The sequence below is a fragment of the Folsomia candida genome, unplaced genomic scaffold (assembly GCF_002217175.1).
Source record: "Folsomia candida strain VU population unplaced genomic scaffold, ASM221717v1 Fcan01_Sc001, whole genome shotgun sequence".
In the NCBI taxonomy this organism is placed as follows: domain Eukaryota; kingdom Metazoa; phylum Arthropoda; class Collembola; order Entomobryomorpha; family Isotomidae; genus Folsomia; species Folsomia candida.
The window spans coordinates 17144322-17273573 of record NW_019091193.1 but is presented as its reverse complement, the minus strand read 5'-3'; the positions used below and the strand labels follow the sequence as shown (position 1 = coordinate 17273573).

At 38.1% G+C, this 129252-nt stretch overlaps 5 protein-coding genes and 4 long non-coding RNA genes across 9 annotated transcripts; 5 read left to right on the top strand and 4 right to left on the bottom strand.

Annotated features, from left to right (window-relative positions):
* Positions 1–8311: 8311 nt before the first annotated feature.
* On the top strand, positions 8312–9679 carry LOC110841958. Its single transcript, XM_022087661.2, has 4 exons — positions 8312–8897; positions 8993–9136; positions 9201–9340; positions 9416–9679. The coding sequence occupies exons 1-4, from the start codon at positions 8652–8654 to the stop codon at positions 9618–9620; spliced, it is 735 nt and encodes a 244-aa protein (XP_021943353.1). The 5' UTR covers positions 8312–8651; the 3' UTR covers positions 9621–9679.
* Positions 9680–11752: 2073 nt separating this feature from the next.
* LOC110847462 (sorting nexin-2) lies at positions 11753–15347 on the bottom strand. Its single transcript, XM_035850216.1, has 14 exons — positions 15189–15347; positions 14622–14906; positions 14465–14509; positions 14243–14358; positions 14077–14158; positions 13965–14015; positions 13582–13869; positions 13480–13510; positions 13287–13388; positions 13122–13195; positions 12921–13013; positions 12703–12846; positions 12485–12637; positions 11753–12396 (listed from the first exon to the last, which is right to left on the bottom strand). The coding sequence occupies exons 1-14, from the start codon at positions 15312–15314 to the stop codon at positions 12346–12348; spliced, it is 1641 nt and encodes a 546-aa protein (XP_035706109.1). The 5' UTR covers positions 15315–15347; the 3' UTR covers positions 11753–12345.
* A 717-nt stretch (positions 15348–16064) lies between these two features.
* LOC110847489 lies at positions 16065–16900 on the top strand. Its single transcript, XR_002547654.2, has 2 exons — positions 16065–16312; positions 16395–16900. It is a non-coding gene; the product is annotated as an uncharacterized LOC110847489 (long non-coding RNA).
* Positions 16901–17016: 116 nt separating this feature from the next.
* On the bottom strand, positions 17017–19737 carry LOC110847478 (maternal protein exuperantia). Its single transcript, XM_022094432.2, has 6 exons — positions 19579–19737; positions 18901–19118; positions 18176–18498; positions 17914–18080; positions 17576–17818; positions 17017–17482 (listed from the first exon to the last, which is right to left on the bottom strand). Exons 2-6 carry the CDS (start codon positions 19113–19115, stop codon positions 17273–17275), a joined length of 1158 nt encoding a protein of 385 aa, XP_021950124.1. The 5' UTR covers positions 19116–19118; positions 19579–19737; the 3' UTR covers positions 17017–17272.
* A 12001-nt stretch (positions 19738–31738) lies between these two features.
* Positions 31739–37272, bottom strand: LOC118434175. The gene is made up of 4 exons (XR_004833817.1): positions 32950–37272; positions 32511–32863; positions 32274–32450; positions 31739–32204 (listed from the first exon to the last, which is right to left on the bottom strand). It is a non-coding gene; the product is annotated as an uncharacterized LOC118434175 (long non-coding RNA).
* A 644-nt stretch (positions 37273–37916) lies between these two features.
* Positions 37917–120553, top strand: LOC110843321. Its single transcript, XM_035856991.1, has 11 exons — positions 37917–39633; positions 51875–52790; positions 100100–100341; positions 115343–115477; positions 115568–115597; positions 115851–115899; positions 118246–118293; positions 118506–118563; positions 118709–118744; positions 118812–118975; positions 119132–120553. Exons 2-11 carry the CDS (start codon positions 52646–52648, stop codon positions 119296–119298), a joined length of 1074 nt encoding a protein of 357 aa, XP_035712884.1. The 5' UTR covers positions 37917–39633; positions 51875–52645; the 3' UTR covers positions 119299–120553.
* Positions 54706–56915, bottom strand: LOC118437695. The gene is made up of 9 exons (XM_035856981.1): positions 56873–56915; positions 56720–56785; positions 56469–56645; positions 56223–56399; positions 55976–56152; positions 55757–55903; positions 55613–55684; positions 55102–55524; positions 54706–55022 (listed from the first exon to the last, which is right to left on the bottom strand). Exons 2-9 carry the CDS (start codon positions 56728–56730, stop codon positions 55004–55006), a joined length of 1203 nt encoding a protein of 400 aa, XP_035712874.1. The 5' UTR covers positions 56731–56785; positions 56873–56915; the 3' UTR covers positions 54706–55003.
* LOC118437699 lies at positions 55781–57138 on the top strand. The gene is made up of 2 exons (XR_004836292.1): positions 55781–55896; positions 55963–57138. It is a non-coding gene; the product is annotated as an uncharacterized LOC118437699 (long non-coding RNA).
* Positions 113327–115330, top strand: LOC118437703. Its single transcript, XR_004836293.1, has 3 exons — positions 113327–114803; positions 114887–115052; positions 115160–115330. It is a non-coding gene; the product is annotated as an uncharacterized LOC118437703 (long non-coding RNA).
* Positions 120554–129252: the final 8699 nt, after the last annotated feature.

The following is a 129252-nucleotide window of genomic DNA, read 5'->3' as shown; positions in this document are numbered from 1 at the left end:
TGCATACTCGTTAATTTACGACGCCCATTTTATGAAATAGTACACATACTACTACGCATTTACCTAATTGGCAGAAGAAACGGAAAAATGAATTTAAATTAAACTTGAAGAACATCAATAAAATGTATAAAAATTTAGATTAACGTTGATGTGTAAATACATAATGCATGTTTTTCATGTTGGAGCTTTTACATAGTAAATATGTACGTGGACAGTATTACAACATTTGTAATCTTGAGCTTAATAAGGACCATTTCATATGAAATAGGATCACCACCAGGGCAAATAAGTTGTAATATTTTCTTGAGGTTAATAGGCAGCAGTCTACGAATGAAAGATTAACTTTTACTTTCCAGGTTCAGAAATGTTGACTGAAAAGATGTGGCGAGGTATGTCCACCACAGTGTCCACCCCGCAATTCCCAGAAAGCGGACTCATCTAATGTTATAAATTGAAGCATTTGCCGGTTCAAGGCTCATAACCACAAGGATGCAAGGCTGAACTGAGCTGCGAAATGAAAACGGAAATGAAAAGAGAGCTGGAAGTAGAAAGTGTAAAAAGGGAAGAGATGGCAGCTTATTGTTGTGTATACCTTCATTTTGCTTACTCCATAATTTAGGCTTTGTACACTACGAGAAAGAGACCAGACTCAAAAGCGGATGCAGCAGCAGCAGCAGTATTGATGTAAGACCATCTTGCTTCCATTGTAGACGGAGAGAAGAACAAAAAGCACCGCAGACGACATGGTTTCAGGTACAAGGAAAGTTTAAAGACGAAGTGAGGCGGACTTTCTTGAGGAAAGAATAATCGACTGAGAACAAGAGAATAATGTGGAAAGTAAAATTTATTGTGCATCCGTCCCCAACTCTGAATAAAAAAACGGTATCATGCAAAAGATATGCATGCAGTTGAGAGTTGTATGTGCTGTCTACCTACAGATCTACATTTGTATACATATATAAACCATCGTGTCCCTGGCTGGTTGAATACACAACAATAATTTGCATTCTTGCATATTTTTCTGCTTCTCGTCAATATTTTCCTAGTTTGTCTTATAATTGAATACATTGTTCTTTTTTTATTCTGGAAAAATACCTACAACATATTTATTTATATATATAATGTATGTATGTACCTGCTAATGCACATCCATTCCATGACTTTCATATTGGCACATGATACTTGGCATAATCTATTAAGATATCTATTTTCTAATATCAATTTTGTATTATTTGTTACTTTTACGTACAGAAACAAATGATTTCAACCAGATTTGTCGTTTAAAAACATAAACAATTAAAACTGTGATACAATGAAATATGATCGCTATAACTTAACAAAAACTTTACATCTGACTGTCACAGAAATCCAGAGAGAATCAATTTTACTTTCTCTTGTCTCATTTACTCAGGGGCTGCTTTGGTTGCCTTGATGTAGTGAAGAAAAGCGAGATAAATAGCGCATCCATAATTATACGTAGCAGTTCACAAATCCAACAGATTTCTGTAAACAAAAGCTTCAAAAGGAACCATTTTATTCAAATCCTGATTTCTACATCAAACAATCAGCAAGTTACAGCTGAATACAAGGGATTGTGATATGTGGCTGACATGATGACTACCAGCTTCATAGTCCAAGTCCAGCTCAAAGAGTTGGTTTGGTGATAATCTGTATTTATATCGTTGCAAACGCCGCATCGTTCAGAATAGAACCAAGTAGATGCATAAGTAGGTTGAGAAAGTGGTGGTTAGCGGAACGTGGTTGGGATGATGGTGGTAAGACCAGGAGAACCGACCTGTTGTTCACAAACAAGCAAAAGTATACGTTTCGTGCTTGCTTTCACTATCTGTACATGTGTAGAACACACTTTCTCATTTATTTGGCTCCTTTTTGGAGGTGAAAGTTTTGTGCATCAATTTTCTCTGCCGTGTCCGTTCATTCGTACGTCCTTGCATGGATATATATTCCAATTTCAGCAGTATGTATCTCACTCAAGCGGACCAATAAATACATAAAAATTGTTGAGCTTTTTCAATTTAATATCCAACAAAATTTCTCTCATTAAATGTACCGGAAATACGACAAGATTGAAAACTAAATTGGCGGGTCGATTTTTGCTTTGTTTCCTTGTAACATATCGGAAATAATGCTTCAAGGACACGGGAAAAATAGTTGAACGCAAAAGGCCTTATTACACTTCATATTTGAAATGATGTACCTGCAGCGCGTGCTTGAAGAATTTATAGAAATCTCTGCAATTTACGTCGACAAAAATTAAATTGTGGTTCAACCGATATGAGTCACCGCATGCATGACTGTATTTATATTTTCCTGTAAGGTTATGCATGAATATATAGAAGCATACATCGAATAGTAACTGGGTCGCTCGGTTCAACCAACGATTGAAAAATTTGCTATCATTGCGCTTGACATGAGATAATGTGTGTGAAGTGCTTTTTAGTATAATACACATTTTGTTTGCTGTATGTTTATATTAGATTTATTGGATGTCGCCCTGATTTGAAGCTACACATGGGCGCTGCCTTGCGTGACATGTTCAATATCAATATCGCAATATTGTATAAAATCAAGATATAGCTTTTCCTAACATAATTTTAAACAATCCTTTACTACCAGCTAAAAGCTTTCCAAGCGGGAAAATGCGGTTGTTGTATGTCACCCAGCTTTTTGGTCGGCTGACGTTCAACAATTTTATCCGTTGGCGTAGATTTCTGGACGACCTTGGTTTGTTGAACCTCTCTCATAACTGGAAGACGTCGATGACTGATTAGGTTTGGAGTATGAAAAGATGGAAAAAAAATATTTCCTGAAAAATTGTGTGCTAAAATTACAACTATGAAACTGTCGAGCACAGAATATACTTGTAGATATTTCCTGTAATTTCTAATGCTTTAATGTTGATAAATTGTCCAATTTAAACGCATGCAAAAACTCGAAAAACAAAGTGTACTTGGTTAAAATATAAAATCCAAGTTTAAACACAGAAATCAATATGTAGTTGCCATCACGTGCAGTTGTGATAATAGCATAAACGCGTAATGGTACAGTTTAAAGCAGTATATAAAGCCAAAAAGGGGGAAAGAATAGCACAACGTACAATTGGTTTCGATTTTCATGGGCTCCATACATGCATTTCCCTGAAACAAAAGTTCACGAATAAGTGGGAGCAAGGAAAAGGAGAGAAGGGCAACATAATAATAATGCCACATCAGCATCGTTGATCGGAATGGTAATCGGACTGACAGAATTGTGTAGTATGCACGGACCACCACTTTTAGTCTGCCTCGTCATTGTTCTGCTCCGTTGGTCGAGTCAGGAACAACTTCAGTCCTGTGTGCTTGAGAACATGTGCTTGCCTGGCAAATTTGCGCTTCTCTCATTTCCCCGACCTGCTAAACCTACAACCAAAGGAGACGGGGACAAGAATAGCATAAGCGTAATGTGTAAGTAAGCAAACCCACAATCTTGTATTCAAATCGGCCAACACATGAATGCCCAGGAAAAGAAAAGTACACACACAACTGCTAACTCATACCAACACCAATAATACATATATGCAATGCTACGTAGTATATATACTTATACATACATACATTTGCATGTAAACGGAAATGGTTGTTGCATATGCGTCATATCTCTGCAATCGTGTCTGTTGTCTCATTTTGTTTTAGAGGACCATTTGAGTGTCACTGTCTTACTGACATCAAGTCGTCTCATAATCCAGACAGCGTAAAACTGAGGCGACAAGCAACATTCTTATATTGTTTCAATAACACTATTTAAAATATAATTCATTACTAAATTATGCCGCTCTATATGCAGCAGTTTCCTATGCCGAAAGAAATTTTCGTGCCAACTGCTGTGTATACCAAAAATGCCTTACGTAGAATCTAAACCTTTAACTTTAACAATGAAGTCAAAGTGTATGTACCTATGTACATAAGTATTTACTTATATATTTACATATGTATAGTTTTATATATAGATGATTGATTGCATTTCTAAAGGACTTGTGCGCCACTTTAAAGGATTTGTGCTTATTAACTATCCGTTACAAGCGTAAGGTGCAGTTCTTTATGATTCAAAACCCTTACAACAGCAAAATTGAATTGAAGTTATTAATGGCAACATTATTCTATGTACTCCACAAAAAATCCTGTCATTTGCCCCAGTTCTTTAACCAGAGTAATATGGTCAGTGCAGTCACAACTGCAATCACAACTTTCCCTCTTACAATCACATTACGTACGTATACATATTCTGATATATATATTTTCATACAAATTTCTGCCAAATGCATGGCTGAGAAATCATTGTAATGCTGCTAATGTATAAAAGTATTAGTGAATTTGGTATGTCGAAATCACTGTGTTGTTTCAAACTTTGTATTTTCAGATTACGTCAACCCTAAATCAGCCATAATTCCAGGGTGCCTGTCATTTACCTGTGCTTTCTCCAAACCCAACGAAAGAAAGTTTTGCCGAATTGATTATGCTATGGCTTATTTGGTTGCTTGACACGCAATTTCATAATTACGATCTTTAGATTTCATGATCGTACATTCAAAGTCAAACTTTGAGAAAATGTGATCTCTCCATCTTAATCCATCCACTACTTTGCGATTAAGGTTCATTTAATCATCACATAATATTTATTGGTCGTTCGAGTTCGTCTCAGTTATTATACAGTTTACAACTTACAATAAACTGGGCAATGGCACTTGCTCAGTAAAATCAAACTGCTGCCCATGGCCGTCGACGTTCTTGAGTGGACGGTGGACGAACAAAGGGCCTGAAGCCAATTAAGTAACTCGGTACGTTACTGCAGGTACAGTTACCCAGCGCTATTCTCATCATCATCATCATTACTATTGTGGGCTAAGTATGGCCACATTCTGCAAATTGTAGCTAGTCGAATACGAAGTACGGTTATTAATTCACCACTACTGACCATGCTGCATACCTGCATACATATGTACGGCATTGCAAAAGTGGATGTAACGATACATGATACGTGTTAAGTCAATTTACATATATTTACATACATATATGTAGGTTATAAAAACACACGTTAGATATACACCCCCTCCCGTCAATATGATAAACGTTTCGTTAACATATAATGAAAATTACGAGTTTGGCTATTTGCAGAAGTATAATATGCTCTCCTGTAGCGTCTTCAGAGAATCATTTAATTCGCAACAAGTAATTGTAGGGGCAATCACATTCTGATTGATTGACAGGTAGAAGCAAGCTCAATTGTAGTGTAAATAAGTCAAACCATTGAGCGAACAATCTGCTTTGACAAAATTGATTAAACCAACAAATGCACAATACAAATACATACTACATGAATATTTTTAATAAGAGGAGTTCAAGCTAATTTACTTGAATTGTTGATCCCAGAACAAAGATAATACAGTCAATTTATTGCAATGGTGAACTTTCTAAAAGGGGAAATACCGTGTGAACACAAGTCTGTTTATATATTTTGGACTTTGGGAGCGGCCGAGTAATCGAAATAAACTAGAAATGAGTAAAATGTGTGAAACTCCATTAGCATCCCGATCTCCGTTGGCCGCAAAACCGCAAAACACTACAAACTGGGACACACCAACAATACATATGTGTCCTCGTTAGAGACCACGCGAGGAGAGATGACACCACACATTTCTATATTATACCCGGTATCAATGCGCTCTCATTTTCCGCCATATGAATTTTGCATACATTTGTGCATGCAACACTAAATGAAGGAGGATTTCCTCCACAAGTACCTTCATAATAAACTTTGCCTAAGTCAAAAGTGGAAAAGCCCTGGCTAATCATGGCAGATGCACCTTGTTATGCATGCAAAACAATAATATGTATTTAATGAAGTCCTCCTTAATAAAATCCACTTACTATGAATTTACTATAGACCTGAGAATATGAACGAGAGCAGAAGGACCCCTTTAGTTATAATTTAGCTGTTTAGGTCACATAAAGTAGGTCCACTAATGTATCCAGAATTGACAATAACAAACTGTCTACCAAAAGATAGCTACTGGTGTGCTCTTTCAAGAAATGGTAGCATTTAGTTGCGGATTACTATTGCTTACCCCAAATTCTCGATTCGTGTCATACATTAGTGGACGTTCGTTATGATTTCATTTCGTGTGGGGTTCTGTGACTTGCTTTACAAGTCACAGAATGACAGGTACATGTAAATACGTCTCTAGCTAGATAAGTATTTGCGAGGATGGGGCCATGACCTAGAGCCATCAAAGTTACCCTATCTTTCGTATATGCAGGTGTGCTTTCTCCGCATGAAGAAATAAATAATACGGTGTGGTTGTCGCTTATCCAGCCTGGCTGTGAAGTTGGGCATTGAATTTCGAGATAGATAGCGTAAGATAAGACTGTTATTTTTGCGGCTCAGGTTGAGGGGCACAAGGGCATATTTTTCTCGTAATAATAAAACGGAGTCGGGCTTACTGATCGTATATTACATTTTTAAAACAGACTTCTTGTTCCTATTGGATTTTAGATTGGAGGGTAGGGGAAAGCTTGGCCAGATGAGTTCGTTGGCTGTCAGCATAATACAAGAGAATGATATACGAAGGACAGACATGGAGGTTTCCTTCACCCTCACGCATACACCTTCATGCTCTTTGAAATGGAAGAGAAATGGGAAATAAAAATTGCCATTTTGGCAAAATTATGGCCAGTGCATGTCTATCTTTGCAGGCCCGATGGCTTCAGGAAATGTTCAAGAGGAGCCATTTAGAATAATTGGGTTTGATGGTTTGAATTTCAGGCTCAACAGAACGACCATCCTCGGATATGATTCTTTTCGCTTGTGCACTTGTAAATATGTGCGGCTCTTATTCCCTCCTTCGTAGTACTCAAATTTTATATATGCTCTTCGTGGTAAAAGGAGAATAAATTGTCTGATCGTTTTCAATTAGATGGTTCTTTTACTGTTCTGTTAGTTGTGTGTGGCTATTAAAGTTGACATTTTGTTGGAAAACAATTCACATACAGTAACTTTGTTGCGGATTAATAAAAACGATAATTTATGTAGATTTCAGCTCATATGCTTTTCTTTACTATTCTCCACTGCTGATTTCAAAATTTATCACTTTTATGACAATGGACATCTTGACCAGAGAGAGTAATTTCAAGGCATAAGTCATTTTTATATGCATGTACATACAGTCCGGTCTTGGAATAAACCACGCACTCAACTTAATACATAAGTACTATTGAGAGATTTCGATGGTGGTGAAACAAGAAGAATTTTGCTCCATCCAAAGCCAAGAGCTCCACATTCTAAATGCATTATTATAATGAATGATGGGTATTCTCCAGGAATTCGGAATTTGGGGAAGACGTAGAGAGAGATAGGGAAAGACTGATACCGAGGAGAAAATGTCTTGATATCAAGCCATTTTCCACCATCAAGTATTCTCACTTTTATCAAGCATATCTGTGGTTGGTCGAGTATGTTTTGATACATGTGTATCAATGCCAAGCAAGTCGAACTGCATTATAGTGATTATGTTGTCACATTTGTGTCATTGGATTTGCCATGATTTTCAATCGATATTTTATTTAAAGAAGTAAAATGAATTATGCACTAAATAAAAACTTAATTCTGGCTGTTGGTCGTAAAACAATATCCCTGGTCGTCATTTTTAAGAATTTTTGAGCAGTTGCTAAGAAATGGTGCAAAATTTAGAGGAATAATTTCCTTGAATTTACATAATTTACAGTGCAGACCCCATATAGCCCGAGCCAGGGACTTAGTCTCTGACCACTCCGATAACCCCCAGTGGTCAACCACTTGACAGATTTCGCCAATCTTCAAACTCGTTTCCTAACTTTGTCCAATATGCATATGGTAAAAATTTCAAGTCAATCGGTTCAGTCGTTTTGGCTCTATCGTGTTTTGGGACGGATGGACGGACGGAAATTATGACGGTTCCTTAAGCCCTGACGCAGGCTAAAAAATTACCGGCGAGAAACTGACGTTGAAAGCGATCTAATTCCAGTAAATTATTCCTCTAAATAATGCACCATTTCTTAGCAACTGCTCAAAAATTCTTAAAAACGACGACCAGGGATATTGTTTTACGACCAACAGCCAGAATTATACAGTAAAGATTATTTTATGTAATTACAAAGTTTGTAATTCAAATATTAAACAAAACATTTCAAATATGTAGCTATTATGTACTGATCGTCAGTACATGCATAAATATATTGCACACTTACCTACATATGTGCACTCAGGAATTGGATGAGCTGCATTGGGTCTGATAATTGCACATACTTTATATGCATGTGCTTCCTTAAAAGAGGACAAATGTTATGTTGACACGAATATGTATGTACAAAAGAATGGCGTATATGCATGTATGTGGCTGTACGTAAGTAAAACTAAATATTGATCTCTTTCTCCCAGTATGAACACGGGTTTTGTCTTTGTTGAAGTTTGCACATCATTTGCTTACCAATTGGCTAATTTGCTTTGCCATCTTGCTAATTCGTGATACAATAAGGCCATTAATAAGTCACTGTTGAGACGAGTTGCAGTGTGCAGAAAAACAGAGCATAGGTTGATTCTTTCTATAAAAATTCGGAATAATGTCCTTATTTTTGGGTGCTAGTCATATATCAGATTTGACGATTTCATCGAAAAACGATTATATTGGGTTTCGAGTGCCATTCCATAATTATGGAGATGTGACGAACTTGTTCCTGTTCTTATCCTCATACGTTGGATCTCAAGTAGATGGATTTATTTCCAATATTTCCCTGGGGTCTTCATTCGGATGGTATTTTAGGGTCGATCAGTTTGAACTAATTTTCTTGTGTCTACTTATGCTTCAGGTTGTGCACTTGAATTTTATGTAACTTTAATTCAATTGTAGAGGTAGATTGTAAAAGTTGTCTATAAAAATAACGATCGCAATCTTAATTTGCAGATTTTTGTACTTAGATACATTGAAATTTTGCCACTTAATATGAATAACCTATTTCTTGGAGATCCTTCTGGCCGTCGTCGAAGGAGAGAAGTCAATTTGCACAAACTTTGCAGAAGAGATGAACTTGCAGAATCAATGTTTAAGGTAAAATGAATTGTTTCATGCTTTTACAAATACTCTAATCTTTCATATTTTTTTGATAACACAGTTGCTCAGAAAATTAGATGACGGTCAATGTTTTCCATTTGCATTATGTGAGTTGGGAAAACTGGTGCAGACTGGGAAGCACATACCCGATGACTTTTACATTCCACATACAACGAAAACATTGATACGGGCTCTAAAACTGTAATCATTACTTACAACGATATGCGTGCCTCACTAAATAGTTGATATTTGGCGTGGTTGTGAATTTGTGAATAGATCTGGCGACTACCGTAAAGAGTATTCTCAACAATGTGCAAGCAATACAGCGTTGAAGTTTTTGGAGGAAGCAGTGGCGATGGGTCAGACGGAAAAATTTTTGAACGGGACCCTTTGTGCGGATAGATATCAAGGATGCCCCCTGAGTTCTCAAGACGTGATTCACCACATTCGACTGCTGGCGGAGCATGATATGCTTTCCTAAACTTTTTTTGATGAATGTGAAGTAAAGAAGCTAGAATAAAATAAAGTTATTCTCGCCAATCTACTGACTACATAAAACCATCCACAATAATATTACACGAGCGTCATTTGTCGAGGGCGCATAACATTTTTGAACTATATACATTATGGGCATGTAAATATGTATTAGACTTCTATTCCGGTCCAACTCATATCATCGTTGGGCCATCACCTTTTCACTCCATTCAAAGTAATCCGAATGCAGAATATGTACGATGGAGCTAGGATGCACGTAAATAATGGATGATGAATCTTAGGCCAGGTGAAAGTTGGTTGTAAAAAGTAACCCGAATAGAAAATGTCAATAGTAAATAAAGATTGATGATCGTCGAATACCTCATTTAACCTTGTCACCCTCCAGCTTTCCGTTTCAGCCACCTCATGGAAATGGATAGAGTGTTTGGGGATGAGACGAAAATAATCCTCAGCTATGTATATCTAATTAAACTCCAAGGATGGAAAATCTTCCCCGTAAAGTCCCTGCACGGCTTTTCGTATGCGTATAAATAAATATAACCATACCACCCACCCATGAATGCTTGTATTCCTGTTAGCAGTAATTGTCAAAACGCAATACAAACATAATATATTTACATGTCGCATGTCATGCCCATCCCGATACACACAACTATCGCACAACTATCGATTGAAAATAAAAAGTATATACGTTGTAATTTAAGTTTGATACGGGTTGTTAAAGCACACACAAATCCCCATCATCACAATGTGTGGGGGTATGCACATAGAAAGCGTGAGGGTGTAGGTACTACAGGTAAAGGAGGATGAGTGGCATGTGTGCGAAATAAGCTAATGAAAAAGTAATCGGCTGTGAGAGCCAAGCCAGGTAAAAAGACGGAGTGTATGAGCGATATATTGGATTTTACTCTTACTCTCCGTTGGGCTGGGTAGTCTTTCTCAACCAAACTCACGGCCTGTGTCGAATGCAGGTAAGCACACGGTGGGTTCAGAAATAAGTTTGTCCTCTTGCCTAAGAGCACATGTGTATGAAGGAACACTTTAGAAAATCAGCCACACATGAACTTGTCGTTTATTTTCGCAATGGCTTCCGTGTCCCGAAAATAAGGAGCTGCTGCTGCTGCTGCTAGAACTAGTACATGACATTCGACATGCGACATTTTTCTGATTTTCCATGCGATGGAAAATGCCAGAGCCGTGTCGTTCCTTCAGCCTGCATGAAAACCTCTCTCGTTCTCACTCCAATGTGCGACATTATAAAGCAAATTGTCCAAATGCCGACTCACTCACCCACCAAGCAGACCATAATGTATTATAGCAAACACACAAATACACACACACACACACAAACGGAGAGAAAGCAAGGAGGCATGAGTTACATACATGAGCAGACCAAGCAAGACGAAAGCAAATACAGCCACCCATCGACTGACTGTGGCAATATTTATATACATGCTGCTCTACCAACGCTACTTACTGCATTATTGAAGGGAAAGTAACACCTTTGGCTCCGCAATCCGCAGACCGTCCTTCGAAAAGCAGCAACAGCGGCAGTGTGTCCATGGAGCGACGACGATGAGGAGGTGGAGGAGGAGAGAAGAGAAAACCAACTTTCTCCGGAATGTGCTTACTGCTTCCACCACCACCCTACTCCCATCCTCCACCAAAGGCAAACATTTTTGGACAGACTTTGCAAATTCTTTGCACGCCTCTGCACAACCAATTCTCTCCATTGTTGTAAACTATGCACAAGTTGGGCTGGAGAAAAAGTCCATTTGACTTGGCTCCCTACACAAGAATAATCATCTCAACAGCATGTTTCGCCATATATTCAAAATAACCTTACAAACAGAATGTCGACGATGGTACATCGTATCTGTTCCTCTCTGTTACAGGTTGTAAGTTACAGGACTGCTGTGGTATTAGCTTTCTTTATCATCCTGTTGCTTTCTCCACATTTACAGCTATGGATTCAATTTACACAGCTAGCTACACACTCGTACAAGACGAACAACCCCCCAAGGGATCCATTGCTACGGTCGATACACTACTGCTTATTATTTATTTATTTCTTTATGCATACCAACGGAATCGAAATTAATCCTGTTTTGGGAAAAATTTTAACGGAATGACATCAAAACTCTATTTTTTTATTATGACAATTAATGTTTTTTTACTGTGAGATACAAAGTATAATCTTTTTCATATTCTATATCATTTAAAGCTGGCAATGTAATTTGTTGGTAATATTTTTTAGAGTAGTACAAGGTACTGAAGCGAATGTTTGGGTTGATAGTCACATATATATATATTATTTAATTATGTCAACACATTTGACTTATCAGTTTCGTACTCTGAAATGCATATACATACACACATGCACTCTTAAACACACCGTTAGATTATCCTTAGCTCCCTCATATTTATCCACGTTCCTTGTAATAGACCTGATTGATTGATATACGAAATGGAATAGATATTCAAATTTGCTGACAATGTACAAAGCATAAAAATATTGTATTGTTTCAGTTCAATTGCTTAATTATCTCTTAATGTGTATATCAGTAGGATACTGGGTATTGGTAGGTAGCAGATTCTGAAGTGGTTGATTTCTTAGGTAAAGAAATTATATTTGTCTATTTGGTAATTAACATAGGAATTATGCATCTTCTTTATCATTCCCAAAAAATTTAGAGATTTTTGGGATCTGGTCATGCAATTGCTTTCGCTTCTGGAAGAAACGCCTCCCAATATTTTACCAACTAAACGCAGTAAAAGAAATTACGCATTAATTTTAGAATAATTTACAATATATTTTAAACTCATGTTAAATCTTAGCTGCATACGTACCTCATTTTGATGAGTAAGAAGGGATTCTAAATATTTAATAATTGTTTTCTTAAAGTCTCTAACACGTGCGCTTTCAAATGTCTCCAATTCTTTTTTTATCACTTTTGAAATGGCTTCAAACTCCTCTTGCGACCTCTCAACTTTCCCCTCCCACTATTTGTTGTATTTAAAAACAATTAATAATCACACTTACATTAGTAACCATAATTAAGACTTACTTCAACAACTTCTTCCCGAGCTTGAGCAATTTTGTCATTCCGAACCTGCAGTTCCAACTTTGCTTTGAGTTCTCGTTTCTTATTTAAGGTTTGCTGAGAATGCTGCCATACTTGATATGCTTTCACTCGCTCATGAAAAACTTCCTAAAATGCAAATTAATTATGTACGCCATAATACAGAAAAACACAGTTATGCGTATGTACTGTTATGCACTCACTTTTACAGATCCAATCAAAGCTATGTAATCCCTAAGTAATTCGGAAAACATAAAAAAGTCAAGGTTGGCTTGTTCATTGTGCATCTGCTCCACCTAAAACATAACACAATAAGCGTCAAATTTATTAGTTTTACTGTGTGAATTCTAATTACCATTAAAATTTATTTTATTTGTTTTTTTTTGTATTAATAAAAAACAAACCTTATCTTCAGCGTCTGCCAACTGAGCCATTGCCCTAGCCAATCCTGTGTGTTCTTCAGAGTTGCTGAGAATGGCTGAAAGGAAAGCCATTACAGGTCAACAAAAACCTCGAAGGCCAACAATGCATAAATGTTTTATAAATTACGCAAAATACATGGCACTAACCTGCACTCTTTGAAAATATCCCAGTTGATTGAGCTAATTCCTTTCTGTTTGCAACAAGAAGTTCAACGCTATTGTGAACTTTTCGTAGCTGATTTTCTAGAGCTGGGCGAAACGAAAATGTTTTAGCAAGCTGGCTTAATAAACGTTCATGATAATTAAAGTATATAATAAATGCTAGTTTTTAAATATGTACCTTCAATGTTTTGAATCTTTTCTTCGAACCACTAAAAAAGGGACATGGGATATAAATTTTAATCAAGCACTATGAGTCAACAGTTTTGATAATAGTTATTACAGGATCATTTTCATCCATCTTGTATGAAATTTTGCTCATTGTTTCGCCAACTTTACTGAAGAACCGCGCAACGCCAGCACCACTCAATGCTGAGGTCGAAGTTGACCTCGGCAAATCGGAATCAATTTCAAGAAAATCTCTAAAATCTGGATCAATTCTGAGAAAAGGATGAACGGCAATACGATTTAGAAAACGTTCCAAAACATGACGCCTTTTTTCAACAAAGTCCCCTGCTTGATTGGCATTGTGACCTCCAGATGAACTTTCTGCTTGACCTGACATTTTGAGCTGTTTGGATTTTTAGACAAAACGTTTGTAGATAATCTTATAATATTTACAGCTTATAATAATTTAGTAAAGGGGAAATGGGTACTAAAGTATACCTTTGTAGTTCCAATTACATTTTTCTCTGGAGCTGGTGGCACAATTCGTCCCTAGACGGGAAAATTTTGGGGAATATTTAAAATGCAATTAACTGGCATATTAGGATAGTACCTTTTTCAAATATTTATCAGCCATCTTGGAATGAAGGCCAAGAAAGTCTGAGAATCTCCTCCACACGGCGAATTCCTTTCTCCTGCAAGGGAACGACATGGTCAATATTATTGCATTACTAGTAGAAATGAACATAATTATTATAAAATTAGAATAATAAACATACCGAAACAAGGCAATATTTGTTCTGGTAGTTACACGATAAACAAGAAATGATGACATTCCATCCCCTTGTTTCTGTGGTTCAGTAACGGATACTTCTAGGAACTGATCTGTTCCTTGCTGAAAAATGGAAAAAGATGCAAAAAGTTAGTGGCAAGAAACGTAGGTCGATCAAGTAAAGTCGTGTAGATATTTTGACAATTTGTTGCTTATTGTTTACTCTTACATCTTCATCATCGTGATTATCAGATCTCGTACCCGCAGAATCAACCTGAAAAATGTAATTGGAATTTTGAAACGGGAATTTTGAATCCTAAAAATTACATATTTGGTAGCACGCCATGTCGCCGTTATGTATTACATTGTATTACATTATCACTTACCACCGCCGGTTTTTCATTGCATTCCACTTTATAAGGCTCAGTCGGTTCAATTGGCGAAGAACTTGTTCCGTTGTTTGAAAACTTTGGTGGTGTCGAGTCTGAATTTTGTCTATCCAGGTGGTTTCCGAAATGTTTCTCACTTTCAATTGGCGAAGGGTCGCTGTTAGGACCACCAGGAATATCATTCATCCCTGATGGGCTGCTGCTGGACGTATCAAAATCATCGTCATCGTTCAGGTCAATCTCGTCTTCGTGAATTGTTCTATCAGTGTCTGTCATTGGTGACTGTAGACAATCAGAAACAATGTTACTTATATATTTAAAATTTTGGAGACAAACCAAAATTAAGAATAATACGAAATAATAATAAATTTAAGGGATCTTTGTGCTCTAAACTATAAAATAGTAGGCGTTTCCTGCATTACATATGCAATGCATGTAAATAAATACACAAACTTATTCTTATTACTCATTTGACTAAATCAGAATTACATATGTATACACAGCATAGTTTGCATTTTGTTACAAAAAGGTACAAGACACAACTAAGGACCAAGTATTACTTACTTCCATTGCTGACTTAAACAAGTCGTGGTCATCATCGTCAATATCCGCCCCATTTTTCTTGGCATTTTGCAACTCGTCTGTAGGAGGAGGCACTTTAAACTCTGAGTTTTGATGTTCTTCTGCCATGACAAGAACAAGTTCTAGTCTAGTTTGAACTTAACAAAATATAAAATACTATAGTCTTATAATGATCTCATCTAAAATCAATCTGTTCAACACTTATAAGACATTAAACCTATTGTTACGTATCTTTTGCACAATAATTAAAATTAAACTAGAAATTGTATATATGTGAGTATGACCAGCCTCAAAACTCTTAATCTAAGAAAATATGTTTAGTCAGTTTTTATATTCTTTTAAAATCCTCTGCGGACTTATTTGGTTTTTATTGCAACTTTACCAAAATCACAAATTGCATATATCTGTTTAATAGTCGGAAGTGTTTCTGAACGCCACAGCATTCTACTCTACACGTTTAACTAAAATAATAATCTTGTTGTAATAATGTATCGAATTTTGTAATTTTCCAGATTTCAATAACCGGACTGAAATTTAAGATAACGATTATTACTGACTACAACGACAGGACGTGTTTTTCCTCTTTGCATAGATTTGTCTGTATTAGTACGTAGTATAGTAGTGAGTAAGAGTAAATTATGTCAAAACAAAATAAGTTAACTCCTACCTAATTCTAATGATAGTTAATTAATAGAACCAGGGGATGTGGTGCATGTAATAAATACAACTCATCATCAGATGAAGACGAATACTTTAACTCGTGACTTGCTCGCAAAATGCCAAAATGTTCAAGAAAAAATATACAGTCTGCAATCTTTTTACGGCAGCACCTCTCCTTCGCTGGGGAACTCTCCACGTATTTAAAACTGAAGCGCTAAACTAAACCAAAACTACCAAAAATATTTATTTGTTTTGCACTTCGGCACATGGTGAAAGTACACAACACGGAGACACATATAGTAACATCATATATACATCAAAGACAATTTGCAATTTTGGTTTATATCAGTATATTTAAAATAAAAGCACTTCACCAGTGATACAGTGTGACTTACTTGAACTCTGCAAGCCCAGCAGGATAGAACAACCTTTCAACTTAGCAAAAAGTGTGCATTTCTTATTATAGAATTATTATGAAACGAAATTATTAACTGCCTGTTGGTTGATTTTCTGTAATTGATGTTACAGGTTGGAAATGCATAGAATTCCTGTACAGTCCCTTATGAAGGTTGCGTCCATAGGTGGGGTATTTGTAATAGGAAACGCACTGCTAATGCGATTTTTGACACAAAAGAAACTGAAGGACTCGCCCTATTTTGTCCAAGCACGAGACATTCTGATGAGCAATCAGGCACTGGTCTCATTCCTGGGAGAACCCGTAGGTTTTGGAAGCGTGGACTTGGGCGACTCGAAAAATTTCAGTACATCCGAAGAAGCTAGATTTGAAATTCCAATTAAGGGGTCAAACCACGAAGGGATACTTTATTTATGGTCCATGAGAGACTCTCATGCAGCTAGCAAAGTGGGCGACCTCATCGACGAGGAGCAATCTCAAAATAACAAATATGCAGAATGGAATATTAAAAATTTAGAAATCACAATTAAGGACAAACCCAATCAGAAATTGATACTTGTTTCAGATTCAGTATTAACAAGCAATAAAAAGAGTGTCGGCTATAGCTAATTAATGAAAACCTTGTTTTAGAATTCTCTAGTTGAACTATCATCTCTTAGCACAATTACATTTAAATTAATTAGGAAAGTTTACATATTTTGTGATTTGGGGTTGTTTGTCAATACATTATTCATAATAATTATATAAATTCAGTGTATTTATTGATATTTTGACAACGATGACAAAAATAACAATCAAATAATTTCAGGTAACAATAATGCATCGTAAAGCACACATTGATTTTGAACTTAATGCTGTATATAAAATACAGCAAATAGTTGAAACACATCTAATTATCAATTCATTTGACATAACAATGTTATCATTCAGAAAACAGGAACAAATAATTATGCATGAGACTTTTAGCTACATAATTAGTTCACAACAAACATTACTTTTCAGCAACTTCATCTTCATGAGCTTCTTCGAAGTCGTCATCATCCGACTCGGTAGATGAGGTAGATGTTGCACTTTCATTCACAACAGTAGTAATAGTAATAGTAGGCTCGCCTTGTCCAATTTCAACCCCTTTTTCATTCTTCTTTTCCTCGCCTCCATGCTTGAAATGAGACATAATCGTGGCTACCAACTCCTCCATATCCTAAAAAACAGGAATTAATATTTATATAATATTTAATATTATAGCATGACAGTAACATATTCTATTACGCAATTTTTTATAGCTCGAGCTTACTTTTTCCCTGTTGACAGCAGTAGTTTTAGAAATGACGGCAGAGACCGACTCTTCAGATCCTGACCCATTTTCATAAGCTTGCAGTAGCATTGCATAATCAATTTCAGCATTTATCAGATATCGCCGAAGAATGACAGCTCTAGATCTATCCTTGGTACTCTTTCGCATCAATCCGGCAAACAATGGTTTTAATGTTAGAATTTTCTCTGACGCCACTTGTTGTTTCGCCAAGGTCTTCAAAGCCTATCATGTGAATTAAAAATTGTCATTTAAAACATCTAATTCAATTCGTGAAGATAAAAATGAAATAAGATAATAATAATTGTGAAGAGTCTTACATCGACACGGTTTGCACAAAGTTTCATGATTTGATCAGACGCTTTCACTTCACCCTCAGATTTTGTCAGTTTCTGCAGAACCATGTAGGTATAGTCGGCTCTATTTCTTGCACTTTGCATTGACAGTGCTCGTTTGTTGTTTCCTTTCACTTGATCATTGGTTAACACTTAAAAGTAATAGAATTATTATTACTCTCTTTTTAAATGAGAAGAGAGGTACAATTTAATAACTAACAAAGTAGCAGTAAAAATGTGAACCTACATTCTTTGGTCAGTGCACGAAGAGTCAGATTCTTTCCTTTTAGTTCAGAGTCAGGCTCCTCTGAAATTTCCTTTGCGAGTATTTCAACATTGATGAACCCAACTACTATGTTGAAAAAGTCGTCTGCCAGCTTAAACCGGTTGCAGCTTTCTAATAAGAACGATGTGACCGTGTCTCGGTTATTGTCGTGATACGCCAGAATGATTCCATCGGAGCCCCCCTTCATCTCCTTCAGCCATTGCATAAAGTCGCTCAAGCCCGCAAATTCGCTTTTGGTCCGAAGTGTTTTCATCGTGGATGCTTCTTTCAAAACCCGATATTTTCTGTGGACGGATTTAAACATAGTTACAAAACTTGCAAGATATAATACTCGCAGCTAACTTAATCCATCACGAGGATATGGAGGAGTGGAGTGAACTAAATCAAATATTAGGGGGAAAGTAAAAAGAAGAAGACAAAACTGACTAACTAGAGAGACATGGTTTCATATCGATAAATATCGCCTCTTGGGGACAATGAGAAACTCAAATAAAAAGAAAACTTGAGGAATGAAATACAGAAGTTGAAATCAACTTTTTTGCCAATAAAGAAATGATGATGTCCCATTAGAGAAAGGGCGACATGATCAGAGCACGTCGGCTTATTGCTACGTTGGGTCTCTACGTTGGTCGTTGCTACCTATTGGGTCTATATGTATATATGGATTGATAATGTCCACGTCTTACCCAAAAGTGGTCAAGATCCTAACGCCATGACTTCTGATAGATGACGAACTGATATCTCGAAATGGCATGATATATTGCGAAAAAGACTTCTCCGTGTCGCAATAGGCTCCAATTTGGCAAATCTCGTCAATCAACTTTTTTCCAGTGAGGTCCAGGGCGATCGACACAACCTTGTACTGACCCGCTGGTAGGGTGCTTGAAGAAACTGGTGCCATTTTCTATATCCAAAGAAAAGAACCAAGAAAAGAACAGAACGGAATAAAAAAATCAACACGGGAAATAAAACCTCATTAGATTACATTTACGCTGTCAAACTTCTACACGAGTTATACTTGGAATCAAATTGTGATTAAATAAAGTGTTGAACAATTTTTTTTCGATGATGACCTCCCAAATAATCTCGCAAAGGACTCTACTCTAGATGAAAATTTGAGTGTTTGGTCTCGTCTATGACCTTGTTAGAAAATCAACTAAATTTTTATCAACTTGTGCTTAAAAACCTGATGAGAAATTTTATTTTACAATTTTAATACGCTAAATGTGAAATAAAAGGACACTGACTGACACACACACTAGGAAAAATACGCCTACCACACTGGTTCAATCCTCCATTGTCAAGTTATGTCTGTAGGTCAAGAAAATAGTCTCCCTATTTGCTTGACCTTAAAAAGGACTCACCTTGGTTTTTGAAGCAGTACTCAAGTGACAAATGATAAGATCTGGATAAAGTAGGTTTTGACAATCGGGGAGGATGAGGATAAAAATACGATCAGCCGGCAGAGAAAATTCCGTGTGCCTCAAGTGGAGGAAGGATCGCGACTGAAGGCTGGATCAGGCTGAAGCATGAATTAAAATGGTGATGATGATGCTTCTCGCTCTTTCCACGCAAACTCCTCTCGCTGCCATTGACCTCTCCGCCCCTCCTCGGCTTTCTCTCAGGTCACCCAATATTCTACTGACGAAAATTTGTTGTGTCCCTCACAAATTGATGATAAAAAACGTCGTTCTAAAATGATGGTAAAAAACAGGTTTAAAATCTAGAGTAAGTAATGAACATATTGCAGCTTAACTTTGTTTATGGTTGATATTTTTATTCTAGGAGTAGACTGATTGGAATTGGTATAATGTGTTCAACTTTCTGAAAAGTCAGAAATTTACACTAGGGAAGGTTCCCTTGTTTGGAAAGTTGGATATTTTATCGAGGGAGTAGGGTGTGAAAAATCTCTGGTGAAAGTTGTTGCTCGTGTGCACCTGTGCTTTATATGAAGTGATTTCTATGATATGAACATACACCCACCCACTCACAAAATTGTGATCGGTCATAAATCATTCAAAACGTGGTATTCATAACGTAAGAATGATATCTTAGAGAGCATGGACATGGAGTATGGACATTTTCATCTTGTGAAGTTGAATGCATCTATGTACCTGTAATATATTTCTCCCTAGCATTGTAATCGTCCAGTTCCAGTTCACATCCAGAATATCTTTGACGTAAACCACTAACAATCGAAATATAGGTCGCAAATCGCATTAGGAGCAACGAACGACGAATTTAGCTGCTATATTTTAACATTGGCTGGCTTAAAGATTGTGTGGAGGATAGCTGTCTAAATTTGCATTTTCATTGTGGTCGACTGGAAGGAAATCATTCAAAGTTGCTCGACATACCACACCATCATTGACAAGGAGGGAATTGCGTTTAATTTGCTTGTGTGGATATTCCTTGGTCGACATTTGATTAAAGACATTTTATAGGTGATTCTGGATAGGGAGTCGAGAACGAGACGTAAGGTCTTGGTATAAAAATACGGCTCCATTCATATATCCTCTAATCCTAAGAAGTTGGAAAGCGGAATGAAGAGGAAATCCCAATAACGAAAAATTCCAGAACGTCCATTATTAAAAGAAGTTTTTTGAAGAGCAATCAATTTTCCAAGGAAGATGACTCGCTTGCTGTACATTTCACAACTCTCGTCTAGTGTTCAAAAGGCAATAATATCTGTCTCATCATCATCATCATCATCCATGTTCTACTTCTTTTTCCTCTCAGGACCAAATCGTAGCTTTCAGTAAGTCCGATATTCAAGTCACTTCAGATTGATACAACTTGGAACTTGTCTGGTGAAAATATGGAATACATTGATATGTCCGTTACGCAAAGCGAGTGTGGCATTAAGAAACTGAGATGAATTGAGCATTAAATTATTCAATCGATGATATTGTAATTGTTTAAGTTGAGCTTATCAGTATTACTATTGAAGCATATACGCCTCCTGTTCCTCGTTCTTCATGTGGTTATACCCAGCATACTTCTCCTGAGTATTAACTATGTAGCCCTTAATTTCGTCCGTATTTTGTGGAGCATGGGGAGAGAGACATTAGATGAGAACTCTTAAACCTGTGGGTGGCACGGGTGGTGGCATCATGAATAGGCCTCATTATTTGACCATCTCTATTTTACCATTCCTTCCTATTCCTTGTGTCTTTTGTGTGTGTGTGATGGACTGTTCGGAGTTCCATTCATAATTCAGATCAGGTACGCGTAGCGTCGCCCTTTCTTCTTTAGTTCTTTTGCTTCAGATCAAAACGTACATTCTCGTCGAGGCGCACACAAAACGGCACCTCAACCACGACCACGCGGCGGAAACGATGGACATTAGATATTAACAAAAGATAATAATACTGCTCTACACACAGACCCCGAACGAGTTTATGTAATAATAAATACGAGTTTATGGGGGGTCTGCATAAGAGTCAAAATGGCCATATGAATTGATAATTAGATTTATACTAAAAACAATCATTAAGACAACAAGTCATCAACCCGTCAAATAATTTTAGAAATTGACTTTTTACATCGACCTGATGGGTTTGGAATTTGACTGTGGAATTAATTCAAGATAATGTACATATGCATGAATTAAGATACTGGCTATATTTACAAAATTACGTGCATTAATGTATGTACATTAAATCGGTCACCTAACCAGAATGATTTTGATCTGTCCCTTACAATGAATCTCACTGAAAGCCAAATCATATAGTTTTGATTCAATATGATTTAAGCATCATGTTCCACTGAAACGGAAGAAACAACGTACATACTACTGCAGTGTACTGCTTACTGCAATGTAGAACTGCATAGGTAACTGGACTTCGAATAATATTGTAAAATCTAGATTGTTGCGAAAATTAAGTTCATTCGTTCGTTCAAGGTATATGTGATAATGCGAAGTATTTAGTTTCAGGAAACCATAAAAAATCTAGAACTTCAATCACTTTCCTTAAAATCTAGAACTCTTTGGTGCCTTTACTTGAAGAAGGAAACTTGATGTGGTCGAAGGCGCAGCACTTTGGCAAGCTGATGATAAGCCCTCCAAAGTCCGAAGCCGTTGGCGGAGCACGAGGACTGCAGTACGATGGAATGGTCGCGGTTGTACGGTTATCTCGATGGCCCCATAAATCAAAAAGCATTTATTCAAATAGAAAAAGTGGTAGTTGCTGTTTGAGTGCTTTGAATTGAGCAAACGGGCAAATCGGCTACCATGCTGTGCTAAAATGGATGGAAAAATCAACTCACTACCAAAATGCATACCCTCTCGTGCCGTTAAGGTTTCGATATTTTCGACAGCCCAAGAAAGAGAAAGCAAAATGGGCAAAAGGACGGTCATGGACAAGACTTTCTATCATCTATCTACCAAAAATTGTGAGATTTCGCGTATGTACAAATGTATATAATGTACAGAAATACTTATTCCTTTATTGAAATTAATTCTCAGTTCCTTAGTTCTTTTAAGCCATTATTCTCAGAATCAGAATGGTCTCACATAAGCTCTTGGACGGAACTATGTGTAAGATCAATGAATTCAAATTGAAACACTACTTTGTAAATTTCGCTAAGCCTATCTATAGTTCAGCACACAATTCTGAGCATGGCACAGTCTCATTCATACATACTTAGATATGTCGTGTAACTGATTTTCGCAAAAAAAGACCACATAAATATCTTACTCTTCCTCCTTCTACTCCAGACGTATGCAATATCAATTCTAAAATGAGAGCCACCTATTCAAATGTCTTGACTAGAGTAGAATGGAAAAAAACGTCGTAGAATCCAATCCAACACCCCCCACAAACTGCGCTGCATGTGTGCCCCTCCTCTCCTTCTTCTCATTGAATATTTCACTTATTTCTTCACATGTCGATTCCAAACATCGCCCCGAATCGCCTGAATGTTTCCACTAGTTTATGACCAATGTACATATTTCTCACTTTCTTCAATCCTTGCAGACTGCGTACATATCCATATTTAAGAGCTTCTACAATTCTCGACTTGAGAATTTTTTAAATGCCATGCTTGTTCCACTTTGCGCTGTGCTAGAGCAAATAGGTTTTAAAATATGCGGCCTTGTACGCTACAAAAATTCCGTGCATTTAATTTCATTAAAATTCACTCTATATCTAATTTTGAAGGTCGATATAAGTATGTCGTCGTGTTAATAATTTACAAAATCTAAATGCATTTACATGGATTTGCATTAGCATCTACATTCGTTTTTGGTAGGCCTTTGTTTCTTTGTGCTATTTCCATTTAATTGTAATCGGAACTGAGATGTTTGTGACTAGTTGATAATTTGAACATTGTATTGGGTTTTATAATCTTGTGCCTGAATGACACAAATAAATGCATACATAAGTTTACGATAAGAGCGTAACCAATACGCCTCTTTTATCATGAATTCATACCGATAAGACGCTGTCACTTTTTCAACAACAAAAGTACAGCATCACATTTCTTCAGATAAAAATGAGACACGAGGACCACTACAGAAGTAAAGAGCAATTAACCTGGAGGATTAATTTGTTGTTAATTAGGCAGTATTTGAACAAACAGTATATGTTTTATCTTTAATCGATCTTATATCCACAATCTATTGGGTGGAAGTTTACATTTCATTTTGATTAGTCATCGAATACGGGTAGATAAAGATGGTATCTTCCCATTCATACTTTTTCTCAAACTCTAAACCATTGTAAGAGCACATCTTGTTTTATGTCAGCTTTACTGTAGTATTACAAATTGCTGACTTTCAGCATTTAACCTTTAAGGTCATGGCACTAATGGCAGGGTCAATTTTTTGAGGCGAGATTACTTCCCATGACTGTCTCGATATTCGAAGACTGAACATCGAAATGATGAATCGGTCATGTAGAGTATTATAGGAAGTATCAGGGCGCATAAACTTTTTGTTGTCCGTGGTTTCTCTTAAGGGGGTGATGCAGGGATGAGCATTTTTTCTAAAAAATTAAAAGTTCGGGAATTGCATGCAATTTTCCCATGAATGTGGTTGTCAACAAAATTTTACAAAGGATAATATTCTGCACCACGGGCTTCACCCGACCCATATGGCCCCCACTGGTCATCCATTTGACGGATCTTATCAATCGCCGAACTTTATTCCTCATCTTCAGAGATGAAGACCAAGATAAGATTTACTTATTTCATTTCTAATATGTGGTTGACAACCAAATTCATGGGAAAATAGCATGCAATTCCCGAACTTTTAATTTTTTAATTTTTTAGAAAAAATGCTCATCCCTGCATCACCCCCTTAAGAGAAACCACGGACAACAAAAAGTTTATGCGCCCTGAGGAAGTATCATCACGGATGACAAAATTGGTGCAGAAAGGATAGCTACCGCTTACACCATTTATAAAAATACAGATGGCAGCTTATAAGATAAGAAAATGAAACTACAAAATTTAATAGGCTGGATGATGTTCATTATGCAATATAAGTTATATATATATATATAAGATATATATATATAACTATGTATCTAATATACGAACCAATTTGTATTATTGTTGCATAACACACAATTTCAACAAAATCGGGACAAATGACCATTTTAGACCAGCAACACCTAGCCTCCTTCCCCATTCTTTGCTGGCCTCGGCCATTCAGTTAGCCACCTAGACTTGGGAAAGGAAGGTTATTGAGAGAGCTGTGATGGTGGTGGGAATACGAATAAGGTCATCATAAAAGATCTAACTTTTACGTGTGCATGTTGGCGTCCAACCAGTCGAACAATGGAGAAAGAAAGACCTCCCGCAGAGACATATGCTCGGATCCATTGTGTTTAATGGATGAAATGGAGCAAAAAATTCCCTGCACAAGTTTTGATTGTTTATTTTCTTGTGCTATTTGAACGTTAGTATCATGTCATCATGAAGGAATAGAATGCATGGAGGAGCTTTCCTACGGGTTTTGTTTGCTAAAGTAGTGTAGCTTTTGAATTTGGAATGATTGTTACAAAACAAAGACAGAGGTTGATCTAGAAAGCGATATTTATTTATTTACGTGGCAAGCAATTATATAATCAGGGTTGAGTTGAAGTTCAACACGCGATTTCCATTTAAAATATAATCATTCATCAAATTGTCTTCAAATTGGTTTGTTGAAATATTAATATCACCAAACTGTTTAGAAGTTCTAGGTAATAGGAGGCCGAAAAGTGAAATATTTTTTGCATACAAGTAATAATTATATTATTATTCGTCGTGCGCATGTTGATAGATATGTACACACATATCTTGCATGCATATGCATGTAAGTATTGGAAAGAAAGTTGACGCTTTTGGTGAGTTTATGGAGGATGCAAAATGGGAGCAACTATGAAACGACGATTGGAAGCATGTTCACAAGATTTTGGGAAAGGAGAGCTTGTGTAGTTATGAGAGAAAAGCAATAGATCATATGCGACACAAGAGACCGATGACACCAAAATGAGGCTCTATAAAGGCGGATCCATAAGCTAGCTCGAGTGGTTCATGTACATATATTCCGCAATTTTGAAAAGAGTTTAAACGGAGAAAGTCATTTGGCTGATATGCTGGCAGGGGAATGAGAGAACTGGCCTGGTTCTTCTTCTTCTTCTGCTATTGCTGCTGGTTTGTGGCACAACCCGGCTGCTGCTGCTACGGTTTGGCTAGTGACAGTAGTAGCAGCAAAAGTGAAAGTGTATTATACAGCAAAAGAGATGATATGATGGCCTGGTTGAGTGGATGCAGTTCTTCTTGGATGAGAGTCGTACGTTTTTTTTTCTCTACGTCCCGGGTTGATAATTTATGGACGTAATTAACAAGAGGAAAATTATCCTTCGTGTTCATGCTAAACTCAACTCTTCGTTTTGCTTACTCCATATTCATTGGAGCAGCATACGGAATTTTGACTTTCTTTCCACTATCAGAGCCTACATAAGTTCGGGAAACACATACGTAAGATATGTTCCGGAATGTGAAACTCAACTCATATTCGATATCACATCCACCAACAGCAGGAGGTTCCATGTTTCGCAACTCCACTTCAAATAATAATAATCATCCTGGTCTTTCAATATCCCAAAGATTTTTTCAACAAATTTTCAGGCAGCATCAGTCTTGCATTCTCATTCCTTTGTATTTATTAGCCCCGTTCTTACATCACACAAGCAGTTTTGTTCTTCCACTACTTCAAAAATCTGTACGTACTCAAAATCTCTGGGACATTTTTTTCAACCTGCCCAGCCAAGGAGAAGCTCGTCACCCTTTGAAAGTATCATTTCAGCCAGATAAATTGGAAACGAAACAAAATATATATGTAGCATCCCTTTATTTTTCATCACTCATCTAAAGATGGTTCGATACTAATCTAGGCCACAGACATCACTGGATTACTAAGCTGATTTAAAAGATATCGCCAGTTTTTCTTGCTAATATTGGAAGATAAAAACTGTGAAGCAATCCGAATCATGGGGAACGTAAATCAATTAGCTGACACTTTCGAATTGACATTAAATTTGAACCTAGAAATTGTATAGCGAACAGAGGCTGCTTTCTCCTGGAGTGGAATGTTGAAAGTTCCGTGGTCCAAGAAAATGTCCTCATCTTGGTCCTTTCATCCGATTTCTCCTTTCATAGAAACTCATCTATTCTACCGTGTCCTTCAGAGACTCGCCCACGTATTTCCGTTTCTGCCTCTATTTTGCTGCTTATTTTTACTCTTATTAAAGTGACAAATCCTTTGATAGATATTGAACTGTGGAAAGTGCTCATTCTCACCAGCTTACACCATTTTCAGTTGAGACCGACCGTTTCCCTTTTCTCACAACACCGGATAGGTAGGCACACAAATAGGAAGGAAGGCCTGAGCACTCTTAATTGTACCCTGAGAGTCGAGCTCCAATTGAAGAAAAATGAATAGGACAAGTGTTGCCATTCACTCAGCCCTGTTATGCACGACTGTTCCAAGCACCTGAGCTGTGCAATTCAAAGTCTTTCAAATATATTTCCACTCAACGGAACAGTTCGAAATGAAAAATAATGAAATTGAACTCAAAGAAATTACTCGCTTTTCCAGAATTGTAAGAACAGTGGCGGCGGAAGATGACGTCATCGGGGGGACATTGGTATCCTGTCAATGTTAAGAAGTCCCGCCTTCTTATATCCTGCAATGCTAATGTCCCCCCGATGACGTCATTTTCCGCCGCCACTGTGTAAGAAATTATACATTAAGCCTAGTGCCAAAAAGTTTAACCTTGCTTGTTCATTTTACTTGAGAGCAAAGCAACACCTCTCATTACGTCACAATATTATGTACCTATGTGTGTATGTGTATACATAGTTTGTAGGAGCGAAATGATTCTTCACTTGCTTACTTATCCTTGGTTAGCAGTGTACAGCGTTATGCATTTATTTATTGCATACATTTAATACAAATGAAATTGCCCATATTGTCAATGGGGTCTGTCGGCACTGCAGTCAATATTGTTTGTTAGAGCACACATAAATACGTACATACATATTGGAAGTAAATATTATGAAAACACGCAACACTTCTAATAATGGACGGGGCTGGTTAGTGTCTAAAATTGTGTTGTGAACCAAAACTCACTTTGCGTTTGTTGGGATGAATCTAACAGCTACGAAACAAAGCTTACGGTCGGTTGGTATGATGAGCGAGGATAAAACCCGCATATACGAGCCATGACGGTCACGGAATCTCTCATTTATCCAGTAACCGTTTAATTTGATGAGGTCATTTGCTGCGTTATGATTATCCATAATAACACTTTTCGAATAACGAAATTGCTCCGGTAATTGGCATGTTTCATCCGAGAGAAAATATCTAATTGTAGTTACACTTTCTCCTTCTCTTTCTTCCTCTCCCCGTGTTGTTGTACCTGAATTTCCAGCCAACACCATATCCATCGATCCTGCCCATTTCAGTGAGTCATGGTTCAATATTTAATTTCAAAGGTTGGACCCCAATTTCGAGCCTTTAACCATTGGTCAAATCTGAGCATCCAAAAAATTTCCACCCTGCTTACGGTTGCAGGAGTTTTCTTCTCTGCATCCCAAGTAAAAACCAATTAGGCTCATTCAGAGAGTTACGTAAAATATATATGAAACCTGGCTCGTAATAATAGTAACAAGTTTCGGAAACTAACGTTTTGGCCCAAGACGGATCAGATTTTCTCATCAGCTTATGTATACCCTTGGTTCATTCTCCGATGTCACTAGCCACCTAAATGCAAGAACTGACCCTGAACCTCTGCTCTATAATAATTCAAGGGCGTAAGTTGAGCACGAAACAAGATTTTGTTTTACATTTTAATTCGTGCCAGTTGCACCCAGTTGGTGGGGATTATCCTGATAATGTGATAGGTTCATATCCTCCGTCCGATCCCATCTACGTGAGTTGTGAGCAAAAAGCATATTATTTCATGTAATTCATACGTAAAAAAGTTAAAAACTGTTCATGAGATTTGGACACTATCCATAAAATGGAGAAACACTAAAGCAAGCTGATCTGTTGTTGCGTACTGCATTCACACTTTGTGCTTTATAAATAACTAAATAAAGTTACAACTAAAACTAAATCTAAACCAAAATAAATTGTGTTTATTTTCGGTTATTTTATTTTCATTCGCGTTTAATAACATATTGAATATGTTACTTGAATTCAGTTGGTCGAAAAGAGTTGAGTTGTAGACCTCAATTTTGTATGCAGCAAAAGCACTCATGTTTCTGATAATGTAGATACAATCCTTTCTGGACGAATCTATTTGAAGGCAGGCAATATACATAATTACGCAAGCTGGGAGGGTGTGTACTTGTCGACTCGCAGAAGGGACGAGCTACGCAGCCAAGGTAAAACCATTAAAAGTCGTATGATGTGAAAGTTCCAGAGTGAATCGTATGAACGTTAATGAAATTTGGAACCAGCTACCGAAGAGGAACATACATTAATTAGAAGCATGTCTGAGACTAATTGCTTCATCCATCTACGCACAGATCCACATTCAATCTAAACTTTCTCCAACTAATATTGTTACAAGATCATAAATGCAGTTCACCACGAATTTCCTTTTCCCACAGGCGGAGGATACGCCCAGAAGTGAAGAGTCATATTAAATGCTTCTAGTGATTAAATTGCATGTATATCAGAGAATCTAAAACAAGTCGCTTAATTCTATATCGATTGAAACTTGTACATAGTTTATGTTACAAAACAAACTGTAAATCACCTGTAAACACATACGTAATTATTTATTCAAGCTTTTTCACTTGGACCGTGTTTCCAAACGTGACTTGCGACATGTAGAGAATAATGTAGTGAAAGACGCCATTGATTTTTTATGTTGCTCAGCAGACGTTCGTGAAATAATGACTATCTTGGATAGGAAGTCGATCCTTGAGAAAAAATATGTTTCCGACAGCTCTTGGATAAAACAAACAAAGTGAATCTTCTATCCGAAACCTTTTAACCTTTGATTGATGGTAGCGGAAACTTTGGTCGATTTCTTTTTCTCGTTTAGAACGATGAAAGTGCTTTGAGACCGAGGAAATGGATTCTTTGTTTCTAATTTATAAATGAAACAGCAGTGAAACAAATACCCGAGATGTGGGTGGGATAAGTAAAATAGCTAATAATGCGTATCGGCTTTTGTGAATGCCCAATGCAACATTGCGATAATAGCATTGCACAATAAATGGCACAGTCACCTTGGACCATCCTCTGCAACACTTGTCACAATACGGTTTCAATTGCTATCCTTTCTGTTATATTGCATTTTAAAATGAATACGAACATATGCAAACCAGCTATGGAATTCTTCAAAAGAAACCCAGTGCAAGTCATAATGCAACATTCGGTACATGCATGCTTATTACATTTTGTTTGTGCTAAATTAATTATACATACATAGTGTACACATATCTGTAGATGACCAGCAGACTAAATTGTATATAAAAAAATATTTCGCACGCTTAATTTTTATTACACCATAAAATAGTGATCCACGCGATTTTCTGCGTAGCTTTTAGTTTAAAAATTAGGTCAGATGGAAGACTTGCATAATTCAAAAAACTATTCTGCCGTCTAAAACGTATACTTGATGTTTTATTACCTGTCGGATCCATAAACAAATATTTAATAAACATCATTTTATGTTATTATTTTAGCTCCATATTTGACAGGATCTGTCTAATAGTACATTCATTTATCTAGGCTATGGTTTATAATTTCTTGCACAAGATTGACTTCTGGCCGACTTAACTTCTTATTTGCAGTGAACCGGGTTGGTTTACAACAATCATAGGCTAAATCTCAGATCAAAGGGGAAGCAACCTTGGGCAAGTCAACATATTTGTTTACTGAGGCCCACAATCGGAAATGAAAATAGAGAATAATATGATCTGCCTGGCATGCTCATTGTTCGCTCCGCTTTGACTTTCACTCCGGTCTTTTAATTAAGGACTAAAACCAATTATCTTTGTATGGTCTCAGACTTTCAATAATTAGAATTTGATGAAGTGACTACGAACCCCTCTTAATTTACTTGGATCTTTAAAGTATTAATAATTTACCAGCTTTTTCACTTGGGTGAATATGAAAAAAGTTCTGTTTGGTACGGTATTGTATGCATGTATGCATTTATGTATGTAAATATGTGATACATATGTAGATGTGATTAATTGTGATTGGTGTGCATAACATTATATACAAATATAATCAAATAATGATTATGTGAAAGTCGTATTTTGATTTCCTTCTTTATTATTCATCTTTTAACATCGGTATCATCGTTTCATGGATTCCATGATAAGCAATCGTGGTTATAATAATCAATATGTTCTTACTAATTTGGATGGTTATTAACAAGCACATTACATGTATGCAGATACACACTTACATAAAAACGTGCAATATATTGGAAAAAATTTTGCACAAGCTTTATTGAATTTTTAAGTACGATGTGGGGTGTTCAATTAGTGTCACATTTTACAATTGATTTATATTATTAAATAAAAGTAAATAACAAGGTCTTGTTGTCGACAAAGACTTGCAGAACCATTGACGCGAGTCGTAACCATTGATATAACTGTCAAGTTATTCATTTGAAATTCTAAATAATTCCAGGTTTGAAGGTTATTCAAATTTCGCTTTGCCAAAGAGCAAATTAAATTGCTGTATTTCAGCATGATTATGAGGTTGGTCGGCTTTATTCAGACAGGCAGGCAGGCATACAAACTAGTCGGTCTGTTTGTCCTGTCACGGAACAATGCATTCAGAGGAAAGGATAACTTACATAACAACAATATGACGGTAAACAACCAGCGTTCGTACTAATATATCCAACTTTAGACGTTTGTCTCACTAAATGACATATTTGTATGACATATTTACACAGGAATCTGCCCTCTCTATACGTACATTCCCAAACCCACCATCAATTCCTCGTTATATTTAGAGATTCAGATTTTTCTTTCTCTATTTACTTGTAATTGTTATCATTCGGAATTTGCATACAACAATCGTATGACCAGTTTTTCATATCCCGCTGTATGTTCTGCATATGTAGATCCAGGTGTACATTACAACAAACGAGGTATCATATAATAATTTGATGATGAAAAGTATTGTGAAACTGAAGAACCACAATAACGTTTTCATTGTAAAACAAGCTCACATCAATGCAATACAATGTGTAGACAAAAGTAAAACATTAGCTTGTGTATCCAAAACAATGCGCGAGGCTCCGAGAATTCCATTCTCAGCAAAACAAAGTGAGCTTTTTTGTTGATGGATGTTTCCCTTATGTTTCTGCCACGTGCAGAGAGTGAAACAGATAACTAATGCTTGTTGCCTCCATTCCTCCCAACTTTCATTTGATAGGAATGACTTGTTTTCTCCCAGATGACGAGGAGGAATATCATAGTGCAATCCTGCTTCCTCGGAATTGCATGGTCGTATCTATGTAGGAAACAAACAGGCTGCGAGTACTTGAAAATTGTTTAAAAATTAGAGTTTTCCACTGCTCACCTTTTAGCTAGAGGAAGAATTATGTTCATGTCGGTCATCCAGTTCTGGAACACAAAGCTTTTTCTTTTTTCGTGCATGAAATAGGATGAGATGGGACGAGAGCTTGTGTTGTAAAACTGCGAGATTTCAGATTTTCTTGAGTGCGAGAAAATGTGAGCACGAAGGAAGAGGCTGAAACTGAGAATTTATTATGAGCTCGTGAGAAAGAGAAAAATTTTAATAGTCCATTTTGCATACTTGGTTGCTTTCGGATTCTTCATAATTTTTTGGAGATTTGCAAAAATATGGGTTCCTTGTCTTCCTTATAAAGAAAATGAACGGATGAGTCTGAGACAGATAAATTATTGTCCTACATATATATATACACATATGCCTACAAGTGCAATTATTGCACATGATGTTTATTGAACTTGCCAAATTATTAAGGCTTTTTATAAATGTGGTATCATTATCAGCATTATCCTTTCAGCGTTTCCATCCCCAGCACGCATTAATTCATTTAGTCACCCGAATTATGTGAAAATACAATTTACTCGTAAGAATTTTCACGTTTGGAGGATAAGCCGAGCATCATTTCGCTGCATACATACCTATAATATGAATTTGGAGCCTACATTATACTGACCTGTTCAGGACAATAATTAATTAGAGGAGTAATTAAAGGAGGATGACGAACCTTTGTCTTCTTGGTCCGCCCATTATTCGGCATGAATTACAGTTGTATTTATGTGCGTATAGCTAATATAACTCTAACAAAGGCTGTGGTTCATTCATTCGTAACGCATTACTCCTTAGTGCACATGTTTTGAAACAGAGATAAGAAAGTGGGTTAAATCTTGACACGATGAAGGCACATCCTACCACACAAGCAGCCGAGCCGACAGTTCCAAAGATACCCTAAATCAATAAGAGGTTGAAGAGGTTGGAAAAGTAAATAAGAAAAAGAGTATTTTCCATTGTATGAAATATCACGATTGTTTCCTTCCACCATTGAATTGGTTCCTTGTCATTCAGCTGGATATGAAAAATGCGTTGGTGCTGCTATCAGAGGCACACATCTTAATCGATCTTCCACTTCCAACCCCTCCGATTCCAAATCTCAATCTTAGTTTTGTGGTTGAAAGAATCCAATCGGTGGGTAGTGCAACGAGGGCTGCGGAGAAAACCTTCGTCACGCCGTCCTATCAACATCAACTATTATTACTTTATTACTTTGTACAATATCCGGGCTCTCGTAGACACGTTCACAAACAAACTTTCACGTCCACTACAGACGTCTCCCTCTCTCCAGCACCGTTCAACGCCTACTCCACCAATTCGAAAACTCCTTGAACTTTTCGGCGGCAACTATGGCTTTCGGATGGAGTGAGCTGGAATTTCACCATCATTCTCGTGATTCGGGTAAAAATTACGGCTTGTAATGCAGACATAGACAACGGCTCGAAATCTGACAATGAGATTAGCTTCTAATCTATACATGCAGCGTATTATTTACTATTTTATACCACAGCAAATCTTACCCTAGTTTGGAAATTTTATAATTGTGCAAACCATTTCTGCGAATGAATTTTGAGGCAAATATAACTTCAGCTGGAAAAACTTGACAAAAGACGTTTTTCCTAGAAATTTCGAACTGATCTTGTTGTTGGCTTTTTGTTTGTACTCTCTCCTTTTGAATGTTTCTTTCATAAAATGACGCGATTTTTTCACTTCCCTTTGAATGTGCCTGGAACAGAAGCAACAACACAAAGAGAGAATTTAGAGAGAGAACCAACATAAATCTCATAACTTTCTGGATTCCTATACAAAGTAAAGTTAACAACCAACCAAATCACCCGAGCGTCCAAAAGAGAAAGCCCACTCAGATAATATATATATGGTTTGCTAGCTTTGTGTCAAGAGTAGTTCAACTAACATTTACTTTTTGCAAGTGGCCACGCTAGGAAGAATCACTTGCACTATAGATTCACACAAAAATACTCATCCAACGTTTCTTTCACATTGTCAGTTAAGTCTTTGCCTCAGTAAAACACGGATACAACACTATACGATATTGTTTTCTGAGATTATATACGTACATATGAGCTCAATTGATTGTCTAATCCATTGGAAACTAGCTCATTCATACGAATATGCTTGTTCCATCAATTCTCACAACTCTTTCTCTTGATCATTCAGAATCATTCAATCCTAAAATATTTTAAAACTTTTAATTAATCTCAAATGCTAAGGTGTGAGAAAGTTGGGATAAAGATATCCCTGTAACTCGTCAGAGAAAGTGGATTAATCGAATTTTGTATGAAGCGAAGTATTTGTACATGAGTTTTAAATACTTTACTTGCTTTTGATAGTTATTACAGCGAACTAAATGTATAGAATTCGTACGCTTTTAGTTAAACATGCATCTTAGATTCAATTTTACTAATGCAACGCATATCTTCAAAGGTGCTAATACATAAAACTGTCCATACTCCATCTCAGTGGTCATTGCGGTCGGGATTTCCTATGTTCTCTTCGTCAAAATGGAACATGGCTTGGTTGCCGAAGAGGGTGGTTCGTTGGTTTTGGCCGAGTCTAACCCACTAACCGGGTTAGATAGAAAAGTCCTACGTTCTTCTTCTAGCACCTAACGGAGTTTGAATTCCAGTTCCACTCTGGAATTAGGAGGGTCTTGATTTAATTTTTAATTAAACTTCTACTTAAGCAAGAAATGGGCACCCATTACGATAAGGAATGTCGCAAATCCTAATCTCCCACCCACCGACCTCAGACGACTGGTTTAATTTACATTTAAAAGGATATGGGACCAGTCTTCCATATTTTAACCGAGTTACCACAAGTTTCAGGTGGCTGAATAGAAATTCAGGGGTGACGGATCGAGTCTAAACATCCTATACATATATTCTGAGAACAACAATCCTGCTTAAAATTGTAGCATAGGACTCGTGAATTTGAAGAGAAACTCACTAGGCGTGCCAATTGTATCGACATAAGAAGAAAATCGCAAAGCTTCCTCAGATTTAATTATTCAAATGACACCAGCAATGAAAATGTCAGAATTGTTATTAAAATCGTTGAGGGATTAACTTTCTTGATGGTCCCAATTTTAATTCTAGTAGGAAATATTATGTTGCCGAAGAGAGAAATGACCCTGACTGGATGATACGGTTTATGCAAATAAATATCAGGCTTGAAACAGTAGTTACTACGTAGTTATATGTATCCAGGAGCGGTGTGTATACTGCATATCTTGCGGGAAGTGGATAGACTTTGTCATTATGGAGAAAGTTGCAGATTGACGATTATCTGTTGGATGCGACGTGATGGTAGTTATTTGAAGGTTCTGCGGAGAGTAGGGAGCCGCTGCTGTTGAGTGAAAGCTCGTGGCGTGGTATTGCATGGCAATGAAATGACAAGTATAGAGCCAGTCTTCTTCTTCTTCTTAGGAGACCACTTCCAACCACACCATCCGGTATGCAAAGTAATCTAAAGGACCCCGGCCTTGCTAACAGCACATTACACCGTTTAGCATTTCTTCCCTTCTGTCTAGGATGTAATTAAGGACACCATGATGATAATCGTTTATAGATACTTATGCCATATCATAAACATTCCCCTGCTCCTACCACCTTATTCCCCACTCTGTTTCTCTCTTTCTTGGCTGGTGGACTGTAATGACCAAACTTGATTGAGATTTGGAGAGCCACCTTATTTTGCACATCATCCTGGGAATTTGAAAGTGAGACTAAAGTTCTGACGGGAGTATGAAGACTGAATCATAAATGTGATACCTACCAATCAATCCATTTATTCCACTAATCTTTGCCTTTTCTCAAGTTTTAGCTAGAAATGAAATAAATCTCTCAAATTAGAGATTGTGATGATCATTTGGCAACCAAGAATCACAAAAGTTATGGTTTTACTTTGAAAAAACATCTGCTCATTCTATTAAGAAGACGACGTCGAACTTTTCCTTGTTACGATAATGATAGGTTTATTGCTTCGCTCTCAATTTTGTTGATGCTAACAAGGGCACCATCTTTTATATCTGCTACCGAAAAACTGCCACAAACTAATGGGGCTAGCAAAATCGAATGTTACAGGAAAAAGTTTTCCTATTCAGTCTGAATAAGTAGTTAGCAGATTCGCAAAACCTCATTCATGGATTTACACAAATTCGAATAGACTCGGAATTTTCAAAATTGGCAAGGTACATATATAAGTTGGGGATTGGGGATACATTATTTAGCGCAGTTGGAAGTGCTCCTAGTAATTACTCTGCGTTATTGGCAAGAGGATTCCTCCGTGTGTGCATGGCAGTAATGCGCGGCGGCGGCAGTTCGGAGAAGAACTCGTACGTATGATACGCCTGAATTCATTAAAACCTGCAATTATTAACATTTGATGGATTTCACATCGCGGCATTTGGCATTTTGTCATCTTTGATCTCGCCAGGTCATCAACAATAAATATTAATACAGGCAGCGAGATACACATACATATCTAGATTTGGACAATCTAAATTCCAATTCGGAATCATGCATAATTTGCCGTTGGGATTAGGCAGCAGGAGCCCATTCGTGCCTCGCATCCAGCGGGCGACAGGTTCATGCAGACTGATCCTCCGCAGATCGGATTGAATTGATGCGTCGTCTGATCTGATTTAGGGACGAATACGGTGGGTACATCACGTCCTTGTTGTCTCCTTCACTCCAATCTGTCGTCGTCCAACTCCACATTCGTCTCCATCATGCCCATGATGGGCTTATTATCGCGTAGGTGCATGTTCATTAAACTGGCTTCCTGTCCACCCCGCCACATAGGAACCTACATAGGTTTGCTTTTATTATGCTCCAGTTCTCACACAATATACTCTTGTTTTTTCTACAGTGGACTCACCATTTCATTGAAAACTTACATAATACACATCTGCATTCGGATTATTCCTTAAAAACAACTTTCCAATTTATTGAATTTGCAGTGGATTTCTTTAGCCGGAGCTGATGTACTCGTCACGGCTGTCTGTCCTTTATCCATAAATTAGGAACGCGTTGACCGATTTTCGTCATATGAGACCGTTGGCACGCGAAGAATGAATAAATTCAACTTGACATTTACTTAGCCGGGGGTCCAACTATGTCAATTTTTTTTAAAGGTGTTGCATTTAACTCAAAATATGAGCCGCATGAACTTGTGAAAAATGATTTAAATGATGACGTGAGCATTTTGAACCAAGTAGCCAAATAAAAAATTAAGATCATCGGAAAATTTGATACTCACACATGAATGGGAACTTTATAACTATTTAATAAGTCCTGGTTCGGGCTAAACAGAGCTGTACCGAAGGTGAAAGTGCATTTTTTATTTATATAATATTGGGGAAGAAGGATACTATTATAGCTCAGCAAGCGGTAGAAATTGTATCATGACAATATTTGAGTGAAACGGCAAATGTGCAAACATCGACAGTGGAGAGAAGAAAGAAAGTCGGGGTTGACTATCGCTGGAAATTGACAAGGCAGCGCATGTTCACCCCAGCCCAGCCAACGCGAGAACCCGTGGTGCCTGCTTCCCCAATGTAAGCCTTCATCCAAATGTGGTACGTACGTGTGTCCTGTCCTGCCGAGTCCTCCAATTCTCTCAACGCTGCAAAGGAGCAGACTGGGAAATCATACGCTCCCTGGGAAAGAGAACAAGTTAGGCGAGTTACGGCTGGGAAAGAAGGGAGAAAGTCTCACTTTTCTCACAGGCTGAATTGCCCCCTAACTCAGTTCGTTCGGGGATTTCATCACGTACTGTTCTGTTCCATCACATCCGATTCTCACATTTTCACAGCGTTTGATTCTCGACTAGTAAATCCGCAACTGTCAATCCTTCCTTGCCGGATATCGTAACCTCAAAGTCGCAGGAAAATTTCACAGAATAATAGAGTGTTGATTTCATTACATTCACTATCCGTTAGGTGAGAAATAGTCATTATCACTCCCAAGAAAAGTGCACTCGTGTCACCATCTGAGATAAGATGTACGATAGTGCATATGAAAAGTGAAAGTACCGCAATAACTTTAAAGAAAAGTGGCGAGCATAATATACTCAAATTCAACGTGAGTGCAGGAGTGGTTCTAATGAACATATTTCTTATTACGAAACCCATCTGATGAAGACAATTTCTCTAATTATAATTATTATCAACCAGTGACGTTAATTATTTTTACAAACAAATAACAGTACACAAGTCCTTGGATTTAAAAAAACATTTAACGCCAGGGTAAATATACAGTTAAGTCGTTCTGATTCCAAATTAGAAAATTTGAATTTTAAGCGAAGGTTAATTACTTTGCTGTAATAGCTCATGAGTCATAAATAAATTAAAAATAGTTTCAACATAATTAACATTCTCGGTTGGTTATGCACTCTCTCGGAATTGAAGAAAGTATAAATCCTTCAGCTGGACAGAATAGCCTATAAACTTCACTTCACGGTCACCGGCATAATCTGGATTTAAATTGAAGTGGGTGATTTTCTGTAAGTTTCCCTAAATAAACATTGGTGCATGAAGAAAGCTGACTAGCCGCCTGCTCCTGAGCGAGAGATAGAGGGAAAGGTTCAAACTTTTATTTCAATATCCAAGTTACCTAATGGAAAGCACGATATTTTAAATTCACGTTGCAATTTCAACAACCATCGTCAATTTGGAGAATCGAATCCTTCCTGTACCTCCCGAGGCTATTGATTTCACTTCACTTTCACTACCAACAATTTCCAGTCCACATTTCCTCCAGCAGCGAGCACCAGAGTACCAACTAGTCTGCTCGAAAAGAGGACAAAATTATTTACTGGTGTGTGATCGTTCGCAACCACATTGAATGAAAATTGTATCACACTGAGAGTCCACAGAAGCGAGCAATTCAAATCACTTTTACTGCAAAAGTAAGAGAAACATTCTTGTGTAAAATATTCGTGTCGGTGGTGTGAGCAAGGTGGAAGAAAAAACCAGAGGCTCGACACCCAGCCAACGAAACCAGTGTCGTACGTAAGCAACGTGTGATTCCGTTTACAACGCGTGGAGTGGGGACAGGAAAGGTGAGAATTTGTAAACTGTCGCGACTCCCTGTGCACCACGCTCGTATGCTGCGGATGAGTGTTGACACTGCTATTATACGCGTTTAGTCGAACAAAGAATTAAATAGGACGAGAGAGAAATATTGATACTTGAGTCCCAAACTTTCTCTCAAATCATTAATTTGTGAAGAGTGTACTCCAAATGTATGTCAATGTAAATACATTATTGCGCCCAACTCCAACCTTTGAAACAACTCTCCTTGGCATCGAAATGTCTCCGACATAAAGGAAAGAAAAAGTAAGTCGCCTCATAAAATGCTGAGTTTACAGGCATTTTCGTATTAGATGTGCACATACACATGCACAGAATACGGACTCTCATCACATTCAGTCCACTAGACATTGAATGTTGTCTCACTTTATACTTGCTTGTGTAAGTTCTTTGATGCATTTAATATGTGAATGCTCTCATTGATTCAGACTTGAGAACCCTTTAAGAATATCGAATGAATGCACACAGGGATTGGATTCTGGAAATAAAATTCTGCAGAGCTTTGTTCATAAAAACGGTCTGCCTCCCGTTTTTGACTTGAATTAGAGTTTTGCAAGTATGCATGCAAGTTGGTTTGGCTATAGCAAATACGCGGTCAACCACAAGAGGCTGGATTCTATGTGAATTTTACTCAATTGCAAACGCCTTCGATCATGTTACATACGATTATTTGAATTTTATTGTCATATTCCTTTTTTATTATCATTCTCCATTTCATCTAAAAGTTCAAATATTGTAACGAATCTGTACTTTTTCTCAACTTTCGGGATTTAATCTTATCGCAACTCTACACACTTTTCTTGATTGCTTCTTTCAAATGTTATGTCTGAAGGCTGTTGCACGCAACACAATTATACAATTATATTTAGAGCCCACTTATATAATATGTTGGTCTCGATCGTAGTAACAAGTTGTTTTGTTTAAAATCTGTTGTTTAGTTTTTTGTATAAATAATTGACAGAAGGCCATCCGACGGAGCTTGCAAGGCTTTGACAGAAGTGTTTTCCAGGGACTTCGCAGTGAGAAAAAGTTGTTACTCCCAGATTTATAATTCAGCGTATACGGAATTTCCATCCCGAGCTGAGTGAGTGAGCCAAGGCCTTTCTTTTTCCATATCCAGTTCCACATGCACCACTACTGACCCCTTTTCACAGTTTGGTTCGGTTCGTGTAAGGAAAACTGCTAATGATTTCTTTCTGCTGGATGTTCGTTCGGTTCTTTCTTTTCTATTTGCTTGGCTGGTGGGTCGGCGGCGGGGTGATAATTTACGAAGACTTTTTCTCTTCCTCCAACCATTATCATTTATTTGATCATTCGCCTCTCAGGAATAACTTTCCCTTCCAAAGAAACTTCCTCACACTTAGCCGAGTAATGCGGGTTGGCTGGCTTTGCTTGACTTGGCTGCTGCTGAAAGTGAAAGTCCAATAGAGAAAGTCAAAGCGGAGGAAGTCCGCACTTTTCTTTACAACGTCCCATTTATTCTATCCCTCTGGAAGCCACACTGGTCACCAAAAACTAGATTGCTAGATTTAGGGGTTTCCTCGACGTGGCAAATCTTCGAGCTGAAGGTCAGAATTTCTCATAAATAATCAAGCCTGCAGTAATTTTTCAAAGGGACCTAATCACTGCACACTAATTCAATCGAAACAATCAGCCATTCACAGATATTCATACTAAAGATTTTCATATTTTCCTCATTTGGATGAAATTCTAGGATCTAAATCGGGAAAAGGTTGCACAAAATAAATTGGATACCTACTTTCAAAGTATTTTTCTTTGTTTAAATTTTAGTACTGGAATTGTAGAGTATGCAAGTAGATCATGCTCGCTCAAGTATTAACTCTTAAAATGTATTCCAATTTAGCATTCATTACACACACATTCAAGCGACATGTCATGCCGACAGTTATTTTACGAACAACAATCAAAAATTACATTTGCGGTTGCACTTAAAATAACTTTGCATGGAGAAAGTTTGTACCTGCATGATAGAATTTGGACCAAGCCTGTGTACACTGTTGAATTGAGAGACAAGTTGAACAGCCACAAACCAAAGGGTTTGCATTCTGCAACCAGATTGTAACTTGCTGTGACAAGACGGAGAGTGTCACTGTGAGCGGTGACAAGATTAATTAGGACATTTACAGGTATCAACACGCAAGCAAGTTTAGGACACGATGTGAACGCTGCTTGCTGAGCTATATGTGCATATCAGGGACAGCATCAAGGCTTAATTAGAGACATTAATTCCTTCACCCGTCAGAACAACTTTCTTGTAACACACTTAATAAAGTGGTTTCTCATGCCTTGTTCTCATTTTCAAATAAAGCCACCGACCAAGTGCTCGGCAAACCGCTCAGATTACGACGACAACAGTTGCATAAGCATAAACTCGTACATTTACTTGTATGTATATAGGACATTGTGATTACTTATATCGTTTGCTTGCAGTTTTTTAGTTCTAACGGCGGTTCTAACCATGCGTTAGAAACCATAAGACCAAACTACGTGACGTCAGCTAAAAATTCTCATAAATATCCTCGTACAAAGGTGAAAGTAACTACGAGAAGTGTATAATTTTATTGGTAATTACAAAAGACTGAAAGACGTTAGCAGCAGTGCCAGGATTTTAAACCAGCCGAATGCTTATACATATGCACCTACATAAAGTCATCCGTTGATATTGTGTGGGCGATTGCTTTCATAAATACAGTTACGCTGAATGCTTAATATTTGTTGGTGTCACCTGTCACTTACAAATTTGACTATTCCGAGCACTTCGGACATTTGAGTTCAATGGACAATCACGAAGCGTAATATTGTATTGACTAACAATGTTCATATGCAATGACAACAAAGCTTGGTTTCCCTCTCAAATGCAATTCAATTTGTTACTGTTATCTCATACCATTTCATGACAGCAAACATGAGCAGAATGGAAAGCTAAAAATAGACCCCGAATATATGGACTTTGCAAGAAGGTGGTTGGAGAGAATAACCTAATTATGTTTATTCCCATTACATAAAAGTACAGGGAAATATATAAATATATAAAGTACTGAAAGGGATGGAAATACAGAAAAGACTTGTAAACTCGAGAATTACAATGACGAATATGGGGAATTACCTTAAAAATCTTTCGTATGCATTAATTATGACATGTTATGAATCATGTTTGTCCAATACGTAACCGAGGACGGTAATTCTCAAGCCAAACCACAGAATCAGGCTCAACCTCAGCAAACGAGAGCAATGTAAATTTGCATACTTAATTTAAAGAACTTCAATCTTTTCAACTCACACTCCAATTCATAATTTGCTCCAGACATTTTCCTTTCCTTTCTGCCTCCACTCAATCTCTGTGTATTTACATTTTAAAAATTCGACCTCCGCACCCCTTTCTTGGCCAATCACTTCACCAGTAGTGCTATAGAGGGGCACATAAAAGTGGCACTAAACAAATCTTTCCACGCCATCCACGAGAGAAACTATGCTGCCACTCACTCGCGTAGATATTTCACAGAAAACTTGGCTATCCACTAGTTTTAAACTTTTCAGAATGAATTCTCCTCTCTCTCTCTGCGTTACTACGAATTTGGGGAAAGTGGTTCTACTTCATTCATCCGCTGACTTTGCTTTTTCCACTGGTGGTTAAACGATGAAAAAGCACGATTTAATCAGAGCTGTCAGCGGCTTTGGCATAATAATATTCATTTCTTTATTGCAATCAATTTACTATGTTTTTGGTAATTTTTATCTTGAAATGATGTGCTGTCGGGTGATGAGCCACCCAAGTTGTTGAACAGTTAGTTAATTTTTTAGAGATGAACAACGAACGAACTTTCTGTACTGAACTGGACCACATTTTTTCCTCTCTGCTGGATCTACATTGAAATTGATAAGCCCTGCCCTACATGTTCCCATCAGTGTAAGTAAGTCAAGCAGTCAGGTTTCCTCCTCATTTCTCATTCCTTGAAATTTACTCGTGAGATTTTATCAACCGAGTTATTTTTCAGTGTCCTGTCGAGGGTGAAGAAGTCCACTTAGTGGGATGAAGTTTCGGAGGCTCGTGATAGGAAAAAGTATTGCAGATGTCATAAGTCATGTCATCAAGAGAGGAGGAAAGTTTGGAGAAATAGTTGAACCTCCCTAGATGACCGGGAGCGCTGTGGAGGAGTCCTCATCCTCACTCACTGTGTGGGTAGGAAGGAAGGAAGGACGGCTGAAATCGAGATGGATGTCCTTCCGTTATCCGAGAGTTGATGAGCTCAGAAAATGAGTTGGTCCGTGTCACGTCCTATTAACATCCAAGTGACATGTTCTTATCTTATGCACCCTATTTATCCTTATTAGAGAGCTGCCCTTTCCCATGATTACCACTGCCTCACACACCACCATCAGCTCCTAGTGAAAGACATCATTTGTACCTTGCTCAAGATAAGATACCCAACTTGGTGGTTGGCTTTTGGCAGTTTGCAGTGAGCTCGGACTGAAAATGAAAGCATTCCGTGTATGAAAAAGTTTCTTTCTCGAGAGCTTCTTGCCTACCGCTTTTTAACTCCTTGAATCATGCAGAACACGTAAAAAGACGCCAGCGTGACGAAGAGATGGACAGCACAAGTGCAGAATGATAAGGACATGAGAATGCAACTTTCCACTCCTCAATCTTGCCAACACCTTCTTCAAAGGGACCAAAAAGATGGGAAGGACCGCTGCCAGGTTTAATATTTGATTGGACAAGTATATCCAAATGCAAGCACAGTCAGCATAGCGTTGAATCGAGCTCCTCAGCGTTTGTATACGCATCTACCAATGTAACAATGATGTAATAAAATTGTGGCACCCTTTCTCAAGCTCAATTTCCTTGAACCTTGATCATTATGTAATTTCAAATGGTGTTCGTATGTCTGTAGTATGAGCTATAAGACTATGTAAGACTTGTGTCTTATAAGTATGTTCCATATCACCGCCGCTAATGCATGTTAGCTACTCACCTGGCATGCACATATACACATTGATCGCCTGCAGTTTTGCTATTTTCATACAAATACGTACATATTTTATTAGAGTACAAACTTACAAAGTCATAGTCGTCATATACGTCAGTCTCTTGGTTTTCCTCAGCGATCTAAAACTAGTCAGGAGATCCTGAGGGACTAGAGATCAAAGAACTTGGTTAAACTTGTTGTGATGATGACTATACACAAGTCTTCAAAGCAGCGAGAGAAACCTCGGAGCGAAGGGGCAACTGCATAAAAATCTAGAAGGTTATATACGTGTAAATATGGGAAAGTCATTGGAAATATGATGATTTGATACGGGATTGAGCTGTATGAACGAGCATGACTTGTTGGCGAGACTGGAAATGTAATACTCATTCTGCCAGCATAGTCCTTTTTCATAAAAATATTTGAGGTTTTTGATTTGATATGATCGCGTCAAAGAGAAACTTACATCAAACAACGGTCTGCAGGGCTGATTTTAAGGCGATACAACAAACAATAATAAGGCAAAGGATCATTGTGCTTGCCTTGAGCCCCAATATGCCATATTTTTGACAAATAACTTTATGACAAAGCAGGAAAGCAAAGCCTGTTTGTATCAATAAACACAACGAAATACAATTGCATCCAAAATTAGGGCATTAACTGAGCCTTAATTTTGTTAACACACCAAGTCCAGTTTTGTAAAGTAAGTGTCTATTTCTGTAAAAAGATGAAATTGAAAGGAACGGCACATGCTAAATAATATTTGTATTGCAATTTATTCACATTCATCAAAATACATATGTACATGCGCATAACCTATGAGAACATTGTTCCCCTTGACATGACACCAGGAGTAAAAATAAATATTTCAAAGCAACCTAACAAAGGACACTAAATATCTTGTTAGCAAAGGTTTGTTTAGTTTTCTATAAGAGGACATAAAGCTGAGAGGTGTTTCAAGGTAACAAACTTTTAGAGTTTTATAGAATTGCATTTTCTCCAAGCATCAAACTTTTTCCATCGCATCCATAAAATTCTTTCCCTTCTCGCCGAAATCAACACCAGTCTCGTGGACTGACATAACATTGTCCATCAACTCACTGACTAGGGACACAGCCTACCCGTCGATCCATTCAGCACGATGGGCATATCCTGCTCCAAGTCTCTCAGGAGAAAGTGGGACATTTCATGTTAGCCAGTGAGACTGGCTAAGCCCAAGGAAGGAGCCACTCCATTGCTGCCAGAAATAGAGTACGCATTGAAGAAAACCTGTAAAATTTTACAAGTTTTTCGAGCCTCTTTCTTTTGGCTTCTTTTCTGTTCTTCTCACTCTCGTGCACTTTGTTCGGGTTTCTCTCTGCTTCGTTACTGCTTACTTTCCCTTGTTGCATATCACGGAAAACAGATTGAACAAAGTTTGGTGAAAGAACCATTTATTCGTCAAATTCGCTATTATGTTGTACGCCCAAGCCTCACTTGTATTAGCAGGCATGCAAGCCACATATGCAGGCTAACGAAACACTTACGTAAAGAAAGAGTTTGTGCGTCTGCTTGATTTTTGAATGCTCCTTTTCGACAGATTCGTTTAGTTTGAGCCCGTGTCAATCAAAAGGATTTGGGATAAGCTTATTTCCCCTTCAGTCGGCCGGTCTGTTTGCAAAATAAACTTTTTAGTGGTTGCTGCTACTAAACTGAATCCTATCACTGAGTCCTCGATCGTCTCTTCAAACGTGGTGAACCAACTTTTCTATTTTTATGGTCAAGTTTTTGAAACTAGCAACTTCATTTTTGGACAGGATTAATAGTAGTATACATATGTTGATGACGTTCATTGGTATGGAACTATTAGTATAACAAAGGAGGCGTTGTGTGTGTAAATAAATATCATGTCTGTTAATGACGGTCTCAGTTTTAAGCTGTTTTTCTAGGTCTTGTTTGCACTTAAGTTTTACGATCAAGGTTACATCAGGTTCAGACACAAAAACTATATGTAGATCTACTCCCGTCTGCAGCATTATCATGCAGTCCAGTCACTAAAATACATTCTGCACTTGTTGGTTGGTTGGTCTTGGTAGACTGGATCCAACTTTTTCTTTGCAAAAATAAATAATCAATCATTGGGGATCTCACTCGGTAGTCCACTTATTTATGTATTTACTCACTTTATTTATAGTAATAAATGCAATGAAACCAAATGGGAAATCTTCAGTCTCAGTCAGAATTCTCTCCAACTTGTCACGCTCACTTCAGCTCAAATAACTTTAAATGGAGTAATACTATCTAACGAACTAAGGAGATTTCAGTCAAATCCACAGGTCATGTGAAAATCTGTAGAAAAACAGTGCAAACTTGCTGCTAGTTTGTTTTCCAGTAATATTCTTTTACACGAAAGCTTACATCACAATTGTTTACATCGCAATTATTTCTTAACATATTAGATAACCTTTTAGCTGATTGTTGTAAACACCAGGAACGAGGCGGCCTAGTTCTTATCACTTATATTTGCATGTACCTATGGGCTTCTGCTATCCCCTGTGGCTCTGAAAGTTTTAATCAGCTTGTCGACACCTTAGGAATTTACTTTGCAAACTGCTACTGGCTATAATGGACTATATGCATGTATGTATACGTATATATGTATACGCTATAATTCCATCTAATGCATGGCATAGAGGTGTATATACATACGAATGTAAGTTAAGACTGTATGGTAACCTATACAAGTGCAAACGAGCTAAATACACAGGACCTCGTCATCGTAATTATTTTCATAACCCTCGTTATCACTTGAGTTGATATGGAATACACTCAGGAATCCTCTCTTAAAATAATGATAATGATAAATGAAGAGAGCAAAATAGCAGCAAGACCACAACCGATGCGGTTACGAGGCTAGAGTTTCAAACATTATTTTGAACTGATCTCATCATCTTTTGTGCCCGAGTTATTTAGAATGATATAGTCCAAGCTTGGCTGAGTCCGTCCTCGTTGCAGCTGCTTCTCGTCCGTTGTGTAGCTTGTTACGAAGTCTGCAAATTTTAGCTTATGGAATCACTTTGCATAACATAATCGTTGTCAGTCTGTTGGTAAGGAAATTGACCCAGAGGCTATCATTTTCTATGTTTTACTCCACGTTTCTCTTTTGCATGATGGATAATGGATGAGTGAGTGGCGAATGTGCAGTGCAGTTAAGAGAGAGAAAAGCCTCGCTCGAGCTTAGTGAAGGAAGGAAAGTGCAGATTACTTATTTGAATTTTCCATTTTCTGAGATAGGAGGAACAAGAAAGTGAAAGTAATTTCTCAAAATTGACAAAGCCGCTCAACAACTTGAGCTTAGCATAAAATAATGTGTAGCCTTTGAAAGGTGAGAAATGGCAACTTTGTCACGATCCCTCTTGTATCAGTTTATCATTAGTTGTAGTTTATGTTCTTATGTACGTAGTATTGTGTGTATGCACATGGATGTTGTCCAATCTCTTTGTTGGATAAATTATCATGTCTTAGCAACAATGCTTGGGTTGCGTGCCTCCGGCTGGTTAAATCTTCTTAAGACGTCATATTTTCTAAACTCACGTTATTTTTATTAAAATCTATAGTTTATAAATGCTTCGTAGATAAACCCGTCATGGAGAAAGATTCCTGTGAGCATGAATCTCTCATAAAGTTGAGAGCTGTACGTATGTACATATGTGTAACGTACATATGTACATGTGCACACGTATGTGTAGAAACATTTATAAAGTAACCAGATTTAGGACTAACCGCAAGATAGTGTGGGTGTCAGATTGAAGTTGCGAGTTCAAAATTGGAGGAGAAAGCCTTATAAACCTTACGGACCTTTTAAGCCGGAGACATTTAACCTGACCCAGGCTGACTCAAGTGTTTGTGTATCAGTGGTCATTAGTTTCAATCCTGGTTACTCGAGTTGGCGGTTGGCTGGAGTGTTCGTGGCATGATCATCACATGAAGGCACAGGCAAAAGGCTGACTATTACATGGGGACTACACGAGCGAAGAGCAGCAGGATGGTCCTGAAGGAAGTTAGAACGGGAAACAAAAACCAGTAGACTTTTAAGGATTAGAATCTAGAAAAAGCTGACATAGACAAAGACACGGCCATGTCTTCCATTTATTTCCTGCCTACTTTTTAGTCACTCTTTCTCACTTGGACTCTGCTCTGAAACTCTGGCCGTGAGTGAAACTCGGATTCGTAATCCAAATTGAAAAATTGGTTGTATCTCGTCTCAAGTCTTAAGAAAAGGCAAAGGACTTGATCAACTTGGTTGAAAACACGGTTTATAAATCTTTCTCCTTCTGACAGCTAAAAACTTGACCGACATGTTTTATTTGTATAATTTCGCCATTTATATTGAAACCATATTATGTACACTATAAAATGAACACCGGTTGTTGTCAAAACAGTCGGATTTTTATATGTACTAGACTACATATTTCATACCCAATTTAAATATTGCTGGTACCACATTCGATTACAATAGCCCTATAAAGTAATAAAGTTATATTTTATTCTGCAAGAAAATTTAACTGTGGGCAACATGTTTCTTTTTTATCCAAGTCAATTCGCTACTGTCTCAATCGTAGTCTTACAGATGTAATTGCGTTCATTATCAGTTACCAATTTTGCTTTCACCTTACATTTGAATTTCTTTTAAGATAGATACACCTCAGATACACATGAGATTTGGTAACCTGTGCATGTGTACATTTCGTCATGAGTGTTTGTGTGCGAATACTAAATATGTATGAAAACACATATACGATTAAATTCTATTTTTGACGCACGAGTTGTACTTCTCAATTTCATCGACTAAATTGCAAAATACTATGATCAGTGTTTGTAAATAAATATTATTCAGCACGTCAGCCAGCATCAATCCGTGTAATCTTTCTGATCTGAGTGGAGTTAGATGTATCTGTGCTGTCCAATGGTGAGGCTGCCAGAATAGGGGTTGCGGATGGTAATCGCAAACACGACGGTGCCAAATCAGCTTGACCTCACACTGGTCCCCCATTGGATCTCTATGGCAGAGCAGCCACATTCAATTTATTGATCAAGAAAACCACTCAATCTAATTTAATCTGAGGTATGTGCTTGGTTACTGCCAGCGAACCCAGAGATTCAACTTTCACTCACTCAACATCAGAGGAATAATAGAATAGGGCCCAACTTGGGATTGAAGTTGTATCGAGTGACTGGAAATAATAGGAATGCAATGAACAAAGTAAGTAGTTCAAAGCTCCAAGCTGAGCAAACAAGTACAACTTTGACAATGTTCTGCACAACTGGACTGTACATCACCAGGGTTAGAAGGACTAGTTCAAAGTTTTGAAACTACTCATCAGACTCTATTAGAATTATGTAGTGAATGCTATTATCCAAACTAACAGCCAGCATTTCCTGTCTCTAGATACACACACATTATAAACACAAAGTGCCTGTAAACGCATATGTATCAGGAAGGATACTCTTGTGTAAATGTGGAAAATATTGCTTTAATACAATTACACTCAAGTAGGTCAGCACAAAGATGCATTTGTAAGGCGAGTAATCTGTTGGACGTCAATATTTACTAAAATTAAGGTGTGTGCCATCAAAAATTAACACTCCCAAAATGACCATCAATTGGTGCTTCTTCTATTAAAAGATTAAAAATTTGAATTTAAAAAATTTCTTTAAAACTGAGCCCCATTGAATTATCTCTTCCTTTACAACTCTCATGTCTTTATTCATTTATGTGACGTGTAGGGAGCGGAGTTGTGAAGTTGGCGAAAAAGGCGTCGTTAAGCCACAGTGCGGAGTGACACGAAAATGGCACTTAGATATTGCAGAACGGAGAAAACTCTTGGAGTGAACGAGATAAATCTGAAGAGGCCAAAACCAAACCAAATTAATGGTTTCCGCTTTTGAAATGGATTTTGGACTAGTAAAAGTAGGATCGCAGAAGATTATTTGTTATCCAGATCTACACTTTGGTGTATGCAGAGTTTTCCTCGAGTATGCATTTTGGGAGTGCAAGCGGTGGTATACGGAGCCCAAACGGAGCCCAAACCCACCAACATCAGCATCAAAAGCACTTGATGTTCATTGCAAATTCCAGTCCGCAGTTTCCTTAATCCTTTCTCGCTGTCTCCGGTTGAGGCAAACAGAGCATAATCATCTCGTCGTCTTAGCCTACATACAGTGGATGAAGTGACATCAGATCCCTCTCGCTTATCTTGAGAATAATTGGACGGGGCAGACTAAGAACTTGGTGAAGTGATGTGATCTATATTCTTATATTTATTACATCCATCAAAAATATATTGGTTCCGATTATGCCACAAAGCTATCAGAATTGACGATGGTAGTAGAGAACTGATTTCTGATCCAAATGTCTAAATTGTATTAATGTCCCCCTAATTTTTTGTCAAAGTTTCCCTATTACCGATCCCAGTGGTTACATCACGGGTAGGGTTTGATATAATAAAAACTCTAGAAAGTAGACCAGCTACCACTTATTTTCACTGTCAGCCACACTATATGTACACTATACATACTATATGTACTAGCTTGTGTACATACATAGTTGACATTGGAAAGCTCTTTATTTTAATTCTCCAGGTGGAGCTAATTTTTGAGCTCTGTGACTGAGGTTTCCATTGATCAATAGGATGCCTTTCCGTGGTTCAGACGTTGGATAATGCTCCTTAAATAAAGGACTCCATGGTATAGATAACTCTTGAGTTTTCATCCAATTTCAAGTGGGCATCACAGTTCCTTTGATGTTTGATGTAACCTCACTTACTTATACGGTTTGACCACACCATAAAAGCGAACCCCATGCACCGTGATGGTCTTCTAGCATTAGGTGTACATATATCCATTTACTTAATTACATATGCATTTTGCGCAACTGCAGAGTTGGATGAACTCCGAAATTTGCGACATTAATCATCATAAACAGTTATTAAATAGTTTATTACTAAATGTTACTCTGCAACATGAAATTAAATATTTAAATACTGCCATCGAGTTTTTATCAGAGGTTGCAACAGGAATTATTCATCACTTGCATACGTTTTTTGTGGTGCATATTGTACAAAGAGCATAATTGTCAACGGATAAAGTAAATGATAATATTCAATAATAATTTTCATGTGTATATGGATGTATACATTGGTATATTGATGTATATATCTGTATACCTTCCACCACTCGCCAAAGCGCATCGTCACATTTGACCCTGATGTGACGTGAAATATCAATGAGATCAGTGAATATCAAGAAGCGAAACATAACTATGGTCTAGTTAGCTATTCGATAGTATGTACATTATACATAATATGCATATTAAATATGTACATTAAGCGAAGGAGAGTGGAAAAATCAGCTTATACACAAAATATACTACATATATACCTAATGTGTTTTAATTTAATCGACTGTTGTGAAACTAATGATTTTGGAGCGGTTATAAAACACTGTTCTATAAATTGCAGGTTTCGTGGAATTGGACACCCAACGAGCAGCTGGACGGCAATAACCATAAAACTCTAGTGGACACTTAAAGAAATGCAGAATTTGCCACATCAAGAAACGACCAATTCACGGTAATCCGGTGACTAGAACAGACGCATACAAAGATAAACTGTAATCCCTTCTTTGGTGAATTTGCTCTTCAAACTCAGTCAGCGAATATCTTGGAAATCCACATCCTCGTCAACCCTATAAACTCAATTTCAATCATATTTCATTCATTAATGTCAATGCTTCAGCAACAACCAGATATTCATGTCCAGATCCAACTGACCTCTTTTTGGCTTACAATCCCAATACAACTGTTCACAACGTCATAGTAGAAACAAGAAAACAACTTTTTTTGGATCGTTACTCACCAAAAATAATTTTGAAAGTGATTTGGTCTAGTTCCAGCTATATGTACGTACACACATGCGAACCAACAATGGTGCTCCAACTCGCCTCATATTTTTGAAGGATAGTGGATAGTTAAATGAAACTGCCCTTTCCATTTACTTTGGTGGTGCAGTAATAAAGTTTCTAACGGCGCTGCACACTCTTTACTGAGTGAAAAACTATATCAAAAAACAGCAATTCAGAGGCGTAAAATTACAGACACGTACATGAACTAAAACTTTACAAGGCAAAGGGCATTTCTCAAACTGCTCAAACGTAGTTGTTTCCTCCTGATCGAGAGTGAGAGGGAGAAAAAGAGAAAGCTGACACAATCCACGCAACCAATCTGGTTTCAAATGTTTTGTCTGATGGGATTATCGATGATTCTTCACAAATTTTTACTGCAAGATCAATCAAGGATGACGATGAAGAAGTGTTCTAACCGAGTACTTACCACTATCGTCATTTTTATAACTTTATCCCTCACGTCCAACTGCCATGGTAAGTACCGCAATTATGATTTTATCACTTTTACCCGTACTGTATCATCCTCAAAGCTGAAAAGCCTGCCTATTTATCTATTATCTGCTAGAAAGTAGCCCTGGAAGGTGGAATTATAAATAAACCATATTAAACTGACGAAGAGGTGAAAGTTACAAGCTTGCTCGTCTTAGGTCAAAATTTTGTCGAGTCATTTAAATCCGTGCAAATAATTAAAACCGTGAAAACCAGACTTTTCGAATTTTTTGCCTTTGATCTCGGACACCCGGTTATAATAACTTAACGGACCAAACCGTCGCACAGGCCTTGTCTATCAAGTTGATTCCCCATACATATGTCATTCAAAGTTTCATAACCATGTTACATAAATAATTTTAAGGTCATCCAGTGGACTTGACCTCTGTCATTACCCTTTATCCTGATTAAAAAGCAGGAAGCAAAAAGCTGATCTATTCGAAAGCAGGACGGATGGGCGGAAGGGTAGAGCCCATGTCTAAAGGGGTATTGCCCTTTAATTATGCACATAATTAAACCACTGTCTTTCCAGTACTGGACATAAAACTCTTTCCATCATGTTGCATTGTGGACCAATAACTATGCATCAAGTTTTTAACATATCAAATTTCATAATTTAATAAAATTTAATTTATTCATAGCTCGGTTATTATTTATGTAGGTACCAATTTTCTAGTTCAAAATTTTAAATTTCTATCAGAAACTAATAAAGTTGTACCGTGACCAACTTTAAATACCAATATTGATGGTTTTTCAACCATATAGAAAATCCATAAAATATACCTGAATCAAAAATTTAAGAATATAATTTCAAAAACGAACGTGATGAAAAGTGCGTAAAAATACGTAATTGCAAAATGCATGCATACTTATCCTTAAAATTGTTTAGTTTAGCTTTGTGTATTAACATCAACTTTGTCTAATAGTAAGCTGCAAATGTCAAAGCGAATGGCAGGGTCCTGGCCTATCTGTGATGGTATTAGCATTCCGGTACAAAATCGTTTGGAAGTTTTCGCTGGAGATAATAATAGTTCGACTGGCCGAAATAAATACATACACAACTTTAGGACACAACTGATTGAACTAATTTTCAATTAGTGAATCAAACCTAAAAGTTTAATTCGATCCTACAATTTTTTCCGACTCCACACTTCTTCCAATCCAATACTTGAGTTGCTACAAGTCTCATCCTCAGTCACGTATTTTCTCCCTTCGTATTTTCTTCTTGGACGTGTTCGAGCGAACAAATAAATTGACAAACTAAACTAATCAGAAAACTTGAACAAGTTGCAGTTTGAAATTAGCCAGTTAAAATTATGTAGTAGAATATACCGTATTTTACCTACATGCATACTTGGTTTTTTTGTGCATCTCTAAATAAATTGCAGTCACATCCTTATGAATGTTGACTACAATTAACATGACAAACTAAAAGTCGAATTGTAAAGTGCAAGGTTGAGGTGTATGTTTGTAAGTAATAGCAGAATATATATTTAGTACTTATACACACCTCACTGATAATGGTCATAGACAAAGACAGAGGATGCCCGAAATAAACCAAGTTTGTCGACAATGATTCTTCTGCAGCTATGTATGTGCTATGCCAGATAGCAGATCTTGAATTTGATTGGCTTCCCTGTAATAATAAGAAGCTGTCTGGGTTGGTTGAGGTCCATAATATATAGACACTCTTTCCATCCTTATGACTTTCATTGTTTTATGGCCACGAAGGAGAATAGAGCTGCTCCTGCATTGTCCCATATTCTACTTTCTTGCCACATAACCACATAACTGAAAGACAAAGTTAAGTCCGGGTTTCAAAGGACAGAGGCAGAGGGGAAAGCGACTTTTGCTTTCATGGGGGAATTTCCGAGGTGGGGAAAGGCAATCAATGTATGTAATTATTATTTTTATTTTCGAATTAAAGATAAGACAACAATCAAGTAAAATTTTACAAACAAAAATTCTCTATAACGATTACTGTAATTTAATTTCTCTAATGAGACGAAAAGGCATATTTCCAGCAAAGAGAAAATCTGGACGAGCAGAAGAATCGGGGGTTGTAATACCGAAGTCGAAGAATCGTACTCCCTCGTTCGCCAACTTCTCTCCCAGAGATCTATCATGCCCAGATAATTTCTCCACTTTCTTGTTACACATTCGCTGCTTTAGCCCGACTTGCTCGTTGATTTTCTTGTTCATTTTGAAGCCGAATGCCTAAATTAAGAAGAAATCATACTTTTACTAAATAATTCAAAAATCTCCCTGAAGGGAAAAAGCAGAAATAAGTACTCACTTGGCCAAATCCCTCGATTCTGCGCATGAGGGTGTCCGACCCCACAACCATTGCCAACAACTCGTCCTCCCTGTGGTTTGATGGACGTTCCCGAGGTTACAATCAATGTAACATGCATCGAAGAATCTGTAGCCTTGGAGGATGAGGTCGTGCATTGTTCCAGATTTGGGATGGTATTTATTCGATGATCTCTCTAGAGAATTCAACCCTAGATAAATGAGAATCTCCCGTGTCCCATCGTCCTTGTTCTTGATGATGTGGGCTTCAACTTCAGCCCTTGACATCGTCACCGTCTCCGGCCAATTCACCCCCACGCAGACATAGTCCCAGAAAAACTTGGTCCGCAGTTGGGCATCAGTCTTCTTGGCATAATCGGGGTATTGGGAGACATCGGCCGTCGTCTCGTCATTGACGCTGATATTTCTATTGAGAAATGGAGAAATATAAATAATTAATATCTTTTCTGTTGAGATTATCTAAGAAATAATGAAATTAACAAGATTTTACTCACATTCCAGAACTGAGAAACCTCGTGTCGGGGTCAAGTCCGAGATACTCCAACAACTTTTGGCTTGGTGCATCTCTGAAAGAGAATTAAATATTATTATTATAATCCTCCTCTCAACAATTACGACGACTTAATGGTTTTACTTACCCTGGACGCAGTACTCCGAGTTTGCCAAATTTCTTGTCGAACTCTGTCTTGTGCTGATAAATGCGACGCATCAGAGCTGGAATCCATGGAGTAGAGGGGTTACTGGCGATGTGCCTGGATCTTTGCGCCGTCAACCGACGGTATTCCCTGCAAAAATAAATGCGTAAAATTAATTATTAATAATCTCTTGAGAGAATTCATTGTAGTATTGCAACATACCTAAGTTGGACGACATCGAGATCGGCGTATCTCATTCCTGGGAAACAGGACATTACTGTCGGATGTATCCCGGTATCGTCGTATCTATCGTACGCATGTTCCAAAACGGGCACCCATGGCGTTGTGGGGTTGTCCACAACATGTCGCGATCTCTGCTTGGCAAGTCGATTGTATTCTCTATAAAAAATAAATAAATAAGATTAAGTATTAACAATCTCTTTAGAGAATATAAAATAATGTTAAATACCTCAATTCAACCTCGTCAAGGCTAGAGTATGTCTTTCCTGGGAAACAGGACAGGACGGCCGGATGCACCCCTATATCGTCATTTTTCTTATACTTAGGTTCCAGGACTGGAATCCAAGTATTTGTGGAGTTACTGGCGATGTGCTTGCATCTCTGCGCCGACAACCGTTTGTATTCTCTATAAAAATAAATAAATAGAATTAAGTATTAACAATCTCTTGAGAGAATATAAAATAATGTCAAATACCTCAGCTCATCCTTATCAAGGTCGGAGAATTTCTTCCTCGGAAAGCAGGACATGACGCCAGGATGTACCACCTTCCCCCCTGCTCTCAAAAAATCCACCGTGAGGGTAGGCGTTGTGCTGGAGGATGACGACGATGCAGTTGACGGGAGAGACCTCTGCCTTAGAGTTAAAAACGGCCTGTTTCACACAAAGGAAAACATTTCTCTGATGAGATAAAACTACAATTATTATTTATAAAACATCGCACATACTTTTCTACCATCACAGGCTCAGCTGCTGAAGGAGGAGGGTCGATAATTTGCACCTCATCATCAGAACTACATAAGTATAATTAAATAATTAATTGCACCACTAAATTCTCTCAACAGATAGTAACAATAAAAACATCCTTCAGTGAAACTTACTCAACGTAGTAACTCGCAGCAGAATCGTCAAAAAAGCCAGACGACGACGATTTATTAAGTCCCCCGTCAAGAGACTTCTCACTAAATAAATCAAGAAAAGACGCAATTAATTTCTCTATTGAGATAAAAAAACATCTAATGTATCAACGACGACAAATTACTTGAAAGAGTCATCAACTGTTGCTGGTGGAAGCGACGCCGCTCCATTTCTCTCCGGAGATGAATCACTAACACAGAAATAAACAATAAATTATGTAGTTTCAATATAAATGACAATACTTTTTCTCTCCAGAGAGAGAGGGTAACGAAAAGAATAGTTACTTCTCTGAAGAGGATGATAATCTTCTCGCTTTTGAACGACGGCGACGAGATGACGAAGTCACTGGAGCGTCATCATCCGACACATTCACGACCGGCTGTTCGTCAGCGTCATGTTCGTCCGAAGACCTAAATAAATAAAGATTAACAATTGTTGCAATAATTTTAACCAAAACTTCTCTCAAGAGATTGGCAAACACTTGTCGATGACAAATAATAATTACTTACTCGGAAATTGTGATTATTCTTCTTCGACGTGACATATTTAGATAGAATAATTGTTAATTTCAATTAATTAATTTTAAATATTAATTATACGGGAGAACAATTTCTAATATTTACTTCTGCTTGAGAGGGAGATTTTGGGTTTGGGGAAGTGGCTGATTGCTGGAACGTTTTGTCTTACCTTGCGTGATGAGCGATTTATTTGTCGAAAGAAACTTGTCTCGCTCGCGTCTCATGTTGCCTCTCTTCAGAGAAAACGTTTCAACTTTACTTAGTAGTTAAAAACAGGGCTTCTTGTTAGTTCTTTGAACATATTCAAATTTCAGCAAAACTTAAAGCTCGGCTCAGAAATTTAACGAAGTGCATACGCCAAGTATCACTCCATTCCTCATCTATTGACAACCATTTGGAATGGAATCTGTCATCAAACGAATATTTTAAGTTTAAATCGGTTCAGCACCGCACAACATTTCAGTTCCAACGAGAGAATGATTGAAATTTTTTTTGTTACATATTGTTAAATGAGATGAAGGAAAATATGAGATAGGCCCAATCCTATATATACACTCACTTTTTGCACTACTAAACATTCATTGTTGATTTAACGTCAAGATGGAATTATGATGTATGGGGTAAGAGAGTTTCTAGGGCTTTAAATGTCATAGATTTCAGATAGGATTACTCAACTTGGGAATTACTTTTCCTTTAAGAGTTTTTACTTTCCCAAACTTTCTTAAAGCCAAACAAACATTATGGTAGCAGCGACTCCAGGATGAGTGTTTTACCACTGCTTGTGGCTCTAGTACATAGAGCCTGTCTTGTGCGTATACATGTGTATGTATGCACCAGAAGGAGACCATAAATGTTCAGGCTGGACCAAATTTTCGAGGCATAGCGGTCTGGCCAACAGAGACGTATTCATCACATTATAGCGTGGTTTCTTGCCTACATACAGCTTCGGTATAACTGAGGAGACCAGTGCCACTCACGAAATTGGTAAACTATTTTTCGACGCAGCTTAATATAAGTTGGTTGAGTCACGTCTTCTTCCAAAATAGCGACAACTAAGAGTGATGTATTACTTAGGTCTTAAGTATCAATAAGCAGTCACACAACAAACTGATGACAGTAGCTTCCCATAATCCTCCACCTTCTACTTGTAATCTTGTCATCTTCTACCATCTGTCCACAATCAGACTTAGGGCACCGAACTCCATCCATCCCTCGAATACATATTGGGCATATGTGCAACATTTTGCCAACTTTTACTTCTTATGGCATATAAATCCATTTGGGTTTTCTCGTCGTTCAATATACAGCTAACAACATGATTACCTTTTTTAAAACATTATAATTCTCTTATAAGATGTGTATAAACCGAACACAGTGTGAATTTCAATGGCATACTTCGCATGACGACCTTTTGTGTCTATAAAAAATGTTTTATTTTGGCCAACTTCCCATTCCCGTCCCAGGAGAATAGATCGGTATTGACAACATGAAAAGATTAGCTGTCTTAAAAAAAAGAGATTATATTGACAGCTCCGAATTTTTTTTATTTCGCTACACCTTTTCTCATGGGGTTCTCCAGTTAGGAAGCGATTAGGCTTTGCTTACCTGACTCCTTTGGTTGAAAGGGGAACTTAAAGCTCAGCCCTAAAAGATAATATTTTTCCTCTTTCTCACTTGGACCGAAAAGATACCATCCGTGCTCAGCTTCCCGATACTTGCACTCCCACTGATGAACAAGTCAATTCACTATCAGGGAAGGGACCCGAGGAAGAAACAGAGAGTAATACCAGAACTTAATAGGAAAGAAATATAGCCAAGAAAAGGAGATGAGAGCAGTCAGGCATTTGTGACACACTTTTGTGATGATACACACAGATTGGATCTAGAATTAGAGGAAATACATAAAGCTTTTAGAGGAGTTGAAGCTGACTTGCCTTCTCAGTGGATTTAGAAGACCAAGCTACATCACCACCAGCCCCACCACCACCACGACGACTGCAGACTCTCACCACTAACCGAGGGAAGAAGAGCTGTACAAAAGTGAGTTCTGAATGGTGGCAAAGGCTGATATCTTGCTGGTGAAAGCTCAGAGAAAGTGCGACGAGGAATCAATCTTGATTACAAACTCCCTTTTTCCCGTGGGAAACACCAGAGTGGGGCAACAACAGCCAAAGTCAGCTTGTGTGGAAAGGTTGCCAAGAATAGCCGAAACTAACTCTTTATCAAAGGAAATATATTTTGTGGAGGGAATAAGTTTAGACTTGAAATATCCATGAAGGCATTTTCACAGCTTTATTGTCGACGGTGGTGCAGAGGTTGGTGGCAAATGTGCCATTTAGAATTTGTTACTCGTTTAGTTTTGCTCCTTCGTGTAATGGGAACTGTGTACATGATTCATATCTCAAACCACCACTGAGTAATTTGCAGATCAAAATTTTTGTCATTAATGTATCTGCATATTAGCTCTCTTCCACGACACACCCCTTGCTTGCAGGCTGATGGTTGGGCTGGAGTTGTTCAAGACGCATATAAATATAAGCTGCTTTTTGATTTATGGAACGGACGAGAGATTTATAGGGGAATTTCGGAAGATGATGCTGCACATTAATGTCAGGGTCACTTTCTCTTTTAATTTAGATAAATTCTTAAATCTGTCAAGTTGAAACATTTAATTGTTCAAGAGATTACTTGCCAAGGAATAATAGAAATAAAAGTAGATGGATTTTGCGTAATTGGTCAACTACTTTGTAAAGCTACGTCCAATTAATTTGTGCGTGTAAAAGTATATACAAGTTTTTATAAGTAGTTAAAAACATTATTATACTTCACAAAGAAAAGAACGTCGTATTTTAGCAAGTGTTTCTTAAAAAAATCACCGACCTGGACAGGTAGTGTTTCCAGATACGTACCTAATTTCGGGTACCAATTAAATAGTATGTCGGAAAGTTGCAATCATGCGAACTTGCAATTTCCAAAGCATCATTAAAAATAGCGTGATGATAATCTGAATCATGATGCATACAGAGATTTGCTGTAACATCCTACAATAAATACGTGATTGAATTAAACTATTCAAATTCGTATCAGTCTATGTAATACTTGACTAAGTTTGGAATTGCGACTAATGTTTAACATATACATTACCCAGGACGACTTTTTATTGAGCAATCGCAAATCCATCTTACACGAGGCATTTTGATACCATCATTTGCTTGATAGAATTACACACATGAAGCTAATTTACCAAGCATGGCGCATGAATTCGGTATGATCGCGGTCCAGTTTAGTCAGTCGTGTAGGGCTATCAGCGAGTAAAGATGTTTAGATAATCCCTTAGCATAAAAAGGCCATTGATAGCGTAGATATTTCTGCATCTGTAATCTGAGCTCAAGTCCTTTCAACGTAAGGAAGCGATATTCGCTTTCACCCAATATTCCGTGCCTCCATCATCCTTCTGCAGCAAGTCATATGAAAAGATATGGATTACTGACTCAGGAAAGCATGCAGAGTGGGAGACGTTGGAGAGAAACTTTTCAGTGGCACAAAATCAAGCTTTGTGTGCGGAGACTCGAGTCAACTCTTCTTCAGTGCCTTCACGAGAGACGCATTCATTCATCCGTCCATCCATCCATCCATCGCATATTCATGGATTGAAGGAAGGAAGGAAATAAAGATATGATTTAAAACTCTACTCACGCCTCTTTTCCCAATGCGGAAGAAGTACCCCTCTCTTTCCCCACATTACAAAATGGTTCAGTAGAGCAAAGATCGAAATTTGGATTTCTGGGCTTCCAGAATAATTCAAATTTCTGCTACCTTTTTTGGAACTTTACGTATAAGAGTTATTGTCATCAAAGGAGTGCAAGTATTCTTGGAGTAGTTTCATATCCATCCACGTGCGTTTAACATTACATTGAGTGCCAAGGTTGGATCAACTCTGCATAAGTAGTTTAAGAAGCTGTAGTTGGTCCAATTGTTCAGCAGGGGACAGATCAACTTTTTCTCTTTCTCCAACGACGCAACATACATTGTGCTGGACGGAGTGAATTCAAGCCTTGCAAGGTTTCTATTGAAATTGTGGAATTTTCATTTCCACACAATCCATTTGAAATATAACGTCAAGCAGAGTTGAAGAATTCAGCTGAAATTCTGTACTCAAATTCTGGCGGAATGTACACCAAGTTAGAAGCTTGTGAACTGTGAAGAGATTCAATGACCTCGTAAATGCGAAATCGTTCCAACTCAAAAAGGTCCCTAGTCCAAGCGGGTCTCTATAAATTCAGAATTCTATATAAATATATACTTGAACCACTGCTCGCAAATTTTTCAGCTTCCAAAACGCTGTTACAAAGCTTCCTACAGTCATCAGATAAAAAATAATATACCAAACACTGATTTGTGAGCCATTGGGGGGAGACTTCCTCCCCTTCACTCTTCCCTTAAGTTTGCTTCATAATACCCGTTGGCCCTTACGGAATTCCTTCGTCTCTTACCAACCACTAACAGGAGAGAGACAGCGAGAGAGCGACCGTATTCGTTTTTGCAGAACTCATCGAACTCAACACAGTTGGAAAGAATGTTTGCACAAAGTTTCTTTTCTATTGTTGATTGCAAAGAAAATTGTGAACAAACATTGCAAACCATGGCAGATTTTCCCCCTTAAACTGGGATAATATTTGCTGAATAGAAACGGGACCGCAAAGAGGAAAGGTAGCGCAGAGACAAAATGAAAAAAAGAGAAAGAATGTGATGTGTGACGAGTGTTTATATTGACCAAGTGAAGCCAGGCTAGTCAGGGAAAGAATTTATTTGGGCATATTTTACGACCTTTTATCTTCAATTGGTAACTTGTTCTATCCTCAGAACTTTAGTGGATCTATTGTATTGTGCCAATAAATATGTATATGCAGCATAGTTGGGGAGGACCAAATACTTTCTTTTGCATCAAAATGAATTTCAAGATTTGTGGTCGAAAGTCAACTAACTGTGAAAGCCTGGATTTGGTTTTGCTTTTACTGTTTGACTTTCTTATATTTGATGACGAAGAATTTTCTTTGATTCTAACAATTCTTCACGAGGAGGAAGAGATTGAGTTGTTTCCGTATCCGCGTATAAAAAATGTATGTAGCCGTGCAGCTTATTCGAGACCTTGAGTTTCGGCATTTGCGTGCTAGTCACCACAGAATTGATTTAGAAGCTTTCAGTATGCACACACAAATGGTGTCAATTTTTTGATTGAAAGTAAGCACTGCTACAAGAACAACCAAGATGTAGATATGACAATGTGTAACTTATGCAGTAAAGTGTTGCAACCCAAGAAAAAGTCTACATGTGTAAATTATCTTACAGATGATACCAACTATTTTTATACGGTATTTTTGTCATATGTAACCAAAAATTTGATGTGCAAAATTATACAGAGAATTCTGTGAACTTGGCAGTCAATCACGAATCGAAGGATTACTATTCTTCATAACGACATGCATCGCACTGAAAATGAACATATAATAGCAACATGAAATATTGAAAAACAAATACTGTTTCTATTTACGTAATTGGATACCTGGTACTTGGCAAATAGTGAACTACTAAGATATTCACTTTGACCCTATTATTTAAACAAATTTCAATATAATTGTCGTTGTCCGGTAGCAGCAATCGGATTGAAATTCCACTAGCATAGCTATCATCACAGGTCAATTTATTGATTTGAAAGCTAGGTTGTTTGTTTGTAAAGTCCGATGGCACCCATTTTATGAAAACCTTGCTGAATTATTGCTCGTCGGAACTGCCAAATAAATGTTCTACACAATGCAATGGGAACAATATATTACGATCTTATAGAACCCGTTTTACTCCATGCTACAATAATCGTGTGCCCATGTGTCACTGGGGTCACATTAAATCTTTAATTAATACCGGACAAAGCAAACATAATAATGACCAGTAATTCAAGAATATGTGTGACTACATATAACACAGTGTACATATACATATGCATACATATAAAATACATATTTAGATTTGGACTTGGCCTGAGATGATTGACACATATAAGTAAGAAATAAGTGTAAAGTAAATGCACATTAAACAGTCGAAGAAAAATATAGTAGTCATCTTAAGTCTCCCTAATTAACTTCCTCCTGACAAGATGGACACGACAAGCTGGACAGGAATTCGGAATGAAAGACCCAAGCCGTTATTTCTGTAGTAAATAGTTCTTTAAATTGCCAATAAAATCAAGCATCGTAAAAACACTGGCAGAATTGGAGCCTAGGGTAAAAAACGTTTCTGATTCTATCCGACGTATTAATGGCGATTTCTTCACAGAGTTGCAATTTAGCTTGTAGGTGATTTATTTAGTACTGAAGAACACTTTTATTGGAAGCGTTTTCTTCAATAAGTTTGGTGCAGTGCTCTCCTCACCAAAGGCGTTATAGTATTACGGACATACAAGCTAAATGCGTCATTTTCTGATTTATTTCTATAATTCCATTTAACCCAGCAACTACAGAATATTAATTAACCACAACTTTCGAAAACGTTGAGATCAACAGACAATTTAAATTCACAAAGTGTCTGAGGAAACCCAAAACAGCAACCCAAACTGGTAGATTTTGTTTGGGTTTATAACCTTGTGCAATGACAAAGCAGCTCAGCGACCCGGTCATCCACTCGAAAATCCAATACTGAAAAGACAAGCACACACAAGTTACTTCCGGATTTATTTATTTCCCTTTGGACAAGTTGGGAAAATCCTTGTATTCCTTCCAAGACAGTAAATACGACCAGTGGTGGTTGCATTCTCTTCGTTTCCAGACGCATCGGGGAAAGTAAATGTGACAAGTTTAATTAAATGCTTGGCAAAATTGAAGCGAAGTTGGGGAAACCTTTTGCTTATAATGGAAAAAAATAAAGGGAAACATTTTGCAACATCGATATTCCAATTTTCTGTGCAGTGTTGCGAGTTACAAACATTTGCCGTAGTGTTCTAATCCTCTTCAGTGCTGTTTTTGTCAGCAGTAATTTTCACTCTTGACTAAACTCTGATGCGGCTTTGGCCTATCTCTTAAAAATAAATGAGTATTTTAGTCTCTTGTTTCTTTTTCAGGCTGTAGGCAGCTATCTGTCCTTATCTTTAGTGTTTCCGTACAAAACGGCTTAAGTTTATTGTGCAAGTATTTGTGGATTTTGGAGTAGAATAGCCGAGCGAGGTTGGGAATGGAGTGAAAGAATGGAGTTACGAGAGTAAGAGATTTGCGATTGCTCAAGTTCCCTGCCTATTGTGCTTTCTCGGACCCACTGAAGCTGACCTGGTCATACAAGCAACCTCGCTGTATGTCTCGTATGGCTAAGCTTCCATATTCTTTTCCTATACATATTTAAACGCGTACTACGTGTCCTGTCAGTAAAAATATTTCGAGTCATTGCAATACTCAAAGCATCCTATGCATAATGTAAACTCTTCCTAGGATGAAAATTGCCAGTGTCATTAGTAATGATAAGACACCACCACAAGGAAAGGGTGCTAAAATTTTGGAGGGATAATAACATTTCGGTTAAGACTTGCGCAAACTATTTTGAAAGATGATGGTCGATCTACCCAATATCAGGTGCCTTGACCACGTTTGATTTTTTTCTCATAAGCTTCAAGTGTACGAGAAGGGGTAGTGAAATCCATATGTGTATCAATACGAGTATCTACCTCGGCACAAGTAGTTCTATAGGGCGATACCTGTCCACTTTACAATAAAGTATAAGGTGCGGAGCCATTATGATATTGCTCTCACCCTTAAATATAAAATCTCTCGTGATGGTAGCGGCCGGTGCTTATGCGACCTGAAGATAGCGCAATGCCGTTAGTCTTACTTTCACCCGTCCTCACCCATACCGCCACCCAACTAACAACTAACTAGGCCAGTCCGGTGATCGGGTAATCGATTGTCCACGACTTCCTTCCTTCGTTCTCCGTTCATTTATCATGCCGTAACCGTAGACTAGAACAGACTCACGAGATGTCTTGAAAGGTACTTGTGCCTTTTAGCTTGTATCAGCTATACTGACATTTTACACCCTTTCCTAATAAAGTCAGCCAACTTTTATAAAAGTGTTACGACCGACGGGCGATGAACGAGACACGAGGATACGAGACTCGGGGTGGCTGGAATGAAGAAGAATATAGCAAGTTGAACGAGTCAGCCTTCAATTTCTTTATTTCATATGAGTCCGATCAAACAAAGGATTTAATCCTGCATTCACTACACTTCCAAGCGTGTTGTGTTGCCAATACGGTTAAAAGCTCGAACATGAGCGAAAAAAGTCAGGAACGAAACAGGAAAGACAAAAAGTTATCAGAAGTCTAAGACCAAGTTGCTTCAGGGCCCATTCCATCTTCAGGATGAACCAAAGTTGTTGGAGAGTTGTGGTCGGTCGTGTTGGAAGAACTGGATTGTATGTACGTGAAGAAACCAAGTGGAGATCACATACAACAAGGAATAAACTCTGGAAAACTTTTCGCCCCAACTTTCCCCAGTATTGTCCACTTTCGCAGGGCAATGGACCATTCCAATCCAACCGTTCTCAAATACATGATGTACATAGGTCTGCCTCACGAACAAGAGAGCTGAAAAAAATCTTGTTCCTGCTCTCAAACTCACAGGGAAAGTAGCAAAATGGAAAAACACATTTGTTATGCCGGGTGCAAAAGAAATAGAATGGAATGCGGTGTAGTGGTGTCAATGTCCGTTTTCTTGTTGTACATGCATTGACATTGTTGGGATACAATGGCACTAAATACTCATAAAACTTTCTTTTGTCGTAGTATTATATATTCAACTTTTAGATACTTAAAGTACGTTTAATAATTTAAAAAGTAATTTATCTAATAAATTTGGGCTATTTTACACGGATTGCGTATAAACAAGAGAAAACAAATCAATCCGTAAGATCAAAACTGTTGTTGTAATCCATCCCTTCCCTTCAAACACATAATACGTATTGAGTGAATAACTGAGATTATGTCAAACAAACGAAACTTACAGACTTGACTTGTTCCATACGTTTTATCGCAGAAGAGGAAAGACTGGCTGTTGGAATATACTTAACATTACACATGATCTCAAATTACTCTGTTTATCTCGATTGAATGGTGGACCATCGAGTCATTAGTGAGTAATGTTGAACAAGCTATTCATGATCTGGGGATTTGTCATCATTAGATTCTTTTGTACTTGGTTTGGTATTTACCCCAGAGGCAGCCAGCTCGCCCGTATTCCGTGGACGGTGAAATAGGGATCATGCCATGATGCGTGGCAACATCTCCTCGGGTATACCCCGGATTTAGCAGTACTTTCCTCTTGTCCACGTAACGCTCACCTTGTTGTACTGTAGCCACGCGCGGTGTAGTCTCACCTTTTCGTCCATATCCAGGTTCCATGCCTGCTGGCTTATAATAAATATCTATCCATGTGAGAGATGGTCATGTGGCTTCAACAAAGCAGTAACTGGTTCTCCACCAGCAAGCAGGACAGATAAAACGCTGGAGCAAAGGGTGGAAGAGAAAGCAAAGTGTAATGATGAATGACGGGGGATTACTCCAAGGGTGAGCCAGGTCTGATTGTAAACCTACAAGTAGGATTATTGAGCACGACATTGGATTGGAAACCCAAGCTCGACTACCGACCTGGCTCATTTCGAAGGGAATGAAGTATTTTCCTTGCAATAAGGGACAAAGGGAAACACTGCCTAATACCGAGTTGTAGGAAGTGTATTTAGAACCTGGGGTGGAGAGATCAGGAACCAAGCAAATCAAGCAGGAATGGATGGGATGAAAAATGTCTACCAGACAAACATCTCGTTTCCTATTAATCGAACTCATTCCCCAATCCATTAATTTCTTCTCCCCCACCACCAAATGAACTAACGCCGAACCCTTCCTCCCTAATAAGATCCGACTAACTGACTCCTGCTCCAGCACGGGTTTTTGCAATCTTGCTCAATTGACTTCAACCAAGACTCGATTCAAGATCAAGTTTCGATCTCATTCCTCGCTCAGTCTCGCCTTTACCTATTTTACTAATTGTTCCGAATCAGACGAGAATGTAATTAACGTCAACATGGAAACTTTATTAAAGTGCGGATTGCCTCCTCTTGAATTATTACTTTGGTTCAACCCTAATCTTGAAGAAGATACCTCTCCCTTTTGTTCATATACGAGTGATATGTTACTTGGCAGTATGAATTTTCCAAGGGCATTCTAGCTTGTTTAATTTGAAATTGTCCAACAATTTTTACGCTCATACAATAAAGTCACCTTTTGGATATAAAAGTATAGAATTTGTTATTTAAAGTTTTTGCACACCTTGTGTAAATCAAAGCTTGGGCAAAATAGATTCAAACGTTCGTGGATAATATCGCTTATTCTTTTTATAGCTTTCTACTCTGAAAGGAACGCAAAAGATTTTTCTGCTGATTTTTTGATGAGAATTTTTTGTCAGCACTACCAGAAAATGGTGATACAGAATTGCAGCGCATCCGCTGAGGATGAGTATCAATGAGACCTCGAATTTGGAAAGTGTTATTTCGCATACATTTATCTATATGATTGACAGATACAAAGTTATTGGAGGTGACGGGAGAAATATGAATTTAACAATTTCAACGCTCTGGGTTCGATACAGTTTGGGTACAATGGATTGTCATTCTGGGTGAGCCAACTCACATTAGATCTGCTGCTTGGGGATCCGGGTTTGATTTGCGGATTTTTTTGATTCGCAACAATGCTCAACCTTTTCGTCACATACATCACTCTGTCTCAGTATTCATTGAGATAGATTAGTTGCTTGGTTGACAGGCGTAATGGGGAGGAAATGGTCTTTTCCCCTCCTTGGAGAAATTGCCCTTATTCTGGACGGCATGGCACAATTCCCATCTTTCTTTAACGGTAACGTGGACCGTCATAGGCAGAAGTATTTTCCCAGGATTCACTCCTCTGCCGTCGACGAGATGGGTTCCACGAAGCACTCCCACGACCACCACCCTCTTCCTCCCTACCACCACACTAGTCATGTTCTGGTCGAAAGTGCAAAAACACTGAGAGCGAACGGAAGGTTGAGAAAATGTATTCCGTGTTATGGATATGGAGACAGAGAGAGAAAGGTTTTTTACACAAATCGATACAAGTCTCCCCTATCTGCCTTTTTCGCACACATTCCCTATCCCCAGCACGAACAAGGCTTTTTAACATATTGTCTGTAAAGATAAGCATTGTCCAGGAAATTTATTGCTCTTGCGAAATATACGACAACTTTCTTTAAAAGGCTCGTCGGTAAGGTGCCTATCCGCGCACTGTCTCACTTTTCTCACGATCAGTGACATTTCTACTGGGACTTTTATCCACTATGACCACTCGCACTTATTCACCATGCTCCTGCTCCTCCTCCCGTCTCTTCCTGGCCGGAGCCACTTGATGTGAATATAATCCAAATAATCAGAAACTTGGGCTTTCTTCTCTTGCGCCCGAGTTGCCGTATGCGATGCGTTAGGCTTACTTTCCAATTTCGATCAAAATGGCAAATTGCAAAGCGAACCATGACCACTACATGCAAAAGAGAAAGGGCGAGATTTTGCGGTTGGAGAGAAGGTGTTCGGTTTTCTACTAGATCCGGCAAATTGCAGAAACTGACTAAACCTAGACTGCAGCAGATACTAACAGATAATACAGAGTAGCGATCTCGTCCTAGAAATGAGAAAGTACAGGCTGATTGGACGTGAATAAATATATAATAATATGTATGTGCCGTGTAACAAATGTACGCATTTATTGGAGCTAGAGGGGAAGAAAGTATTTCATTTTCTTGTCCTGAACTGAACGTATGTACAAGTTGACAGAGCAGCTTGATTCTAATGTCTCAAAAGAGGCTTAAATTTTTTCATTCATTCTGCTCAGGAGGAGAGCTTGTCGCAGACGGAATAACAGATTTTGATGCCCTTTGTACATGTTACGAAGTCAGTCTAGCAAAAGTGAAGGAGGATTTTATTCGATGGCCACATTTGCGTCCGCCACACCCACTCAAGATGCAAATAACACGAAAAGAACCTGTCTCATTCAAACCTTCAGCACAAATCCAATTTTTATCTGGTTTTGTTAATTTTTGCATTTCATTGATAATTGCTTTACCATGCCCAATATCAACTCAACTTTGTTCATGGCTTTTTCGGAGACATACCCCTGGCCAGAATTTTTTCTAAAATGCTAAAGAAAATTGAGCTTGACGTTGGATACGATAAAATAACTATTTAGGATCAAGAAGACCATCAAAATCCGGTCAAAGTTCTAAATCTAAATCCAAGTTCACTTTTGCTAGACTCACGAAGCACAATTGTAACATATCGAAAGGGCATCAAAATCTGTCATTCATTCGGTGACAAGCTCTCCTCCTCAGCAGGGGATCGTCTTATGTAGACAGGAAAAAGAGTGCCACGGATGAAGGGTTGATTTGCGTTGCGAGATTACCTAACAGAATGCAATTGGAGATTCGGAAATGTGAAATTGAGATACGCACTTTCGCAACGGACTACTTTTCTGCTATAAGGATAAGGAAAGTTGGCCGATAAGCTGTACGGACGATGGAATAGTTGGATGTAGCGATATTGATATTTGCAGTCAAGTCAACTCAAGTCCTGAACACAGTCAATCTTAAGCTGGCAAAAATTGGAAGCGAAAGTGCTTGGTTCTTAAGCAATAATCCCAAAAGGAAAGAGCAAGTTTGAGGTTCAGTGAACCGCTTCAGTCACTTATTGTGCTTTCACCATGGCTACGATCATTACTTGCTTCAGTCCTTAGAGTTGTAGTATTCAGAGCTAAGTTCAAAACTACAATGCTGTGAGCAATGTACGTTTGAACTGCTCTTATCTGATCAGTCAAGTATAATTAATTCCTCTTGATACGCTAGAAGCAGAGATTTAGGTTGCAAGTAGGGTGACAACATGCATAACTGCAAAGTAGGATCTAAAAATATGAACTAAGGTTATTTGTTCAAGGAAGAAGCACCCACCAGGTTCATAACGGTTTGGTAATTTTTACAGGTGATTTGCATTGTATATTCTTGCATATAATGAACTAATGTGGACTTCGGAATAACATTTGATTGGTGTGGCGGGTGCAAATGTGGCAATGTCATCATTGTTCGCTCATTGGGTATTACAACATGACAAAAAAGTCTAAAGCAGACAAGTAGTGAAGCTTTCCGCCTTAGAACATGTGAAAATGATATGACACTCGAAACGCCTCGCAGTAATATTTTCCTCAATTTTTGTTATGTTATAGATATTAAGCAATAGAACACAAGTAGAATTACCTTGAAAGTCGAAATCGATCATCACGACCTTATTATGTGGGTCGAAAGGTCAAAGGTCACCGAGCTCCATACTATACTTAGGATTAGTAGTTGCTTTAGGGTAGAAGACACATTTATATGTATCCCGCAAATAAAGGCAAAAACCGTGAGTGAAACTGCAAGGCTGCAACTTTTAATTGCGAAATGTTTTGCTGTCAAATACTTTCTTGTTTTCTAACGACATTTGAGCAGGTTTAATGCTTAATACAAAATCTTGACACGTTTGAAATTGACCATAGCAGACACCAATACTTGAACAACATTTTATTTGGACAACGTTCTAAGGATACGTTCTTTTAATGGGATATGTACATATTATGCAAAATGTGACATCGATCACAATATCAATACGTGCACGTCACGACGTAATTTGTAATGCTAAGTTTTGCAGCTTCCTAATCTTTCCCCTATCAAGTAAAAATGTTTGCTGAACTTGCTATCGAAAATGCAAACAAATTTTTTTTGCGTCGTGTGTATTTATCGATTTGATTCAAAAAGGAAAATCGAAGCTACGGAGGGACTCATGAGATTGAGATGGGATGTTTGAAGGTATAGTGCTACATACGTACATACAAAGGACATGCTTACATAAGTAGCAAGTAGCACATAAGGAGTCGTGCACACAAGTTAAGATTCCGCTTCTCATGCGATACAACAGCGCAGCAAAAGCGGCTCCCAAAGCTTAATGGGCAAGTTGACGTTTTGAGATCGGGTGAGAAAAATTTCTCAATAAACTCAAGTTCCTTTTCACTAGTGCATTTTCCCAGGAGATTTCAATACCAAAGCCAAAGAAAGGAAGCCAAGGAACTTATGGTTTTAAAAGAAACCGTTTTTCACTCGTGAAATGTATGCCTGTGTGCTCCTATGCCACTTACGTTTAGTTGAGCACACCCACTTATTCTTATTCCCACCGGAATTTTAGCATATATTGCACAAGAGGTCTGTCCAAACGATGTTAATAATAATCATGCATTGAGTGCATACTATTTGCTTAAATTTTACGTAATGATACTGTGGATTTGTTTGCTGAAATGCAGTCGCTCGGGATTTCAGTTTACGTATGACTATTGTCTACTGGATGCAATGCTTGCCAAGATTATATAAGTTCCCAGTGCAGTGTAGGGCAAGAAGTTGCCTCTTGTGTAAGATTACTGACGGATGATTGACCTGTACTTTCTCATCACAGAGAAATGACGAAAAAATGGATATACAGGATATCTCATGAAAAACTGTAACTATATTTAACTTGACTTTTCCTTTAAAGGTTAGGACTGAATCGTACATCATCCTTCATCGCACTCAACATCAGAGTCCCATTTTTTCCGAGGTAGCGAGAATGTTCCATCTACAAATATCTTATCAACCCGGTTGATCGAGTAGCAACATGGATAGAGTTTAATATGGATCAAAGATAGCAAACTTAAGAGAAATACAATTATCTTTTGGTGAAAGTGATAACACCATCAGTCGGAACATAAGTATGCACGTATGCAGTAAGCAAGTATGTATGTGTGTATGTGGCCCTGTGTCTGTGCGCCACTAATGATGAGCAACCCCCTTCGTCCTTCCTTCCTCGCCCTCCATATGGGCACGTTCTTTGCATGCACAAACGGGTGGTTCATGCTGCCTGTATTGAACTCTCAACCCAGACATCACAAGCCATCATCACAGCGCACATAATCAATGGTTGATCTGTCTGTCTGTGTACCCTTCGGGAGATTGAATTACCAATTTAGTTTTAAGCACTAGGAAAATATTGATCCACTCTCGTATTTCCAAGAAGAAAAGGAATGTTGATAACTTTCCCCGTCTCATCACATCTCTTCCATCGCGCTCATCGTCATCGTCACCACCATATTGTTTACACCACGATGACACCAACTTCAAATAAATGTATGGACAACTACAGCTCCATTTGATCTCTTACTGCTTTGGCCTTGCACAATTTATTAAAATTAAATGAGATTTGAGAAGCAGTCGCTGCTCTGCCGCCCTCGTTCCATATAAAAGTTACTTGAGCCTGGGAAAGAGTCATTTTTAACTGGAATTAAAAGCCGTCAAATAAGGTCACTAAATTATTGACTTTTAAGTAATCAAGGTTTTTGGGCATTAAAGTGGTTATATTTGCTTGAGTTATATTATGTACATAAATGCAAGGCAGACGAATTTTATAATTTTATCTAAATCCAGAAATAATTTTATTTTAAATTCACTCGAGTTGCGGAATTTCTCGGAACCAGATTAGGCAATCTCAGAGATCTAAATAGCAGGAGAGGAAAGAGAAAGTCGAGGTTGTCTCAAGGAATTGGAAATGAAGGAACATCTGGGTCTAGATGAGAAGGGCAAGCGAGGAAGGTTTATCAAGCGACTGGAGAGATTTTGTAAATGCTTCAAAGGAATGGAAATTACCATTTTAACGAATCTGGCCTCGCACTATTCCTTACACGACTTGTAGTCACACATTTTGCTTCGGCTAAGTAAGTGAGTGCATGTTTTACCTCTCGCTGCCATTCTCACATCCAGCAGAGTATCAGCAGCAGCAGCACAATCTAGGAATTTAAGACCTGAATGGAAATTGCTTCGCATTTTCGATTGTCTCCTATGTATCTGCATATTTGAAGAGGAAAGGTTGCGCATCAGAGGCCGAGGAGCAAAGTCGAAAATAAATTGATGTTCCAAGACTAAATTCTGGACACATCTTTGATCTTCAGGCTCTAATTGGTTTTACTGATGTCAAGTATTTCTGCTAAAAGAATCAAGACGCTCGATCCGTATCGAGTTAGATTTCCTTCAATCTGTCGACTTTCATGCTTTTGGGAATCACTACATTAAATCATTAGCGACTCTGCTTTCTCTGCTATATGATTTATATGCAAGGCCAATTTCCAATTACTTTACGCATTGAAATTGCCTATTTGTTTATATATTTGTATGCAAGGAATACGCATTTTAAAAGTTCTTCGCATATCGAATAAAAATACGATGTGACACCAAACGACTTGTTGAATATTTTCCATATTGACAAAATCCAACTTTACATAGATATGCCAGAATTTTGTCTGCAGGGTCGAAATATATCCATTTACTAAGGACAAATTTTAAAAATAACTTTATAGTTATTTGAACGGTATTGGAACTATTTACGTGTATTAATTATTTATTGAAATCGCTAGCTCTCAAGTTCGTAAACTGCAAAAAACTTTATTTGTTTAGCCTATAGTTCACCAATTTCTAGGACGGTCAGTAAAATGCATTCATGATAAAGTGCTGTAGTGTTTCTGTCGAATTCGGCATGAACTACTATGTACACATATTCTTTATAAGGCTGTTGACGTGGACAAAAAAACGTGTTGGTTAGTCGGATTATCAGGCTTAAAAGAGCATCTATGTAGCTAATGTCAAATTAAAGGCCACATTGTGCAAGCGAATTTCATTCAATTCAACTGGTCATGCACTCAACCATTCCATGCAATACGGATCAGCTAAATCAAGTAGTGAAAGCCACAACGGGAAATATTCCACCTAAACCAAAGTGACACACCTTGTTGTACCCAACATTGGACATAAGCTGAATACTGGAGGGTCGGTGGGGATACATCATACACATTGAAGTGTGTAGCAGTCTGGAAAGCAAGAGTGTGTGTAAAATTGAGGAAATTGCAGTGTTACACGACATGTCAGACAATGGTATTGAAACTATTCATCAGTTATCCTTGTTAAAGGGTAAATGAAAACCGTTTGACGGGGACAGGGTCAAAAAAATCCAATTCTTTGTGTGCGTGGCAGCTGGCCTTGTTCTCTACTTTATTGCACCGCTGCTGCTGCTCTAGGCTGACTCAACTTCACTAAATGGTCAGTAAGGGCTCAACGAATCGGAATCATGGTTCGGAGCAAGGAATAAAGAAACTGTAAATGCAATCCATCGACAATAAAAATGAATAGGTCCAATTTGTTGGGGAAATAAAATCAACCTCTTTGATTCGGGTGACTGACTGAGGATTTGCTCCTCGGATTGGATTTATTTAAGCTTACTTAGCTTCCCATCACTCTCACTCAGCTCAACGGACACGGAGTGCATTCCAAACAAACTCTGAATTTGATTGGATTATCCAAATAATTCGTGAAACCGACTGGATTGGGCAAATCCTTCACAGACTGTTTCTAGTTTAAAAATGTCATTTAACTCATCCTCCTGGCTACACTGCTACTAGTTCATCACGACCATTAGTTTCCGCCGTGGTACATGAATACGAGTCAGGAAAACCGAAGGGCAAACAAACGGCTGGGACTGGGAATACAGACTAATGGGCTTTGAATGGAGACTCGTCGTCGACACATGAACGGACGAATTCTTTTCTCCCTTCTTCTCGACGCTTCGAGTTGTCTGTTGGGATATGGCGAGAAAATTACAAGTCAATGATTTCGACATCTGTTCTGGACACATTTGATTAGGTCTTCCACTTTCTATTCGCCCTCGTCGTCCTCACAAAGTAAAAGTAAACGAACCAAAGAGAAGGGGGAGAGTTTGTCCGCCGATACCAACCACCCACCACTATGCACTGGATGAAGGGTGAATGAAGGTGGTGGCAGTATCTCACTCCGTTGACATGCTCGCGGACCCAATTGCCCAAAACAATGCTCGACAATTTCCCTTCCTTCCAATTAAGGGGAGTCAAACATGTTTCCTCTTGTGGTCTAACTTATTTAGCTCGGTAGCACTTTCACTGGCCACAAATAAGCCCATCTTTTACTGTCATAAAGATGGAAGTCGTGTATTACAATAACAACAAGGTTGAGAATTTTGCCAGTTCAGTTTTATGTATCAGCTCAACTCTTCTGAATATGGCAAGAAGCCGAAAGTGCAATTACGGCTCTGTACTATATTTTCACCATTCCTGAATAATGTTGTTTGTGCGTGACCGGCGTCATTATCGGCATGCATCTAGAGACCATGCAATGTTCTATCTGAGCAATTGATCACAATATGCTCACCCCTGATGACTGAATGAGTGGGAACAAGGAATGTGAACGTGAAATGGCAGCTATTGTCCTACAAGTATTTTTAAGGGACATCTATACATCTCGATTTGGAGAGCTTAATCATCTTAAAAATCCCAAATTTAATCAGATAATGGAACTTTACGAATATCAACTTTACGAACTTAGCGAAATCCAGAGATTTTAAAGAATTGCATGCTCGTCAGTCTGCAGCTGCTTCCTATAATTAAAATAATACATATATTGGGTGAACATTTGAATTGGATAGAGGGGAATTGAAATGGCGATAAAACCACTAATGTTTAATCATTAAAAACACAACATTATGTGCACGCTCACGTACAAACGATCATGCTGAATTTGTTTATTATCAACTGATTCCCAGATTCACAGGGATGGGATGCACTGCCAAAACACCTTGTACCTCAATAACCATCATTTGGAACCTGTCATGCATTTTAGTAGCCCCATTTCATTCCTTTTCATTCGCATCCCACCAACTTCTTCTACGATGGTGAGCTGAATATTATGCGAGTTTGAACAAGTGTTCGTGTATATATGTACGTTCTGTTTTTGTGTGTGTGTATTCTTTAAGTTGAGAGTTTCGAATAAATAGGAAATAGATAAAGTTGAGAATAGGCCCCAGAAGGTTGAATAACAGTTCCAGCGTTTCGCTCTATTCTGTAATTGAGTTCAAATTGGCTCAATCAATTGGCCTCTCTTCCGCCGTCCTTTTAACTTGGGAACGATAAAGCAGGGCATGATTGATATTAAAAGATTCATGAAGGTAATTTCCTTCCCTCGCTCCCTTCAAGTCTTTTGAAGATCCCTCCTCCATGTCCAAGTGAAAGTAAAATTTTCCGCAAAATACCCTTGGAGAGATTACAGATTGAAATTGCTGTGGGGTCGCTTTCTTGGCTGGGTCATAATAATCATTTTAACGGCGGCATAAAATAAGCAGAATTTACTTTCCTTCTTCTTCTGGTGCTGCAGACATGGGGGGACCGTGTGTATCATCACGTCCCTTGTTATAAAATGGCAATCAAGAATTTATTATTGGTAACTTTTTAATTTGAGTACCAACGTTATGGTTGTGGACCATTATTATTTCTCCGTGATGCACAAACCCAACTTCTTGCGTGAAAGGACCACAAAATAGCCTAAGCCCCAACAAGTCATACTAAAATGGAAATTGGGTCTTTTATTCACTTTTAAGCCCATTTGTCCCTATATTGCAAATTGGAGAAATCAAAAACAAATCCAACGACCCAGAATGCTCCCAACTTTGGAGAGATAGTGTGCTAATCATTCTAATTCATACCTCGAGCGAAACCTATTATATTCTTATCCCCATTTAACAAATTAACTGGGACACCTAAATAAATGGACAAACATATTCGCAATTTAGTAGTAAACAACCATTTTTTTCGACAATTCAATTTTCTTAAAGCACCGCGAAATTGGCAATAAAACGCATTTAATTCCAAAGACATTTTAAATTTCCGAGCAGAATACCCTCGACCACTTAAGCCTAAATTAAAACGACCAGGGTCGGCTCAAATGTTGGCAACACTTGTTAAAATCCGGAAAATGTTGCGCCTTCTTATCATTGGATGGGCGTCTTTATTTCTGGTTGGCAACCTTTGGAAAGTGGCATTAGTAGCAACTGCCATGCACATACATACATATGTGCATATCTGCAGCATACCTACATATCCTTATGTAAGCCTGTACTTTTCCTTGTGGTGCTGGTATTTCTTTCTGTGAGAACGACTCGAACTTGGTCCCATTGCAAAGGAAGAAGTAGGAGACAAGACAACTAACTGCTAGTTTTCTCCTCTCCGTTCTTCTGTCCTCCTCCTTCTGAGTTTAATGACATGTCAAGAGAGTGAAACATTTTCCAGTTCCATTGTTTTCGCCGGAATTAATTGCTTCTTTCCATCTCAATTTCTTTGTTCTCCTTTTCTTTGTAACATAACACAACATTACGCGAATTGGATTTTTCTCTTTCCGGGCAGCAGCCAGGTCGGAATATACAAACGGAACACCTACATACACAGAATACTTAATATGAATATTCTTATTTGCCAGTGGCATCGTACAAAATATTGAAGTGGGTCTCACTTTACAGCGGCGATGCGAAGGACGACTCCATCGCATCAAGAGATGTAGTGCCTTTGGCGTTGTGCAATCACTAACTTTCACCCTGGGAGACTTGAGACTTTTTTTCAAAACTTGAAGTGTATGTACGAGTTGTTGTGAGCAATTTTACTGCATTTGATTAAAAGTTTATTTTTATATCATTTCAAGTAAAATATTACTGCATATCTTCTTGCGTTGCTTGTTCAATTGAATAAAAATGTTCATGTATTTGTTCAAAATGAATATGGAAAAAGTTCACAAGATCAAAATTTACTGCAACTTTCTCGTCTTTTCCGTCCTTCGTATGAGATTCGATACTCACTGAATGTTCTTTTGAAACTAAAAGAATCTGTAGCAAATCCTTGGATTTTCGAGATACTTACTTACCAAACTATACAAGTTATACGGACATTGCATTGGATCAACATAACACTATCGACACAAACCCGTATCATGTAGTAGGCACTTGAGCTTCTTATCAGCTACACATATATCTGCGGTACCTACTTAAATACCTGGAGTCACAAGTCAGCCAGATATTCCTCGTGGGTCATAAAGGCAAGATTTTCTTTCTTCGTGTGCTCCCCTTTTCTCTTTTCCCGTCTTTTGCAGATTTTTCCATGTCTTTCTCCATTGTCTTGAGAAAGTCGTGGATTTCTTTAACTAGAAAAAAATCAGATCAGATCAATGATCGTCAGTTTGGAATTAAATGAAAGAGACTTTGGATTTCCACTCTTGTGAGATTTACTTCCTGACTTTCATTAAAAATAACTTGGATCATTTGGAAAATTTAGGCAATGTCCCAACTTTCCCCATCTTTCTTGACAGTACTTACCCCAATTGCAGAGTAATAGCGAGTCTTGGGTCCTCTCTCACCTTTTTTACCGTCCTCGTTTTTCTTCTGTGGACCTTTCTTGCAAACTTTCGATAGATTCACCGACACGGCTTTGGGTCCAGGAGAAGAAGGAAGCATGCGTTAATCGACACCTTTCACTGCCAGCAAGCGAAGGATATTTGCATTTTCGCTTTACCCTAGAACTTGAACATGGAACACATTCTCGAAATCTCTGGTTTTTTAAATTGAATGTATGAAATGTACTGATATGCTCTTGGCTGTGCTAACTAAACACGAATTTAAAAAGCTTATTAAACACAAATACATTCATAAAATGAACATTATCGTCGATAACCTGAGTTTATCACTTGCGGCACCAATTTATGAATTGTTATTTATTATTTAAATTCGTCGGTATTTAAATTGAGAATAGGATTGAAACCACGACAGGTTAGTGGCCATAATAGTCCATGATCTATTTTTATTGCTGTGTTGTTTTGAATTGAAATGCGTTTCTGTGTGAAATCATAAACATGTCATTCAGATATTTATATATAAATATATACATACCTATCTATGTATATACATTGAAATGACAAAATAATCCCATATAGCTAATATTAAGCAAGAACGGGTGAAGTTGGTAGATTTTCCTATAACCACTAAACGACCTTTATTCATTTGTGGGTCATAAATAATATGACACGTTAAAAATATGTTAGTTATCGTTAAAGCCTTACGTAAACTGTGGGATTTGGGGACAATAATTCGTTTCTCAACCAGCAAAGTATACTACTCTTGAAGGGAAAGTGTACAAAAAGTCTAAACTTGAACTTAGAATCTCGGAATACCCGTGGTCGTTTATTATACGGAAACGGAACAAAATGAGACGTGAGAGAACACGAGGAGAGCATAACTGCACCAAAACATTATCTCTAGAGATCCCTTAGTCACAATGCAATCAATCATTTTCCACATCCACCTCGAATTTGCACTCCTTCCTCCCCCCCACACACTTTCTCGTCATCACTTTCTCCCAGAGGTCGCCTCACACGGCTGCTCCCCCTTTAAAACCTGACCCAGACAGCAGCCAAACTTGGTTTTCTTCCATCATTCCCCATTTTGCACAACAAAAGTTTTCCGAGCGAACTGAAACTTGGCCAGACCAACTCCTTTCATTATTCATCCTTAAATCTGATAAAAACTCCATTGTCAACCCCAACTTTCTTGACGCAGCTCTTCGGTTTGTCACTCACAACTTGCTAAACATCAGGAGCAGCAGGGAAAATATGCATCATCAACTGGGATAAAATGTCTTCACTTCAAATCGTAATCGTCCGTGGTCCACATCAGCCTGTACACAATATGCTTCAAGGGTCATATCCTTCCTTTTCAAAAAAGGGTAAACGATGACATTATGTACAATGCCACAAAGAGCGAAAAAGGGCGATTGTTGCTAGCATTTGACGGAGACGACGAGTTAATAACGGAGGTCGTGCTCTCAAATCTATCACGAATGTAATCTGATGACCCATCTTCCTACAGATGGGTTATCCAGCCCTGCTAGAGGTCACCGTTCACCAAGGGATGGATACCTGACATTGAGTTGCTGAACTGATCACCAGCTGACGTTGCATTATCATTCTTTCATGGATTGCATGGAAATCTTTTTTTCCGAGACTGAAATCAAATATGAATGCACATGTACATTAATACACATATGTATTTATACACACCTGCAGTGTAAATAATCCACAACATTTATTCATGAATCACCTGATCATTCAAAAATTTTATGACAGGATATAAGAATAACGACAATTTTATTGTTCTGTACATACACGTAGAGAATGTACTTTAATGGTTTTAGAACGAAATACACAGTCAGTTGAAAAATGCATGCTATAACTATTCTCAAGGTAAAATACGTATGTTAACCGATAATTGGAACATTTCATGCGTTGGCCTTACAGTGCATATTAAAACTATCCACAATGTTTTGCGGGTATTTGAAATTTAATTTCTGCTTGAATTAAAACAAATAATAGTATATAAATGCTATTGATATTCGAGTCAACATGTCGATAACATCCTACCCACGCACATGCAGATGTATTTACATAGATAGCTAATCCTAAACAATACTTGAGTTAATTGGAATGAATTTGGCGTATTATTTCTCCTGATGAAAATCATTAGAGTCATCGTAAAAACCATTGATTTGAATCACATAGATAAATAAACATGTCACCAAGATTTTCAGTTTTATTCCTTTGATATGTATTATTACTCTGGATGGTTGACGTTTGTGGAGAAAGTCAAAATCGATACATGTAGTTGTACATAAAGAGGGAATAAAATATTGAGCAATCCCAACCCAGCCACAAGAAAGTTATACATTTTTCATTCCAATAATGTCGTACACCGTATGCGGATGGATTCCAGTCAATTCCTCATTTCGTAATCCCTGGATTTGTGTCCAAATGAACTGTCATGAGTTGCTCAGAAATTGTAAATCTCATTGCAATCACTTATTGTTACTTAATATTATAGGACCCATTACATAATGCGTACATATAACTAAAAATAATAAATTCGTTTTTACGAGCCTGTCATCCATATGAATGCGACAAAAGTATGCAGGGCAGGAAATAATATCCCCTAGGACGTTTTCTTAACAAATGAACAAGGTTGGGCATGCATATCTAGTTAGAATTTCAGGTTTAGAAACTAAAGTAGAAATGAATTTTGTAAGAAAGTTTTTCGTAGAAACTGCGGCTATGGGATAGCTCCGCAGAGGGAGAAAGGTGCACATATTGCGTTGCGGTTCCAAACATAAATTAATCTAAATGTTGTATGTTTTCAAATAAATTGCTTTCAATTTGGGGGAAATTATGTTGTAATGTATATTTTATATTATTATTGACACTGCTTTTGTTGCATATCCTTCTATACACCACAGACCTTATACTATGCCAAATATCTATGTATGTACGGTGGTGGTGACAGTAGAAAAGTCAGCATTGTCGAAACGACATGGACCAGCAGGGGTTTAATTCTTTTATTGCCATTGCTGACACATGGCCAAAATCCAAAATGACTGGGGTTCAGTCGAGTTTTACAACCTATAATTTAACGCCATAAATACATTCACTCATGGTTTTATAACCCTCGGCTATCTCGCCCCGAGGAGCATTTTCAATATGACACCACGTGCAGAGAATTTGCGTTTTAAAGAAATAAGTATTTTTAATTGGACCTCAACTAAATTTGACTCAATCTTTGTTGCCTGCGTAATGGCGGACCACTGTTATCACATTATCAAGTTTTGTACATATACATGTATATTCAGTCTTGGGATTATTACTTCCGGTTGTGAAATAGAGAAAACACGAACCCCAGAAATTTTCGATTGCCCAACTTTACAAATTCGAAAAGAGAGCAAAATATACGTACTCCTAGATATGTATGTCTGCAATGCTATTGTCATGCTGTGGGCTGTTTGTTGGCACAATCAATTACACTTAATATTGATTTCTTTAGCCCACCATTCAAGTTATGAAATCGAAAACTATCGATTACCTTCATGTAAAGCATTCCTACTGTGTGACATAATGTGATGGTTAATAAATTTTATGCTTGCGGTCTCACCAAGGAATTTGGTTACCGTCACAAATTGTTGAGCAAGTTGAGCTCATACATTTTACAGCAGTTACACATGCCCAAGACCAAATGTAGAGCAAGACCAAATGCCCAAGACTAAATGTTGAGAGCATCAACCTTATAATAAATTGCCTTGTTTTGTTCGTCTCTTTAATGCCCGTGCTACAACACCCAGCCAATGTCGTGTCAAACCAATTTCACTAAGGTTTTCCCCTTCCAATTTTAATGTGAGGCGAAGGCGTATGGATTCAGAAAGTCATCCATAGTAAATAAGTAACTTGTAGTACAAGAGAAAGTAGAAAGTAGACGCAAGAAATACCATACTTGAGGAAAGGATAATCCTAATAATTAACTCTGAGGGGCAGAGGTCAGGTCGGCTATTTTGTGACCGGGGAAGTATTTGTTTTGATATCAAGGTATTAAGAGCTTACTTATTGCTTTGTTATTGGATGGGGTGCTTTAGACCAAACAAAGATTATCTAGCTGAACTTGGGTGAGTAACTGATCGATTTGACAAAAGTTGATGAACTGAACAGACAGCATTTACAAAATTAAACGAGAAATCGCATAAATTAATAATAAAAACATCAACCGTAACGAATAAAGTTCTTTAATATTCAGAAAAAGCAATACCCCAAAAAATTCCAGAGCAATTTATTTATAAATAAAACATAATACATGTCAACTAAAATGCCACTCTATATTAATGTACCCACTGATAATCTCTCTTAATATTCTTTCGTTGTTGTCACTCTCAAATTATTCTGCATGACGGATTTTAAATCTCACCCAATAGTTTAGTTATTGATACTTTATTAAGTAAATACATCACAAATTCTTCAATTATTTTAGCGCTACTTCTCATCGAAAGGTGTTTATAGGAACTAAAATAGTCAGAGTTGACGCATAGTAGGACACACAAAATATATTCCCTGAACCAAAACGGCTTGAACTGATTCGAGTATATTTCCTTTTAAATTCTTGAGCGTGGTTTCGTGGCATTAAATTGACACAAGGCATGCCTTCCCACAACATAATCATAATAATTGAGAAAACAAGAGCTGTAGTACTAATACCGCAATAATCTCTCTCTCTCGCTCTGCGCCCATGCCATTCTGCCAACATTTCGCTGGCTTGAGCAACAAGGCAACAGAAGCCAACAGCCTTGGATAATTTTGGTTTCGATTTCTCCTGCTCGGCGATCTAACCTTCTTGAGATTTGGATTTCTCTTCCCAAGTGAAAATGAAAGAGCCACCGGATTGCTTTCCACTCTGAACTTGGTTGTTAATTCCATAGCATATCACTACTCCCACCGCTACTTAACTCCGAAACGTAGGCAGCCACAAAGTTCAGCCATATTTTTACTTTTTTCTCCGGCTCAATCCTGTCTTTGCTGTTCTCAAACTCTTTTCCTGATAACTATAATTTTCTTGGTCAATATGTAATTACTTTTCCTCCTTCTGCAGAAATAATACAGTGTGTGCTGAGCCCTATCTCACTTTCGGTTTTGCAACTGATTTGGCTTCGCAATTTTCCGCAATGTGCAATGGATGATTCCATATAGAATTTCTTAATTCCCTGCTCTCCGTGTACTCTCTGTACTGTTCTATGTACATGTGTTTGACAATCTGTAACAAACTAATGGTGATATATTTTAAGTGCAGGTCTTTGACTGAAACTCAGAGAATCTAGCCAACTTATTTTGCGAACAAGCATTTTCAAGACAAAAGTCTGAAGTTTTGTGTCGCTGCTTTCACTCGCAATCAACTTCAACTTGGGCAGGTTATCCAAGATTTGTTTTTCGTTCTACATACTGGAAACATTAACCCACGCAACTCACTTCATAAAAGTAATCATAGATAGTGGTAGTAAGAAATCACGACAAATATGTATCTCGTCGTGACTACTAAACGATGGTAAAGTCACTGCTAACATTCAAAATAGGCGCAGTGGAAATACCTATGTAGCAAATCAAAAGGATTATAAAATCAAGGCCCACTCAAATTTTGACTTGAAAGTGAAAAGTAAAAAGTTGCAGGTGAAGTGACGACTAAAGATTAACACCTACATACACACGACCCAAAATATATGCATGCGTTGGTAAAGAGGGTTTGGCAAAAGTGGTTGTAGTAATTCGATGCTGGATAAATTTGAAAACTTTGAAGCCCAGGTTATTAAAGGTGATGAAAGACAAGCCCTGCAGGATGTTTGGTAGTATTAATGTTGCGGCGACGGATTGCATCCACACGTACTTGATGTTTGAGCTTTTATACATCAAAGAAACTCTTTGCTGCCTAACGTTCATACTTAATGTTTGCAAACTTTTTGTTGGCAACCAGCTATGCATACTCCAAATAAACGTGGGCGATATGCATAGCAGAGTATGTATTTGCAAAGTATGCATAATTATAATACACATTTTTGTCATTAAATATATGTATGTGTGCCCATATTCGCTTATAAAAAATTTCGCCATGAGTTTTTTTGTGTTTTGAATGTTTTACAACTGGAAATTAGGCCACAATATTCTAAATCGTCAAGTTTTTGATGAAAAATGGAGGTTTGGAAAAGTTTCTTTACAAAGTTGGGTCTCTTACTCTCGTTGTTTACTTGTGTGTATACAAGCACTTGAATTAAATTCAAGAAGGCAGTTTCCAGACTGAGTGAAGTGGTAATGCTCAAGTTTCGATGATCTGTCATTCTGTCACGGAAGAGAATGGATAGGCAAGCGGAAATTTTTTCCTTGCGTATTTCAACACAAACAGAAGTAATGGTAAAGGAAACCTTTGCATTATTTTCCTACTTTCTCTTAAAACTAAAAGCCTCCACCAGCTTTACTTCTTTCACTCTTCAAACTTCAACAAGAGGATGGAGAGATGTCAACAACAAGAGGTTGACGCAAACATCGAGGTTGCGATGTTTGAGGAAAGCTCTGTATTCCTCTTCCTTGGAGGCAAAAAAATCAAAACGCCCAAATTCAAATACATATATATTCGGTTTCACATCACACGCTTAACATATTAACAGTATAAAAGTCGACACAATGAAATATTAACAAATAAAGGTGCTGGATGTTAAGCCCGTAAACCATGCATACATATTTCATGTTGGTCCACCCTTGGACGACATATGTATGTTTGTGCATGGGTATATGTACATATAAATATATCGGCAAATGGAGGAGCGAACTTCATACATGGGAACAACTCCATAGGAGTGTTTTTCAACCCATGTAGAATCTTGTCGCAACCATAAATCTTGTAAAGCCCCGTCATTTCACAGACCAACTTCAACAAGCTGAAATCTGATAGACAATCTTGGGAGCAGCAGCAGCAGCAGCAGAATAACGTTGCCATTGTGGTAGAAACTCGTGGAATTGTTGTAACGGAGATATTGAGGAGAAAGAACTGCATGGAAAGCGGCAATGAAATTCAATGCCACAAAATGCAGTCTTCTTGAACGCACACTTGACTTCCCCTCAGCCAAGATTCCCTTCAAGTAAATCCCAGCTTTTCCAGAGCATCTTACTCGACTTCATGGAGCTTCTTTATTATATTGAATTGCATGCTATAGCTGCAGCTGAATTGTTGATGCAAGAAATTGTTGATGCACCATTATTCTCACCAGTAGTAGCAGCAGCCAAGTAGAATTTGGTCCCTCGACCACAAGCAGCCAAGCCAACCACAAGACTCCAATTTCTTGTCCTGTTTCAACTAAGCCAAAATCCAAATAAAATGATGCGAGAGGGAGCTTGACACGGACATAACTTATAGCTCTTTATCAACTATCAACACAATGTTTGTGGCTATTCATCCACCAGAGAGAGAGATGTGGTAAAAGTAAAAGAGGAGGGAGTGAAAGTGAAATCTGTGGAATTGCTGGCTCTTTTTCACAATAGAATTCTCCCCTCGACTACATCCGCCTCCTCCCTTGTATTTAAACCTCTAAACTTCCACCACCCGTGGTCACTTGCAATCACTCTTATTCTCCTACTCCTACCTTATTTTTTGCCCATTTACGAGTTCTTGTCTGATTCGTCAGATGAAGTTAGTGCAAGTATGAGAGGATACTAATGATGAGTAGAATATTTTTCTTGGGACGAAGTGGGAAGTAAGTACTCGAGTGAATCGGGGGAAAGTCTGGAAAGACAAGGGCTGCTCGACACACAGCGTGGAAAGTACAAGACGCGTATTTGAAGGATGATGAAGTAAAAAAAATAAAGGCATCCAGCCAAAAATGCGTTGGTGCCGAATTCTTCTGAAGAAAGATAATAAGTAAACAAACTAAACTACACAAGTTACTACTCAAAGTTGGTGTACAACAATACACACAAGTTTGTTATGTATAGTTTTGTTTGGGTTTGTAAACAGCCGAGAAGGGTGTGGTGCCCGATATAACAATTCAGACAGCAAATTTGGCACCTCAGTTCATGCATTCTCCACAAGCTGTTTACTGTGTAAAATGTTGGGGGAGACCTGGGTCCGCGTGGATGTAACTTGTTTGCCCTCACTTCAAGTTAGTGCTAATGTTGGGAAAAGACTCTCTTAACACTGAGTGAAGGGGAAACCTGAAATGGTGCTCTCTTGGGGAAAGATCTTTAAGAATGTGTTAACAAAGTATGAAGTGCTGAACAGAACATTTCTTGTTCCATGTTTGAGTTTCGCTGCGTTCATCGTAGCAAGTTGTCATTTCGAGTTATAATGTCTCAACTTCGTCGTTGTGGACTACAATGAAAACGTCGGTTCCCTTACTCACCACTTTCTTCCTAGGAACCAAGACGTCGAAAGGCACGTCTACGGGGTAATGACCAGCACGGAAGATCACGACAACTTGTTTTGTTAATCCCTATTTACTTACTTACTTGGGTCAAAGAGTGAAAGCAAGTGAGGAAGTCTATGTGTTTTGAATTAAATGAGTAATGCTTAATAAGCTCGAATTACTTTGCATTCTTAACTTCATTACTAATTAATGCTCTTTTAACTTTCTCCAAACCCAGTCAAAACAACTCATTTTGTCGGCACAGTAAAGAAATATGGCTTGGCAAGGCACAAGCAGTAAGACATACACTCGCACGTGCAACCTCGCTCCTCATTCCTTCAGAAAACTGTCTATGACGGAAATATGTTTCCACCTCGGATGTCTCGGACGAGATGAACCCAACTAATTGTCAGAGAAAATCTCTGTTCATACGAAACCCTGAACCACTTGGGTAAATTACCATTTCTGGGTGCGAGTGCCAAGTGCGACGAAGAAGCGAGCTGCCTGCCATGCATCCTACCCAAACAATCTAATAAACTTTCCTTTTCCTTTGGCTTGTGTTTCAACTGCTCAAGTTCTAAATTTTGGACCCTTCTTCTTCCTCCGCCATCGCATGAAAAGCATACAAATATTTCCCTGCTGGTCTCCGAGAAAACTCCTCTCTTGGCCTACTTTAATAATCAACACTATCAGTGGATTCCAACCCTCGATAGCTCCAACCTACGGACGGCTGGGGCTCGTGGTGGCAGAGCCCAACAGCTAATTTGATTGGCAATACATGTAAGCGATGGAAGGTGCGTCGAGCCAAATTTTCTCGTTCGTATTGCAGCAACGACGTCCAAAACTTGATTAGCGATATTTACCAGGAATAGTCAACATTAATTAGTTACCTTTGTACGCTACTATCCCCATTGTTGTTTGACGTTTCAATCTATGAGCAAATGGATCAGACTAATTAATTACATACTCGCCCAGAATTTTCTATATTGCTAGAAGATTTGCATCTGTACGAACTTTACCACTCGGCTACTTACTCGCCTTCAATGTATGTATGTACATATGTATCTACGTATAAATATACGAGAAACTACATGGACTAACTTTTTTAACACCGTATTTTAAGGGATAATTAAATTCATGCTGTAAAAGGATGGCAAAATTAAATCAAACCCAAATTATAATTTACATTCACAGCGATTGGTCATGTATTGTTGGCTCAACTTTAATAAATTTTCGCAAATTCTACGCTTGTTCTGTTCTAGATTTGATCTGATTGGGGATAGTGGCTAGTGGCTAGCAAAAAATTTGTGAGCATGAAATACATATAGTAAACATACATTCATATATCTGCTTATACATTTGTATAAGCAGATACATATATGTATTTGATTAACAAATCAGCAAAAAGTGAGAATGGTGTGTTATATAAATTCCATGTGCAGAGCAAATGTTGTAAAATTTCATCTAGCCAATTTTTTTATTTGACCGGTCGGGTGCCAATCCCCATTTGCCAAGAGAACGATGGAATCATCCCGCCTGTTGTTTGATCCATTTAGGTTCCATATTATATTAGATGAAAGTTCTGGGTGGAGCGACTGATGCGGAGCTAAATGAAAGCAAAGACGCAGAATTTTATTGAATAGAAAGTGTGATTCCATTGAGTCTTTTGTCATAAACTCTTAACAGCTTTTGAAAAGCCATCTTGGCATGGCACCATAATACTTCTGGATATGGGGCCACCATGCTCTATGCAACGTCACGCTGCTTGGTCTTGCTGCTAAAACGTCTTTATTTTATTATGCAAGATACAAGCTCAACTCTTAAATGAGGCTAAATTGAATATTCTCTTAGCATCCTTTCTCCACGTCCGTCCTGCTCAAGACTTTCACTTTTGAGTTGACTTGGTCGTCTGCGTCGTTGGCGTGAACCGACCTGAAAGTGACGACGTCTTCGAGACGGCATTATCTTTCATTATCAACTCTTTTTAGGATTTCCAGAAACTTAATATGTTATGTATTAGTGCGTGACATATTTATAGCCTCATCCCTGTTCGGAGGCTATTTTGGTCAACAGTCTGAGCATGTGCTTACCTTGATTGGTTTCAATAAAACGTATTACAGATTTATTTAAATTAATACTTGGATTGGTCAAATGAAGCCACAGAAAAATCGGGACTTTGGATTAATTTTTCTGTTGACCAGTAGTACGTTTGGTTATGTGGTATTCCAATTTTGGGATTGTGTCATGATTTACATGAGGACAGGTTTCATGAAAATGGAAAAAGTAGGATTTCCCATAAACAAACAAACACATTCATTTCATTTGAATGGTTTAGTTGTCCAAAGGACAGTTGAAGATTTGAACCTCTTTGTATTCGGAAGCAAGAGCAGTTTGTGTCAGTGTTTCTTGTCTGAAAGGCTGCATAGGTATATACTTTCTATGTCCGATGTGATCATGAATATGAGAAATGCTTGGGTGCAGAAATCGCCAGAATGAATGTGCGGTTGTTGAATGTAAATCGTTTTCGGGGAGAAATGTTGCTGACGTTGGTGGGTTGGGTGGTTCGAAAGCGGGCTGGCTGGCAGTGGCTGGTGTGCATGGAGGTTGGAATAAGTTTAAGTGAAATAAGTAGCAGTCAGAGAGTCTTATTCAACTTGTCATAATTTAGTTGAATCCGCTCTCTCGTATACATAATTCAACTTTGACTGCTCTTCCAGCTGTGGCTGTCATGGGCTGAGTCTTTCTCAAGATTTGAGATGTCCCTGCCCAACTTCCATCTCATCTATTTCCACCTATCTCACTCGCCTCCTCTTTGTCACTCGCCGAATTCAAATTCATATTTGAAGTTGCTGCACGTCCGCCAGAATTTATTATTTCAAACAATTTCTAACCTCCCTTGAAATCTGAAAATTTGTCATTATTCGCATTCCCCCCTGATCGTGCCTTATATTTAGGACTTCATAATAATACGACTTGCAGAAATGCCCCTCTTCAAAAGTACTACACATACACATGTACATAGATATTTATATGCTGCAATCCGAATTTAAATTCATCCCACTTTCTGAGTCCGTTTATGTACATTTTGGCATAAAATGGAGATGCAGTCAGTCTCTGTGCATATATGTGCAACCTAACTTTCCCTATATTTACTAAGGAGCGGAGTGAGTGGTACTTGCGAAGAATTTAATTTTCTAACGGATTCAGTGCTTTATGAGTCTAGATTCCAGATGGTAAAATTTGGAAAGTTTTCAAGTGGAGGAGAGAATGAGTGAAAAAAGGAGAGTGGTGGGAGAGAGGGAGAGAGATGATAAATTTGAGTGGGAGAGGATTGGAGAAGTAGCATTGTCACGAAGGGAGTGTCGAGGAATTTTAATACCCCGGAAGTTAACCCAAAACATTTTTATTCAGTTCAATCATACACAAACCCAGATACACAAAATTCATCCGCTTTGCTCTGCTTTCTGTTATCACGGACCCGATTCAAACCCCGAGGAGTGGGGAAGGCTTTTAAGAGATGAGATTTCTCTCGGCGTAGAAAAAATGTGAGACATTTTTTTATGAAGGTTTATTATGCAAAATACCGTATGGACCGATACAAAGCAATTGCATTAAACAACCTTGTTCCAAACTTTGAGCCACTAAATAAATCTAGTCACTAAAAATCCTTTTGTGTATGGATAGCTGATTACGTCACATGGCTTGCGTGCTAATTTTCACCAAAGTTAAAAAACACCGTAAAAGGAAAGCTCCAAATTAACAATGGGGTTATTTATAGTATTGAAATATAGTAATGTCTACAATGTATGTCTCTTGAGCTAATTTTTTGCTGGCATACTGGAAATCCAGTGAAGATGGTTTTTGCATAACCATATTTCACTAAATGCGTACTGCATATACAGCTCCAGTCCTACTGTAGGAGTATAAATACATACCTTCTTGTGAGTCTCAGAGCCTCATCCAAACTCTTTTAGGCAATAAATATGTATTTATGGAAATGGTACACTTATGCAAATTTATTCTGGGAAATTAGACCAACCAACAAAGTAAGTCAGCTGAGGGGCACTTGGATAGGACACTCTTCATTTGGTTGCATTGGGGGCTGCAGTATCAATGAAGAATCCTTCATTCTGCTGCCATACGTACGTACGTATTCCTCTGGAGAGCGTAGAGAGGAGCACGGCCAGACAAAGCGTTATTGCCGTTGAGAGATGCAGCTCGTGATTGATGAGGACTTTCTCCTCGACATTCTCGCAGATTCGCAGGTCTCCGTGCAAAAGTAGAATTTCTTTCATTCCATCTCTCTCTCTCTTTGGGGAAAATGTGAAATAAATGACTGATGCTACGCTTCCAGTCAGCACAAGATTCACTTAACTCTAGCCAAGTCACAGCCCAAGGCACTCAACCTAATATATGGGTTAGTGGTGGAGGAGAACTGCGAAAATCGGTGCGAGTAAAATTCAGAAGAATAAATGAATTCGGCGTGGGGTGGCTGGAAACTTTAATGAAAATGGATTAGAAATGACATGACGGTTATTGAAAATGGTCCATAATGGATAATGGTCCAACTTACTGAGGTCGGAGGAGAATGAGGGGCTTGAAAGGTGGATGGATTTTCCTGGTGCATATCGATGAGCTCTTCGTTGTTATTCTCGGTATTGGAAAACCCTATCGTGGATCATGAAGAACTCGCAGCGAGTGTATGCAAATTCATGTCATGGAACGGAATGTGTGTCGCTAATGTACTGCCATTTAATTACAAAACTTTCCACTCAATACTTAAAGTGAGTAACCTACATAAACACATGTATTGCTGCATTTAAGCAATGAGGACAATACTCTTTTCGAATTTATGAATGAACGCAACACGCCATTTTGCTGAACCCTTTCAAGCGGTGACTTATTCGTATTTTCGTCATCCATTAATACTCTTTTGAGGAATAATTCAAGGAGCTCAGTTTGAATTTTCATGCCGTGACACCACTTCAGAGAATCCTGGCAGAAGAGAAACGTGCGAGATTAACTTAAATCGATAATCATTTGTTCCTGAAACCTCAAGCACCGGATGACATTTTTCCACCGATTTGCGTGAATTATATTTTCCTTGAGCAGATGCGTACCACACCTGTAGATCAATTTTAATATACAGTATTTTTCGTACTATCTATATAAAAACCATTTACCATTTTCAGTTTTTGTAAATTTTCTCTTACATTTATATATTTATGTACTGGAACATCTCATCTAGTTTTGATGCAAGTGGTATTTTAAATCTTCAATTTTGATAATTTAATTTAAGTATATGTCATTGCATAATATCGTTGCATTCATCATGTCTGGAAATTTTCTTGGTTCCAGGATACGTAAACATGAACCAAGCTGAAGAATAGGTCATCCACTACTGACCTAAGAAAGAGGTTGCAGTTTCATAGGGAACAACGCGTACCATTATATATGAGTACGTACATACGTACATGCCATGCATGGGCAGACAGTGCAATTCACGATCATCTAGGGACGACTCTAAAAAACCAGTAACACATTTTCCCAAGGAGAGCGATCCATCCGTTCGTCCTCTGCCAACCACCATCATCTCCGTCATCATTATTATCTTCCGCAGGAGGAAGACTTCCGAATAAACTGGTTCAGAAGGGAGTAGAAAATGATGAAGAACCACTTCGAGCATGGCAAGCATGAAGTGGTGCACCTTACCCTTCCAAATATATGTGGTAATAAAATTACACTGGACAGTAAAAAAAACTACATCCCTACCCTACAGCCATCAGTGTATATCTTTTCAAGTATTTTTACGACCAGGAGATGTTGTCCAAGATTGACTCAACTACTCTTGGCCGCACTGCCACCAATAACCAAGAGACGAGGACTACTACTCGGCATTTTATTTGCTTCATACGCATATACATGAATTTCAAAACAGTGCCTGTACCTCTGCAATTTCGAATGAATATATCAAATATATTTCCCTAAACCGCCACTGTTTAATGAAACGATCAGTTGCAAAAACTTTATGCATAACGATCTCATTCATGGGCAATATAATTTGACTCACTGGACTGAACTTCAGTGTCCGTAACAATATCGTCGCTCCCTTCCTGCTCAAAAAACCGTTGTGTTTTATCGTATTTATACACCACCTCCATCAGTTTCCATAATGGTCATTCTCTACATGATGGGAACCCATGTTGGGCGCCTATGTATCATTCATGACGGCGGAGAAGTAGGAGATATTGGGCTGGTAAACAAGGAAATAAAGTAACCCGACGATGGACCTTCCGCCATTTTCTCCGACACACTTTTCTCCACTCATCCTTCTCCTTGGACATACATGTGTGGTTCCTTCAGGCACTCAGGACTCCTCAGTCAGTGGCACCTAGCGTAGTGGTATTATTAGTATGATTAGTGAGATGATGGACAAGCCCACATTGTTGTACCACTCCTCACTCTCACCCTTACACCGCATCGTTTGAGTTTTAGTTGAGAGGAGTCATCGGTTTCGGTCGAAACTTGCTTGTTGGAATCGAATGGTGATAGTGCTGGAGCAGCGGAGAGCCACTCGTTTGCATATATTACAATATTTTTCCATAATTCATGAAAACACTCAACCGGAACTTGGCTACTGCATAACTCAAAGAAGTTCATACTTTTTACCGTGCTCTCCATCTTCCTTTCTTCTTGTGCTGTATAATCCCCTTCAAAATCCACAAAACCACCGCGCACTAACACAAACGAACGATATATTTCATATTTGATCCAAATTTGGAATGCGGGTGAACGCTACGTGCAACGCACCGCTTGCTGGCTACTTGCACTCGCTATGCTCCAGACATTCTCCTTCTTCCGCAAAATATTCGAATGAATAGATTTATGTCGAGAGAGAAAAACGCAAAAATAGATTATTTGAAAACACATCAACTTCTTTCATCCCTATTCGATTACGAAGAGAAACTTTTCCCATTTTCAAATTCCTTCGCTCCGACTCTGCCAGCTCAATGGGCGCTATTCGGACATTCTCTCGTCCTTGCTAATATTATGGATGGAGTCATGTGTGAAGGAGACACCGGAATGTTATCAAATATTGGGAATGGATAAGTGGCAAAAGATAAGTACACACAAGAAGGCACAGACGGATAAAGAAAGAATGCGAAGTAGGGGAAAGTCAAGGACCTCTCTGCATCACGTTTCCCCCAAGGCGGCAGAGCTACCCAAAGGCGACGCATAAAAGACTTGTGAATCAGCTTGATTACATTTTGAATCGGAACAATAAGCTTAACAAGATTGATTTAGCAAAGTCTACGCTCTTCGCCTTCTCGCAATATGTGTGCGATGATACATATGCATTTACCTATATACGTAGCTATTTGTATGCAAGGATGATTGCATCAAAGCAAGAATTGTACAGGGAAGTTTGCATACATATGTACACCTAGGACAAATAAGCACATTGTTTATTGTGAAATTTTACGATTTGATCTGATGTAGTGGAAATTGATAGATTTGTTCTAATATAAAACCCAAGGAAAAAAGGTGGGAAAATAAAATGCAAGAAATTCTCTCCACTCTTCATCTCCAGTCTCTCCCTTTTATACGTATTGTACGATCTCTACGACCCATACTCACTGAAGGAAGTAACTTGTGAAAGGGTCGTGAAATCAACAACGGTGTCCATATTTCGACTCAATTTCAACTAAAGCATATATTTGTATGCGGTGAAACGACTCAAATTTTAGGTCCGGTTCCGGATCCAAAGTCCTGCTCTATATATGAAGAGCATCATTTGGCTACAAACATTTGCTTATCCATTTCATCATTGCATGAACTCAACCATCCGAATCCGCCACTCACTCACAGTCAGTCAGTCAGGAGTGGTAAGTAGCAAGTGCCTCTGTGAGAGGATATTTGCTCAATTTTATACCCGAGACAGAAGATTCATGCCGACTGGAGATGATGATGATGATGATAGCAATATGGCATATGGAGAAAGTTGGGACACAAGTGAGCAGAATTGTAACAAGGCGGAGAAGACCGCTCCTGCCTCCTCTGCCACGAACTGCGGATAAAAACCAAGTGTAAACATTGCCTTTCTCTGACTGGAACTTGATGATGATCATGCAGGAAGAAAACCAAGGAGAAAAGGGGTGTTACAAAAGGCGGAATTTGCCGGCCCCAAACTTTTTATGATTTTTTTCTTCCCGTGAAAACATAAAACGAAAGTCATATAAAAGCCATGAAGCAAACTGGAGCGAGCTAATAGAAAAATTTCCACCAAAATATATTTGTGCTGTGGACCAAGAAGATGAGAAATTTTATGTTTGTGTTTATTATTATAAATTAATTTTTCTATGTATCTCCAGAAGACATATGATACTTAGATAGTTAAGACGCTTAGGTTTTTTTATTGCTCTCTCCTCCGCCCATCTTCTCAGTTCTTACCCACAAAATTCTTCCACAGTCTCAATGGCACAGGCTTCAAGATGTACGTACACACACAGTAAGCACGTGCATGTATACGTTTGAAGTTTGAGTTGTGGTGTGCGTGTGGACAAAGTATTTGCCATGCTGTTAGCCTTCTCCAATATTGTTTCCGTTACATAAACTCGATTCCACTGATGCAAGGATGAAGTTATAGTTGCTTTTAGTACTCATACAAGTGACACTATCAACTAAAAAGGAATGAAATACTTTTGAGAACTCGGGCAGCTATATCGGAGCGGAGAGAAAGATTCTTATGCGAAGCTTCTGTCAATCCCATTAATTTCACTTTCTATTTAAGCGAAGTCTTTCAGATTTCCTGCCAAGGCCAATAGAACGTGGCGGAGTGAGTAGCATTTATTGCTCTGTCTGTCGGCAAGTTACTGCTACTTATGTACTGCACATAATATTAGTATACTTATGTGTACACAAGAATCTAGGGAGATCGAGACGATGAAGCTTCCAGGAAGACAAGTTGATGTTTAGCTTGACTCATCCCAATGTTTATTTCTTTGGAATTTTCTCCTAAGGAAATGAAGTAGTTTTGGTAATGTCCCACTATCACGATTTCACGACGGTTGTTGCCAAACCCACCGTCGTCGTCATCATCATCGTCGTCGTCGTACATAGTCGCAGCTGATGCGGGTGGCTTTCCTTTCTCAGGCCAAGTTGTTCCGTCATAATAATCATAATGAGCAAGTGCAGGCAGGCAAGAGGCAAATTTCCATGAGAAAAACTTTGTAAAGTTTGGTAGTACGGCTTTGGTGAATGAATGACTTGAGTTTGGTGTGGATTTTTACTCTCATTACAAGACTTTGCTTTTTCCGGGTTTCCTTTCGCAATTTCCACCAGTGTCGGGGTAGTAGTACTGTGTTGTGTTAATCTAAAAAGCACTGATGGTGTCTTGATGGGAACATTAAGCAGGGAAAAGATGCAATTTCTTTGTTACATTATTTGGGGAGGAAGCAGTTTGGTCGATTTGGGATTTGGTTTCCCCATTCTTCGCTGTAGAATAAGGGCCATGAGAATGTCATTTGAGTCTCAAATTTTGTTTTACGTGATTTCTCTCCATTGGACGAACACGAAATAAACTAACATCAGATGAATCGTAGCGCCTCGTTGTTGGTGAGCTACTTTGAAAACAAAATCAAGCCAATAAAACAAAATTGGGTTAGTTCAGCTTCGATGGACAGAGGCGAGGGAATTAATTCTCATATTGTTTTAAGGATGGAGCTCATTAGCAGAATGTCTAGCAATTTACACTTCACGAATGCCTACATGTATTTATTTACGTACAGGTATTATGTACCAGCAAATATTTGAGTAGGGCTGAAGGATATATTTAGCTCATAAAAGATGATCAACATGTTCTGAGCAATTTTTGACAGCCTTTGAAATTCTCAATTCTCATATTATACGCATTGCAGTCTCCACGACTTGTTATTGAAGTTTTTCAGTCCTTGAGTTTCCTTCGCTGTTTGAGGAAAGGCGTTGGAAATATGTATGTGGGTTGGGCAAACGTAACCTAATAAGCATGTGGCGATAGTAAATTTGCGAATCCTTCGCTCTGTCTGACTCACAGCGCACTGTACGTGCAATCTGTAAGGTGTAAAAAACGGGTGGCTCGCTTTCTCGGTTTGTTCGATGGAATGAGAAATTTTACACATGACTAGTTGCATTCAGTCGCTCAATGTATCATCATCAATTCCTGCTTTCTCCAATCCTACCACCACCACCGCCAACATCCATCCCACAAAACGGTCTCACACCCACCACACACACACACACACCCGAACGAAACAAGTCTTGGTAGCTTGCTAAACCACTTACTCTAATCAGTCGTGTTGTGTCTGAGAAATATAGGAAAACACGCAACGAAATCCGTGCCGTTTCCTTTAGCATTTTTCACTCGTTTCCGTTCTCTTTCACTCCAATTCCTTGACTTTCTGTCTCAGATTTTTTCCTTCTTTGTTGGCATCCCCTTATTTGATCTGGTCTTCGGAAATGGGTCGACAGCTAAGGATGTTTGTTTAGGCTGCCACCACCATTATGTCATCTTGGTCTACAATGCACCAATTAAAATACAGCTTCAAGACAGCTGTGAAGCCCTGTTACGATTACGATGGCACACAAGTTTATGTATAAGCACTAATTAAACGAAGCACAAATCAAGGCTCGAATTTTTATTTCTTAATCCTACTAAAAGTAGTTATAAATCTAGCAGTCATAAATCCTAGTTGAAATTGAACCTCATCTTGAAACTAAATATGTGTGCAGCTTCCCAAACACTATGCAAAGTATCGTGTTATCTAGCTTGATATGAATTTGTCTGTCGAATGCACATGAGCAAATCAAAGGATGCAGAAGGATATATTGCATTGACGTGGTTGGTTGGATAGTTATTTGGATAGTTTCAAAGGACACGTTTGAAACGAGAAGTCCACATGAATGAAAATCAGACAAAAATGTGCAAGTAGCAGCGAGGAACGGATGTGCTGGAGAAAGAAGGCCAAAAGAGAAATCTCCCCAACTGTCTTCCCAGCCATTGGACATGTACATAAGTAGATACGTTAGATACGTTGGAGAATTGCTTTCGTGGTGGTGTTTTATGTGTCTCATGTCCAGTCTGCTTTTCATTTTTCTCAAACAAAATTGTATTTCCTCCCCATGAAGTTCATCCTGTCAAATTGACTTTATTCCATCTGTCCACTCCACGAATGTATGTTTCGCAGAACAACGAAAATAATACAAATCCCACCACGAAAATGAAACTATTCTTCATGTATCGTGGCATCAGCAAAGATTTTCTGGTTCATAACGGCGAGACGACAGCTGTTTTCTAACCTCACCCACCTTCCATTTCTGCTAAATATCATTAACAGTGTGCCAAACAAAATCTTATCATGCCTGCAGCACTGATGGAAGGGCAAAAATTAAATCACGAAATTAATATATATGTATTTAGACAACCAGATTTGAGATTAAGTTTCGCCACTCGATTAAGGGTTTGCCATGTTGATGGAGTGGTTGGTTTGCTGGTGAGTTGAAGTACTAAAGTAAGTTTATTTGCCTTTGCCTTAGGTGCTTGGTGCTTGGTGAAGTTGGAGTTGGATAAGTAGATCGAGCAACACACTTGTGTATATCTCTCGCTCGAGGTCTTGGTGGAAGACAGTTTTAAGTCTAAAGTAATGGAGACGGTGCAAGATTCTGATTAATTGGTTTTCTCAGAATCTCAAGTCTCAGACCAGCTCTCTAATTAGTTTGTTAAAAAGTATAATGAGTAGACCTCGACTAGCATTCGACTGGTCTTCCCCTCAGCTCATCCGCATCCACATAAGCGCACAGCTCCACGGAAATACCTCCTCCTCCCACATGCATATTGTAATCCATAAGACTCTATTGTTAGCGGGGTTTACACAGAATGCATTATGTAATGCGTTTAAACAACTTGCATCCTATATTTTATGTAAAATAACAGAATGTTTTACGTAAAATTAGCCGCAAGTTATTCCGTTGCGAATATTATAGTAATTTGACAGCAAACTAGTTCAAAACTAATAGTTCTGAAAAGAAGAATTTTCATACGTACTTTTAAAAACCCTGTAAAATCTTAAAGGATCAAAATTTATGTCATCTTTCATTTCAAACTTAAAAACTTCTAGGAAATTGAAAACGTCTGGTAGAGTGGATGGATGTTGGGTTCAAAAGAATATTATGAAACTACATGCAGACTTATTTACATATATGTACGTATATATATGTACATATGTGTATGTGCATATATCTAAAATTAGCAGTTATATAAAATGGTTGGTTTTATTTTACTGATCAAACAAATAGAAAGTAATTTAGCTACTTACAAAAGCTTAAAGTTGAAGTTGAAGAAGGAAAAATTATCTGGTTGGAGTAGAAACAATACAACTTTCAATGTGGTACTGGTTTTCCAGTGCAATCCAATAAATTACGAAAGTAAAGTACATAAGTGCTAGTGGTGGTGGTGGAACTACTCTTTTAGAATTACAAGGAATTGCAAAAGTTGGATCCAACAATTCACTACAGTTTCATTTGCCAACTCCCAGTGTTGTAATTTCTTTCAGTTTTGAATTATACATAATTGATGAAAATTGAATTACAACAATTCTGGGAAAGACTTTCAGAAATTGAAATTCTAACAACTATATATATAACTATATACTTATGTATATTGCCAAAATGTAAAAGTACGAAAACTACCTACACGTGTTTACTTAAGCACTTGCTAGTTGGATTGGAGTCATTCACATTTTAGAATTTTGAAGTGCATAAATTACATAAACTGGGAAATTAAATTGCGTGTTCAATTTGAATGTATTGTTATAAATTGTTATAATGTTTAATTTTTTTGTCAGGTGTTGACCGTTCTGCAATCCCGGCTCCAGGAACCACCCACCAGCAGTCGGCAGCGTCGGTCACAAGTGCGGGACCTGTGAAAATGGCATTGAAAGCGTCCGTAACCGGGGTCGACGACGAAGACAGTTCGGATCCATCAACAATGCCATATTTTGATTATGGAGTCCCTCGAAATGTGACAACTGTGGTAGGACAGCATGCATTCATCCTCTGCCGTGTTCACAGAATGCAGGACAGATCCGTAAGTTGCTAAAAATTTGCAATTCAATATTACGCTAAAACAATAATTATCAAATATCTGTACACATACATAATAATTTACGTTTAGACTTGAAGCAGCAAAAATTTGCTGCGTAAAAATAGACGAATACGATAGATGGATGAAAAAGCACAATAATTGCATCGACTTTTATGAGCTTCATTAAGAACTGCTAAATAGTCTGTGTTGAGGTTGGAGGTAAAGTCATAAAGTTTTGAAGCAGACAGAGTGACTGAAGTGGGATGATGAGTAAGTGAGTTTCTCATCTCAAATCCACCTTTTATTAAAAACTTTGTGAGAGAAAGAGCAAGAAATTCTCTAGATTTTTTACTTGTTAATAAAGAGGCATTATCATATCTTTCTCCACCAGCCGGCCGAGTTGACTGAGGGCTAGCAAGGAGAGGTTTTCGGTTATTAAAAACGAGGAACAAGCCAGAATAATAAATTAGCTTTTGTCCGGAACTCAAAAAATGTATAACACTTGCCAAACCATTCCCTTCCCTTCTGGATTCTCATCCGTCCTCACTTCGCCCAGACTTTCTCGTCCTTCAAACTATTCATTCATTCATCCGCCTCCTCCTCCTCCACGGCTGGTGGCGTATGTTGGCTCCTCGTCATTTTTGGCCGGATTCGAGTCGTCTGGCTCTGAACTCGAACTTTGTGGTTTATGAACGTCTTAAACTTAATGTCAACTCGAACGATTTTTTATTTCGTACCCTCGTCCCTTGTGATCAGGATGATTGGCAGTCAGCCCAGTGAGACAAGGGTTGTGATATGATGGTCCTAAAAAATTGTCCCTAAATACATAATTTAAATGTAAACCAAAGAAACAGAACATGCACAATTGACTACTGCATTTAGATTTATTGAGAATTTTCAAACCAGTATATTTGAAATGATGATTTGTTATAACTGTCAGAGTAGGAAAGTTATAGCTGAGTTAAATATATGAACAAATGATTTATTCAATGATGAAAAGTAGTATGCTTTAAAATGTTTACACGTCATGAGTCTATTTTGGTTTAGTATATTTAATCTAAACTTCCGAATTTTCGTTAGAATAACGCAAACTCCATCCGGAGTACATATTTAACTTGAGAAATTCTTAGAATATTATATATTCGCGTACAATGTTGTACAAGACTGCATATGAATCAGTTAAGTGCAGGAATCATATCACACGCGAAGTGTATATAATATATAGAATAAGATAATGCCCTAAAAATATCATATTATATTCATATTCTACATCCCATTCTAATCCTAAGCGTTACATAATCACTACTTTATCTTACGAGCATATTTGAGACTTTTTAAATAACGAATCAGATTTGGAGACATTGATTGAAAGATATTACATTGCCTGGATATTCGATAACAATTCATCTCAAACAGCATGATACTGAAGTCGAACTATTGAAAACGTATTTAATATATTACGAAGGGTTTTTCAAGATGGTACACACATCATTATGAGAAAAAAGCTAACGATTAAGCGTATTTATAGTAGAGTTCACAAAGACTCTCTTGCCTAACTGACCTGCTTTCACCAACAAATATAAACTCAAGCTTAATTTCCCTTAGTTATGCAATACCAAGGATGCAGCTAAATAGCATAACTGGTATTTCATGCAATATGCATAAAACTTGTAAATGTACTTTGAACTCAATGTGGCAAAAATGTTATATGGGAACTTTGAGCAATTACCACCAGACTACATTAGTACTTTAGTTCAGATGAAATTTTAGTTCTACATAAGACCAAGCTTTTAAGTAATTAGAGGCAAAGTGAAAGAACCAAAACTAATTTTTTTATCAAGTTTACAAATTATTATAACTAACATTTTCGAACTATTAAATATTAAACTATGTGCGGAATATGTTTGCACTGCATATGACCCGTTTTATAATCATGATTGTGTTCCCATGCTCAGAGGATCGTTCTATTCCATTTAAGAGTAGTTGGCATGAAGTTAAATCATCCTTGGTAGCCCGGTCGTGGGAAAGTATTTGCAAATCTAGAAGAAGAAAGAGAGACGGAGAGAGCTAGTTATTATTCTGAGCGAACGTTACCAATAGCCGAGGGCCATACTTTCACAAGATGCAATAACTTGTCCCGGATATAAAAACTCATAATAATGGATCCACTTTTGGTCGACAGCAGAGCATTGTTCTCTCTCGGCCTTCTGCATACTTGCTACTTCTTGGAACAGTGGATTTCAGTATCTCAAATGAAGCTGAACATGTGGGGACTGACTGACTGCAACCCAGCAACTTTGTTTTCCCAGACTTTCCCTCAAAGAGAGTGCGTAGCTTTCCTTCTGCTCTATGATTATGAGGAATAATAAAATTATATAAAGTGCCTGTAAAAGGACGTTTCCCTCCATTTCCAACTGGCAGATAATGACAGGAGATGATGTTACACTGTCACGATGATGATGTAGTCCGATGTGATACTGACTGGGTACAACCGTATAAATATATATCCAGCTCCAAAAACCATCCCGTAATTTCCCTTCAATCTCCACAAACTTCTGTTATTATGATGAGGATGACCTTTCTCCTACATCGCTGTCGAGAGTGCTCACACCGCATATCGCGGCTATCGGCTCTCTGCAGAGTTCTTGGACTGCTCTCCTTCTTCCTGGAGCAGATGACGATGCGATTTCTAATAATGGTGAAAAGTGTGACATATATGAGGTACATACTCCAATGACGAAGTGTGGGTGTATTCAGTCAAAGCCATTTGGATGCCATCCAGGAAAGGTTCTAACTTGCTGGATATGTAAGTGAAAGCATGGTCAGCCTATATATTCAAGCCGATGTATACGATCGGACAACCAGAGCAGCAGCATAGATGGTGAAGAGCTCTAGAATTTGGCTTAGAAGTACGGCACATTATTATCCCAAAGTAATCACATTTAAATGAAAGTTCCCTCCTTTGTAGTCAACGCCTCATTGCTACTCACAAGAGTTGTGGTATTTTTGGTGTACAAGAATTTGGCCTCCGTGTGTGCGCAATTTTGTGATGCTGATGATAGAACCCGATATGTTTAGCACAAACGTGCACTCATGTGATATGCCTGTGAAAAGTGGAGAACATTACATGCCACGCTTGATTATTACCAAACGTGGTGAATATATAGTAGAAATTGTGGTTCAAAGAAACATCCCAGTTCCTCCTGGTCGACAGCTCTGTGAAGGTTGATGAGGTTTATTGTAGAGTGGAGGAAGGTCAGCAACTACAACTTTAGTGAATGTGAAACTCTGTTCCCATGTTCCTGGATTAGCAGTTCATGACTAGAAGAGTAAGTATGAACATGAGACGAGTAATCCAACTTCAGCCAAACACCTAGAGTCGGCCCAAGTTAGACGTACGTATAATAAGAGATCTAATAAGATATGACACGGTGTGGATAATATCTACCATTTTCAGAATTTAAGACACATGCGAACGATTATTATACCTTCTTACAACGACTTTCGATCATAAATGTCGGTCTTTTGTAACTATCGGATTTGGCCAATTTCTGTTTCCAACAATTCCTGCCAATTTTATTCTTATTTATATGGGCCACCGTTCAACAACATCAAATTACAAAAAGTCGCGTAATTAAAGTCAGCCTTATAATGTACATTTCAAGTTTACCCAAGGTTTCCCGTTCTCAAACATACACTGCGTTACACGTTACAATTCTTTATATTTCTGCTGATTTACACAAATCACAAGTCCAAAAAGTGCTGTTTTCTCTTTTTTCACGGTATAAACTTTTTGTGTTGATGCCCAATCACCTTGAAGAGAGAAACGTAATCTTGAATCTGATGCCCTAATTTCCATGTCCATCCGGCGTTGACAAAGTCGTCGGAAAAGACTTGACAGAAAGTGAAAAAGTGGAAATTCACAATGCGAACGCAAACGGACCACAAGGAAACATGTTTCCTTTTCCTGCTTCTTTATATAAATGTATGGAATCCCAACATGTTCGTGCTAAGAGAGACGGAATTTCTTGTACCAAAAAGTTATAAACCCACATTCCATTTTTGCCCTTAAAAACTGACAGAGTTAACTTGTCCAATTCTAGAAGCGAAAAAATTGTTATTTCATCCACATTTATGTCATTATTCATCTCTTTACAATTGAAGTTACAACTGTTTCTAGTTCCAGTGTTGAATATAAAATGAACAAGCGTAGGCGGAGAGGTTGTGAGGGTGACAGTGCCCGATTTTGATGCCCTTTGGATATGTCGTCGTACTCGGTGGGTGTACCAAAAGTGAGACTGGGTTTTACTCCATGACCCCATTTGCGCCCGCCACACCCATTCAAAGGCATTACATGTACTAAAAACGCCGTAGTCAAATTTTTGTCAAAAGTCCCATTTTCATTCGATTTTGATCATTTTTGGATTTTCCTGATTCTGGAGAGTTGTTTTCTCGTATCCGATATGAAACTCAATTTATGTATTTTTTTAACATCTTGGAAAATTTCCATTTCGAAAATGCCTTCGAAAAATCAAAAGTTCAAAAAAGTTGGGTTTGATGTTGGGCATCATAATCCAACTACTCACGATCAAGGAAATGCAAAAATTTTCAGAATCCGATTAAAATATTTAAATGTGAAAAACTTGGATTTTTGTGTTTTTCGTGGCTATGAGTGGGTGTAACTGTTAGGAATCTTAGTACATTCATCTGTTACTACAACATATCCAAAGGGAATCAAAACCGGGTACTGTTACCTTCAGAACCTTTCTCCTTAGCTAAATATAGCAACTCGAAAGAAAACTAAGTGTCCAACAGATTTAGCTTGGTTTAGGGGCAGAGTAAGAAAAGCAAATGTAGGTTTCGGAAGTAAATCTGTCTCGCCTCATAAATAACAACGCTTCTCCATTCCCACCACAGCGGATTTGCATGTTAGCTTTCACTTGTCAAACGTTGCATACATTTATCCACAATGTGTTCAGTTACAAGGCTCAACGAGATATGAGCTAAATCGTAATCTAATACCTTTCTGACGTCTTGTAATTACTTTTCCTAGTTTTAGCTACACACAAAACCTATTTTTTTGGCTAAAAAAATTGCACATTTGAACTATTATGCACGTTGAATATGTAGGTTTGATCGAGTGATCCATATTTAAAATTTTATTAGATGTGGGATCATTTTAAATCTCAATCCGTGAATGGGCAAACATGGTCCATATTAGCAGAATTTTCAAAATGAGCATTATCATTGGTACGGAGAAAGGTAAATTGTGTCACTTCTGTGCATATCTATGTATACTTAGGTTCATACACTTTTAGGAATAGAGGTTTCCGAAAATCTAGATTTAATACATGTAACCAAATATTTGGATATCACTTGAAAACTTGGAGCAGAATGAATTATCGTATAAAAACCAGCGAGTTGAGACCAAGATATTTTTACAGTAAAACCGCAGGGCGCATTATGGTAATCTGAAGCAGATCCCTCAGGTGACGTAAAATAGAATACAATTTTCATCCCACAGAGTTTTTCAACGTTACGACTCTGCACGGCATCAAACCAAACCCATATGCAAACACATTTTTTTGAAGAAAACAATGGAACATCCCAGGAAATTGATCTGAACGAGGAGACAGAAAACCATTTCAGTATTGATTTTAGTATAATTCCATATATGGAATTATGTATGGGAAGGGTATTTTATTATACTTTTGACATTTGAACTGCCCCGGACACAAAGAAAATGACGACATGTGGTGTATCATGTGTGTTACAGAAATGAAAACAGAATTAAGCGACGTAGCACATGTAATTTGCAACATGCGTTTGAAATATAGATCCGTGTGCTATGAAGAAAGTACACCAGCAGTGAATCCAAGATAGAATTAAATATGGATTGAGGACATCGCATTAGTTGGACAAAGCAATTCAGCACAACTGTAAAAACAAATATGTATGAGCAAAGGTCGCATGCCGCAGAATATTGTGTCATAGTACGTTCAAAACAATAAAATTCAAGTCAAACTTGCTGTGGCAGTGGAACAAGGGGACTAAATACCTAATTTCGGAATTTTTCAACGTGCCTGTTATTGCTTGAATGAAACTTTTACGGAAAGTGGAGGACAACAAGTCGGAAAAGGGATAGATTTTGTGGATATTACAGATTAGATTACGCTTTCAAGATGGGAAAAAGAAGCCGCAACAGCCGTAGGAGCGATTGCCATCACACGCAGACATTACAATCTGCAGAGATGATGATGATTCTTTTCATTCCGTAATGGAATGCAGGCAGACAGGTTGAAACAACCACAACAGAGAGATACATGTTATGTTATCTTCATTTTTATGGGAGACATTTGCTTCCAGAATTTTCCTGTTCATCCAGTCGTCTCAGAGTTCCGCTTTCTCCAATATCAGCAGATGGATGTAGGTTACAGGCACGGACGAATATTCCGCTTTCCAGCCCAAGTGGATGCTGAAAAAGAGGAGCTATCCGTATCCATGTCAAGAAAGGTCTACGCCTCTTTATCATTTCATTTCCTCGAATGTGGTGTATACATTCAGTAGTCAGAGTCATGTGGACATTTAAATGTGTCGCATCCTTTCTTCAAATGTACTCGGATAAATCTCTGGGTCATCATGCATGTTACATAAGTATGCAGATGGTGAGTATGGATCTTTAGGCTGCCGTTTACTTACATTCTTGCGCTATAGCGTTTACAGCTCCTAATTTTTGCTGCTATCTGCAGTACACTTTTTTGCACAAACTTGAATGAATCTCTCTCATCAAAAAGTGACGTCTTCTAAATATTACTAAATTTAGAAGAGATCGATCAACACGAGTAACTTTTTTGGTGCGTATCTGGAGAAATTGTACATTTCAAATATATCCCGAGGCGTGAAAAAGATGTCCTCGTCATCACCCCAGCAGTTCTTAACCACTAACAAGGATTCGACTGTTTCCAATCAATATTCCTTCCTCGAGCACCAGAAGACTGGTAAAATATTAAATAAAATAGTTTTGGTCTGCCTTGGGAAATTGTACTTTATTGATTGCAATTTATCGTATGTCGTACTTGCAAGGCTTGTTCTATTATTATGTATCTCTGTACATACATGGGTGATAAATTGATGGTGATCATCTATGTATACATACATAGCTCTTCCGCATTCCACACGAAAGATTTAGATCACTCGAATTTGTCTTTTAATTAATGGCTACATTACACAACCAATGCCATTAATGACATGCTTACCTACTGTTTACTTGTACACTTACTGTAAAGCTACACACATACTTAACCATGCCTCTGCTCATACCTTAGGAAATTTAATGCAAGAAAAGCCATTGTCAAAACAAGGGGTAGTAAGTATTCTGGAATTTTGAACTGCCTCTTTGGGATAACAGGAATATGCAGAGCTCATCATAGGTAATAACCTCCAACGAAGACGATGAAGAGGTCCACATCGCAATACAATTGGTCCGTGCATGCTTGTCATACCAGACCCGTGGAAAACAATGGAAAGTCTTTGTTCGTTATGGTGAAAGGTGGACGTGCGCTGCATCCAATTTGCATTTCCTCCCACCATCCGCCCCATCACCCAACCAACACAAAATCTGATATGCTGCATTCATGCATGTGCTGGGCAACATGTAGGTCATTTCATATCCGCTTTTATTCTTTGTCGCTTCAGTGTGGTGGCAACCAACCCCACGGCCTCATGAGCGCATATTTTTGGTGGTTCTCTTCATTCTTTCTGAGGAAGATTACTGCATCTGTAATGTATGCACTGCACCGTTCTCGCGTTTTACATCAGTCTTGAACATCTTTCTGTGCTCGTACGTTTCGCCCGACATGCATTTTTAATTTGATAAAGTCCTTCGCCGGATTCTCCTCATTTCTTATTTTGTATAAATCCATTTAAAATTCTGGAGGAAGGAAGTGGTAATGATGCCTGAGAGATGGGATCTCATCTGCTTATGCAGATTGGAGTTTGAAAGGTTGAATTTCGTACTATTTATAAACCTTGAAGATCCGTCCAAAGAATTCATTTGTGCCCATGTGTTAAATTTACCTACTTACCAAGGATATTGTTGACATGAGAAGAATAACATCAGGTGGAGAAAGTCACGCAAACGGGCACGTGTGTAAAGTATCCAGATATGTATTTATATCTGTATTAGTATGTGCAAAATATCGTCGGGAGATAAGCAAAGTTTTTTAGTTTTATATCATATGCGTACGTATTTAAATGTTTATACCTAATTAGATTTTTAAATGATGCACACTTTAATCTAAATATACATTGTCCTCTCGTAAATTCCTTATGTTTTCGGTATTTCTGCATCTAACAAGACCATACTAATGCTTGTAATCGGCACAATGCTGAGGCGACAAAAAAGCTTAGCCAAAATATTATAAACCCCCCATTTATGCAGTCGCAATTGTCAGTACAACATGGATAGAATCACACTTGCAGCAAAACACTCTGCTCATTACTTATTCTTGAGATGCTATTGTCTGCTCGTAAAATTAAATTTACACTTCATTACAATTCTAAAATATTCCCTCCGGGTAAATGTGAAACGACGACGAGTTTCTCTGGAATGACACTTGTGTGTCGTGCACTGCAGGAGAAAAGGGGAAAGATTAAACGTCAAAAATAGAATCAGTTGACACTTATTTTCTCTCACGTACTCCGAACGTAGTGAACGCATGGAATTCATTAACAAGGAATCGTTTTGGTTTGGAATGTTGGAAAAGTCAAAGATTAAAGAATCAATTATTCACTCTCTTCGACCCTTAGTTCGCCGAGAGTGAAATGCGTATCACTTTATATTTTGTAGTTCCTTGACTGCACTCCCGCTGTGTGCATTGGGACTTCGCACTCGGATTAGGAACTCGAGAATCTGCAGGAGCAAGGCGTATTTCTAACTTTACAGAAGAGTGGCTGTCTTCTGCTTCGTGACAAATAAAGCTATTCTTGAAGATGAGCAGCCCAATTGAATGAGAGAAAAAGTAATGGCAGAGAGAAGCCGTGAGTCGTTGTCCATTCCAGTAAAGATTTTTACCAGCCATGTAATACCTGTAGAATAATTCAATCTGGCAATCGAAAACAGGTAGCGGGGTTGACAACGACATGGGAGTGGTGAAATCATATTAATGGTATGTCTTGCAGCAACGACGTCCACTCTTCCCGTTCATGTACATCCATTTCGTACTGGTATATGTGTACAGTGCCGGTTATATAAATGTGCTCAGCCTGCGACCATGGTGGGCTATATGCGTACGGTATCTGTATTATTATATGGTTTCGTGTCTGTACTAAGTTATTGGGTCCAATGTTCATTCGACCATGAGGGAGTTCCCGTCAGAGAAATGGCTGTCCAGGTTCACTCCAAGTACGTCTTAATTCCGTCCAAACTGCGATTCCAGCGATCCCGAAACTGGGAATAAATAAAGTACCTTCGTTAAGGGAAGGAGACAGAATCGCTGGGCTTATACCCAAGGAAAGGATGTCGAGCAGGAGTGCACTGGTCTCCCAGCTCTCGGAATCATTACGTGGGAAAGAGAGAGAGAGAGTGAAAGTGGGAGAGAATGAGGTGGAGGAAGGCAGATAAAAGAAGAGAGAGAAATTGTTATTGGGTGTGTAGGGAAGAAATAAGTGTGTAGCATGCCTTGGAGAAATCAATCCGAGAGATCAGAGTAAGTTTGACCTAAATAACTTGCCGTTAAGACAATAAAATGTCACCTCTGAGCCATAACTACTTCTTGATGACAGTTTTATTTAACATTGTCCACCGGAATCAGGTTAGAACTAATATTGCCCACGCGTTGCTACGTAAAAGTACAATACGAATGGAAAAGCACAATGGAATAATGGGCTTCCTTTCACGCAGAGGCTTAATATCGCCATGAAGCGAAACAAAACAGTGCAGAAAAGTGTGGGGCGCAACCTCTTCAGTTTCGTTTATTTGGAAAGTGGAAGGGAACAAGTACGCAGATTTGATGGTTGAATTTTGGTCTCGGTTCGTAAACTGGGGACAAGAAGAACAAGGAGAGCGAGGGGAAGCGTCTTGCCGGATCTTCCGCTCGTTCCGGTTTCTGAGACAGCAGCAGTCAGGACGTCTAATGGGAAGATAATAGGAGCAATATTCCTGCTGAGTTAGAGCATTAAGAACTTGCTTCCCTCCCCCGTCTCCGCCATGAAGGAAATATTATGACCATTTCATATATCAGACTCAGTGCGCCAAAGTTGCCAAAGTAAGTGCTCATTTTCAGAGATTTGGTGAGTTAGCTGGAAAAGCAGTGTGCGCTCTGCATGGTCTGCTTCGTCCACCCTTTGTTGCTCTCCTCCTCCCCACTCCTCACACATAAGTCTCCCCACAGTCCTAGCACAACATCACAAAAGTTTAACTTCTTGCTCAGCAAATGAATGGATTCATTTTCCAACAACTCACACAGCAGTGGCACACGTACAATGTTCATATATTTGTATCGAGACCGTATAAATATATGCATGGAGATATGTACAGTAGTGGAGAGGAGTAGTGTACAACCCACAAGCTGCAGGTTTTGGTGACCACGCAGACCCATGGAAATTCTACAGGATTTGCGGAAACATTGCAAAAGTTTTGACTTTGTTGGTGCATGGTTGACAGTGGAAGGAGATAGACTGCTAACAAATTCAACTTTTGGAGAATTTTAACAAGCAAGGGCGTCTGTATAAGTGGCAGAGAGGTTGAGTTGATCTTTAGTACTGAATTGTTGCTTTCACTCAGAAAATTGCGTCTCAATGGACAATAGTCGACTCCAATTTGTGGCCCATTTATCAAATCCTCATTTCTGATTCTATGAGTTTATACATATGTGGCAAGGCAATAGTAACAATTTATTGAAATGAAATACGCTATTAAATGGGATATTACACTCAAGTTGCATGTTGTCATTATTCTATATTTGCTCAAATTCATCAATTAATTCTCTCAATCACTCAAAGTATATTGGCATCGTCTTTGAAAAAATGATATTTTACATACATGTTTTACATAATTGGGAAACTAACAAGACTGCTAATAATGCACATCATAATAACGATGAAGGAAGCCGCCTTAATTGATCCTCTTATGCGTTACGTATTTAGACAAGTATGATTTTCCTATATTCCACAAAACACGTGTGACATTTGACGATACATCTAATCACGCAGAGTAGGCACGTGTATTATTTAAAATGTGTTTGAAAATAACGGCAAACTCGACCTTTTCTATATTACCCAGTCTTTTAACTAGTTTGTATTGTATCTGAAAATTGAGGGAAATTAAATCAGCAAGTATATCGTGTCTCACTTGAACTGCAGAGGTGCAGATCTGATGTCATAATAACATGTTTCCTGGAAGTGGATAAAGGTTGGTAGACGCTCGCTACCAACGCAGCTGTCACCACCATTTACATGGCAATTTGTGGACAAAACTCGAACACGTTCCGACACTGTAAGAAAGTTTGTTGGTGGCTGAGCTCAGCATCAGCTTGTACTCTAAAAAAAGTTATAATGGACCCTGACAACTCATTTACTTCTTCTGGTAAGACAACGACGATGGATTATATCTAAGACGCAGTACGAGCGAGCAACTCAAAAAGTTATTGAATCGATATTGTATGGACTGGCATTTGGAATGGAGGAGCACAGGACTCTTGGGTACGTCGTTTATTATGATGGATTCTTTTGTTTTTTATTTCACTTTCGTCTGCGGAAAAAATATTCATGTTGGTCGCCGACAGTTTCTTGGATGCCGGCACTGAGCACTGAAAAACTTGACTAAACTAATGAAGTCCCTTGTTCAATAATTTAACAATGTTCCTCTTTACTTCTGCAAATACAAGAAAGGAGTCCATTCGTATTGCAAATTTTGTAAGAAAACTTGAAACTTATTTACTACGCATAGGCACCGAACTGCACATAACTTGAGAAAATTTGCTGATGTGGCTCCTTTACTTCCGTGTTGTATACAGAACATTATGAATACGTGTGTAGCAATCCTGATTTTGTTGGCCTAGTTTTGCTCAATTTATTTCATTTGTTACGCACACCTTGGTGTGCAAAATAAATAATTCGCACAATCCTTTATAATTTTCTAAGAATTTGTCAACCTTCTTGCATTATTATTATTTAGTAGTATTAGTATGGATTGAATTATTATATCATCGATCAAGTGTATTTTTCTTGATACATGAAAATTAGCAGTTTTATATTCAGCCTTATTCAGCTTTCATCTAGCTTTCAAATAGGTATTGCTTGCTACAAGGATAAAAAGCTACACATATGTATTACGACGATTTTGACTTGCACAAAACTTCGTAGGTACATATCTAGGATAATAATTGACGTAGTTATTATTAGTACAATGTTGTGACGTTAAGACCCCAATTTATGATACGTTGATGTTAAATTGCGACTCATGCTCAAATATTGACTTCGCCTAACTCATTTGCATATGTATGGTGAACCTTTAATTTCTCATTCGTAGTACGAATTTCGTACTTTTTATCTTATTACCATAAATTGGAAAAAGGAATTTGGACTTCTAAGATGATATTTAGCTCATGTTGCTTCACTAGATTTCGAGAGCGTACGTTTGACAGGATATTGAAAATGAAGACCATTGCAGTCTTACGGATGTCTTATTAAATGGTTTAATCTTGCCCTAATTGGCGTATGTATTCATATATACTTCTGAAGCTTAGTAAATCAACAGTTCCAAGGTAATCTCTTTGCTGTGCCCCATTTGCCGACAAAATATAGATACTCCTCTAGGAAATAGATAACCGTTTGATGGCAAAAAATAGCGTCCAATCAATTACGATTATACAGGCTCGATTATATCTAGTTGATTTATTTAATTTGACGTGGATTGATCTTTCACATTTATTATTTAAAAGAGAAACGACTTCACTTCACTGTTGACGAGTGGTTTTCTACTGCGGGTTGACATGTTCACAGGTGACAATTTCAAGCTATAACTTGCTGCCATTTCCGTGCTTCGTATCATCATTATTAAATGTTACTGCTGCCAAGCCAGTGAATGATTCACATAAGTCCCATTTTGACAGGGGAAGCAAGATGAAATAGTGCGGCACAAAAGCCAAGCTCGGGTTTATGGTGGGATGCTACAGAGCTGAATGGACGAGTGAAAGCCTAATAGACAACGATTCAATTGGGAATTTCATGTTTGGGAAATAAAAGATGATCCAGAAATCGAGAGACGAGCCGGTGAATTGAGTTGTTCACTTTTACCACGCACCGTGAGCAGCATCGTCAGCAGCGTGTTCATGTTCAGCAGTGTGTCCTAGACATTGCCAGGCAAAAAGTGTGGATTTAATCCGAAATCCAAGTCATAAAACGGGATTTCACATTTCGCAAAACAATAAATATGTTCTCGCCTCCCATTTTCCTGGTCCCTTCATCAAATGTGCCAGCATATCGTAGGGAGCTAAGCAAACTCTGGAGCACTGTAGAAAGCAGGGACAGAAAGCAAAATCAGTGTCATCATCAAGAGTATAGGTAACATTTAGTAGTCTGAGTAGATGCGTGCTTTCTGCCAAAAAACCCCCCTTCGAGAATATAATGCTGCGGCATAGAAATTTTGTGAGCTTGACTCAAATCAGTGAGTTGTGTTTTGGCGAGGAGGGTGTGTGTGCTTGCATGTGCGGGAAAAGTGTGAAACCTTTATTGAATATTCATTGTGTTCAATGTCTTGAAAGATATGATGAGTTATGTCATGTGTCTGTTCGGGAGATATCTCGGGGCAAATCTGAATATTTCAAGCTTGACTGGGACCCTGGTTGGTGTCACACTTTGAAACAACACCGCAACACCTCAGGGATTACATATGCGTTCACGCCTGCTTGTAATATGCACCATGTACGGTGTCACATCTTTTGCTTTGATTTCTTTCATTTTTATAATGCGACAATTCACACTTGGTTTCGTTTCCTCGTTAAAATTAATATATGGAAACTTTTGCAATCTTTTATGTATGTACACACATACATATTTTATTTACATGTTATCAAACAGTGGTGTGTACATATACCTAGGTTGCGACGTTGTGCTATATATCTATCTACATACGTAGTGCAAATGAGAACAATGAGAAACTGATACAAAAACCATCAAAGGATGTACGTCATCAGGAAACACCAGTCAGACAACCTTCGACGTGTTATGTCTATGATTTAGTGGTTCAATAAAAATTCCTCATTTCTGTCTTTTTGCGAAGTTAGTCACTAATGAATGATAAAGGTGGCAGAAGAGCGGTGATGATTCTGGTTGGCTACTGATCTGTCGAATGTGTCAGCAGAGGAAAATCAATTAAATGGATTCCTCGCCCAATAATAATTGCTCTACCCAAGGCCCATCAACATTAACTCATGAAACCAAATAGTTTTGGTCAATATGGTCATGTGAGAAATCTTTGTCGTAAATCATGACAACGTTCAATGTAGACATTAGCGCGATAACTAATATTGAGACCCACAATTTGCAGAACTGCCACGTTATCATATGTGCATGACCAGTATTTGAAAAGTCCGAAGTGGAAATTGAATTACTTTCACTGGTGAAAGTCGAGAAGACCATCCGTATAATTTAAATTAGCTTTTGAGCTGCGATAAATGTCCCGTAAAATGATCACAGAGACAATCATACGAAAGGTAAATTAAATATAAGTATGTACGCGTATTTATATCACAACCTAAGTGTACAACTGTACTTCAATGATGTACCTTTCTCTATTTGAAGCGAATAATTATTTATTTAGGTTGAAATCGAGTGGGTGATTGTGCCCGAACCCGACGTTAGTCCGTAGCGTCCTGAGACGTAAAGCGATTTTAGTACACATGAAACCTCCTCACATCACACAGACAGACGCCCACGCACTGTTAAATATTGAAACGCTGGCGTACCCGTTGATGTGAAACACTTGTTTGGTTTTTGGTTATAGGTGTCCTGGGTCCGAAAACGTGACCTGCATATTCTCTCAGCTGGAGTGTACACATACACATCAGATCAGCGGTTTGTGGTACTTCATCATCCTGAAAAATCGGAAAATTGGACACTCTGTATCCGCAGTGTGCAGGTAAGTTATTACCAAATTTATTACCATCTTGTTAGAATATATGATTTTGTGTATGCAAATGTGTTAATAAACTGACGTTATCTTGCTTAGCTAAGGGACCAGGGGACTTACGAGTGTCAGGTACAGCCAATTCTAATATCTTATGGTGCAATTATAACTAATTAAGATTAGATTCTGATTCTTTTTTTAGATAAATTTACCCAATTTATAGTATATGTTGATTTACTTTATAAAGTCAAAGTGAAAGTCAAGTTATTTACGTTCCTACAAACACATGCATATTTGAAAATATTCTAAAATGCATGTAAAGTAATAAAGTACTTAAATTATTCTAGAAGTTAAATGTTTATAAATACTTTCTTGATCGTTGCAGGTTAACACGGAACCGAAATTTAGTATGGCGTTTCATCTTAATGTTATTGGTATGGAATTTTATTTTATTTTCTCTAACCTATTCTTGACTTCTAGCTTAATAGGTACTATATTAGCCATAATAATGCACGATTGGTGTCACTATGCTTAAACCAGAGTCGCCTTGTGAGTGAATATTATTCAAATTGGGAGGTGTTGGGAATAAAACCACGTACACAACCAGGAACCGAGACTAAAAGGACTGTTTTGTTTGCCAAGAAGCGAGTTTTAAAAGGGAGTGAAAATAAGTATAAAAAACTGTGGGGGTGGGTTAGCGAGATAACTTCGGACCGCGTGCGACTATCCCGAACATGGCAACCTCATACTTGTAACGACCAACCAAGCTCGTCCAGTGATTCATCCGTGCTACATACGCTGGAAACTGAAACGAACGGGAACGAATCACTTGCCAAATAAATTTCCTTGTCCCATGTCAAGCTCGCCTCATCTTGGCTACAATGAATTCAATGGATCCAGAGCAGATTCTGTCGGTTCAGTCGAGTTGTGTGCTCATTCAGCCAGCACTGCAATACTTTTACAGATAGATGAGATTGGGTAGTAGGAAAATACCTAGAAGCACCAAAAATAACAAGGAGTACTGGATCGCATTGTTTTATTCAATACCATTCGTTCTTCCACACATAAAATTACGGGGGTGCAGGAATATAAGCCACTTTGAAAAGTGCATTGTGAGAGCTGATGCCGATTCTCCAAAATTCTGATTCACTCAGCCGAAATGTGCAATGAGTCGAAACAAATCCAAACAGAAAAGAAACGTCGCCAGCCAGAATGTGATGATTTTTCCTATGGTTATAACACATACTCGACTTTACAATAGTTTTGATTATTATCTTGTGAGTCCTGTCATATGGTTTTTCCTCTCTTTTTCACTTTTTGACTCGAGACTAGGAATTGTGGATCCATATTGTTGTCAGCCTTGCATGTTTTACAACTTTGGGCTGATATTGAAATTCTAAATTAAGAAAAGGGCACGTCCTTGAAAATAATAAGAGACAAATCGTCTCTTTTTAATCGAGTCTCGAGAGGAGTGGAAATAAAAGTTTTTCAATAAGTCAGAGCTTGCAAAGACGTGGTACATAAATAGCAAAGGCTGCCAGTGTGATTCATGGTGGGACGAGGATTGTACATAATTACACGGAATATAGGTGAGAGGACAGGATGGAAAGTACTAAACATTTCTCATTTACTTTTATACCTCACAAAACATTAAATTAACTTCAACTTTAATGATGTCCTGCATTAAACTATTTTTATGGGAAGACAGTATACCACCGACCACGTTGTATTTAAATAGATTGAAATATTTATCTTGTAACATATGTATGTATGTAGTTTCTTTTTAATAGCAAAGTCTCCAACCAAGTCAAATCTGTCGGCGACAGACAAGCTTATTAACTCACATGCAATTAATCTACATGATGAACGGCGCTTGGAAGTATTATTGAAATAATTCGCAGAAGAAGAGAGGTTAAGAAGATTGTACTTCTGTAAGTTGATGTCAATACTGAAGTTCGCGACACCGGAGGGATTTTCTTGTTTGATGGATCATCAATTTCATTAAAGACTTGAGAGCACACTTTCAAGTTGTCTCCAAACTATGCTGCATCAGTCCTTACTTGTGTATCACACGTTATATGTACATATGTATGTACATACATTACGTACATGCGTTTAGTATATGCTGATTAGTTGGTAGGGAAAGCCGTGGTCTCCACTAAAATTTCGCACATGTAGCGGCCATGCCTATTTGGCCTCATTCTGCTCCTCGATGGCATTCTAAATCTAAATACTAAACTAAAAATTACACTTTAGTCAAAAGAATTGCTCAGCTGCTTGTGGAAGATAAAACTTTCTCGCTCCTAATAATGAACCAGACTTGGTTTCATACATGTCCGCAGATATTCTGTACTTTTCATTTCTGCCCAGAGCAAGGGAAAGAAGTGCATTAATTCGGCACGTGATGAATACTCACGGGTTTATCACTCTAATAATAACCTCAACTTCTTGGAGCAAAATCAGTCCCTCTTATATTGCGTCTAGTTATTACTCTTATTAGTGGTTGGCTTTGCTTCTTAAAGGATTTACTTTCCTCTCTGTGCTTGAATCTTGGCTCAACTTGTAGTATTCGAAATGAGATTTCACTTTTGTTCTGCCTGCGTGAAAGTAGGCGAGAAAGTTGAATTTCTCCAAGAAATACAAGCGAGCTGGCTGGCTGGAGGTTGGTTGGTGCAAGGAAAAGTTTACGTTTAACGTACTTTCTGCTGAATGAAGCGAATGATTTCATAAATGAGATTTCCGCATGAAAAGATTTGATCTTTGTTTTACTATTCTTTCAGAGTCCCGTGCCCGAATAATTGGCGGCAGTGACATCCATGTACAGAGCGGTAATTTACACGCACTTTTGTCAACTATTTTATATACGCCACACCTTCTCAAACACAATGTAGCACAAACTCATCATTACAAATTGCAATGCTGGGTAACTCGATTTGCAAATTTCAAACCGAGTGAAGGATGTCCAATCAATAACAATAACTGTTTAACTGTAATTAGATGACGATATGTAGTATTTTAAACTTTACGAATTTCATTGCAGGAAGCTCCCTTCGACTGACGTGTGAGATTGAACACAGTCCTCACGACATTGCTCAGTGGTACGAAATGTTGCTTATTGATATTTATGGATTCATATTCAGTCATTCAGTGTGTTGAATTATTATTTTCAAAAGTGTCAAACCCACCACGAAACCCTTGCGAAAAGATTTTATTGTTCTTGTGTTAATGTGACTTTTTATGTAGGTACCACGGATCGACGATAATTGACCCGCAGGGAATGTAAGTACACTGTGTCTTATGTTTGTAGTAAGTAGATCAGGTATAAAATCTTTATTCATAAATGTAGGTACGGCGAAGCTGTAAGCGGAAGCATACAAATCGTTACCCAGAAAAGTGATGTTCTCCGATCGCAGCTCACAATCGTCAAGGTCAGACCAAACCACATGGGTCAGTACACGTGCAAAGGATTTTTAGATGTTTCTGCATCTATAATGGTTCACGTCATTTCAGGTGTGTTGAATCATATATTTGATACAAGGTTCACATTTCCGGCATCACTCATATGCTACATATTTACTTACTGTATGGGTGCAGTCACGCTGTCACGCCGGTTTATGATTGTTCTTGGAATGCCTAATAATTGTTGGAAATTGTTGAATTTTCCAGGAGAACATCCAGCGGAGAGACTTCAGCGAGGAAACCGAAGTTCTTCTAGCGTGACAAATCTTCGATTATTTGAATACTTGTTGTTATACGCTTCCCTTCACCTGTTTAGAATAGCTACTACCCTTTGTACCCAAGACTTTGTCCTCTCCTTGGAGTGTTGCAGATGAGAAATTTCATCCAACTAAGATATTTGTAGGTAGACGACAAAAAAACATATTTTGTAATGTTTCAATGTAAAATGTAGAGACTATTATATCAATATCGTACGCATAGATAAATCCATATTCTTTCATTTGTTGTTGATCAAGTATTTTAAGGGGGATTTGGAGACGATGATGAGACGAAGATGGTGCAGAAAGAAGCAATTCATTCATCAACAGGAGCCCAAATTGTGTGCACACGGGTAGAATTAGACCAATTGTAGCTCCCCCAATACAATACAATAAAATAATCAGCGCAAAAATATTATAAGCGTATTCTGTATAAATATCTATGTATCTATCTAATTGAACCCAACCCAGACATTTCCCATGCAACGCTACTCCTACAAAGGTGATTCAATATTCAATAAAACCAGTCCAGCTACAGTACACTTGTTTACGAGAATACAAGTAACTTTAAAATGCCAATATAGCTATATGTATGCCCTCAAGAGAAACCTTTCCCTTAAACCTTGAAGCACGTATATTTAATTAGCAATTAATTAGGTGGGTTGTGCAACACATAATAATAATAATTTTTTGACTTACATGATAAAGTGATTATTTACTACTAAATATTGATTGACAGACAATCAGTATTTCAAATGCTGAGAACGACATTACTTGTTAATATACATGTATAGTCATATTGTTTATGGTTGACATTTTATTTCGCATTAATCACACACTTTATGAATTCGGACCTTACTACTAACTAGAAAATGACAGTGTATACTTTGGTTTATATTTTTAATTACATGATTAACTACATGTGAGTATGATTGTCATTGATGTCTTCGAATAATTGCAATCTTGGTACGTATCATGAAAATTCCACAATTTTGTATAACCACCAGGATGGGACACAATGTAAAACTTTATATCAAAAGTTAAGCATGAGATAATGACTAGATCATATAATGAAGCCTACCACGTTTTAGTGCAAGTAAATGATTGACTATAAATTAAGAATATGTACTAAACGATATGTATGTAACTCTTGTATGAATAGGCCATCCATTAAAAAAACATAAACCCATGAAAACATATTATATAAACTCAATGTTCAAATAAGGATACTTTGTGTTAATTTGGTGTATTACATACATGCAAATATGTAATACTTACTTATTATAGAATGTTTTGTTAGAATTAGGATAATTAGAGTTAAATTAATAAGGAATAAACAAAATTGTGGAATAAAATTTTATTAAAAACACGAGGGAAATTTCTACTTACTTTTATATGTATTACAGGTTCGCCTTGGTCGGAGAATCCAAGAGTTTCATAAAGGCTTGATATATATATGCACATCGATAACACCTAAAAGTCGCATCAAATTCAGGACTGTGGGTAAATAATGAATGTCACGCATAACCCTAAAAAAGAAGAGCTTCCTGCCAAAATATCTTGGATATATATACATAAGTATTTAATGCAAGTCTGGGTGACAGAGAGGACCAGCTCAACATCCGACTACACACATACAAGTACAATGTATATGCATTTGCAACTATACTATTGACAGCTTCTCCGGCACGTGTATGAGCTTATTAGATTAATTTGACAATGTGACAAGTGCTCATGTGCCCAACCGCAGAATTAGATATTTATTCGAACCTCAGTCACAGACACGGCGAATTCAATAACACTGGCACGTTTACCGAGAGTGGAAGGACCTAATTTCTCATCGAACGTGTGTATCTTGTCCAATTTCAAATTCCGGGAGCACATCCCCAGAAGTTAATCAAGGCATGAAATAATAAATCAGAGAGTTGGAGGGAATGGGTTGAATAACCTCTTCGATTATCTCCGTTTTGTTGAAATGCGAGCTAAATAAGCTGCATAATTGTAAATAATTGGAATTTTTTACAAATTAATTATACAAAGAAAGGATCATCATCGCCGAAAGTGGAAGCTGTATAATTAGCCCAATTATTTATTATGTTGATCTGCTTACACTGAAATTGCTCATTAATAAACACTACCCGCTAGTGGAACTCAACAAAAGAGAAACTTATGTGTTTTACAGTATACGAGCTGAGAGAAAGTGAGACTACAGTGATATATTACATAATATATTGGGCACTGCAAGAAATATAAAGCAACTTGGGAGGCTGGTCTACTCTTTATAACCCTTAATGCGTCCAATCTTCTCAAGTTCATTCAAAATACACAGACATAAAAACAAGGTTTGGAGATTTACCAAATCCGTAAATCTGTCGACATTTTGCGGTTTTCTTCAAGAAATTTTCACATTCACAAACTTCAAGGTTTCCATTTCTTCTTCTCGTCCCCAACTCTGCTAGTTTTCGTGCCCTTTTAGGCAAGGAAAGGTTGTACCGCATTTAATTAAGTCGTAAACCTTTCCCTGCGAAACATACTACCGAAGTGGGAGAAATCTGTAATTTTATGCCACCCACATTGCACCAAATGTGAACTGACTTTATCTTTTCCTCCCCTGAATGAATCAAACCTGCGGAGAGTGAGAGTAGCCACTTTCTTCTATCCAAATATCCTTCAGCCAATCATAATCTTGCTTATACGAATATACGTATAGGCTTTGCAAATCATATATATATATTTTTTTAAGCGTATCTTTACGGAGCCATGACATAACAGTGATTACTTTGCATGAAACCAGATACTACATAAAATCGGTACCATGTTCTATGAAGTTGCTTGTACAACTAAAAAATTCCTGAGTAAAACTGGACTACATTGATTATTCAATTGATCACTGAAAACTCTACATCTTTCAAGTTCTTCTGGTACTATCTAGACGGCCCAAACACTTTCTTGTCCTTGCTAAAACTACATTTTAAATTCTGTCTCAATAAGTTACGGCTTTGATGATGAATGCAATATATACTTTTGAAGGTTCTTATTGAGCGTTGTTAAAGGAATTAAAATATATTGCAACAAGTTCTTCATGTATCAAAATTCTAAGGCATATTTAAAATGGAACATCACTGAAATAATAATGCGAGGAAAATGGGTAAAGTCGAAATATCAATGATACCACCGCACCGACTCCTTTTGTCGTGAAAGCGACTGAGAACGCCGTGGTTGAGGAAACTCTGCTCGGGAGAAAGCAGATGTCTCTTGCTTCCAAATACAACAAAGGCGGCCTGCGGATCGTGCTACCGTATTTTGCTTTACATAACCAAAATTTTATGCATTTTATGATAGTCATCATGTAGCATAGTTGTGGTGGACACTCGTATTTAAGTCTGCGATTCAGGATAAAAGCTATATACCAATTTAATTTAACCTATATATTTAAAAAAATTAATTTTCGTACTCTAAGAGTAGTGAAGAGGGTCAAGAGTTTAGTTATTAGGTTTCTGAGTTGTAAGTTATGGTAATTTTTGTGCATTTCTTGGTTAACAGGTTTGGATTTTTTTATGTCAAATCATATCAGGTACAATATTTAAATTAAGATTAACATATCTTGATGCAATAAGTAATAATATTATTGAACACAGTAACAAGGAATTTTTTCGTCAGACATTGCACGTTTTTATTACGTTCAGACCTTGTTCCTCGACTCTAAAATGGTAAATGCGACCGGCAGTTTTTCACGGCCCCCTTGCAGCATATTGTGGCCGCAGCGTAGTCTGGACACTTTTCCAACGTGACCGGATGGGCAAGTAGGTATCAAGTAGATTAAGAGGACACCATTTGGAGGCCATAAAGGGGAATAGGCAAGTGTCGTAAATGGAACAGAAAAGTTGAAGATGGTCATTTGTATGAGCGGTTGATCGTTGGTTCGATTTTGGGTGACCGGAAGCCTGAAAAGCCTCTTTAGGTTATTGCATTTTCCCATAAAGCTTCATATTTCAGACGTTTAAGCCTTCCGTAAATGTTCCAAGCAAATCCTCATCCAATTGCAGGACAAAAGCAGCGTATGTACTGAAATACAAAATCAGACAAAAATGACCCACACCGACGTTGCTTGCTAAAGCACATTCCAAAAACTGGCTACAATAATACTAGACCTCTGTGTATATAATCAACAGACTTTGAACCTCCGTTCACAGAGGATTCTTACTTTGATGCCAGATTTTTAGTAAAAAAAATTACGGTTGAAAGGAATGAATTCTTGTAATTTTCACTTCGTGTTCGTTAAACCAATTTGTTCACTTGATTTGCTATTAATTTTCGGGCACATAATCTGTCCTTGTTTTACATGCATGAATAAAACGGGTTGGTTACACATGGTACATACGTACTGTAATTTTAAAGTGCACACATCCAACTTTCTCTCCAAAAGTTGTCCATTACCACTTAATGCCAAAGGACAATGCTCGTCTGGCCACATTTAAAATTCGAGTAGATTTTTAGATGGAGAAAGTTGGGGAAATGTGGGGATGAAAGAAACGGTTATTTGTGATACGCTAAGTGCAGGGAAGATGAAGAGGATATCGAAGGCATGGAGTTCAACTGTGGTGTTGTTTCTCCTCCTGCATCTCGTGCCTGGTTGGCTGCCTTTGTTGAAACGGGTGGAAAGATCCCAATGGAGTCAACCGAGAAAAGCACTTTCGTGTTGGAGCATTCGTCTTGATTTAGTCGACTGACAGGTTCCTACGAATTTCCCTATTTCTTCCTTGTCTCAACACAAACACTAACGAAATTCGGGATCCTTATTCTTCTCCGTCCAGCAGCTGCATGGTCTGGAAGAGAAAGCTCTAGCGGCAGATTTAGCTGAAATGAGCAAATGCTGTCATTGCCATCTTGGGCTTTATCTGCATCATGATTTTACAATTGAATAATTTCTAATTTCATAACTACTTTCTCCAGAGGAGAAAATTCACTTGAAGCATATTTTGAGTGGACACATAATTTCGGCGTTGAAAGTTTTTATTAGTATCAAAAAGCAAATATTTAAATCAGTTGACTTGGAATGAGTAGCTTACATATTATTCATTTATTAGCAAACAATAAATTCTATGAGTGAAGTGTATCTTTCTAACCATGCGAGATCTCAAACTTCGAATTAAAAATGAGCAGTGGTAAAAGATTGGCGTAAATTGATTCACGTTTCTTCTTTTTCATATGACATGACGATCACCCATCCGTCAACACCACTCATATTAAATCAGTGGTGCTGCATTAAAAGCATTTTATTCAAATGACACTTGTTTTCGACAATAAAACCTGTGAAATGCATTATGAGTACTCGTCCAGCAAGTGAGCATGCATGGTGGGGCTCGTGTTGAGGATGAGCAAAGTAGTGCAATCGCCCTGGGAGGGTGTCCCATCCACCCCACCATCATCGAAGAAAGGTACATCTTTATTGCACAATAGGTAATCCACAACGGATTTTTAGAGATGTCAACCCACAGATATCATCAGATTGGATTTTGTTGTTGAGCCTGAGTGCTTCGAAACTAAAGTCAATGGAAATTGTCTCGAGGGAATGAAAGGAGGCCTCCGATGTGTCAACGTAATGTGGTCTGTCTGTTTGGGTGACGCGATGGTGCAAAAAGCACGGCGGACCAAACAAAAGACTATTCATTCACTCCCAGTCAATATTTCCTTGAAAGGCGACTCATCATTGTGTGTGATTTTCTTCTTTCCATCCATAAATGATACAGTAATAAGCAATGTGTGTCTGTTCAGCCATCCATTTATTACCAGTGACGGGCTGCCTTGCTTTCTCTCTCTCCCATTCTCTGCCTCTCTCTCTCTTCTTTCATGGGGATAATCCTATCCCGTTCTATCCCACTTTGGAGAAATACAAATAATTTGTAATGATGTTGCCCAAATTTTGTGATAATTCTTTCAAATGATGTCAAAATGGGATTTATTAATTCTAAAATCATCGCACCTATGCATTTTCTGGTTCGTTTGGAATCATGTAAAGTCGAGCTCTCTCTCTCTGTGGCGGATACAAAACTGGAGATAAATGCACAGTTATGTGTTGTCTATGCTTTTTCTGAGAGTAACTGGAGTAGAGCAGAAGAAAACATTCCGCATGATTTAAGAGAGAAGAGTGCTGGAGAAAAAGCTATCAATTTTCATTAAGGGTTAAGACCGACCCGGTTGTTTAATGAAGTGGGTAAGATTCACAAGCCAACCAACACTCTCCCATCCGGCAGAAACAGAGGAGAGAAAGATAGAGAAAGAGAGGGACTGTGGGTAAGACCACCTTTTTCCGTTCATGGTCCAACATTAAGAAAGTCGACACTCCAAGATTGGAATTCCAGAAAAGTTTTATCCACTACATCGCATCGCATTGATAAATGTCCTGGAGAAGGGGAAGGCGAGAAAGACAAGAGTATTTTGCCAGCCACACTGTACACAAGACAATGACGACTGTATAATTTTCTTGCAATTGAAGTAATGGTATAAATATGGGTAAGATCACTACTTAATAAGGCTTCGAGGAGCAAAATAGAATACTAAAATATTGTTTAAAAATCTTACATCTAGCTGTCCATAAACATTGAAAGCAGAGAAGTTCATGCTATCAGAAACAAATAAATTCACAAGAAATTGTTGGAGGAGAAGCGTCCACCAATGCATGCACACAGAATAACAACGAGAAAGTTGATGATATATGTAACTCAGGATCAACATTCACTACCTAACTGTTTATTACAAATGTATACACAATCTCCTCGGTCATTTTGTTTCTGTCCATTTTAAGGTTTGGAGCAAAACTGTCCTCATCATGAAACTTAAATGTCTTCCTCTTCATCCTATATGTAAAAAGTACATATACAGTACTCAAAGTAACAATACCTACGCAGATCAGGATTTCAAATGATTAAAATCAGAGCGACCGTGTTTGCTGAAGGATGATTGCTCCACATGGAAAGTCGAACATATTTAGATGTATTTGCATATTGTGATGTTCCCAGAATTTGACACGAATGTTTGATAGAAATCATTCACTCACCTGAAAGATCAAAGAAGATTTGATTTGATGTGATGTTGTAATATTGCCAATCACGAATTTCATCCGTTATGTGACTCACCTCCTTCTGGCATAACTAACTATGTCCATATTTCCAAAACCTATATTAACTTTGTATTTCTCACAGAAATAACGAATATTACGGAGTCCTGAATTTACGAAGTAAATGGCTAATCATGTTATAAACACAATTATCATGCCATCTTCTTATTTATTGCTGCTTGTTTTCAGCTCTGAGAATACGGTTTTTATAAAGTTGAATATCAAAGAGTTCAGAAAGACATGGTTTGATGTCTTTGATTAGTTTTCTCAATCTTTCATCATCATCGTCGTCGTCGTCGTCGTCTAATATTAAAGTTAAGAGCCAGGCTAAAAGTTGAGCACGGGCTGTAAAGTTTCACTTGAGGGAAAGTGTATATTCAGTGTTTGAACTTTGTAGTCTTCCTGCTCAGCTACTTACATATCTGATAGACTACTGAATCCTCGTTTGATAACGATTTAGGAGTTATACCGGCCAAGAGTAAAAGTAAGTGGGAAGAAATGAAAGGGTGGATGGGAACCTTGGGCAACGAATAGCTGATCTTGTCAAGGACTTGTTCTCATTTCATTACCTGCTTGATGAAATATTATTAGAAAATTCCTCAAAGTAAATAGGCCTCGCTCAAATTTGATCTGACGCGTGGCCCATCCACTCAATCATGAACCTTGTTACCTGGTGAATCTTGTTTCGTAAGTTCCGTATTGCGTATTTTCGAGGGCCTCTCAAGTTGTCTCGTAAATATATGAAATTGAGCATTGATATTTCATTACCATCGACATGGCAGAATTCCTGCTCCCTCCTCGGCGAGGTAGTTATTACGGGTCTACGAAGTTTTTAATTAAACCTGATACAATTAAGATATACATTTATATGACAAGCTATTCCCTGCTACATATTATTTCAAATTGTGTAATATGTATGTGAAGACAAACAATTAGAGTCAAATGACGTGCCGAATTGAATGCGGTGCCGGTCTGACACACGGCACGGCACCCGACCTGTCATCCTTTAGTCGGTTAATAGATTTATATAATGCGAACGAACAATGCTTGGCACAATATACACAATGTGCCATTGAAGACCAAATGCCATATTGTTTGAATGACTTCATTCCAAATTGTTAGCGTGGGAGTTTTGTACTTTATATTGATCCAATTAAATTGATTCTTTTGCTAATCATATGCAGGTTTTATTGTATGTACTTAAATATTACCGATAATATTGTGTGCACTTAAACAATACGTGCCACTGGAAATTTCCCAGAGTGCAAAATCCGAAAACCCCATATGTCGAATGATAGTTTGAGAGAAAGGCTTCCAGACATAAAATACCCGAAACCTCCCCAACAAAAAGTCATTGCATAATTAAGATGAGAATTTGTCCCAAATTAAAAGAAAGTTCACCTTTTGTATGATGTGCTTAATTGACCTAGCAATCTTTCAATTTAGTATGATAAATTTGTTGTACGTACATATTCCATATTTATTAATAAATATCCATTGCGTATTTATAGAGATATTATTATTAGAACGACTTTGTGATAAGTCGTCAATGGGATATAAATAGGCAAATTCATTGTTATATCGCATCAAGCAAGATTTTTGTGGGGCAATCTTGGGACGCAATATCATCCGTGGTATGAAGTATCATGTTCAATCTCTTAACCAATATGTTCATCCTTTGTGTGCCGATCCTTATTTAGCAGGCATCGTCCAATAACAAGAGATTAGTGTCAGATTATTGTCCGAGGATGGTAAATGTGGCTTTTGATTATGAACCACACACACGGGTTTGCCTGATGTTCATTTCGCCTGGGTCTGGGCTCCCCCATTTCATTTGTTATTTCACACTCGTCCGCGACATTTACTCGCATCCATCCAACAAATCAAAAAGCAAAGTAGCAGCTCTCCTCCATTGTGCTCTCTCTCTCTCCTTGGTGTATTTATTGTTGGGTGTATTAGATGGGACGCGTAGGGGTACGAGGAGCTGAGAACATTATAATTGTATTTATTTACATGACTCAACTTTTATTACTGAGTTGGCTCTTAATGTTGGACGGTTCGTTTCATTTATTTTATCGCTCCCGTGTTGCTTCATTTTCACTTGTGTGAATTATGCAAATCCCGCAGCAGCAGTAGTCGTCGTCGTGGAGTGAAGGAAGGTCGGAAACATCCCCTCATTTGATTTTATCGGAAATTATTCGGTTTTTAATTCACCGCTCATAATTAGCTCATAATCATGTCAGGTCGATGATTAATTCATGTCTGTGCTTGATGAACGTGAACAACAGTTTCACTTACATGTATGCATAAGTAAAGTCATCGCTATGATTTTAGGATGGAAATGATAATCCAACATTAGAGCCAAGTAATTTTCATGGCATTAAATATTGCTCAAATCCAGTCAAGTAAAAAGAAACTGATGTGTCCGAAACAGAAGACTCGGAGGTCGCTGTTGTTGGAGAAAACAAGTTAAAAATTTGTGTAACGGTTGTGTTTGTTTGGAGCAAGGACAGAATTTAAATGTGTGTGAGCAATTCACATCCGATTTGATTAAAATGGACCTCCCGTGGCACACGAGACGCCTGAACTGTCATTGGGATGTGAACCCTCTGTTGCTTTCCCTAATTCCATTTCATCCGATTTACATCCTCAGGAGGCAGGCAGGCAGATGCAGACTGCTTATGCCGACTCATTCAACTCCAGTCCTTTCCCTGTCTTGACTTTGTATCCGATTTGACTTCATATGGTGAAAATATCCAAACTTCAATCAATACCAACCAAGTCCCTCGTTCCCTTCGTGATCTGTCTGCGTGGTGAATCTTGCTCGTGTTAATTTGAGCAAAGTAAATGTAAAAGTGTAAACCCAACCAAATTGAGCGAGGAGTCAATTTATTCAGGAGAAGAGTGCAGACGAAAAGATAGCTGACTGACTGGATACGCCCTTCCGTTCTCCA

Bases quoted from the DNA above. Each gene is read 5' to 3' on its own strand.
- LOC110847462 (XM_035850216.1), bottom strand. From the start codon at position 15,314: ATGGCAGAAGAACATCAAAACTCAGAGTTTAAAGTGCCTCCTCCTACA. The intron at 13,014-13,121 runs GTTTGTTTTTTA...GTTATGTTTTAG, and splicing joins TGGCAGACGCTGAAGATAAG to GTGGAGCAGATGCACAATGA. The intron at 12,847-12,920 runs GTGAGTGCATAA...TTTGCATTTTAG, and splicing joins CTTTGATTGGATCTGTAAAA to GAAGTTTTTCATGAGCGAGT.
- LOC118437695 (XM_035856981.1), bottom strand. The intron at 56,400-56,468 runs GTATTTGACATT...TTATTTTTATAG, and splicing joins CTTGATAAGGATGAGCTGAG to AGAATACAAACGGTTGTCGG. The intron at 55,685-55,756 runs GTAAGTAAAACC...ATTCTCTTTCAG, and splicing joins CTCGGAGTACTGCGTCCAGG to AGATGCACCAAGCCAAAAGT.
- LOC110841958 (XM_022087661.2), top strand. From the start codon at position 8,652: ATGTCCTTATTTTTGGGTGCTAGTCATATATCAGATTTGACGATTTCA. The intron at 8,898-8,992 runs GTTGTGCACTTG...CTTAATTTGCAG, and splicing joins TGTGTCTACTTATGCTTCAG to ATTTTTGTACTTAGATACAT. The intron at 9,341-9,415 runs GTAATCATTACT...ATTTGTGAATAG, and splicing joins TTGATACGGGCTCTAAAACT to ATCTGGCGACTACCGTAAAG.
- LOC110847478 (XM_022094432.2), bottom strand. From the start codon at position 19,115: ATGGCACCAGTTTCTTCAAGCACCCTACCAGCGGGTCAGTACAAGGTT. The intron at 17,819-17,913 runs GTAAGACTCTTC...TTCACATGATAG, and splicing joins TTTGTGCAAACCGTGTCGAT to GCTTTGAAGACCTTGGCGAA. The intron at 17,483-17,575 runs GTAAGCTCGAGC...CCTGTTTTTTAG, and splicing joins CTGCTGTCAACAGGGAAAAA to GATATGGAGGAGTTGGTAGC.
- LOC110843321 (XM_035856991.1), top strand. From the start codon at position 52,646: ATGTTTTGTCTGATGGGATTATCGATGATTCTTCACAAATTTTTACTG. The intron at 118,745-118,811 runs GTAAGTACACTG...TCATAAATGTAG, and splicing joins ATAATTGACCCGCAGGGAAT to GTACGGCGAAGCTGTAAGCG. The intron at 118,976-119,131 runs GTGTGTTGAATC...TGAATTTTCCAG, and splicing joins AATGGTTCACGTCATTTCAG to GAGAACATCCAGCGGAGAGA.